Source organism: Oncorhynchus clarkii, chromosome 7 (genome assembly GCF_045791955.1).
Source record: "Oncorhynchus clarkii lewisi isolate Uvic-CL-2024 chromosome 7, UVic_Ocla_1.0, whole genome shotgun sequence".
Classification (NCBI taxonomy): Eukaryota; Metazoa; Chordata; class Actinopteri; order Salmoniformes; family Salmonidae; genus Oncorhynchus; species Oncorhynchus clarkii.
Window position 1 is genome coordinate 60,914,516 of NC_092153.1, and position 144,179 is coordinate 61,058,694.

Consider the following 144,179-nt stretch of genomic DNA (forward strand, 5'->3'; position numbering starts at 1 on the left):
TACTTTAAATAGAACCATAAGGAAACCTGTAGGAAACGTTATGCTGAAGTACTGAAATTCCCACCTTGTATACATTTTGTGCTAGCTGGGTATCCTGCACCATTCCCAGAAGGTTTTGGGAAGGTTGTATGCAAAATAACCATAGGACAACCACGCTCTCACCAAGCACAAAAAAAACATATGGTTCTCAGAACGTTATGTGCTAGCTGGGCTGCTAACAGCAGTATTAAAGAGTCTGATACAATTCGTTTCAGTCTTTATTTGATATGCTGGTCAGTCACCAGCCATATGTAACAGTCTGCCAGAGTTAGTTTCAGTTTTGATTTGATATGCTGGCCAGTTACCAGCTGTCTGTAACAGTCTGCTGAAAGTTAGTGTCATTCTTAATTTCCTATGCTGGGCCGTTTTCCCAAAAGCATCTAAGCTAAGTTAATTGTTAGAACCTTTGTAGGAGCATCATTAAATCTCCAATTTGTTTTCCAAAACCATTGTTATTAATGTTACACTTGAAAATGCTCTAATGCCTGCCTCAGACCACTTGTAGAACAGCTACAGTGCCTTGCAAAAGTATTCATACCCTTTGGATTCCTGCACATTTTATTGTGTTACAAAATGCGATAAAAATGTATTTAATTGTTATTCATGGTCAACAATCTACTCAAAATATATATTTTTATATGTGATAACTAAATTGGGATCTTGTTTTGCATAAGTTTTCAGCCCCTTTGTTCAGGCAAGCCTAAATTAGTTTAGGAGTAAAATGTGGCTTAACAAATTACAGAATAAGTTAGATGGACTCACTCTGTGTGTCTGTCCCCCATACATACAACATCTGTAAGGTCCCTCAGTCAAGTATTGAATTTCAAGCACAGATTCAACTACAAAGACCAGGTAACGTTTAGAAAGCCTCATAAAGAGGTTCTTTATATTTTCAGAGAATATAGAGAGAATGATTTATTTCAGCTTTTATTTCTTTCATCACATTCCCAGTGGGTCAAAAGTTGACATACACTCAATTAGTATTTGAAAGCATTGTCTTTAAATTGTTTAACTTGGATCAAACGTTTTGGGTAGCTTTCCACAAGCTTCCCACAATAAGTTGGGTGAATTTTGGTCTATTCCTCCTGACAGAGCTGGTGTCACTGAATCAGGTTTGTAGGCCTCCTTGCTCGCACACGCTTTCTCAGTTCTGCCCACAAATATTCTATAGGATTGAGGTCAGGGTTTTGTGATGGCCACTCCAATACCTTGACTATGTTGTCCTTAAGTCATTTTGCCACAACTTTGGAAGTTTGCTTGGGATCATTGTCCATTTGGAAGACCCATTTGCGACCAAGCTTTAACTTCCTGACTGATGTCTTGAGATGTTGCTTCAATATATCCACATCATTTACCTACCTCATGATGCCATCTATTTTGTGAAGTGCACCAGTCCCTCCTGCAGCAAAGCACCCCCACAACATCATGCTGCTACCCCAGTGCTTCACGGTTGGGATGGTGTTCTTCGGCTTGCAAGCCTCCCCCTTTTTCCTCCAAGCATAGTGATGGTCATTATGGCCAATCAGTTCTATTTTTGTGTCATCAGACCAGAGGACATTTCTCCAAAAAGTAAGATCTTTGTCCCCATGTGCAGTTGCAAACCGTAGTCTGGCTTTTTTATGTCGGTTTTGGAGCAGTGGCTTCTTCCTTGCTGAGCGGCCTTTCAGGTTATGTCGATATAGGACTCGTTTTACAGTGAATATAGATACTTTGTACCTGTTTCCTCCAGCATCGTCACAAGGTCCTTTGCTGTTGTTCTGGGATTGATCTGCACTTTCGCACCAAAGTACGTTCATCTCTAGGAGACAGAACGCGTCTCCTTCCTGAGCGGTGTGACGGCTGCGTGGTCCTTTGATGTTTATACTTGCGTATTATTGTTTGTACAGATGAATGTGGTACCTTCAGGCATTTGTAAATTGCTCCCAAGGATGAACCAGACTTGTGGAGGTCTACAATTTTGTTCTGAGGTCTTTGCTGATTTCTTTTGATTTTCACAATGTCAAGCAAAGAGGCACTGAGTTTAAAGGTAGGCCTTGAAATACATCTACAGGTACACCTCCAATTGACTGAAATTAAAAATGAGCCTGTCAGAAACTTCTAAAGCCATGACATAATCTTCTGGAATTTTCCGAGCTGTATAAAGGCACAGTTAACTTAGTGTATGTAAACTTCTGACCCACTGGAATTGTGATACAGTGAATTATAAGTGAAATAATCTGTCTGTTAACAATTGTTGGAAAAATGACTTCTCTGTGTCATGCACAGAGTAGATGTCTTAACCGACTTGCCAAAACTATAGTTTGTTTACAAGAAATTTGTGGAGTGGTTAAAAAACTAGTTTTAATGACTCCAACCTAAGTGTTTGTAAACTTCCGACTTCAACTGTAAGTTTTAAACGAACTAGGGCATTTTGTACGGCAATAAAGTCAGATTGCAGCTCTAACAATGCCTGGTCTACAGTTGAGGCAATGGCATACGTACCAGTATCATCTGCATATAGATGCATATTACAGGTTTGAACAGAAAGACCAATATTATTTATATAAATAGTAAAGAAAACAGGTCCCAATAACGGCCCTTGTGGTACACCTTTCGGAAGATCCAGATACCTAGACTGAACACAATCCGAAATAACACATTGTGTCCTGTCTGACAGATAATTCTCAAACCACTTGCAAGAAGCCTGATCCAGGCTTATTTCAGTCAACCTTTGAGTGAGAGTGTGAAGGTCAACAGTGTCAAAGGCCTTGGAAAAGTCTAGAAATAGGAAGCACAATGATTTTTATGATCTAAACAATATAACACAGATGAAACAGTGCTATGCCCAGGTCTAAAACCGGATTGGTGCACATTAAGTATAGAGTGAGAAGTTATAAAAGTTCTGAGCTGACAGTTGGCCAGGGATTCTAAAACTTTGGAAAGGCAAGATCATTTGGAGATTGGAGGGTAGTTATCTACTGTAAGTCAGAAGGATCTCCTCCTTTATGTAGTGGGAGAACATGTGCCTCTTTCCAGATCTTAGGGATAACACCGGAAACAATTGTCAAATTAAAGATATAGGTCAATGGTTCTGCAATAAGTGGGCCAGAGAGCTGCAGTAAGAATGAATTAAGTGACAGCCCACATGGATTTTTTTTTACATCAATCTTTAGCAAAGCACTTAGTACATCATAGACATCAAATGGTTGAAGTGAAAATAAAGCATGTGAGTTTATTAGTGCATAATTCTCTACAATCTGCTCTGAGGTGACTAGAGGACTCTCTCTAGTAGAATGAGATTACTTTTCAGTGTCTATCCTTTCAGACAGGTGGCCAGCTGAAGGAAAATGGTAATTAAGCACCACAAATGTTGTCTAGTATGGATGGGACCAGAGGCTGTAGGAACCTGCTGGGTCAATGAGGAGGTGGAGTTTTGTTTCAATGTTTTGACCACTTTCCAGAAGTTAGCTGGAAATATTTAGATTTTGCTTTTCTAACGAGAGATAGACATCTATTTCTCAAATGTCTGACGGACTGCCAATCAGCCTTAGATTTAGTTAGTCTAGCCTTAGCCCAAGTTAACTTTCTTTCCTAGATGGGTAGCAATAAAAAATGAGACATTCAATATCTCTTTAAGAATGGTCAAGTTAATAATTATGCTGTGGATTATGTATTAAACCACCCAGACACATCAAATATGCAGTCGTCCATCTGAACTGTGCTGCAGGACAGGAATGAAACTGCTCAGGGATGTTACAATGAGGCCAGTTACAGAGTTCAATGGTTGTGATGGAAGAAAACTGACTCAACAACATTGTAGTGGCTCCACAATAATGACTTACATGACAGAATGAAAAGAAGAATAAAATATACAGAATTCAAATATTCCAAAACATGCATCTTGTATGCAACAAGGCACTAAAGTAAAACTGCAACAACAACAAAAAACATGCAAAAGGAATGCACTTTTTGGCCTAAATGTAAAACCTTATGTTTGGAGCAAATCCAACACAACACATCACTAGGTAACTGCCTCCTTATGTCCAAGCATGGTGGTGGCTACATCATGGTATGGGTATTCTTGACATTGGCAAATACTGGGGAGTTTTTTCAGGGAAAAAGAAACAGGATGCTGCTAAGCACAGTGAAAATCCTAGAGGAAAACCTGTATCAGTCTGCTTTACACCAGGCACTGAGAGGAATTCACCTTTCAGCACGACAATAACCTAAAACACAAGGCCAAATCTACACTGGATTTGCTTACCAAGAAGACAGTGAATGTTCCTGAGTGGCCAAGTCACAGTTTTGACTTAGATCTGCTTAACCCCAGCCTCGGACGCATCCACCTCCACTATGAATGCTAAAGAGGGGTCCGGATGCGCCAACACGGGCGCATTGGTGAACAGCTCCTTCAAACGAGTGAATGCTCTGCCCGCCTCTGCTGACCAGCGCAAGCGCACCGGTCCTCCCTTCAGCAGCGAGGTGATGGGAGCAGCCACCTGACCAAAACCCCGGATAAACCTCCGGTAGTAATTGGCAAACCCTAAAAACCGCTGCACCTCTTTCACCGTGGTCGGAGTCGGCCAATTACGCACGGCTGTAACGCGGTCATCCTCCATCACCACCCCAGAGGTGGAAATACGATATCCCAGGAAGGAAACGGACTGTTTGAAAAACTCACATTTCTCCGCCTTGCAATACAGGTCATGCTCCAGCAGTCGCCCAAGTACCTTACGCACCAGAGACACATGCGCCGCGCGTGTAGCAGAATAGATCAAGATGTCATCGATGTACACTACCACTCCCTGCCCGAGCAGGTCTCGGAGAATTTCGTCTACGAAGGATTGGAAGACGGCTGGAGCATTCTTCAACCCGTATGGCATGACGCGGTACTCATAATGACCAGATGTAGTACTAAATGCAGTTTTCCACTCATCTCCTCCCCGCTTATACGCGCTGTTCACCAGAGGGCCGAATGTACCCCTGTCTCAAATCTATGTCAGAACTTAAAAATGGCTGTTTAGCCATGATCCCTAACATATTGGCAGAGCTTGAAGAATTATAAAAAGAATAATGGGCTAATATTGCACAATCCAGGTGTGTAAAGCTTTTAGAGACCCAAGAAGACTCACAGCTGTAATTGCTGCCAAAGGTGTTTCTAACATGCATTGACTCAGGGAGCTAAATACTTATGCAACGATTATATTTTAATTATTTCGATTAATCATTAAAAAAGTTAAAAAAGTTCTTCCACATTGAGTTTTTTGTGCAGGTTGTTGACAAAACATTATAAATACATCCATTATAATCCCACTTTGTAACATAATAAAATGTGATGAAATCCAAGGGGTATGAATAACTTTGCAAGGCACTGTATGTGCGTCGTAAGATGCTTTTTGCCCTCCTGCATCACTTTATACACATATGTACAAGATCTCCTCTAAACATAGAATCAAGTGGTTTATCCGTCTCTCTAAGACCATCGATAACTTCTGAACAAGGTTGACAAAAAATATAAAGTTGCCAATGTCTTTGCAATTGATACAAACAAGTGACCTATAAAAATATGCTTCAAATGAAAACCGAGATGACCAATAAAATATAAACAGTAGGCTATAGGCATATTTCAATCCTATTGAAATACATTTCATGTTCAATCAATTGAGTTCTATTTTGCTACTTGTAGGCTACTGTCTGTAAATTGTGAAATCATTTTAATGTTAAGGTAAGATATGAATGGAGAAAGCTGATCTGAGAGCAGCACTTCCTTTCTTTCGATCATGTCAGTATGGACACATGCTCCAACGTTAAAACACTCTTAATTGTAAGTTCCATTTCTATGGGAAAACCGGGTCCTGGTCAGTTCTGTAACGGTTGGCTACAGTTAGTTTAGGTTTTCATTTAATACGCTGGTCAGTTACCAGTCTGCTGGAGTTAGTTTGTCTGTTCAGACTATTTCAGACTGTTTTTCTGATTTCCAGGCAGACAGACAGACAGACAGACAGGCAGGCAGGCAGGCAGGCAGGCAGGCAGGCAGACAGACAGACAGATAGGCAGACAGACAGACAGACAGACAGACAGACAGACAGACAGACAGACAGACAGACAGACAGACAGACAGACAGACAGACAGACAGACAGACAGACAGAAAGAAAGAAAGAAAGAAAGAATTTGGTCCTCTGGGGCAGGGCTCGATGTAATGACTGATTTAATTGTACCTCCATCAAACGCTTCCTTACCAGAAAACCACATTGCTGATTTGCCTATGAAAATCCTGGAGGAGGAACAGAGCAGGCTTCTACAGAAATGGAGTTAAAAGTATGGAAACCAGTGTAGAATGAACCCATTGTCCTTTACAAATCAGTGTGTTACACACAGTACGTTTGTGTATGTTTTTGGTGTTACCAGATGAGTGTTCATGTGTAGTCTCTAGTGCGTGTGCGTGTGTGTGTGTGTGTGTATGTGTGCATGTGTGTGTGTGCATATGTGTGTGGGATTGAGGCTGAAAGGGGATAGCAGGGTAAGGGGCTGAGGTAAGGGTGAAGGGGGTTTGGGAGGTTAGGGGTTAGAGAATTGGAGGGTGTAATTAACCCATGGTTTCAGTTCCTCTGAGTCTGAAAACCTGTGACAGGAACAAGTTAGAGAACACAGTTAGTGGAGAAAACTATTTTCTGTACAAATAGCTTGGCCATTTACACTGCATGTTAGTGCAAAGGACACATTGCATAAGATTGTTTTTTCTTTTGAAAACCTTGAAATTTCTCCTAAAATGAATGAAAAAGACAGAAAAGGGGAAAAAGAAGAATCATTCACTCTAAGATGGCAAAGGGACAATGAATGTAATATGAAATGTTTTCTCCTGTTGGGTTGTCTATTTCATGTTCATTCCGTTGTGTTGTCTATTTCATGTTCATTCCATTGGGTTGGCTAGTTCACGTTCATTCCGTTGGGTTGTCTATTTCATGTTCATTGGGTTGGCTAGTTCACGTTCATTCCATTGGGTTGTCTATTTCATGTTCATTCCGTTGTGTTGTCTAGTTCACGTTCATTCCGTTGGGTTGTCTATTTCACGTTCATTCTGTTGGGTTGTCTATTTCATGTTCATTCCGTTGTGTTGTCTAGTTCACGTTCATTCCGTTGGGTTGTCTATTTCATGTTCATTCCGTTGGGTTGTCTAGTTCACGTTCATTCCGTTGGGTTGTCTATTTCATGTTCATTCCGTTAATTCCATTTTCCTCTAAGCCATTAATTGACAGTGCTCAACCAGTGGTTCATTCCAACAGACATATGATTACATTACTACCACAATCCTTCAAATCTCCAAACGCAGTAGTTTCACTGCTTGTATCAGCTTAGCTTTACAGTAATAGGGTTAAGTTATTAGCGACATAAGATTAGTGTTTATTATCAAATTTAGTTTAGTCACATTTCTTATTGGTTTACTGTGTGCGAGTTAAGAGTTTGTCCAACTGATGCTTTTTAAGAAAATAGTGGAGTTATTACAAATAAAAGCTGTTGGTTATTCCTTAGCAAATAGATTTTTAGGACATTTAGGACAAATACTTCACTATTTAATTTTTAGATTCAAGTAGCCAGACTTATATATACTACTGTTCAAAAGTTTGGGGTCACTTAGAAATGTCCTTGTTGTTGAAGGAAAGCTCATTTTTTGACAATTAAAATAACATCAAATTGATCAGAAATACAGTGTAGACATTGTTAATGTTGTAAATGACTATTGTAGCTGGAAACTGCTTATTTTGAATGTAATATCTACATAGGCGTGCAGAGGCCCATTATCAGCAACAATCACTCCTGTGTTCCAATGGCACGTTGTGTTAGCTAATCCTAGTTTATAATTTTAAAAGGCTAATTGATCATTAGAAAACCATTTTGCAATTATGTTAGCACAGCTGAAAACTGTTGTTCTGATTAAAGAAGCAATAAAACTGGCCTTTTTAGACTAGTTGAGGTTCTGGAGCATCAGCATTTGTGGGTTCGATTACAGGCTCAAATGGCTAGAAACCAATAACTTTCTTCTGAAACTCGTCAGTCTATTCTTGTTCTGAGAAATGAAGGCTATTCCATGTAAGAAATTGCCAAGAAACTGAAGATCTCGTACAAAGCTGTGTACTACTCCCTTCACAGAACAGCACAAACTGTCTCTAACAAGAATAGAAAGAGGAGTGGGAGGCCCTGGTGCACCACTGAGCCATTTTTTAAGGGTTTAATATTAGATTGGTGTTATTGGTGTCACTATGTAAATTACCTGGGCCATTGAGTCAGAGTGAGTATATTTCCCTGTGATTGGGAAGATTTAGTCACAATAGTGTGTTCAGTGTTCCATGGCTCAAGCCCCTCTTGGGCTCCCAGATCATTGGCCCCAGTCCCACAGTTCAGGCATGGTAAACATGAAGCAAACCAAGGATTGATATGGATATCCCCAAAGCTGCACAGCCTTCTGCTGAGTGTGTGTTTGTGTATGTCTGCTAGGTAATGACTGTTTCAGAGCATATGTGTGAGGTGTGTGTGTGAGTGCCAGCCAGCCACCATACACACTCTGTACTCAGACAATAGGGCCTCTGCTTTGCCCACAGGCTGCTCACTCATATTGTGAATTGTCACATTTGACGGATGGCTTCGTTAGTCATGCAATTTCCTGGAGCTGGTCTGGTGTGTGTGTGTGACTTTAAATTAAAATTGAACTTATGAACATAGAACACGACAGCATGATGGGACTTAGAAGAAAAATGAACGAATTGGCATTTCTGACACACACCTTCACATACATTCACCTGCACGCACACGGGTGCATACACTTGTACAACGTTGGGTGGACAATTGTTTGTTTTTTAAATGAAGATGCATAAAGGGAGGTATGGGAACAGTCAAGGAAAGGAATTATCCAAGAATAGTTAGGTAACTGACAATCCAAAAGTGTAGGATGGAGAGTGAAGGGAGAGAGTGAGAGACAAAGAAAGAGGGAGAGAGAGGGAGAATGAAAGAGAGGGGGGCTGAGAAGTTGAAACCTAAGCTTTCTGGACCCTATTTTCCATCCCTTCAGGCATTATGTGGCTTGTAAAAAATGTGCTGTATATTTGAAGTGTTGGATCACGTGACAGAGGCAGGGTTTGTGAATCAAAGTGCATAATGATTTCAGTGGGGGAGAGAGAGAGAGCAAGAAGAGAGAGAGAGTGTGTGAGTGACTGAGCAAGAAAGTGAGAGAGGGGGAGAGAGCGAGAAAAGAAAAAAGCGAGAGGAAGGCGGAATGCAACAGGCCGTGCTTATTCTTCGCTCTGAGAGGGACTTCTGACTGACCAACTGAACTCCACTACACTTCTCCTCTGTTCACCTCTCCTTTCACTCTCTTCCTTCATCCGTCTGTCTGTGCTCCAGACACAATCCAGATCCGGTGAGTTTGGGTTTCTGATTGAGCGTTACAGACGAAAACATCCCTCTTTTTCCAGTTTTTTCTTTCTTTCTGAGTCTTTCTGTGGATTTGCGAGAGAAGGAAAGACAAAGAGAACATGTCAGAGCAGGACTGAGACAAGAGAGTGTGTGCGTGTGTGTGTGTGTGTGTGTGTGTGTGTGTGTGTGTGTGTGGACGGGGAGACAATTGAAACAGAGTGTTTGTGTGTGTTTGGGGAGGATTGGGACGCTACGAGGGGAGAGTTTGAGTTTCCAGAGGACAGCTTAATTGAGAACAGAGATTTAAAGAGAGAGAGGAAGGAAAACGAGTGAGTGAGAAAGACATAAAAAAGGAGAGGAATGAAAGAAGTTCGCCTCTTTCTTGTGCTCTTGTGCTCGACCATTATTATGTGTGTGAGTGCATGTGCAGTATTGTATGCGTGAGTGCCAGTGCGTGTGATATGTTCAGGTTTCTGTATGTTCTTTGCGTTCTTGTGTGTGTTGCCGATTGTATGACATCTTCTATCTTTTCATTTTCAAACATGCTCAAATTCCCAATGTGACATACTGGCATGAACACTGTTTTCTATTCGTTGCATGACACAATATATTCTCACATCGACCTGCACTAACTTTTATATTATGGGGACATATACTGTTTGTCAGTGTAATGCACCTCCATGTCTTTATAGTATGTGTACTTATATGTCAGTATATTTCCTCCCTATGCCATTATACATGTGCACATATATGTCTGTGTAATTCCATCTCAATTACTTTGTAATATGTGTCTTTACATGTCATTATATTTCCACCCCCATGTTATGGTCACACACAGCACAGAAGCACATACCTATTATGTGGTAGCTACTGTAGGAGTAGACAAAGCCAGCCACCATACAAACTCTGTACTCAGACATTAGGGTCTCTGCTTTGCCCACTGCTTTGTGTGTGTGTGTGTGTGTGTGTGTGTGTGTGTGTGTGTGTGTGTGTGTGTGTGTGTGTGTGTGTGTGTGTGTGTGTGTGTGTGTGTGTGTGTGTGTGTGTGCGTGTGTGTGTGTGCGTGTGTGTGTGTGTGTGTGTGTGTGTGTGTGTGTGTGTGTGTGTGTGTGTGTGTGTGTGTGTGTGTGTGTGTGTGTGTGTTCAGAGGTGTTATGCACCCTTATTTTAGAGGGGGCATGAAGTACATGAGAAAGGAGGAGGTGGTGGTAGTTTCAAGAGTCATTGTTCCTAATTCTATATAAAAAAATATGTTTTTTCTACATAGGTTATGTAAGCATACCTCTTTAACTGTTCAATTGTCATTTACATGAGAGTGTCATTCTGACTGATGTAAATCACACATCTCAATATACTGCACTAACATGCCTGGGATATTACATCCACATTACAACACTGTACAAGGGATCATAACACACATCATCAGTACATGCACATATCATGACATCATAATTAATACATAAATATCATAGCATATCATAAGGTACCAGATTACATTTAAACCAAGCATGTTTCTGTATATCTATGCATACCTCTTGAGCTGTCTGTATCCTCCTGACTGGTGGTAAATACAAAATGTAAGAAACTAAATATGCTTCTCTGTATCTCTGCTCAAATCTGAGTAAAATATTCAAAGGAATGCAAGTCTTATTCAGTGCATTAGTAATTGCTTGCTTTTTAAAAGTCTAGTAACCTTGCCGGCAGGCATGCCAGCTAAGATAGTTAGACAAGCTAGCTACTCTAACTTGATAGCCTGAAATGGCTTGGTAGCTATGATGAGGTGGGGAGATTGGGAACCGATAGTATCTAGCTGGCTAGCTAAAGCCAACTTCATAAAGTTTCTATTACAGAGAAAGAACAAAACGTTTTTGTTTTTTTAATAAATAAAAAAGGAATCAATAGGCTACATAGCTTGATCAAATGAATTTACAAACATACTTCCTGCGAGTCCTGCCCAGCACCGGCAGCTAAAATCAAATCAAACGCTGTGTGTGTTACTGGACACTCTCTCTCCTCCTCCACTGACGATACTGTCTGCATGCACTAGAATATCTAATGTCCCACCTAGCATATCTTTGCTCCTCAGTGCACCTTGGAAGGAACCACTTACTAAGGAGGAGGGGGGGGGGGGGGGGGGGGGGGTCAGTGTGCTCCCTCCACAAAATACAGCTGACAGATCTTTTTATACATAATTAAACGTGGACTTATGAGTGAAGTTTAGTAATTCATTCAGCAATCTGACAAATCACAAACAAGAGTGGGGAAAAAAGGGGGAAAAGGGGAAAAGAAAGAGGACAAGTCTGCATGGGCTCGTGCCCCTGTGCCCCTTATGGGCATGGCACTTCTGTGTATGTGTGTGCACCAGCTTACATGTCTGAACGTGTGTGTAGGAGTTTGTGTGCACCTGCGTACACACATTTGTGAGTTAGTCATACAGTGTGCATGTGCACAATTCTTCACAAAAGCAACATGTACGCATCAATTGTATTTTACATGTACAGTATTAAGTTATGAACGGTATAAACATTGCAACCTTGTAAACTGTTTGTTGCCCTGTTTACTTCATTTGTTCAAATTAAAACTTTTGCTATCATTGTCTGTGGACCAAGCTATAGTTACGCTGTTGTCTTCCTTCTTGCTGTGATGTAATGCTGATCAATAATAGTGTGCTGACCTCGGTGTGCTGATCTATGGCATATTGCTCTATGCTATGCCTATCCTGCCCCTTGCCAATGTAGCGGACTCCCGACAAATCTATTCCAGATGTATTTTCCTAATGTCTGATGGAATATTAGTGAGCACATCCAGTAACTGTCTTGGCATGGAGTGATGAGGATGAGGAGGAGGATTGCTGAATGAATGACTAAACTTCACTCATAAGCCCACGTTTAATTATCTATAAAAAGATCTGTCAGCTGTATTTTGTGGAGGGAGCACACACACTTCCCTAAGAGATGAACACAACACAACACACCATTCTGTATGTCCCACCAGAGTGAGGGCCAGCTCTAGTAAAAGCAGTGTGTATATAGTGGCTTGGCAGACACCATGGTCAGAGTGTGTCTAAATTTACTACATGGAGAGCCCCCTTCTCTTATTCTCTATCTCCACAACTCTCTGTGTCACTTACTCAGACTGGATATCTTTCTCTTATTCTCTACCTCCACAACTCTCTGTGTCACTTACTCAGACTGGATATCTTTCTCTTATTCTCTACCTCCACAACTCTCTGTGTCACTTACTCAGACTGGATATCTTTCTCTTATTCTCTACCTCCACAACTCTCTGTGTCACTTACTCAGACTGGATATCTTTCTCTTATTCTCTACCTCCACAACTCTCTGTGTCACTTACTCAGACTGGATATCTTTCTCTTATTCTCTACCACCAGAACTCTATGTGTCACTTACTCAGACTGGATATCTTTCTCTTATTCTCTACCACCAGAACTCTATGTGTCACTTACTCAGACTGGATATCTTTCTCTGTGTGAATGAAGTCAGTGGAGTTTTACTAAAAGTTATTCATCACTGTATATGTGACGTGTCAGAGTACTCATGTCTTTGTGTGTTAGTGATCCTGGTATTTATGAGAAGTGCCAATCACGTGTATAATGTTTTGTGTGAGTCGCTGTGAATAGCAACATTGAGTGTAAGAATGTAGTTAACTGTGTGTGTGTGTGTGTGTGTGTGTGTGTGTGTGTGTGTGTGTGTGTGTGTGTGTGTGTGTGTGTTGTGTGTATGTGTGTTTGTGTGTGTGTGTGTGTGTGTGTGTGTGTGTGGTTGGTGCTTGTTAATGTGTGTGGTTGGTGCGTGTTGTGTGGGTGGAGGTATGAGTTTGAAGTCAAAGATCCAAACACTAATGTTCCCAGACCCAAGATTCCTGGAGAGTGTCAACTAATGGCCCTCAGCAACAATAGTCTCAGTCCCACCGAACTCCCAGGTCAGCCATTAGCACAGGTCTAGGATCAGCTTGTCCTCTCTAATCCCTAACCTTAACCATCAGGGTGGAAAATGATAAACTGACTCTAGATGAGTGTCTTAGAGATCTAAATTCCATACGCCAATGACTACCATCTGATCTTCATTTTGTTATCTACATTCCCTGATTCACATATGGGGATTAGTTTAGTTGGTTAGATATACTGTAGGTATTTCATTCTTATGTGTAACTGTTCTGGGGGTCTGGAAATGGAAACAGTCGTATAGCCAAATTTCTTTGTACAATTTTATGCTGTTGTAAAAACTTGTTTTGATAGCATTTGTTTATGTATAAATGTGTATACTTTTGTAGTTTAAACTCATTCCCCTCTCTTGTGTATGTGTGCATGTGTGTGTTTGTGTGCGAGTGTGTGAAAGCTTGTCTGTCAGCGCTGTGTTTTATAACCAAACTCACCTGACCTGACAGACTGACGTTTCTGGTCCACACGCTTTAGATATATTCCCAGCATACACCCACTTATGTACACGCATGAGTCTACGTAATATTTTCTCACACGTTTAACAAATGTTACATTTTTCACACACACACAAATGACGCATCTGCAGTGTTTGTGTGATGGTTATTATTGCCTAACTCCTTTAACTGCATTGCAATCTTTGCGTCTTTGTTCCATTCACTTTTCAAGAATGACAGGCCCTCAGGTGGAGAATGCTGTGGGTCTTCTCTCTTTATTTCTTTCTTTCTGTTTCACTGTCACCACTCAACTGTCAACACAAAGCATTTTTCAACACCTCTCTCTCTCTCTCTCTCTCTCTCTCTCTCCTACCTGTCTGTCCATACCTGTCTGTCCATACCATCCCCTTTCAAACTGCCCCCCCCCCAAAAAAAAAAACACACACGGCTGAACCTAAATAACATATTTATTTCTTTGTTGAGTGAACAATAGGTAACAGCAAGAGTTCAGCTTTACTTGCTCTAAAATTAAAATGTCTCTCCTTCTCTTTTCCTCGTGTCAACCTCTGTGTTTTTCCTATAAATATCAATGGACATTTCAATGGAAAAGTAAATGGCTCAGTAGAACAGAATAAACATGTTAGCATAAGTATAATACAGAAAGGCACAATTTATAGTCCAATATTTACACGTGTTTTGGGGAAGAGGGGATTGGGGGGCCAGTGTTACAATTTTGCAGCATTTGGCAATCCTAATAAGAGTCTGGTAGCAGCAGTTGTGATGTATGTGTAGCATGAATGTATGTGTGTGTGTGTGTGTGTGTGTCTGGATGTGTATATGTCTGTGTGGGTGTGTGCGTAAGTGAGTGCATGTGTACTAGAGTCAGAAGAGGTGGTCAGTCCAGTTTAAGTGTTGAGCAGTCTGATGGCTTGTAGATAGAAAAGTCTGTGAGCTTGTTGTTATCAGACCTCATTCTCCGATACCGTCTGCACGGCGGTAAGGGAGTGAACAGCTCTTGGCTGGGGTGTGTGGGGTCCTTGATGATGCTGCAGGCCTTTCTCATGCACCGTTTCAAGTAGATGTCCTGGATGGGTGGAAGCACGGTCCCAGGGATGTACTGGGGCATCTTCACCACCCGCTGGAGGGCCTTGCATCTTCACCATCGGCTGTAGATCCTGCATTGTTTGAGAACAACTCTCTTGAGGGCAACTACTACTATATTTAACTCTTTCCAAATGACAGTTCTACTCCAAGTATGTCTGTTCTTCTTCCTGTTAAAAAATGCTTTGTTTCTGCTTCACTTTGTGGAAACATTGCTATTTACTTCAAAATGTATGTCTCAGAATGTACCGTTTGGCTCTTTAACACTGTGTTTGAGTCTGTTGAATGGTGGTCATTGTCATCGGGTCAGGTTGTATCATCTGGTCACCTGGTGTGTCAGTGAAGCTGTCTTCTGTCTGTGTTACTTCAGGCCTGCCTTCAGATCAACATCAACTAGTCCTTTAAACACAGCAAGTCACCTCTAGTCCTCCCTCTGTTGTGGAACGCAACCCTCAACCCCGAGAGTGAGAAGAGAGAGAGCGTTAGAGAGAGGGTGAAGAGAGGTGGTAACGCCAAGCCCTAGTGTAGACAGACACAAACCCACTTGAGCAGAGCTAAAAGGTGCTTACCAAATGCCTCAATTAGGCATGACCCCTGACCCCTATCCCTAGCCTGGAGTGACATGGGGTGACCTAAGTCGCGACCTGGCAACCCCAGAGTCAGCCAGAGGGGGTGGACTCCACATAACTGCACCATTGTGCGTTTGATTTAAACATCTTTATTATTACCATCATTAGTGCTGCAGTCACTATTATGATTACCATTAGGAGGGTAAGAATATTGTTGATGTATCTGTAGTTACCATTAGGAGGGTAACAATATTGTTGGTGTATCTGTAGTTACCATTAGGAGGGTAACAATATTGTTGATGTATCTGTAGTTACCATTAGGAGAGTAACAATATGTTGGTGTATCTGTAGTTACCATTAGGAGAGTAACAATATGTTGGTGTATCTGTAGTTACCATTAGGAGGGTAACAATATGTTGGTGTATCTGTAGTTACCATTAGGAGAGTAACAATATGTTGGTGTATCTGTAGTTACCATTAGGAGAGTAACAATATGTTGGTGTATCTGTAATTACCATTAGGAGAGTAACAATATGTTGGTGTATCTGTAGTTACCATTAGGAGAGTAACAATATGTTGGTGTATCTGTAGTTACCATTAGGAGAGTAACAATATGTTGGTGTATCTGTAGTTACCATTAGGAGAGTAACAATATGTTGGTGTATCTGTAGTTACCATTAGGAGAGTAACAATATGTTGGTGTATCTGTAATTACCATTATTTATGAAATGGTTAGTAAGGGATTGTAAAGGTTGTGACAGTTATTGTAAGAGTAACAGTGGTATTACAAAATCTACAATCTACTATGTTATTTTGATATGACGTTGGCTAAATCAGTGTTTGCAGTGGAAGGTATAGAAGAGAGTATAGAAAATCTTTATAGGCCTAGTTTTTAAACCACATTCCAATTTCCATAGGCAAAGCAGTTACTGCTGCCTAAACAAAACCCCATGTTTCTCCTTTACCATCTGTCCGTTTGACAGTGAGAGATGCAGTAAGATGACTGTTGCTAGAGGAGAGAGGAGCTGTGCTGAGCATTCATACAGAATGGTTAAATAGATAGAAACTAAACGACCATGATGAATGATTATGAGGAAAAACTTTCCACAACAAAATGTTTAAAAAAAAACGTTCACATGAAGTAAAACATTTAATTTGTTAGTACAAAAGTCTAGTTTTCCTCAAAGAAGTTAAGTCGTTAAAAGGGAGTCATTTTTTACTTACCATCTTGGTCGTAAATGGTATTCAAATATCTCGGTAATAAAGGACATTTCTATGCATATTTATGCAAACATTTTTACAGCTAATCTCACGACACAATAGCTTTCATAAATTAAAGTTATTGTTCACAAACCTTGACCACAATGTTGGTGTTACGATACCGAGAGTAGCATGTGTTTTAGAGAACCAGCTATATTCTGATTCCTTATGATTACAAATATATGCATATCATAACTCCTATATTATGGCCTTTTATTTGCCTGGGAAAGAGAGAATCTTTAATTGAATTGTGTATTGTTCATGGGTGATTTACCCTGTGTGTGTGTGTGTGTGTGCGTGTGTGCGTGTGTGCGTGTGTGCGTGTGTGCGTGTGTGTGTGTGTGTGTGTGTGTGTGTGTGTGTGTGTGTGTGTGTGTGTGTGTGTGTGTGTGTGTGTGTGTGTGTGTGTGTGTGTGCGTGTCTGTGTGTGTGTGTGCGTGTCTGTGTGTGTGTGTGTGTGTGCGAGTTTATCTGGCTCTCTGTACGATTTGCCGTGTGTGTGAAACTTCCCAGAGTGTGTATTTTGGAGTGTGAGTTGTGACCGTACCACCTCCTGGTTGGTTTGTGTTAAATACTCGCAAGAACACCTTAATTTATGTTTCATATTTCACTAGCCAATTATCCCTGTTGAAGTCATGTTTTTCCACCCATTCTCACTCATAATACATAGTCATTTATATTTCTGGGGGAGTCCAGGTGTCACATACATTACAAAGAGTGGTAGTAGTTGTAAAAGCAGGTGTTTTGGTTCATCCAACTCCAGCCAGACTCTGCTGCTTCAGGCTGTCTGAGTCAAGTGGATCGTTTGACCCTGTGCTAACTCAGCTACAAAAGACAACACTTCTGTTCTGCATAGAGAGAAAACACACACACACACAGACACACACGCACACACACACACACACACACACACACACACACACACACACACACACACGCACACACACACACACAGACACAAACACACACACACACACACACAGAGACCTTCCACGGCAGTAGCCTGCCTAGCTCACAAACTAGAATCAGGACGCCCACTCCGACAAAGTTCATTGACCCACAGTCCCACACGGTAACATGATATCATTGACCCACAGTCCCACACAGTGACATGATATCATTGACCCACAGTCCCACACGGTGACATGATATCATTGACCCACAGTCCCACACGGTGACATGATATCATTGACCCACAGTCCCACACGGTGACATTATATCATTGACCCACAGTCCGACACGGTGACATGATATCATTGACCCACAGTCCCACACGGTGACATGATATCATTGACGTGACGTGTCAATGAGCGATAGAAAACCGATCGCGCAAATGTCACCATTACGAATTTCTTTGTGCGAGCGCCCCGTGCCGCCCTCGGCAAGATGCTGCCCATGTCACCTATACCTAAACCCACCGCTGGTAATCTGTATGACCTGGCAGTTTGGACAAATTAAATTCAAATCAGTTCTAATACCAGTAGGGGAAATGTATTAGATCGTAACCGTGTGGTTCTATAGAACATTTATGGACAAAATGTTGAATAGTTGAGCTGCATGAGTTTCTCTCTGAATGGAAGTGAATTCAACTTTGTTTAACTGTACACATGGAACAGAGGTGAAAACCTGAAGCCAGTAGGTGAAATGTCTGGCAGGCAGAGAAGTGATTTAATAAGTAATAAAGAGTGTACTTATCAAAGTGATACTAAAGTCGTCTAGCCATGGGGTTACACAGCTCAGTTTTTACTAGTTTGATTAAAGCTCTCCACATCCCACCTCAGTAATGGCCTGGTGTGTGTGTGTATGTGTGTGTGTGTGTGCGCGGGCGCGTGTGTGCATGTTTAAGTCAGTAATTAGAGGCATATTAAACCACCCCTCCATATTACTCAGCATGTTGCATTGACCACATGAAAGCTGGATACTTAAAAATCACCCAGTGAAGTGTACGCTTCGCCTCAGAAACAAGCTGTTGTGTGGGTTTAGCTCGGTTGGAAAACACTGTTTCCACAGTACAGTAGTACTTAGCCCCAGAGAGGCGGATGCAGTTGGAAACACTTCAGGATGCTTTTATTTCTGGGTCACTTTTTAAACGGGCTAATATTGACTGTTTTATTTGTAAAGAAAATTAGAAGTTGGATTTTAAACATATCCAATGGTCAATGGTTATATATACAGTGGCAGGTCGAGGCTATAACAAACCATTAAAGTCATTAAATCATTAAAGTAACATTATATTAATGCGTTTTACAGTTATAGACCCTTAGTCAAATAATGTTATAAAAAATAACAATTTTCACGGGAAAGCCAGTGAGAAGAGGCAAGACGTTTGTGTTTGTTTTGTGTGTGTTGAGGTGTGCCCCTCAGTTAAAGGCCTTGGTGGAAAAGAGATGAAGGAATGGAATGCCCCGCAACACACACACACACCATATCTGCTTTAAATTCCTCACCATTTGGAAAGAGGTGCCCCTCTGGCATGTGAGTGTGTGTGTGTGTGTGTGTGTGTGTGTGTGTGTGTGTGTGTGTGTGTGTGTGTGTGTGTGTGTGTGTGTGTGTGTGTGTGTGTGTGTGTGTGTGGTTGGTGCTTGTTAATGTGTGTGAGGGGTGGCTCAGGCAGTGGCAGGTTGAATCAGGTTGGGACTTGGGGAGATGGTGGGGGATGAGATCACTGAGACAGCCCACCTTAACTTAACCCCCTCCACACACACACAGCAGGGCCAGACAGCCCAGTCTGACCCAACCCAGCCCTGCCTCATAAAGGCAGCATTGAGACGCACAGGTACACTGTGTATCCCCTGGAGGCAGGGATAGAGATGGATGAAAAGAGAGAGAGAGAGAGAGAGAGAGAGAGAGAGAGAGAGAGAGAGAGAGAGAGAGAGAGATGAAGAAGGAGAGAAAGGATGCCCAGGATGGCGTGACTCATTAGAGCAAAAGAAACATTTCCTGGCTTGGAGTCGCATTATGCTGTGGGTTTATTGGAGGAAATAAAACTGATTCTTTATTTTGATGTCTGCTATTCCACTACCCCATCTGTCCTCCCTCCCTCTTTCTTCATCACAGTCCTCTCTTTTTCTTATTGATCCAGCTCTCAATGTGGGAGTAATTTATGAAACACTACTCACCTCCTACGAATGGAGGAAAGGCTCCAGATGCCTGAAACAAATGCTTTCTTTTTCTCTTTCCTTCTCTTTTCCATCTTCTTTCACTTTTCAGTTTTTTTGCTTCCCTGCTTTTCTTTCTTTCTTTCCTTCTTTTTCTCTTTCCTTCATTGTACTAGAGAGAAACGTGGTTCTTATTGTGTGAATTGTGTGACTAAGCCTATGGGAAGTGGTTCGACACGTCCCGTATGAACTTTATCTCTCCTCCATACTGAAGCCTCAGACTGACCCTGGTTCCCACCAAACACTTCCCCATAAGGATGCTTAGGATCCATGTATGTGTGTGTGTCTGAAGGGATGTGGTCACCACTTACCTTCATTTGGACATCAGTCTATTCACGTTCATACCATCCTATCATACTTCTGACATATAAGAGATTCTTGTCTATGGAGTCTAAATGCCTTTTTTCCCTCTCAGTAAAAACATTTGTAGGACAGAGACCACATTGGCTCTTACAGAGAATCGAAACCCCTGAAGACCCAACATTTCAATAAGAAGAATTATGGCTTGAAAAACAGAGTTCATGCTTTCGTTTGCGTGTGCATGCATGTGTGTGATTGCTGAATAATGAGTTACGGGGTTGGTTATTCAGAACAGAACACAACAAGACAAAAGCAAACAAAAGAAGAAAACCATAACATCCCGTAAACCGCCGGGTCAGAGCTAGGCCTAATGACAGACCTGATGGAACAAAGAGAACAATGAGAACCAGATTAAAACCCTGGCAGATGAGCGATGTAGAAAGGGAGGGGGTGTAGTGCGTGGACTGATTGGTAATGGCTGAGAGAGGGAGGTTTAGAGATGGAGGAAGAGGTGGTTGGAGAAGGGGGGCATAGAAACAGGAAGAAGAGATGGAAGAGAGAGAAGATATCTTTGACAGCTGTGGTAATGATAGATGGGTCCGGGTATGGATAGGGGGTGTAGAGTATCCACTGGTTAGATTTAGTGGATTGAATGTATTGGGTTGAAGGGTAAGAATACCTGCATGGTGTAGGTGGCTGTGAGCTGACTAAGTAAAACTCAGGGCTCTACGTATTATGTACTAGGCATTGGTATGATATGATATATGAACTAGTGTGTGTGTGTGTGTGTGTGTGTGAGTGTGTGTGTGTGTGTGTGTGTGTGTGTGTGTGTGTGTGTGTGTGTGTGTGTGTGTGTGTGTGTGTGTGTGTGTGTGTGTGTGTGTGTGTGTGTGTGTGTGTGTGCGCGTGTCTGTGTGCTTTTTTTTTCTTTTTTACCTTATCAGGAAAACAATAACTTTTTGGTAAAATCAGGACTTTTTTCATGTCCTGAATTTGTTCAAATGCAATTTTAAGCTTAAGGGTTAGGTTTAGGGTTTTGAGGTTAAGGTTAAGGTTACGGTTAAGGTTAAGGTTAAGGTTAAGGCTAAGGTTAAGGCTAAGGTTAAGGTTAAGGTTAAGGTTAAGGTTAGGGGTAGGTTTTAGGGAAAATAGTATTTCAAATGGTCAAACATATTTACTCTGCAAAAAGTCCAGAAATTTCACAAATATAAAGCTGTGTGTCTGTGTGTGACTGTGTGTGTGCATGTGTGTGTATCCTTCCTGTAACGTGGCTGGGTTGGCCAGCCAGCCTGGCCCCACATGTGGAACAGTTTACTGGAATGGAACTTTAAATTAGCGGTGGTCTGAGGCAGCCCGCTGCAGTAGGCTGTAATTAACTAGCTCTGTGAACGAGGGAGAGAGGCTGAGAGAAAGACAGACAGAGAGGGGGAGGGAAGAAGAGAAGGATTAGGAGTATGTGTTTGTGGTCATGTGTGCGTTTTCTGTGTTTGTTGTGTTATGGTCTTTTTGTGTATGAGTGTGTGCGCTTGCTTGCACGGTATGCCATGCTACTGCCCCTGCGGTGCCCCCCAGTGTGTGGAACAGGTCACTGCAGAGCGAGTGTACGTGAGTGTGTGTTTTCCACTGTACACGTTAATACATGGAATTTTTTTTCCCTGGTTTGAGAGGGTACTGTAAGTTCCTCACCCTTCCCTCTCTTTCTCTCTCATCCCTCTTTCTCCCTCTCCTTCTCACCCCCCCTCTCCCTCTCTCTCTCCCTCTCCAGCTCCTCCTCTATCGTTCTCTCCCTCTTTCTCTCTCCCTCCATCTCTCCTATCTCTGATTCATAAGTTGCATCAGGCCCCAAAAAACATTATTTGGCTCCTGTGTGTTTACCACAGCTCCACCAGAGAGAATGTGACCCCACTTATCACATCACTCTGTGGGGGGTGGGACAGAACAAGAGAGAGAGAGAGAGAGAGAGAGAGAGAGAGAGAGAGAGAGAGAGAGAGAGAGAGAGAGAGAGAGAGAGAGAGAGAGAGAGAGAGAGAGAGAGAGAGAGAGAGAGAGAGAGAGAGAGAGAGAGAGAGAGAGAGAGAGAGAGAGAGAGAGAGAGGGGGGGGGGGGGCAGAGAGAGAGATAGGGAGAGGGAGAGAGGTCGGGAGAGGGAATGATAGATTGATGAAATTATTTAGAAGAGGCAAGACAGCACATGTTTAAGGCCCTGCATCTTTGTCAATCAAAACCAACAGTTTTTTCCTGACCACATGACCTCAACATGGAAATATCCAGACTTTACAGAATCACGTGCCTTGGAGTCTCATGAAGATTGGCCTTAGAAGAGGGGGGAAAGCATGCATGTTGTAATGCGTTAAGTGTGCCCATGTGTTGAGCACAGTTCCCTGGGCAGAGGGGCCATAGTTTCAGGCTGGCAGAGAGAACACAGAGACTCTTCATGGTGAAGTGGGCTGATTTATGGCATTGCACTATTTTGCACTTTCAAAAAAATACAGAAATTAGACTTCTCTCTTCTCTGTCTCATCCTCTCAGACCTAGTTTGTACTTGTTTTCCCTGGAACTGCCTCTTTTTGTATTCATTCTATGGCCACCACTGTCTTCATCATAACCTTACCAATCTATATTCTTTCCCCTTTTTCCTTCATTCCTCCTCTTTTTCTTCTCCTTTAACTTTCAAAACATCTTTTGTGTCAGTTAGTTTCTCCATGAACGATGCCATCCCTCTATGTTTGTAACATACTTTTCATTTGATCATATTTGCATTGATGCATTTCGATTGTGACACTCCATGCAGTATACAAACGTGTACTACCGGTCAAAGTTTTAATACACCTACTCATTCAAGGGTTTTTCTTTATTTTTACTATTTTATACTTTGTAGAATAATAGTGAAGACATCAAAACTAGGAAATAACACATATGGAATCATGTAGTAACCAAAAATGTGTTAAAAAAATATATATATATTATGTCTGAGATTCTTTAAAGTAGCCACCCTTTGCCTTGATGACAGCTTTGCACACTCTTGGCATTCTCTCAACCAGCTTCACTTGGAATGCTTTTCCAACAGTCTTGAAGGAGTTCCCACATATGCTGAGCACTAGTTGGCTGCTTTTCCTTCACTCTGCGGTCTGACTCATCCCAAACCATCTCAATTGAGGTCAGGGGATTGTGGGATTGTGGAGGCTAGGTCATCTGATGCAGCACTCCATCACTCTTCGTCTTGGTCAAATAGCCATTACACAGCCTAGAGGTGTGTTTGGTCATTGTCCTGTTGAAAAACAAATTATAGTCCCACTAAGCCCAAACCAGATGGGATAGCGTATCGCTGCAGAATGCTGTGGAAGCCATGCTGGTTAAATGTGCCTTGAATTCTGAATAAATCACAGACAGTGTCACCAGCAAAGCACCCCCACACCATCACACCTCCTCCTCCATGATTTGCAGTGGGAAATACACATGCGGACATCATCCATTCACCCCGTCACGTGTCACAAAAACACAGCGGTTGGAACTAAAAATCTCAAATTTGGACTCCAGACCAAAGGACAGATTTCCACTGGTCTAATGTCCATTGCTCATGTTTCTTGGCCCAAGCAAGTCGCTTCTTATTATTGGTGTCATTTAGTAGTGGTTTATTTGCAGCAATTCGACCATGAAGGCCTTATTCACACAGTCTCCTCTGAACAGTTGATGTTGAGATGTGTCTGTTACTTGAACTCTGTGAAGCATTTATTTGTTGTGCAATTTCTGAGGTTGGTAACTCTAATTAACTTATCCTCTGCAGCAGAGGTAACTTTGGGTCTTCCATTCCTGTGGCGGTCCTCTTGAGAGCCAGTTTCATCATAGCGCTTGATGGTTTTTGCAAATGCACTTGAAGAAACTTTTACAGTTCTTGAAATTTTGACTGACCTTCATGTCTTAAAGTAATGATGGACTGTCGTTTCTCTTTGCTTATTTGAGCTGTTATTAAGATAATATGGACTTGGTCTTTTACTAAATAGGGCCATCTTCTGTATACCATCCCTACAACACAACTGATTGGCTCAAATACATTAAGAAGGAAAGCAATTCCACAAATTAACTTTTAACAATGCACACCTGTTAATTTAAATGCATTCCAGGTGACTACCTCATGAAGCTAGTTGAGAAAATGCCAAGAGTGTTTAAAGCTGTCATCAAGGCAAAGGGTGGCTATTTGAAGAATCTCTAATATCAAATATATTTTGTTTTGTTGAACACTTTTTTGGTTACTAAATTATTCCATATGTGTTATTTCATAGTTTTGATGTCTCCACTATTATTCTACAATGTAGAGAATACAAATAAAGAAAAACCCTTGAATGAGTAGGTGATCTAAAACTTTTGACCGGTATTTGTACGTTTAAAATGTTTGTAATTTAGCAGACACTCCTTTCCAGAGTGATTTACAGCAGCAATTAGGGTTAGGTGCCTTGCTCAAGGGCACATCGACAGATCTTTCACCTAGTCGACTTGGGGATTCAATTTAGGTTACTGGCCCTTTCGGTTACTGGCCCAACGCTCTTTACCGCTCGGCTACCTGTTGCCCCTTAAGATCTTCAATTGGGCCAGTTTGCTACAGCAGGAAAATAATCCTGCAGCAACAGGAAATGTAAATTATTATGTGGATTATAATTAATGGGAATTTTTTTGAAGGGGTTGATATTTTTTCTTTAGGGCAAATCAAGTCTGAAATTGCAAAGTGGCAATAAAAAACTTTAGAAGTCTTTTAATAGCTCAAATAAACTACAAGTTTGCATTTCCTGCAGTGCAGGAAAATTCCCAGCAACAAAATAGTGATCAAATTAAGATCCTACGTCTGTGGGTGGCTGTGTAGACTACTTAAAACTGTGTGCGATTAACAGACAGGCATTGGAACTAACCTCCTATTCTCATCTCTCCCTCCAGAGACCCTGGACCTGAGGTAGCGTTGCACAGGCTTGGTGTCTCGTCTGTGGGTCCCACCTCATCTCATCACCCCTCCTTATCCCTTTCCTCTCCAGGCCCCCAGGACCAGCTCCAGTAAGACTGCCTAAGAGTGACAAGGGACCGGAACTATCCTGGACCTAAATTATCCTCTCAAGGCCATGGCAACCAACAGGGAACGGCAGGTGAGTCACATGACTGGCTTTTCACCTGCTGTTTACCCCTTCGCCTTCAACTCCATGAGGAGCCACTCACCTTTCGACCTTCTGGCCAATAGCAGCCTCTTTGGACGTTTTGGGGCAGACCTTCCGAAAGAAATGGCTGCATTGTGTAAGTACTGTTACTCATGTTTCATTTTCAATTCTACTTTTCATCTCTCCATCTTCAAGACATAATGTATACACACACCACATTAACATACTCAAAAATACACCCTTTTGTGATATGTTACTCAGTTACAACTCTTAATCTTGGGTTGGGATGGTTTTAGGAGTGTACCATAGGCATTAAAAAGTGTAAAAAGCAAATTCCCCTCCCTTCACTTTTCTTTGTGAAAGAAATATAGAAGAGGGATGCCAAAAGAAAGATACAAAAACGGACATAGACAGAGAATTCTTTGTTGGGGTTCAGCATGTGGCATTACTCTGTGATCATTACCCTACCCTAAAGAAAGAGAAGAACAAGTAGAGAGAGAAAAACAGTAAAGCCAGAGAGAAAGAGTGGGAGTGTAACTATAAATGTAGAAAAGTGGCCCTTCCAGGAAAGCAGGGTTCCATGTGGTAAAGCAGGCGGGTGGCGGGGTGCGGGCGGGCGGTGGGTTGGCAGGGTACAGGCCAGGGGCCAGCCTGGCCTCTCTCTGGTCTGGAGTACCAGAAGGCAGAACAACGGCCCCTTTATAACATGGCACTGCACACAGAGGTGAATCAAATTAAAACATGAGAGAGAGTCTGACACACACACATCCAGCAGTCCCAATATACAGTCATTTCCTTGCCCCTGTTTTGTCCAGCAGACATTTAGAGACATAGAGCTGTGTGAGTATTAGCAGTAGAAATATGTCACTGCCTGCTCTGTTATAAGTGCCCTGGCTCTGACTCTAACCACATGAAACACATAGGCATCAATACTGCAGGATTGAGGCTTGGAGAGGAACTCAGATCAATGACAGATGGATGCTGAGGCACTGCTGGAGAGAACAAAGAAAAATGTAACACTACTACAATGTTTTACTGGACAAAGTTAAGGACTACGTTTTAGAGTAAGTTGCAATGGTCCCTTTAACTCAAATGGTTTGAGAAAACCAAATGCCTTGAACTGTTTAAAGCTGAGTTTAAAGCTGAGTTTAAATCTTAAAAGTTTGGGTATTCTGTCCTGATTAACATTTGAGTTAGTTCACCACGCATCACTGTTGACAGTACTTAAATACCAACTAGTAGAACTTGAAACTATTGAGTTAAGTTAATTACATTTCATAATTGTACCCAGTATTTCTTGGTGAGGTTGGAGGGTCAGGAAAACTACCTAACTATACAATATAACGATTGAATAGTACTACATTAATGCTTACAATGATCAGGCCATTGAGCATAAACATACATCCAAAAGGATATATCCATTTCATACCAAGATGTTTTCCCGCCAACTTTGTCATACCGCCAACTTTTTTCCATCTTTTCTTTATATCTGAAAGTTTCGGTATCAAAGCCAAAACCTTTATTTCCACCAAACAACCTAGTAATCATTTTATTGATTCATCAAAGCGTTTGATTTAGTTGATCCTTTTATCTTACTAGGAAATCTTAAAAACATTGGTTTCACTAACAGAAGGGCGGCAGGTAGCCTAGTGGTTAGAGCGTTGGACTAGTAACCAAAAGGTTGCAAGATCAAATCCGCGAGCTGACAAGGTAAAAATCTGTCGTTCTGCCCCCCGTTCTGCCCCTGAACAAGGCTGTCATTGAAAATAAGAATTTGTTCTTAACTGACTTGCCTAGTTAAAAATCACAACCTGGAACTCAGTAGAGGTGTACCTCAAGGCTCAGTATTGGCCCACCTTCTTTTCTGATATAAGCAACTATCCAAGATAATTTTAACACTTTACAAAAATTGTTTCTACCAAATAATTTGGTATTACATCCAACAAAGTCATATATCATACTGTTTGGTACACGGCAAAGAAAAAACTTCACAGCTGACTATTTCAAAATTCATGCAGGTGTTTGAAAGTGTTGATTGTTTGAAATATCTGGGTTTGAAGATACATTCTGAATTATCTTTTGGAAAGCATATTGATTATATTAGAAAAACAATTAACTATAAGCTTTGATTACTATGCAGATGATGTAAGATTTTTTTTACTGTATCCATTGTAAAGACCTTAATAACCCAACTGCTGTGATCCTATCCTAGACTACAGTGACATAATCTATCAAAACACAACAAAGACCTTCCTTATGAAGTATATGTAATTTATAACAATCTTTCACATTCATTCTTGGATGCCATTATAAGACACACAATTGCATAATGTCTGAAACAGTAAATTGGCTGTCACTCCCAAACAGAAGACAACTGCATTGGTACCAAATGATTTAATGTATCAACTTAAATTTCCCTGTAGCTTATATACTGGTATTAAGGAACACCTAACTTTACAAGACTCACACTACTCCTTTCGACAACAGCAGCCATTACAAATTCTAAGGGTAGCAACAAGCTCTCCCAGCCTCCTATCAGAATTAGAAGTTCATCCATGTTTCTCAAACGTCAAATTTCTAAGTTGTTCCATATGTGTTTGGTTACTTCTATGTATAGTTTCAAGGTTAAGTTTACGCATTTACGCTGAATTCTTAAGGTTAGGTATTAACTCTGAATGGTTAAGTTTACGCATTTACTCTGAATTCTTAAGGTTAGGTATTAATTCTGAATGGTTAAGTTTACGCATTTACTCTGAATTCTTAAGGTTAGGTATTAATTCTGAATGATTAAGGTTAGGCATTTACTCTGAATTCTTAAGGTTAGGTATTAACTCTGAATGGTTAAGTTTACGCATTTACTCTGAATTCTTAAGGTTAGGTATTAACTCTGAATGGTTAAGTTTACGCATTTACTCTGAATTCTTAAGGTTAGGTATTAAGTCTGAATGGTTAAGGTTAGGCGTTTACTCTGAATTCTTAAGGTTAGGTATTAACTCTGAATGGTTAAGGTTAGGCATTTACTCTGAATTCTTAAGGTTAGGTATTAACTCTGAATGGTTAAGGTTAGGCATTTACTCTGAATTCTTAAGGTTAGGTATTAACTCTGAATGGTTAAGGTTAGGCGTTTACTCTGAATTCTTAAGGTTAGGTATTAACTCTGAATGGTTAAGGTTAGGCTTTTACTCTGAATTCTTAAGGTTAGCTGCTATATTATTCTATTTACTAAGTGTTTGTTGTGATTTTTTTTCTTTATTTGGACACTTGAAAATGAGAATTTAATAGATTTGATTGAGACAGCACCGTTTTGATTGGGACAGCACCGTTTTGATTGAGACAGCACCGTTTTGATTGGGACAGCACCGTTTTGATTGGGACAGCACCGTTTTGATTGGGACAGCACCGTTTTGATTGGGACAGCACCATTTTGTTTGGGACAGCACCGTTTTGATTGGGACAGCACCATCGCGCTGCTTTGAGACAGGCGTGGGGACTCGTCTTGATGAATCAATAAATATCATTTCATTTGGATATTGGTTAGGCTACAATTAGGCTGGGAAAACATTAGCTAAATTGAGGTTATGAAAAAAGATTGCAGTCAGAGTGCAGTATAACTGTAATACACTAATATAACTGTAGTTAGAGTTCAGTATAACCACAGTATGCTGCACTCTAACCATGCTTCTACACATGCATTGCTTGCTGTTTGGGGTTTTAGGCTGGGTTTCTGTACAGCACTTTGTGACACCAGCTGATGTAAGAAGGGCTTTATAAATACATTTGATTGAAATACTGCATACAAATAACACAGTTTGTTTCAATGCAGTAATTTTTCAGTGTAACTGCAGTTACAGTGCAGTACACTGCAATTATTCTGCAATTACTGCATCCAAAATACCACAGTCAACTTTTTTTGTGATTTTGTTTCACAGAATCTCTGTCTGTATAGGCTATTTGGTTACTTGGTTTCTGGCTGGGCCAATAAGTGGAGGTGATATAGCTCATATACTGTATTAATTTGCTCATCAATCACTGATCAGAAACATTTAGCACACAATAATGTAGCCTAAAGGCAACTCCAAAAGCCAGCGGAGGTTGTGAAATATGAATGAGAATCACATACTTTTGAAAACAGGATTGCTATTATTTTCTATCTGTATCATGATGAAGGTAAGAGCCTACACCTGCTCCCTAAACATAGATTAAACGTTAATTTAAAAAAAGCATGGGCTTGGGCTCTAAGTATCAGATTTGACATGACAGCGGTTCCACACATTCCCGGTGACACAATATGTGTGTGTGAAAAATGATTTGTGATTTATTCTGTTAAATTCCATTATATTCTTACTATAAAATATACAGTTGAAGTCGGAAGTTTACATACACCTTAGCCAAATACATTTAAACTCAGTTTTTCACAATTCCTGACATTTAATCCTACTAACAATTCCCTGTCTTAGGTCAGTTAGGATCACAACTTTATTTTAAGAATGTGAAATATCAGAATAATTTAATAATTAAAATTAGATTTATTTCAGCTTTTACTTTCCCAGTGGGTCAGCAGTTTACATACACTCAATTAGTATTTGGTAGCATTGCCTTTAAATTGTTTAACTTGGGTTAAACATTTCGGGTAGCCTTCCACAAGCTTCCCACAATAAGTTGGGTGAATTTTGGCCCATTCCTCCTGACAGAGCTGGTGTAACAGAGTCAGGTTTGTAGGCCTCCTTGCTCGCATACGCTTTTTCAGTTCTGCCCACAAATCTTCTATGTGATTGAGGTCAGGGCTTTGTGATGGCCACTCCAATACATTGACTGTGTTGTCCTTAAGCCATTTTGCCACAATTCTGGAAGTATGCTTGGGGTCATTGTCCATTTGGAAGACCCATTTGCGACCAAGTTTTAACTTCCTGACTGATGTCTTGAGATGTTGCTTCAATATATCCACATAATTTCCCTGCCTCATGATGCCATCTATTTTGTAGATGGCATCATGAGATTGGGATGGTGTTCTTCGGCTTGCAAGTGTCCCCCTTTTCCCTCCAAACATAATGATGGTCATTATGGCCAAACAGTTATTTTTTTTGTTTCATCAGACCAGAGGACATTTCTCCAAAAAGTACGATCTTTCAAACCATAGTCTGGCTTTTTTTATGGCGGTTTTGGAGGAGTGGCTTCTTCCTTGCTGAGCGGCCTTTCAGGTTATGTCGATATAGGACTCGTTTAACTGTGAATATAGATACTTCTGTACCTGTTTCCTTCAGAATCTTCACAAGGTCCTTTGCTGTTGTTCTGGGATTGATTTGCACTTTTCGCACCAAAGTACATTCATCTCAGAACAGACAGAACGCAGCTCCTTCCTGAGCAGTATAACGGCTGCGTGATCCCATGGTGTTTATACTTGTGTACTATTGTTTGTACAGATGAACGTGGTACCTTCAGGCGTTTTTCTGAGGTCTTGGCTGATTTATTTTGATTGTCCCATGATGTCAAGCAAAGAGGCACTGAGTTTGAAGGTAGGCCTTGAAATACATCCACAGGTACTCCAATTGACTCAAATGATGTCAATTAGTCTATCAGAAACTTCTAAAGCAATGACATCATTTTCTGGAATTTTCCAAGCTGTTTAAAGGCACAGTCAACTTAGTGTATGTAAACTTCTGACCCACTGGGATTGTGATACAGTGAATTGTAAGTGAAATAATCTGTCAGTAAACAATTGTTGTAAAAATGTATTGTGTCATGCACACAGTAGATGTCTTATTCGATTTGCCAAAACTATAGTTTGTTAACAAGAAATTTGTGGAGTGGTTAAAATTGCGTTATATTGTTTCTTAGGACCTGCCTTCATTTTTGATGTAAATTCTCAATGGATTTATTAAAATTGACACCCACCCACATTTGCAAACCACAACTACAACTGTCCCCAGCATGCCGGCATGCTCATGGGAGGTATAAAATGTGTATGCAGGTAAGAATGTGGCAAAAATGGGCCTGTTTGTAAGGGGGTCATCTAAATATTGCCCTTTTTTTTACAGGCTAAATATCATCAATCCTTTGTGACAGCAGTAATACAGTAGCCAACCCTCCACTTCAGTGTAGTGGTGATAAAACTGTAAAACAAAAAATTCCCACTCTGCTCTCCCTGTCCTCCATGTCCAATCTTGTCTGTTCTCCTTGCCAGGCTTTTGCATGTCAATCACCCCTCCCTCCCTCCCTCCCTCCCTCCCTCCCTCCCTCCCTCCCTCCCTCCCTCCCTCCCTCCCTCCCTCCCTCCCTCCCTCCCTCCCTCCCTCCCTCCCTCCCTCCCTCCCTATACTCAGTTAATCCTCTAGGGATTTGAGGAAGAGGTAGAGCGCAGTAGAGAAGACTCCCCACTAATCCCTGTGGCTAAGCCAGGGCCGGGGTGGAATCTGACAACACATCCTGTCTGGAGAACGCACACTCACACACACAGACACTAATAGACGTGCACACACACACACATGCATGCAAGCACCCACTGACAGATGCACACACTGATAGACGAGCACAGTAACAGATGCACACACACACAGACACTGAATGACAGGGGTACGCACACACACACACACACACGTATAGACAGACAAGTTGGTGCAGTCTCCCATATCTGCTATGCTGGTATCATGTTAAGAAATACCTGTTGAGCACAGTGTCATTCAGAGAGATAGCTCTCAGCATATAGTGTATGTGTGCTTTTGTGTGTACGTTTGTGTGTGCTTTTGTGTGAGCTACCAGGGAGATGATCAACTAATCTGGTCACAGTGGCTGTTATCTGTTGATCTCTGCCATTATCTGGAGTCTTCAGTCCAAACGGTAGGGAGTCTATTAGCACAATTTAATACCTGATAACATCTCGGCCCTACCCCTCACAGAGAGAAAGAGAGAGCGGGGGGGGGGGGGGGGGGGGGGATAGGGAAAGGCAGAGAAGAGATAGGGAGACAGAGAGAGAGCGAGAGAGGTGCAGAGAAATGGAGAAAGAATGAAATAGAGGAGGAGGGAATGATAGAGAGCGATAAAAATACAGTCCACTCAGTCGCCATAAGAGACAATGAACCTAGCTGTGGTCACACTCCACTGCTCCAGAGCCCTGGGCTGGTGTCATGTGTACACAGCTCTAGAGTCAAGAGGAGGTCCTGGCTGCTTATTTTTTTCAGTAAGGGTTATATTGGTAAAATAATTTTTGAACTTATAGCCCTAGAAAAATACAAAGACTTTAGTCAGATATTTTAATGTGGTCTCAGGGCAATTTTTATTATTCTGTATGAAAATCTGTGACACTCCATTTAGTATGATATTAAGATCACTTCTTGTGACTCCCCATCCCGGATCCGGGAGCGTAATCATCGCCTGACACTAATTTGCATAACGCAACGGACATAAATATCCCTAGAAAATATTCCTATTCATGAAAATCACAAATGATTAATCACCCTGTCATCTCAGATTTTCTAAATATGCTTTACAGCCAAAGCTAGGCAAGCATTTGTGTAAATTCATCGATAGCCTAGCATAGCATTATGCCTTGCTAACAGCAGGCAACCTTGTCACAAATCAGAAAAACAATCAAATTAAATAATTTACATTTGATGAACTTCGGATGTTTTCACTCACGAGACTCCCAGGTAGATAGCCAAGTTCATTTTTTCCCAAAATATTATTTTTGTAGGTGAAATATTTCCGTTTGTTCCTCACGTTTGGCTGAGAAATCGACCGGAAATTGCAGTCACGAAAACGGCGAAAAATATTCAAAATTAGCTCCATAATATCGACAGAAACATGGCAAACGTTGTTTAGAATCAATCCTCATAGGTGTTTTTCTAATATCTATTCGATAATATATCCGTCGGGACAATTCGTTTTTCAGTAGGACCGATTGGAGTAATGGCTCTGTATTTTAAGCGAGAATCTCTCTCGGAGCCACCATGTAACCACTTACGCAATGTGACCACCTACGGCTATTCTTCAACAGAAATGCGTAAAACTACGTCACAATGTTGTAGACACCTTGGGGAATACGTAGAAAGCGTAAGCTAGCTGATGGCACATTCACAGCTGAATAGGGAGTCATTGGAACACAGCGCTTTCAAAACCTGGGGCACTTCCGGATTGGATTTTTCTCAGGCTTTCGCCTGCAACATCAGTTCTGTTATACTCACAGACAATATCTTTACAGTTTTGGAAACGTTAGAGTGTTTTCTATCCAAAGGTGTCAATTATATGCATATTCTAGCATCTTGTCCTGACAAAATATTCCGTTTAAAACGGGAACGTTTTTTTCCCAAAAATGAAAATACTACCCCTAGAGTCGCAACAGGATTTATTAAGATCAAGATTAAGATAACTTTACAAGGTCAGTAACAACGAAAAATGTAATAACACCTGTAGGCTAAATGTAATAACTTTTTTATTTGTAGTAACTTTTCATTGATATATGTAATAAACCTGGTAAATGTAATAACTTGCCGGTAAACGTATTAAATGTTGAACGGTAAAGGTAATACGTTTTTCCACTAAATGTAATTAACCAGTGGTTATTACAGTAACCTGTGAATAACAACGCTTTTTATGAATAATGTAATAGCTTCAACCAATTATGTAAAAACATACCAAAATCAATGTTTTTATGTACCCCTTCGCTCAATTAGATGCACATACCACCACCAATTAGGGCTACAACTCAAACAAACGCATGCACATCATACAGGAATACTTATGCATAGACACTCACAAGCTCACATTGAAATGTACACACACACACACAAATGCATACACACACACACACACACACACACACACACACACACACACACACACACACACACACACACACACACACACACACACACACACACACACACACACACACACACACTCAGAGTATTGTACAGCTAACCTTGTGTCCACACACACACACATATACACACACACACACACCAGGCAGGTCACCTGGAATACAAGTCAGTATTCGACATCCATCCATGTCTGAGGATGTCAGGAGATGACATGGATACCAGCCACTAGGAGCAACAGTGAATGCTGTTACCTTCAAGTGGGTTTCAGTTTTGTTATGGTGTTGTGGACAGGGATGGTGGATGGGGGTAAGCATCTGCCTCTGATTGCAAGGTCGAATCCAGCGATAGAAAGTTGTTTTTGAGATTTTTGTTTTAAGCCTATCCCAAAACTTAACCCTTACCTTAACCATTTGGAGTTAATGCCTAACCTTAAGATTTCGGAGTTAACTTCTCTAGGGTAGCATTTGGAATTTTGGATGAAAAGCATGCCCAAATGAAACTGCCTTCTACTCAAGCCCAGAAGATAGGATATGCATATAATTAGTAGATTTGGATGAAAAACACTCTAAAGTTTCCAAAACTGTTACAATAATGTCTGTGAGTATAACAGAACTGATTTGGCAGGCGAAAACCTGAGAAAAATCCATTCACGAAGTAGAATTTATTTTTTGTAGTTTTCTATTCAATGCCATTACAGTATCCATTGACTTAGGACTCAAATTGCAGTTCCTATGCCTTCCACTAGATGTCAACAGTCTTTAGAAATGGTTTCAGGCTTGAATTCTGAAAAATGAGGGAGTAAGAGCAGTCTGAATGAGTGGACCCTGCCGTTTCACAGAGCTTTTTCATGTGCGGGACCGAGAAAGTGCCTCACTTGTTTACCTTTTATATTGACAACGTTATTGTCCGGTTGAAATATTATTGATTATTTAGGCTAAAAACAACCCCAGGATTGAATATAAACATTGTTTGACATGTTTCAATGAACTTTACGGATACAATTTAGATTTTTTTGTCTGCCTGTTGTGACTGCGTTTGAAGAAAACGCGGGAACAAAACAGAGGTTTTCGGATATAAAGAGAGACTTTATCGAACAAAAGGAACATTTATTGAATAAATGAATGTCTTCTTTGTGCAAACATATGAAGATCATCAAAGGTAAGTGATTCATTTTATCTCTATTTCTGACTTTGTCTGCTGGGCTATGTTCTCAAATAATTGTAAGGTATGCTTTCGCCGTAAAGCATTTTTGAAATCTGACACCGTGGTTGGATTCACAAGAAGTTCATCTTTAAACTTATGTAAAATTGTAGTATAAGTTCTGAATTTTTATAGTGAGTATTTCTGTATTTGAATTTGGCGCTCTCCAATCTCACTGGATGTTGGCTAGGTGGGACGCTAGCGTCCCACATACCCTAGAGCGGTTAATGCTTAACCCCAACCTTAAACTTAACCCTGACCTTAACTTTCAGAGTTAATGCTGAAACTTAACCTTAAACACTTCGAAATTTGACTAAAAAATCTGACATTTGAGAAACATAGACGAACATCTAATTCTGACGTGAGACTGTGAGAGCTAGTTGCATACACACACACACATTGATAGACCAGTGTGAAAGCGACAACATAGATGAATGAATATAGCACACATGGGAAATTAGAGCTTCTGATGTGATCAAAGGAAAAGGTAAAAGAGAGAGTGAATATTATTGTTTCTAGTTGAGGTTAGTAACAAGTAAAGTGTCCTTGCTTCACATCAGTTCAAAGATTGACAAGTGACTGAAGTGACCGGCTGGGAGCTGTGGGGGAGAGCTGACAGATCAGCTCAATCTGACCACACAACTGGAAGATGTCAATTCTGGAAACAGGAGACAAAGGGCTGTGAGACATTGGTTTGACTCTGGACACATGAAAGGCTGGATGTATACAAAGGGTACGGGGAAACAGAAGATGAACAGCAAAGGGGTTAATCAGCTTGGAGATGGGAAATGGGCCGATAAACCGGGGGGAGGGGCAGATCCCGGGTGGATAGCCATACCTTCTGCCTGAGACTATACCGGGGGAGCCGGGGTCCGATGGTGATCAGCTTGTCGTCGATACCTGGAAGTGGTCTTGAGGAGGGCCGACCGGGCTCTCCTCCAGGTACAACAACAGCAGCGGACAAGCATCTGGGAAGAAGGACGTGGACCTCTTCCTCCTGCTCGGGGAAGAGCAGGGGCTGACACATCAGGGAACACTCAAACAGAGATAGACCCGTGGCAGAGCAGGGAAGGGTGTTGCGGGCGTACTCGACCAGCACCAGCTGCTGGTTCTAGGTGGTGGGGTTGGTGGAGACCAGGCAGCACAGAGTAGTCTCAAGATCCTGGTTGGCTCGCTTTGACTGGCCATTGGACTGGGGGTGGAACCCAGACGACAGGCTGGCCGACGACCCAATGAGGGCGCAGAATGGCTTCCAGAACCGGGACGAGAACTGAGGCCCCCGGTCGGAGACCATGTCCACGGGCAGTCCATGGACCCAGAAGATGTGCTGCAACATGAGCTGGGCCGTCTCCTTGGCCGAGGGTAGTTTGGGGAAAGGAATGAAGTGAGCGGCCTTGGAAAACCGGTCAACCACAATCAGGATGGCAGTGTTGCCCTCAGTGGTTACAGAAGACCAGCCGGAGCTTGCCGAGGAGTCTTTTTCTGAGTACAGACTGTGGAGGAGACAAACGCGCCAACATCCAGAACCATCGTAGGCCACCAAAAGCGTTGTTGCACAAAGGCCAGGGTTCGACGGGAGCCTGGGTGGCAGGCAAGCCTGGAGGAATGGGCCCACTCCAGGACCGCAGAGCGGACAGCATCGGGCACAAACATCCGATTATCGGGGCCCCCCTCAGGGTTCGACTGGGACCGCTGCGCCTCCCGGACCTGTTTACCCTAGTTGAGTGCCGTCACCAGGTGGGAACAGTGCATCCGGCTTGACATTCTCGGATCCCGGCCGGTATGAGAGGGAGAAGTTAAACCGTGTGAACAGCAGGGCCCATCTGGCTTGCCTTGAGTTGAGGCGCTTGGCGGTGCGGAGATACTCTAGGTTCTTGCAGTCAGTCCACATGATGAATGGGTGTTCCACCCCCTCCAGCCATTGCCTCCATTCCTCTAACGCCAACTTAACCTCGAGAAGCTCACGATTCCCCACATCGTAGTTATTTTCTGTGGCGTTGAGGTGGTGGGAGAAGAAGGCACAGGGATGTAGCTTGAGGTCCAGGGCAGAGCGCTGGGACAGGACCGCCCCCACTCCAACATCAGAAGCATCAGCCTAACCCACGAACTGATGAGAAGGGACCAGATGAACCAAGATGGGAGCTGTGGTGAAGCAATGTTTGAGGTCCCAGAATGCCCAGTCAGCAGCTGGAGATCACATGAACCTTAGGCGAGGTGGGTGCAAACAGGGGGGATGTCAGGGTGCTGTATCCCCGGATAAAGCGGCGATAGAAGTTGGTGAACCACAGGAAGTGTTGCAGCTGCATCCTGGAAGCAGGCTGGGTCCAATCCATCATCGCTCTCACCTTCCCGGGATGCATTTGCACATTCCCTGCAGCAATGATGAAACCCAGAAAAGGGATGGTGGAATGATGGACCTCGCACTTCTCTGCTTTTACGAACAGCTGGTTCTCCAGGAGGCATTGGAGAACCTGTCGGGCATGGAGCACATGTTCTTGGGTGGAATGGGAGAAGATGAGGATGTCATCTAGGTAGACAAACCAACATGTCGCAGAAAACATCATTGACCAGAGCCTAGAACACAGCAGGGGCGTTGGTAAGGCCAAACGGTATAACCAGATACTCGTAGTGAACACTGGCTGTGTTGAAGGCGGTCTTCCACTCGTCCTCTTCCCATATCCGCACCAGGCGATAGGCGTTCGGTAGATCCAGCTTTAGTCAGCCACCAATTGTGCAAGTTCTCCCACTTAAAAAGATGAGAGAGGCCTGTCATTTTCATCATAGGTACACTTCAAATATGACAGACAAAATGAGAAGAAAAAAATCCACTTATTTTCCACCATAATTTACAAATAAATTCATAAAAAATCCTACAATGTGACTTTCTGGATTTTTTTTCTTCTCATTTTGTCTGTCATAGTTGAAGTGTACCTATGATGAAAATTACAGGCCTCTCTCATCTTTTTAAGTGAGAGAACTTGCACAATTGGTGACTGACTAAATACTTTTTTGACCCGCTGTACATACATGAAGGGCACATTTTGGCATTTGCTATATGATTGATGAGAAACTCCATATTGCAAATGTATGGTCCCTTACTAGACGTCCGAGAATTTTACACATTTGCACGGCGGGCCGTGATCCGGGGCCAAATCTTCCGGGAAGTCATCGAACGGAGTCTCTCTGACATTTGGTTTCCATTGTATAACATTTTCAATTTTTTCTGCTGTCCCGGTAAATTCCACCAGATGGGGAACGGAATCTTATTGCAAATGTACAAAACATCACCAATCACGACATGGCCATTTCTCCTAAACGGAAAAGACTTCAAAGACGAAACTTGGTGAGCATAGGTTTGGCATAATGGGCAGTTGGCCCCGAAAAAGATGGCATCGAGGCCTCAACACTTTTTGAGTTAATCTTAGATCTACCCCTCCCGGATCCGGGAGAATTGTCATCAACTGACACTAATTAGCATAACGCTAAAAATACAAAAAATATTACTAGAAAATATTCATATTCATGAAATCACAAGTGAAATATAGTGAATCACAGCTTAGCATTTTGTTAATCACCCTGTCATCTCAGATTTAGAAATGATGCTTTACAGCCAAAGCAAGACAAGCATTTGTGTAAGTTTATCGATAGCCTAGAATAGCGTTATGTCCAGCTAGCAGTAGGCAACTTGGTCACGAAAATCAGAAAAGCAATCAAATTAAATAGTTTACCTTTGATGAGCTATGGATGTTTTCACTCACGAGACTCCCAGTTAGACAGCAAATGTTCATTTTGTCCCATAAAGATTATTTTTATAGCTGAAATACCTCCTTTTGTTCTTCACGTTTGGTTGAGAAATCCACCGGAAACTGCGGTCACGACAATGCCGAAAAATATTCTAAATTAGATCCATAATATCGACAGAAACATGGCAAACGTTTTTTATAATCAATCCACAATTGGCTTTTCAGTAGGAGCGAGAGGAAAAATGACTACCTCTGTCTTTTACGCAAGAATCACTCTGAGAGCCCTCAGCTGGCCACTTACGCAATGTAGTCGTTTACGCTCATTCTTCAACATAAAGGTGTGAAACTATGTCAAAATGCTGTAGACCCCTCAGGGAATACGTAGAAAAAGGAATCTGGTTGATATCCCTTTCAATGGCCAATAGGGGTGCATAGGAACACAACGGTTTCAAAATAAGAGGCACTTCCTGATTGGATTTTTCTCAGGCTTTTGCCTGCAATATCAGTTCTGTTATACTCACAGGCAATATTTTTACAGTTTTGGAAACTTTAGAGTGTTTTCTATCCTAAGCTGTCAATTATATGCATATTCTAGCATCTTGTCCTGACAAAATAGCCTGTTTACTTTGGGAACGTTATTTTTCAAAAAATGAAAATAGTGCCCCTTAGTTTCAAGAGGTTAAGGCCATTTTTCTGGGATTAAAGGTCAAAAACAAAAATAGAGCGCTAATTTGACCTGCTTCACGTCAAAGTACATGTACCTGCGGTGTCAGGAAAAGAAGAACGAAACATTTATCTATCGTAATTTAAGAGAAAACGTCAAATGTACAATTGATGTTCAAAGAAATGTTGTTTTTTTCCAAAAAGGTTACATATCCAGTTGCGGCATGTTCAGATGAATCTGTTAAAGTGGGTTTTGGAGCTCTGTGAGATTTCTGGGATTTTTGGGGATTTTCTGAAATCACAAACACTCCTTCAACCCTCTGTAAATCAGTCAGTTCTTAACGTAAAGACTTTAACCTAAAAATACTTTGTTAGATCCTACCCCAAGGAGGATATGTGTTCACTTTCAGCTTCCTGTGTCAACCAGAAGTGACTTAAATTGGGGTCAAAGAGGCTGTTTTGAAGGGTTAAAAAGGTCAGATCTTTTCAAAACTTGTGTGTGATTAGGCAACCCTCATGAACTGTAATTTGTTAATTTCCCCCAACAAATGTCAAAGAAAAGCTCTCACACACACACACACACACACACACACACACACACACACACACACACACACACACACACACACACACACACACACACACACACACACACAGCAAGGATGGAGTGACAGTGGGGGGCTTACAGAAACACAGAGCCTGCAATAGTTATCTTTGTTCAAACTATCAAAGAACCGTCAGACCTAGAGCTCTGAAACTTTAGAAACCTGTTCTAGAGCTTAAGTCGATAGTGCACGGTGAGTTATGTGGCTCTAGAATGTTCTCAGACTGAGAAACAGCCTCGTACATTTGCAATAACTTCAATTCATTTTGACATCATGAAAATGACGACATTTAGAAATGTCCCAGAGTCTCAAGACTAGGTGCATTGAAACCGCCTTGGCCCATAGAGATGGACCCTAACGTTTCTGTCCGATAGCTCATTCAAGGATCCCGTAGCAACGCCCGGAAAATGTGGATTTTCAGCACCAATTAAGGTCGCTGTTCGTGCCTCAAATGACCTATTGAGACAAAACTCGGAATTCGGGGTCGCCTCAGATAGGCCTACACCTAACATCAGAAATGGACCTGCAGCTAGAACGTAACTAGGTGTTTTATGTTTTTATTATGGTTTATTAAACAGAAGGCACTGTGAATTTTGGGCCTGCTCTGAAATATGTGATAGTTGGCTTCTAAACGAGTTGGAAAAAGTGGGTGTGGTGTCAGTTTGTATCAGTTGGGTGTCAGAATGATATTTAATTGACTGATGGACGGTGACTTGCTGGCTGACTTTTGTTCATTTGCAATATGTTTAAACAGTGATAGACCATCACTAAATTGACATTCTGAAATCAACACCAACGAGCAATGGAGAGGAACCAGAATCACTGCCCAGCCATCCCGAGTTCATCGGGCCAGTCAATTTTGCATTTCTGCAGTATTTTTGAGCAAGTCAAATTCGTGATGGTAAATGCCCATTGAAACATATTGCAAATGGACAACCGTGTGCCTGGTGATTGGAATGGGTTACCAGGAGCACATTTAAAAAATGGTTTTTAATGCCTTTAGGGGGGTGCAAGGGTTCTACGGTTGGGTATGGAGCACCACGCACCCGTTGCCCATCCAATAGGGGGCAACCCAGGTCATTTTGGACATTTTTCAATTAAAAAAAAAAACAACAGAGTCCCACTTCTCCCTCATCATACATGACAAATAGACCATCCAAGTTGATTCATGGCTTAACATAGTGCTATATATCATTTGGGCAGTATAAATGCCATTTGGACATGGTTCACTGACTTTTGGGTTTGGAAACCGACTTCCTATGATCATATATGGCAAATGAACATAACATCCTGATTTGGCACTTTCGATACTTTCATATTGCATTTGGACATTTGTTATGGCATTTGGCAATGGTTTACTGAATTTTGACTTGGACTTTTGACTTCCTATGAAATCATATTGCAAAACATATGTCTTATGGACAATTAAAAAATTATGAGAATAAAATATGACAAAAGTATGTTCATACAGTTTGTTGTCAAATACATGTGTAATTGACAACAAAAAAAATCTAAAGAATTTCGAAAAAACGGCCAAGAAAGTACTTTTTTAAGGGGGTGATAAGTTTTTAAAATAATTTTTACATTTTCAAAATTTGACCCTTGGGTCTTGACTTGTATTACATTTGCAATATGAAAATTTACGATGGAGCGCGCTCGCCATCTATTGATTTTTTGCTGTGTGACACTTGGCATTTGCCATATGGCATTTGCAATCAGTTTTGAATGAAACGACGTCCATTTGACTGATATTGTATATTGTGTATATGTTTCGTACGGTGCCAATAAGATCCCATTCATTTTTGTTCATTTCAGGGGGGTATTCCCTTACAATGAATGGGACTACTTCTTAATTTCTCAAAAGAAAAACATTGAACAATTTCTAAAGACTGTTGACATCTAGTGGAAGCCATAGGAACTACAACCAGGTTCCTAATAATAAGGGTATCCCATAGAAAACCATTGGAAAATCCTATGACCTCAATTGTTTTTCCCCTGGATGGTTTGTCCTCAGGGTTTCGCCTGCCAAATCAGTTCTGTTATACTCACAGACATTTTAACAGTTTTAGAAACTTTAGAGTGTTTTCTATCCAAATCTACCAATTATATGCATATCCTAGCTTCTGGGCCTGAGTAACAAGCAGTTTATTTTGGGCATGCTTTTCTTCCAGATGTCAAAATACTGCCCCCTACCCAAGAGACGTTAATATTCCAACGGGGCAGGCAATAGACAGGTTAAGGCAGGCAGGGGTCAGTAAACCAGAGGAAGGGCAACGGTACCCCATGGCAGGCATGCTCAGGGTCAGGGTAGGCAGAGGTCAACATTGAATTTGTAAAATAAATTCTCTCATCTCGATATTGTCATAGTTTTAGTCAGGAAAAATAGGTTGTTGACAAATATTTTTCGTCATAGTTATTGTTGACAAAATTAACACTGCATCTTACCACTAACCTTAAAACCCCCATACCATTGAATTACTTAACCAATCATGGTTGTTGCGCTGTAAAAACAAAGGAGAATTACAGGGAGAATTTACGTTTGCGGTTGGGGGAATTAATGACAAATGTTAGGGGAACTAAAATGACGAAGGTTAGGTGAATTTACATAGCAGGTGAGGTGAATTAGGTTGAATTTGGAATAAGGGTTTAGGGGAAAAGTTAGCTAAAATGCTACAATTGTCCCTGATAGGACACAAACATGCTTGGCTGGATATTTTGGTTTGATAGTGGTTTCAAGTTAGCCCTGGCTGCCTAAACCAGTGGTTCTCAAACCTCTCCTCGGGGAACCCCAGAAGTTCCATGTATTTGATCTATTCTAGAGGTACCTCACCTGATTCAACATGTCAACTAATCAACAAGTCATTGACTACATGAATCAGGTGAACTAGTTTAGGTCTCCAACAAAATTGTTAATCTTCTGGGGGTTCCCGAGGAGAGGTTTGAGAACCACTGGCCTAAACAGCCAAATATTGGGGTGTTGGTTTAGCGTTCAGTCAGAATACGGCATTAAGACATATGCATATTTTAGTTTAGTGTCCACTTGGAAGCTATGAATAGACTTATTTTTGCTGAGCCAGATTTTCTTCTAAATTGTCATTACCTTGAACATTTTGGACTATTCTAACTTATACAGTGCCTTGCGAAAGTATTCGGCCCCCTTGAACTTTGCGACCTTTTGCCACATTTCAGGCTTCAAACATAAAGATATAAAACTGTATTTTTTTGTGAAGAATCAACAACAAGTGGGACACAATCATGAAGTGGAACGACATTTATTGGATATTTCAAACTTTTTTAACAAATCAAAAACTGAAAAATTGGGCGTGCAAAATTATTCAGCCCCTTTACTTTCAGTGCAGCAAACTCTCTCCAGAAGTTCAGTGAGGATCTCTGAATGATCCAATGTTGACCTAAATGACTAATGATGATAAATACAATCCACCTGTGTGTAATCAAGTCTCTGTATAAATGCACCTGCACTGTGATAGTCTCAGAGGTCCGTTAAAAGAGCAGAGAGCATCATGAAGAACAAGGAACACACCAGGCAGGTCCGAGATACTGTTGTGAAGAAGTTTAAAGCCGGATTTGGATACAAAAAGATTTCCCAAGCTTTAAACATCCCAAGGAGCACTGTGCAAGCGATAATATTGAAATGGAAGGAGTATCAGACCACTGCAAATCTACCAAGACCTGGCCGTCCCTCTAAACTTTCAGCTCATACAAGGAGAAGACTGATCAGAGCAGCCAAGAGGCCCATGATCACTCTGGATGAACTGCAGAGATCTACAGCTGAGGTGGGAGACTCTGTGCATAGGACAACAATCAGTCGTATATTGCACAAATCTGGCCTTTATGGAAGAGTGGCAAGAAGAAAGCCATTTCTTAAAGATATCCATAAAAAGTGTTGTTTAAAGTTTGCCACAAGCCACCTGGGAGACACACCAAACATGTGGAAGAAGGTGCTCTGGTCAGATGAAACCAAAATTGAACTTTTTGGCAACAATGCAAAACGTTATGTTTGGCGTAAAAGCAACACAGCTCATCACCCTGAACACACCATACCCACTGTCAAACATGGTGGTGGCAGCATCATGGTTTGGGCCTGCTTTTCTTCAGCAGGGACAGGGAAGATGGTTAAAATTGATGGGAAGATGGATGGAGCCAAATACAGGACCATTCTGGAATAAAACCTGATGGAGTCTGCAAAAGACCTGAGACTGGGACGGAGATTTGTCTTCCAACAAGACAATTATACAAAACATAAAGCAAAATCTACAATGGAATGGTTCAAAAATAAACATATCCAGGTGTTAGAATGGCCAAGTCAAAGTCCAGACCTGAATCCAATCGAGAATCTGTGGAAAGAACTGAAAACTGCTGTTCACAAATGCTCTCCATCCAACCTCACTGAGCTCGAGCTGTTTTGCAAGGAGGAATGTGAAAAAATGTCAGTCTCTCGATGTGCAAAACTGATAGAGACATACCCCAAGCGACTTACAGCTGTAATCGCAGCAAAAGGTGGCGCTACAAAGTATTAACTTAAGGGGGCTGAATAATTTTGCACGCCCAATTTTTCAGTTTTTGATTTGTTAAAAAAGTTTGAAATATCCAATAAATGTCGTTCCACTTCATGATTGTGTCCCACTTGTTGTTGATTCTTCACAAAAAAATACAGTTTTATATCTTTATGTTTGAAGCCTGAAATGTGGCAAAAGGTCGCAAAGTTCAAGGGGGCCGAATACTTTCGCAAGGCACTGTATATGTTGTCGTTCCTTTGATACTTTTTTCAACTACAGAATGTTTTCCCATCTTGTCTCGCTTTTTGTCTAAGAAATCCCACTGGGCACAGACGTCAGTTCAACGTCTAGTTTTGATTATCATTTGGTTGTTGTCAACTAATGTGAATTCAACGTGAAATCAACACCATGTCAATGGATTTAGGTTAAACGTTGGGTGAAAAAAAATCTGAAATGACCTTACATTGATGACTTTTTGCAGATCCAATCCGTTTTCCAAGTCATTATAGAGTTTTGGTGTTTAAATGACATGGAAACAACATTGATTCAACCAGTTTTTGCACAATATCTCTTTGTCTTGAATATGGATCAATGGTATGTGACTTAAACATAAACAGACTTGAATCCGAACCCACAACTTTATCTGGTCTGACAATCTGATAGAATCATTTAGTTCACAACTGAAAAGCCTGTTAAGTTTTACAACCAGCATAGTCCTTTCCAAACAGCTCATATGCAGTGCACCTGTAGGTCTACTATACTGTACTTCAAATGTCAAAATCAAATCAAATTTTATTTGTCACATACACATGGTTAGCAGATGTTAATGCGAGTGTAGCGAAATGATGTGCTTCTAGTTCCGACAATGCAGTAATATTCAACGAGTAATCTAACCTAACAATTTCACAACAACTACCTTATACACACAAGTGTAAAGGGATGAAGAATATGTACATGAAAATATATGAATGAGTGATGGAACAGAACGGCATAGACAAGATGCGGTAGATGATATCGAGTACAGTATGTACATATGAGATGAGTAATGTAGGGTATGTAAACATATAAAAGTGGCATTGTTTAAAGTGGCTAGGGATACATGTATTACATAAAGATGGCAAGATGCAATAGATGGTATAGAGTACAGTATATACATATGAGATGAGTAATGTAGGGTATGTGAACATTATATTAAGTGCCATTTTTTAAAGTGGCTAGTGATACATTTTTTACATAATTTTTCCATTGTTAAAGTGGCTGGAGTTGAGTCAGTATGTTGGCAGCAGCCACTCAATGTTAGTAGTGGCTGTTTAACAGTATGATGGCCTTGAGATAGAAGCTGTTTTTCAGTCTCTCGGTCCCTGCTTTGATGCACCTGTACTGACCTCGCCTTCAAGTCAAGGATGATAGCGGGGTGAACAGGCAGTGGCTCGGGTGGTTGTTGTCCTTGGGGATCTTTATGGCCTTCCTGTGACATCGGGTGGTGTAGGTGTCCTGTAGGGCAGGTAGTTTGCCCCCGGTGATGCATTGTGCAGACCTCACTACCCTCTGGAGAGCCTTACGGTTGTGGGTGGAGCAGTTGCCGTACCAGGCGGTGATACAGCCCGACAGGATGCTCTCGATTGTGTATCTGTAAAAGTTTAAGACTGCTTTTGGTGACAAGTCGAATTTCTTCAGCCTCCTGAGGTTGAAGAGGCGCTGCTGAGCCTTCCTCTCCACGCTGTCTGTATGGGTGGACCAATTCAGTTTGTCCGTGATGTGTACGCAGAGGAACTTAAAACTTACTACCCTCTCCACTACTGTCCCGTCGACAGTGTGGAGAAATTGAGCTAAATGCAGATTTGATACATCCTCAAGAGAAGTCAATAAAACTATATTGCATTACTAAGTCCTTCAATAATATGGCATTCAAGAGTGAAAACATATGTTATCTGAAATATGTTGTTTGTGTAAAGGTTAAGAATTTATCACTTTTATGAGCCTAAAATCGTAAAACGCTATGTTTCTCACAGAGAAGAGCAATTATTATCAATAACATGGTTGTTTGACCAAATATCACATAGACCTACAGCACTCTCTGCTCCCACTTGTGGATGTGGAAGGGTACAATTACATAAATACCAACACACACACACAAATACACATACACACACATACACAGACACCGACACACACACATATACAGACACACACACACAGACACACACACAAGTTCTGCTGTCATATAAGCTTGCTGATCTTTGATGTAAATATATCACTAGCCACTTTAAACAATGCTACCTTATATAATGTTACTTACCCTACATTATTAATCTCATATGCATACGTATATACTGTACTCTATATCATCGACTGTATCCTTATGTAATACATGTATCACTAGCCACTTTAAACTATGCCACTTTGTTTACATACTCATCTCATTTGTACATACTGTACTCGATACCATCTACTGTATCTTGCCTATGCTGCTCTGTACCATCACTCATTCATATATCCTTATGTACATATTCTTTATCCCCTTACACTGTGTACAAGACAGTAGTTTTGGAATTGTTAGTTAGATTACTTGTTATTACTGCATTGTCGGAACTAGAAGCACAAGCATTTCGCTACACTCGCATTAACATCTGCTAACCATGTGTATGTGACAAATAAAATTTGATTTGATTTGATTTGATTTGATCTTGGAGGAATTTTGCCTCTTATAGGCGGTCTGGTCGGAAGCGGTCAGATGAGATGAGATGGAAGACGAAACGTTTCAAATGAATGCCACATTTTGATGGAAAGAAACCACTAGGATGGCCCAAAAGTAAAGGTTACTTTAGTACTGAAAGGGACCCAGGACAAACAACACATTGTGTCTAATTTGTTTTTTAAATATAAAATCGGATTTGGAATGTTGGGTCTGGTCCAAGCCTTCAACCAGCAGAGGCCTGTTTGTGTGTGTGCGTGTGTGTGTGTGTGTGTGTGTGTGTGTGTGTGTGTGTGTGTGTGTGTGTGTGTGTGTGTGTGTGTGTGTGTGTGTGTGTGTGTGTGTGTGTGTGTGTGTGTGTGTGTGTGTGTGTGTGTGTGTGTGTGTGTGTGTGAGAGTGCTCAAGAGAAGGATGGACTGTGTCTATGGAGAAAGATAATTGCATAATCTAAGTCAGTTGATTAAATTCTGGTTGAAAAATGTTGCGTTTGAGACCACCTAAAGTGAGACCGTTTTGAGGACAAAGACCAGAGCAAATTGAGTCCAAGTCAAGACCAAGACTGGGAGAGAGGCGAGGGGTCCAAGACCAAGTCGAGACCGAGACCAGAAAAATGTGAGTCCAATTCAAGACCATGGTAGTAATTGTGTCAAATCGTCAATATGTGGTCTTGAGGCTGAGTGGTAGGCTACAACACTGGAGGAGGGTAGATGATGGTGATGGAGTCTACTGATGATCTTGTAGAGGGAAAGTCTGGGATCCAGCCGGAGTCTTACAGCCTATGGACTTCTCCTCTTCCACCCTGTGTAGCAGAGTTCAGAATAGTAGCCAGTCGTCCTCACTACAAGCCCTCTGACTCAGTACTGCTGTATTCCGCTTTCCTCTATCATTTCTCTCATGCTTCAGACGACTCCTCCAATGATCAGGAACTGGTAGCCAAGTGAAACATGGTTCCATGGTTGCCATGACGCCATGAGTTCGCATAGGCAGAGAGCTCTGTAAACATTGTACAAATTTGTTTTTAATTACATTTTTCAAGAAACTTTTTGGGGGGGTTTTGGTAACTTAATAAGGGTTGATCTGAAATATCTGGTGGCAAACCACGGAGTTGCAGGCATAATGATGGCTTGGCTAGCTAACAAGCTAGCTAGTTAGATTTGCTCCAGGAACCAGCTAATGGTATTTGAATGATGCGTTCACATCACCAGCTTTTCGTTCCACCTATCCCGGTTCCTGGAAGGGTGTGGACTGCAGTGTGAGGGAATGGTAGAGACTCGCCTTGTAGGGGACTGTTCCAGACTGTCGAGGTGTGGTGATCTTTTCTGGAGCTTTTAAGCCCCGCTTCCACTAGCACTTAAAATTAGGGCCAAATCAGGGTTGGCTAGAATGGAATTCTCAAATTGAAGCTTGGACAAGGGAATCCCAGGCCAACACAGTCCAGTTTCACAACTGGTGCCAGCTCGATTAGAATTCGGCTGGTGACGCTGTTACTATGAAACCACCAGCTGGTCACTAAACCCTTAATAAAAGTGTTTAATCAACAACAACAAAACATTGGTGCCAAAAAAAAAGTTCAAACAAAAGTACAATATTTACAGATCTTTCTGCCTAAGCTTACTCTTGGTGCCATGGCAAGAGGCAACTACAGAACACAGGCTACTTCAAAATAACAGGAGGAAATACACCAAAATCAGAGAATGAGTCCATTCTCTCTGAAGAAAACACTGATTGTTATTTGTATTCATTTTTAAATGTAGTTGTTTAGAAGAGAAACTTGAGTCAGGCACAAAATCAAAACAAATGTACAGAGGGGCCGCACAGGGAGCGTGGGCAAATCTGCATGATGACAGATGCAGATAAAGGATCCCTTGACAAGAGATTGACACAAACCTCAACCAATGAAAATTGGTCTGGTCTTGAGAGCGAGGTGGTCCAATGGAGTTCAGTGAGTGGTTGCAGTCTGAAGAAGAGGGTGGGGCATAAGCTCTCTAATTTGCACTAATGCACGCTTTTGCTGATCTCTTCCTGATCCAAAGCTCTTCCTGGCTTTGTCCATCATCCTCTGACTGTTATTTCTTGCTCCAATGTCAAGATTACTATACGTTTTCGAACTTTAGAACGATCCACAGTCTGATACACAGGCTTGAACTGATGAGCAAATGCTTTAGGCCAGTTCTATTCTCACAACACAATATACACCCATTTTGAGCTAGTCACACATTGTCCTCAGCAATGTTTCAGTGTTGGGCCTCGACTTGGGTGTGTGTGCGTGTATGTGTGTGTGTGTAGAGCAGGGCTTGTGTGGTGTTATGTGTCTTTGTCATCACATGCGCTCAGTTTCAGCATGTCCAAACACACACACACACCACTGCCAGCCTGCTCTCAAAGGAACTGAAGACTATGCATTCCAACACAAGCAAATGCCACACAAAATGCAGACAAAAGTTCTATAGTCCTGTAATTGCGACCATAATTGTGACTGCAGCCTTATTGATGAACACATTGTGACTTGTGCCCAGGCTGTTAGTGCTGGTGTTATGAGAGACTGAGAAAGACCATTGTTCTGGCCTGTGTGTGTTTGTGTCAGAAATGACAACAGGATGAATAGCTGAGAAACCAGATACTGTGAAGAGCTGGAATGTGAATGTGTGCAGTGTGTGTGTGTGTGTGTGTGTGTGTGTGTGTGTGTGTGTGTGTGTGTGTGTGTGTGTGTGTGTGTGTGTGTGTGTGTGTGTGTGTGTGTGTGTGTGTGTGTGTGTGTGTGTGTGTGTGTGTGTGTTCAAAAAAATGTTGGAGAGAGAGAAAAAGAGCGAAAGAAACAGAACGAAAGAAACCGAGCGGGAATGGGCCAACCTTTTCCTGTCTGCATTCTCTCTTTAGTTTTTGTCTCTTTTTCCTCAGTCCTGGGCTTGGGGGCTGTAGGGGAGGGATTATTGAGTGGGTAGGGGGGGCTGTAAGTGTCTCAAGGTGTGGAGAGAACAGACCAGGCTGAGAATCTGCAGCTACGCTCCCTTCTGTGTGTGTGTGTGTGTGTGTGTGTGTGTGTGTGTGTGTGTGTGTGTGTGTGTGTGTGTGTGTGTGTGTGCGCGCACGCGTATACGTGCGTGCCTGCGTGTGTGTGTGTGTCCTGCGTGTTGAAAGACAGGTAAAAATGTTGCAACTGGAAGAGGGAAAGGTTTTGAGGGGGACATAGAGGGGAAAGCTTACATGAACCAAGCAAAGCTGAAAAGGCAAAAATAGGCCGTAGCATCACGTAAATAAGGACTTTTTCCTTGGAAGTTTTACTATTGTTCCCTAGGGAGATAAATGAGGGACAGTAGAGAAAAAGAGAGGAGTAAGAATAATAGAGAGAAAAATGCAACAGTACATAAACCGAGTGGTGAGGATATTGACAGTAAACCTGTGATAATACACTAAGGCTAAATCTAATCGGATAAAAACAAAGAGATCGGACGAAAAGTGAGCCAGGGAAACAACAGAAACCAGGGAGGGAGGGAGGAGAACGGCAGAAGAAGTCTGGAGGGGGGAGTTAGTTCCCCACTGGGGGTTTCTTCAAGAGTTCATCTCTCTTGAACGAGGGAAGGGAAGGGAGAAGGGATGGGGGTGGAGTTGACCATATAGAGAGCGTATGAAGTATCCAAAGTCACAGCACCAGATTTAAGTTGGCTTGCGGGGGAAAGTGTGGTTTTAATGGGGCTGAAGTAGCCAACAACCCCAGGACTGGGCAAACCAACTGAATTGATTTGAATAAATGCAATTATAAAACAACACAAGCCAGATGAAGTGGAAAGAGAGAGTCCGAGAGGTGAAAACACAAACCCACAGGAGAGAGAGAGAAAGACAGAGAGAGAAGGGGAGGGGAGAGAGAGGGGAAGAGGGGGAGGTAGAGCAGGAGAGAGACAGGGAGGGAGAATTATAGGTGACAGGTGAACATACTGTACACACAGCTGACAATGCTTGTGTTGATTTATGGAACATGCTCCTCTCTTAACATGTTATGAAATAACTTCTGTATCAGTTAAAATGACTTCCCCTCTCTTTAACACATCACGGGTCAGCCACTACTTGGGTCAGTGGCTGAAACTTTGTCAGTAGCGGTTTAGTCTATGTTGCTGCTGTGCTTTTTGATGTGTTTGGTCAAACCCTTTGTTGTGTTTGAAGTTGGTAATCAGAGAGGAAAAGTGAACGACACAGTGTGTACTAGTATGGGCAGCAGTAACGAGACCTGAGACTCATTCCAATAAAAGCAGGACATAATTAAGGAGGGTAGAATGAGAGAGTGAGGCGAAAACAAAGAGAGAGGTAAGGGAGAATGAGACTGTGTGTGTGCAGCCTAGCGGTTAAGAGTGTTGGTCTAGTAACTGAACGATCACTGGTTCAAATCCAAGAGCTGACGATTAAAAATCTGTTAATGTGCCCTTGAGCAAGGCCTCAAGGGCCTAATTGCTCCTGTAAGTCACTCTGGATAAGTGTATCTGCTAATGACTACTGTGTGTGCGAAATAGAGGGATGAGATGAGATGAGATGAGAACGGTGGAACATTTATGATAGTCAACCAGAGAACAAAGGAAAAGCATGATTTGACCTTTATTTAACTAGGCAAGTCAGTTAAGAACAAATTCTTATTTTCAATGACGGCCTAGGAACAGTGGGTTATAACTGCCTGTTCAGGGGCAGAACGACAGACTTGGACCTTGTCAGCTCGGGGATATGAACTTGAAACCTTTCGGTTACTAGTCCAACACTCTAACCACTAGGCTACCCTGCCACCCCTATGATATAGAAATTAGGAGTAAATATCAGAAAGCTATGGTCATCATGGGCAGTTGTTGCATAATCCACTTACTTGGGAAAGTTGCACAATACTGTGTAATTCATTAAACCCCCTCTCTGGGTCATCAGGTTGAACTGTGTGTGTGTGGTTTCCTCCCCACGGCACTGTCATCTGAAGTCTCTGTGGTGCCTTCACCCTACATGCAGTGACCATCAGAAATGATCCATCTGTCACTTAATGCAAGCTAAGTGTGGTACACTCAGGCTCAGCATTAATTTACAATAAGATGGCACTCTTCTCTTAACATTGTGTTTTGACTCAGTACATGTGCCCTCCCTTTGGAACACTATGAAGTGGTGTTTGGGACACATTCATTTGTATTGTTGGAACCCTAGAGTGGAACATGGAGCCTCAAGTCTGTGTGGGTCTCAACTTCCGGACTAGTCTCTGTGCTGTTGTGCTGTTTGTTACTACTTGGCTATCTGCCAAACTTTTCAGTTTTTACCTTTAATACATTTACGAACATCTTAGTTTTTATCCTCGCTCAACTTTTTTCATTCAACTTTTTCACCCCGGACGCTTTATCTAGACATTGTTCTACAGGACCTTCACCAGCCGAAATAAGAAAAGTAGTAACATTAAAACTATGCCATCTACTGTAATTGCAGTCGCTATACTCATAATATACAGCAGAACTATCGCCTTATGGGGAGGATAGCCGTGTTGCAAGCCCAGCTTCAGATGCAATCGTTAGTCAAGGGCAATTTAAGTGTAGGAAAGGATGAACCAGAGTCTGTGCCACCAGTAAGTACAGATGGTAATATAAATTCCCCCATACAGTCCCCGCAATCGGACTATTTTCTCTAGGCTTCTGGAAAGAAAAGCTGTTGGTATGCTCTACCTGTGTCGCTCATTCAGCCGACAGAAACCGGTTCTCCCTATTAAGCAACGAGTCGGAGTCAGAGGTCGAGCCTTCTCAGGTCTGAGCCCCCGAAGCCTCCCACAGTTAGCTCGGACAAATTGAAAACTCTAGTCATTGGCAACTCCATTACCCGCAATATTAGACTTAAAAAGAATCATCCAGCGATCATACACTGTTTACCAGCGGGCAGGGCTACCGACGTAAAGGCTAATCTGAAGATGGTGCTGGCTAAGGCTAAAACTTGCGAGTGTAGATAGTTTAGTTATATTGTTATCCACGTCGGCACTAGTGATGTTAGGATGAAAAGGTCAGAGGTCACCAAGTGCAACATAGCTTCCATGTGTAAATCAGCTAGAATGTGTCGGCATCGAGTAATTGTCTCTGGCCCCCTCCCAGTTAGGGGGAGTGATGAGCTCTACAGCAGAATCTCACAGTCAATCGCTGGTTGGAAACTGTTTTCTGCTCCTCCCAAAAGATAGAATTGTAGATAATTGGCCCTCTTTCTGGGACTCACCCACAAACAGGACCAAGCCTGGCCTGTTGAGGAGTGACGGACTCCATCCTAGCTGGAGGGGTGCTCTCATCGTACCTATGAACATAGACAGGGCTCTAACTCCTCTAGCTCCACAATGAGATAGGGTGCAGGCCAGGCAGCTTAGTGGAGTCTGCCACCGTGTCTGTGCCTCGATCTAGGTTGGGCAAAACAAAACATGGTGGTGTTCGCCTTAGCAATCTCACTGGAATAAAGACCTCCTCCATTCCTGTCATTATTAAAAGAGATTGTGATATCTCACATCTCAAAACAGGGTTACTTAAAATGTTAGATCCCTCACTTCCAAGGCAGTCATAGTCAATGAACTAATCACTGATCATAATCTTGATGTGATCGGCCTGACTGAAACATGGCTCAAGCATGATGAATTACGGTGTTAAATGAGGCCTCTCCTCCTGGTTACACTAGTGACCATATCCCCCGCGCATCCCGCAAAGGCGGAGGTGTTGCTAACATTTATGACAGCAAATTTCAATTTACAAAAAAGAAGTCATGAAATCTATGTAGCCAACTCAATCATTTTTTATAGCTCCTGCTTACAGGCCTCCTGGGCCTTATGCAGCATTCCTCACTTAGTTCCCTGAGTTCCTATCAGAACTTGTAGTCATGGCAGATAATAAAAATCAAAAAATATATATTTGGTATTTTTTTAAATTCACATGGAAAAGTCCACAGACCAACTCCAAAAGGCTTTCGGAGTCATCATCGACTCAATGGGTTTTGTCCAACATGTCTCCGGACCTGCTCATTGCCACAGTCATACTCTGGATCTAGTTTTGTCCCATGGAATAAATATTGTGGATTAAAATGTTTTTCCTCATAATCCTGGACTATCGGACCACCATTTTATTACGTTTGCAATCGCAACAAATGTAATTTAACCTTGCATAATACCCTAGATGCAGTCGCACCCCTAAAAACAAACAAAAAAATTGTCACAAGAAATTTGCTCCCTGGTATACAGAAATACCCGACCCCTGAAGGAAGCTTCCAGAAAATTTGAACGTAAATGGTGCTCCTCCAAACAGGAAGTCTTCCCTACTAGCTTGGAAAGACAGTACTGTGCAATATCGAAGAGCCCTCACCGCTGCTCGATCATCCTATTTTTCCAACCTAATTGAGGAGAATAAGAACAATCCAACATAAAAAAAATGGTAATGTCGCAAAGCTAACTAAAAAGCAGCATTCAACAAGAGAGAATAACCTTCACTTCAGCTGTGATAAATTCATGAACTTATTCGATGAAAAGATCATGATCATTAGAAAGCAAATTACGGACTCCTCTTTAAATCTGCTTATTTCTCCAAAGCTCAGTTGTCCTGAGTCTGCACAGAACTGCCAGGACCTGGGATCAATGGAGACACTCACATTTTTTTAAATCTCTTGACACATTCATGAAAATAGTCATGGCCTCTAAACCGTCAAGCTGCATACTGGACCCTATTCCAACTAAACTACTGAAAGAGCTACTTCCTGTGCTTGGCCCTCCTTTGTTGAACATAATAAACGGCTCCCTATCCACCGGACGTGTACCAAACTCACTAAAAGTGGCAGTAATAAAGCCTCTCTTGAAAAAGCCAAACCTTGACCTGGAAAATGTTTTAAAAAATAATGGCTTATATCGAATCTCACATTCCTCTCAACATTTTTGGAAAAAGCTGTTGACATTTACTCCTGAGGTACTGACGTGTTGCACCCTCTACAACCACTGTGATTATTATTTGACCCTGCTGGTCATCTATGAACGTTTGAACATCTTGAAGAACAATCTGGCCTTAAATGGCCACGTATTCTTATAATCTCCACCCGGCACAGCCAGAAGAGGACTGGCCACCCCTCAGTGCCTGGTTCCTCTCTAGGTTTCTTCCTAGGTTCCTGCCTTTCTAGGGAGTTTTCCTAGCCACCGTGCTTCTACATCTGCATTTCTTGCTGTTTGGGTTATTAGGTTGGGTTTCTGTAAAGCACTTTGTGACATCTGCTGATGTAAAAAGGGCTTTATAAATACATTTGATTGATGGATTGATTGAGGAGGGGGGGATGATTTTCATTTGAGAAAGGAGGGGGGCTGAGAGAAAGAGAAAGAAAGAATTAAAGGGAGGCATAGTGTTTGTTTTCATTTGTCAAATATGAAGAGAAGAGAAAAGAGGGCAGGAAAGCTGACAGAGAAAATAGGAGCAAGAGAAAGTTTGTGACCAACCTGACTCTGAGTGGCCGCCCCTGGCTCTCTAGGTCCCTCCCCCCTCCTCCCTTCTCTTTCTCCCCTGTCTCTGCAGAGAGAACAGGCAGTTGGTTCGCTCCACATTGTCACTGGCTGTGTGTGAGAGGCCCAGAGAGCTGAGGAGAAGGGGGTGTTTGGATCAGTTACAGCCGCAAAGGAGAGACACTCAGAGGGGAGAGAGGGCTCGAGAGACTGACGACTGAGTGTGAGAGAGAGGGAAGCAGTCTGGAGCTTGAGAGAAAAGCTCAAGAGAAGACCAGAACCAAAGAAAGAAAGCTGTTCAACTCTAAGACCAACATACACACACACACAGAGTGAGAGAGAGAGAGAGAGAGAGAGAGAGAGAGAGAGAGAGAGAGGTTGGGGGGTGGAAGGCAGTCGAGGACTTTATCAGAGTGGAACCGACAACAACCACAAGCCTGGAGAGCCAGTCCTTCTCTGAGCTGCTCTTGTTTTGTTCTGTGTGGAAATTCCTTTGAGACGTCACTGCTAGCTGAGCTCAGCTGAACAACCACAGCCAAGAAAGACTGTTGTGGTTGCTTGTCAAACTATAGTGTGTGTGGAGATAGAGCGAGGAGCATGTTTGACTGTATGGAGGCTCTTGCCCCCCGGCCGCTCTTTGACGTGTCCACTCAAGGGGCTTGCATGTTGGGCAAGGCCACCCCCTTCTTCCCTGGTCTGGACCCCTTTGCCTGGGCTGGGATGGCCAGTGTTCAGTGTAAGTGACGTGTTTGCTCTGTCTCCTCTCTTGACTCATCAGACTGTAAAAGCTTGACTGTGTATATGTTGTGTTTGTGTGTGTTTGTGCAGAGCCAGGAGTTTTACACTCCTCATTAGACTGGTGGTGTTATTGTAATCATCCGGGAGAGCGACTATCTCAGTATGTGTGTGTGTGTGTGTGTGTGTGTGTGTGTGTGTGTGTGTGTGTGTGTGTGTGTGTGTGTGTGTGTGTGTGTGTGTGTGTGTGTGCGTGTGTGTGTGTGTGTGTGTGTGTGTGAGAGAGAGAGAGAGAGAGTGTGTGTTTGTATGTGTGTGTGTGTGTGTGTGTGTGTGTGTGTGTGTGTGTGTGTGTGTGTGTGTGTGTGTGTGTGTTCACTTGTTTGAGGTTGAGGGTGATACTTGGTGGTGTCCCATCTTTTCCACAAGTTCAGAGAGAGAGTGGAGAGAGAGTGCCGGGGAGGAAACGGGCGAACTGTGTGTTTGTATGTGTGTCCTTATCAGAGTGCTGGTGTTGTTATCATAGAGCTCTCTCCACAGGAAGAGCCTGATTCCATTGGATTCTCTGTGCCCATTCTCACCCTCCAGTTTGTTTGTTTATGTACTTAGCGTGTGTGTGTGTGACTGTGTATTTATTCATCATCATGTTTGTTTTCTTTCTGAATGACTTCAGATGAAGGATTTAGCTCTCTCTTACAATATGGGCCCCTTGACCTTGTGAGGTGTTAGGAAACTAACAACCAAAGTCAAAATGAAAATTGATCCTTTAATTTAAAGGGATCACAAGAGTCCTAATGATGAAAGCCTATAACACATTTCAGTGGAGATCTGGGTAACTGATGCAATGCGAATAACAACATAAAAACATAATTATCTAACTTAAAGGTTCATTTTAGGGCAAAACTGTTAATGAAAAATGAATAGATGCATGAATAAGTAGGACAGTACGGCTTGACCCAGTAACAACTGAGGCCTTGGGCCCACTCTCTTTCTGGAGGCTTTACCCAGGCCTTGGAGTACAACAGGGCCCACTCTCTTTCTGGAGGCTTTGCCCAGGCCTTGGAGTACAACAGGGCCCTCTCTCTTTCTGGAGGCTTTGCCCAGGCCTTGGAGTACAACAGGGCCCTCTCTCTTTCTGGAGGCTTTGCCCAGGCCTTGGAGTACAACAGGGCCCTCTCTCTTTCTGGAGGCTTTGCCCTTAGCTAACACACAACATTGTTTAAATGTTTTCATTTAACTAAGCAAGTCAGTTAAGAACAAATTCTTATTTACAATGACAGTCTACACCAGCCAAACCCAGAGCAATAGTGCGCCGCCCTATGGAACTCCCAATCACAGCCGGTTGTGATACAGCCTGAATTCGAACCAGGCTGTAGTGACGCCTCTAGCACTGAGATGCAGTGCATTAGACTGCTGCGCCACTCGGGAGCCTGTTTAATGCCTGTTTGAGTGAGATGGAGTGAAAGAGAATGGGTGTGAGAAATGAACTGGAGTTGTTATTGTTATGTAGCCTATTTACCCTCACCACTGTATTTCATATGATAATACTCTGTCTCTGGACACATGGAGTTTCTGGCAAGCTCATTTGAATATGAAAGATGAGGGGGCCTTGCCATTGGGCTAAAATAATCCGTTCCAACCTAGACGTAATATACTGTAGCAAATGTAAATCCGGGACACTCCAATTAGTATGATATGTTACATTTCATATGGTATGTATTAATTTGTGGATATCAATCATCCATTCCATATAATATGTTGCAATTTGTACAATATGTTACAGATTTTTCAGAGGGGGCTGCATCACCCTCTGACCCCTACTTCCCACGGCTATGCCTCTGATATGCAGTAATGATAAAAAAAAAGTGGTGTAATAGCCTACACTTTTCTTGATGTTTTAATTATTATGATAGGCTCATGTTTTACCTGTATGGCGTACCCCACTATTTACTCATTTGAGTGCCCCGGATTTACATTTACTATGTTACTCTACCTCTTAGCACCATTTGTTTTGGTTTAATAAAGGCGAGTTCAAATTCATGGCAGTAGGCTACACTGTGTGCTGGTTAGTTTCAGTTCTTCCAGGTGAAAGACCTATATATCTTCTTTAATCGTGAAGACACTGGGGTTTCAGGCGCTGTCAGCCCCCACAGTGTTTCCCTTAAATGAAAACGGATTATCTGTCAAGGTGAGCAAGGCCACAGCCGGTCTCAACTTGTTTAATACAATTGCCAACTTCTGAAGGGACAGAACAACAACATACTACTTACTATACAATTAGCCTATATTTCAACATCGAAACTATGGGCATTCCTTTGGTAACACGTTAGGTCCTATAGTGTCCTTATTGCAGAGTAATTACATTTATGTTTGTGCAAATGTGCATATTGGCCATCACAACACTTTTCAGTTGAAGAGAACAAGATCTATTTTTCCACGAACACCTTGAACAAATTAAGTTCTGTTTACAAACTAATTGTCTCTTATTGTAGTCTACAGCAGTTGGTTCTCTTCACAAAATACTATCAGTTGTTAGGGAGTTTGAGAAAGAGTGAGAATGAGAACACAGGATATAGACTACAAAAATGTCCTTTGATAGGTGTGGAGTTGTGTGTGGATGGCCCTGGCGGTGGAGAGAGAAGAGAGAGAGAGCTAGAGCATTGAGTCTTCTTCTTTAGACCGGTGTTCTGTTTCAATCCTCTGTTCCCAATAACTGGCGACGAGGTGTAATTCCCCCACTATATTCACACCGGTTAGCCCTCATTGTTTCTCTTTCAGATGGATGAGCTAGCTATGACTCATCCTCACCTTGCCAAACACGAATTTGATAATGTAAATATTCGGAAGGCTGTAGGTCTTTCTCATATGACACCAGCAGAATAGAATGTTTGGCCTACAGGAGAGCACAAAGTATCAGCACTAGTATCAACACAGCCAACCTGTGTGTGGAGGATCCATCCAGGGGGTAGATTGGAATAGAGTCTCTGTCACAGTGTGGAACTTGATCATGTTACTTCTCTAAATTCTCATAATCTGGGATAGGCATTCAGGGGGCCCTGGGGTGTGTGTGGGGGGGTTTGTGTGCATCTGTGTGTATGTGTGTCTGTGTCTGTGTGTGGCTATCTTTCCTGTTTTTTGTTGTTTTGGTGTGAGAGTTCAAGACCCCTCTGCCTCCCTTTGTTTAAATGTCAGAGGTTATGGAGAGAGCACAGACAGGCCAAAGTCAGGACCTATGTGTGTGTGTGTGTGTGTGTGTGTGTGTGTGTGTGTGTGTGTGTGTGTGTGTGTGTGTGTGTGTGCGTGTACGCGTGCGTCTCGTGCGTGCGTGTGTGTGTGCGCGCGTGCGTGTGTGTCCCTCGTTGCACAATAGTGGGCTTCCTAAAAAATAAAGAGAAAGGGATCATTTTAAACACTACTGAGTATAAAGTAGGCACTGTACTGTACAATGATGAAAGCAACACCAAACAAGTGGAACTGGTGTGAAATGGATTGCTAGCGGTGCGTCTCTCTGAGTCCTTGAAATAGTTGTTTCCCTTGCTCTGCAAGGGCCGTGACTTTTGTGGAGTGATAGGTAACGATGATTCGAGGGTGACTGTTGTCGATGTGTTCAGAGGGTCCCTTGTTCAAGCCCAGGTTGGGGTGAGGAGAGGGACGGAAGTAATGTTGTTACATTGATGCTGTTGACCAGTATCACTGGGTGCTGTGGAGAAAGAGGCGGTGGCTTGCTAGGTAGTGGTGCACGCTAGTAGCGTTTAAATAGGTGACATCGATCGCTCTGAGACCTTGAAGCATTTGTTTCCCTTGCTCTGCAAGGGCCACAGTTTTTGTGCAGCGATGGGTTACGGTGCTTTGTGGGAGGCAGTTGTTGATGTGTTCAGAGGGTCCCTGATTCGGCCCAGGTTGGGGCGAGGAGAGGGGCGGATACAACACTTACACTGAAGCAACACTGTTACGTGGCATTATTTTGAGTGCTTATGAGTTTGCTGCTGTGTGTGTGTTCATCTCACTGAATCATGCATACAGTCGGGTCTTTGTCTTGTCAGAATCGATAAACATAATGTGTTCGCCTTTAATGAAGGCCTTTAATTATTCAATTATAATTACAAAAGGCTCAATTAAGAGATGAAACTACCTGCGGTGACGGGCCAGTAAGAAGAGAGGGATGAAAGAGAAGTGAAGGGGGTTTGATCAGGGATTAACATTTACCACCTATAATTCCATCACTTCTTCTGTACTCGGGGGGTTTCATCCTTTCAGCAGAGAATACACCAGCATGTCTTCTCTAGGAGTATACCACCATCCCCTGACTCTCTCTGATTCTCCGCTCTCTCCCCTTGATGTCTTATACAAAACCGCCTTGATGGTCATGTAGCCACATCATAGCTACTGTATGTTAGGAAGCTCAGGTGAAATAGGGTTACAACATGCAACATGCAACAATTTCAAAGATGTTATTGAGTTACAGTTTATTTTAGAAAATCAGTCAATTTAAATAAATTCAGACCCTAATCTATGAATTTCACATGACTAGGAATACAAATATGCGTCTGTTGGTCTCAGATACCTTCAAAAAATGCCACCATTTATCTCATGCAGCGTGACAATGGGCCTCAGGATCTTGTCACGGTATCTCTGTGCATTCAAATTGCCATCGATAAAATGCGTTGTCGTCTGCAGCTTATGCTTGTCTATACCATAACCCCACTGCCACCATGGGGCACTCTGTTCACAACGTTGACAAAAGCAAACCGCTCACCCACACAACGATATACACGTGGTCTGTGGTTGTGAGGCTGGCTGGACGTACTGCCAAATTCTCTAAAACGACGTTGGAGGCGGTTTATGGTAGAGAAATGAACATTGAATTCTCTGATAATAGCTCTGGTGGAAATTCCTGCAGTCAGCATGCCAACTGCATGCTCCCTAAAAACTTTAGGCATCTGTGGCATTGTGTTGTGTGACAAAACAGCACATTTTTATGGCCTTTTATTGTCCCCCAGCACAAGGTGCACCTGTGTAATGATCATGCTGTTTAATCAGCTTCTTGATATGTCACACCTGTCAGGTGGATGGATTATTTTGATAAAGGAAAAATTCTCACTAAGAGAGATGTAAACAAATTTTTGCACAACATTTGAAAGAAATAAGCTTTTTGTGTTTACGAACAATTTTGGGGATCTTTTATTTCAGCTTATGAAACATGGGACCAACACTTTACAAGTTGCATTGATGTTTTTGTTCAACGTAGTTTGACTAAAGTGCTATGGCTTCAGGATGAAACAATATGGTTGAAGATGAACTGCAAGGTGAGCATATTTCAATGGACAGGGAGAATCAAACCTACATTGCAGTATTTAGTAAAGCATAAACACACTTTTTTCATGGTCAAATAAAAAATGGCAAATACTTTTACACTCCTCACAGGTGTATGTTTTAGTTTTCATAATACATTTCCTGTATGCACAAAGGCAGCAGTTTGTAAAGTAAAAAAATACACAAACATACTAGGGCCAGTTTGATTGAATCTGTCTATGACAAGGATAGGGAGACAGAGGGAAATACTATTTGTGAGGTAGATGGTAGCTGAGTGGGTTGAGATGGAGAATGAGAGAGAATACACCCAGTGTGTGTGTGTGTGTGTGTGTGTGTGTGTGTGTGTGTGTGTGTGTGTGTGTGTGTGTGTGTGTGTGTGTGTGTGTATGTGTGTGTGCGTGTGTGCTTCGTGTGTCTGTCCCAGCGCTTAGACGGCCATCCCTCTGTGTGCCTGCACAGATTTCACAGGCCGGTGATGGAATTCGTTAATGGCATTTTATAGCCTGACTTTAGTGGGACACAGTAAATAACACAGTAAATAATATGGGCTGTCCGTCCCATGGTGCGTCCACTCCTATGGGTCCTACAGGGCCAGGGCCAGTGGAGAAGGACTCCATGTTACATCCCGTCACTCGAACTTGATTATGTCTATGTGTAGTAGTAGTAGTGAAGCCTAGTAGTAGGGTAGTAGTGAAGCCTAGTAGTAGGGTAGTAGTAAAGCCTAGTAGTAGGGTAGTAGTGAAGCCTAGTAGTAGGGTAGTAGTGAAGCCTAGTAGTAGGGTAGTAGTGAAGCCTAGTAGTAGTGAAGCCTAGTAGTAGTGAAGCCTAGTAGTAGTGAAGCCTAGTAGTAGGGTAGTAGTGAAGCCTAGTAGTAGGGTAGTAGTGAAGCCTAGTAGTAGGGTAGTAGTGTATGTTTGAATTGCACTCGAGTTACTAGCTGGATTTTATTCTGATGTGCTATACCAGCCGACCACACAAAATGTATTGATTTTGAGAGACCGATACGTTGATATACTGATTGAGCATTTCACTCTTAAAATGCAAACACAAAGTAGGTTGTCATGGATGCATGTGAGCTGAAATGCCTTGTGGGTTTCGTAGCTAGGTTATTTGGATACTTGAACCTCGCTCAGTCAGATGAGTGATTTAGTAATTGCGATGACTGAACCACTTTGAAAGTAATGACAAATTGTTTGCCAATTTCATATAGCTCAAACAATCTTCAAAGTAATGGCATTATCTTGGGAAAGTTATTGAGAACCAGTTAGCATGAGGCAGAAGCCAGGCAGCACTGTGTCACCCATTGAAGTGAATAGTCTGTTCCACCTAGTCTTGTTCCATCTTGTTCCATCTTGTCTCAAACTCTTTAATTCCACTCCTTGTTGTGTCACAAGTCTTTCCCATCCATGGCCACAACACATTGCCTTCAATGGTTGGATGTTAGGAAACAATGGGAACATTTGGGAATTCGGTAGTGTATGTGTGTGTGTGTGTGTGTGTCTTAGTGTTGTTGGTTGTCAAGGTGGGTTTAGGAAGGCGTGGCTGTTTGAAGAATGGTGTTGGTCATCTGACAGGAAAGTGCTGATAGTAGGGCTAGTTCGAGAGTAGTGGAGATGAGGGGAAATGTTGACTCTGTTTCATCAAAAAAATGTGCAAAATAAAAAGGTAGCTTGATGAGGTGTTGTAAAGAAGAAAGGCTGCCTTGTTTGCAGGCCGCTGAATGAGAGGGGCAATCCCTCACACATCAATCTTCCTATCAGGACATTGCATGTGCTGGACAAGAGGTAGCCTATCGAAAACCACCATCATGTAACTATGAAGCCAAGAGGATATTAATCCACAGGTAATTACTATTACCCCCCCACCACCCACACAGAGAAGCCCTGCCTTCCTGTCTCTGTTAGGAGAAAAACATATGGAAGTAAATATTACATTAAAAACACTGCATCAGATTCTGCACAGTTGTATTTATAGAGTTAACATATACTGTACAATAGTAAGACATTAATTAGGGCTTTCTGAGTGGGATGATTGCACAAACTCATCCTTGGTAGGTGAACTTGCTGCATTAAACTCCACGTTATATGTCAGTGTGTGTGTGTGCTCTATTTTATTTATTTAACTAGGAAAGTCAGTTAAGAACAAATTCTTATTTACAATGACTGCTGACACCGGCCAAATCCAGACGATGCTGGGCCAATTGTGCAACGCCATATGGGACTCCCAATCAGGGCCAGATGTAATACACCCTGAATTCAATCCAGGGACTGTAGTGACGCCTCTTGCACTGAGATGCAGTGCCCACATCGCTGTGTCATTCTAGTAAGGGTGTGATAATTCCTCCCGGATTGTGTGTGTGCATGCATTGGTGTACACTTGTGTGTTTGTGTGTGACCCCCTCTTTCCTCTGTGTTTGGTGTTTCTGTTTTTATGGAGCCATCTCCTTGACAGTAGCCTGGTTTTATCACAGCCTTTCCTTTCAAAGAGGCTCCCAATGACAGGAAGCACTCTTCCTCCCAGGAAGGCAGGAGGAGGGAGAGAGGTAGGGAGTGGGGGATATGGGACAGGCCAGGCAGGGGAAAGGAGGTGAGGAAGGAGGGGAGAGGGGGGGGGGGTTGCAGGTATTAAACTTAATAACGGCTGATGAAAGGAAGTGCCACTGTTCCACATTTGACAGAAATTTCATCTCCCCGCACACACATATACACAATCAGCATATCCTCTCTTGGGGTTCAGGCCTATCTTTTTCCTATAGGTTATCTGTACAAATAGACCTACAACCACCCATTAAATAATTTCAGACATTCATACTGCCCACAGCATGCTCAGTTCAAAGAGTGAGTGGTAATGGTAGAGGATATGGGTTTGAAGACACACATGGGATTTTTTTTCCTGTTTGTTGGTATGTACTGAATGGGATGACTGTTAATGTAGTCTCCATTTTCTCCTTCAGATCAGGCTTAGGTGGTGTGTGTGTGTGTGTTGTTGTTCCTCTGTTTCACACTGAAAGTAACACTGAAAACCATTACACACATTTCAACATGTTCCTATGTTGAAGCCAACCCACACTCACACATTCCACAGCACATTCCTGAACATTTTGTGAGGCGAGAAGTTATGTAAAATGTGAATTTGCAAACCAAATGAGTCTTTAGAGACCTGATAGCACCATAGATTGGAGCATGGCCAATTTAAAACTGAGCGCCTACAGTCATGTACTGAGATTCCATAATGTTGCCACAACAGAAATCTCTAGAAAATGCCATTGTGTATTTAAGCAATAATGCCTGAGGGAGTGTGGTATATGGCCAATATACCACGGCTAAGGGCTGTTCTTATGCAAGACGCAATGCGGAGTGCCTGGATGCAGGCCTTAGCCATGGTATATTAACCATATGCCACACTCCCTCAGGCATTATTGCTTAAATACACAATGGCATTATCTAGAGATTTCTGTATACCACAAATCCCCGAGGTGCCTTATTGCTATTATAAACTGGTTACCAACGTAATTAGAGCAGTATAAATACATGTTTTGTCATCCCCAAGGTATACGGTCTGATTTACACCAGCTGTCAGCCAATCAGCATTCAGGGCTCGAACCAACCAGTTTGTAATGATAATTGCCTAAGAACAGCCCTTAGCCATGGTATATTGGCCATATACCACACCCCCTTAGGCCTTATTGTTTAATTAGAGAACTACATAACGTCATCAGACCTGACCAGGGAAAACTACTATTGCGTATTGCCAAGGTATAACTAGGACATTCGTTTTTTCCTGGTCAGATCACTGGGTTAGGAAAATTTACTGCCCCTAAAACTATTTTGTTGATGATCCAAAATGTGCCTCTTTTAAGGACTATTAGAGAAAAATACAAGGGAAGGCAAACGTAAACAAAATCACAAGGCCACTTTAAGAAATATAGACTTGTGTAGATACTCCATAGTAACATCCCTTTGAGAGGGTCTGTAAGCGCCCTATTCTGGCTGAAGCCCAACCCTGAGACGTCTGAGCTGCCCCTACACTGTCGCCCACACAACCACGCTGAAGACAGAAAATGAAAGGATCCCTTTATCATGGCATACATTCAACACACTGTGTGTGTGTGTGTGTGTGTGTGTGTGTGTGTGTGTGTGTGTGTGTGTGTGTGTGTGTGTGTGTGTGTGTGTGTGTGTGTGTGTGTGTGTGTGTGTGTGTGTGTGTGTGTGTGTGTGTGTGTGTGTGTGTGTGTGTGTGTGTGAACATGTTTAACTATACTTTTGGGGACCAGAAGGCTATTTCTAGGGGGGTTAGGGTTAGTGTTAGAATTATATTAGGGTTAGAATTAGGGTTAGGGTTTAAAGGTTTAGCGTTAAGGGTTAAGGTTAGGAGTTAGGGTTGGGGTTAAGGTTAGGGCAAAGGTAAGGGTTAGGGGTTAAGGAAAATAGGACTTTGAATAGGAATCAATGTGTCCCCTCACCGCAAGTTTAGTGAAACAAGACTGTGTGTGCGCACATGCGTATGCTGGATATTTCTCACCTGTAAGATCTATATGACATACAGTAACCACCATAATTATTGGGACAGTGATTTATTTTTTCTTCTTTTGGCTCTATAATCCAAAAGTTTGTATTTAGTGCAAACTGTCAGCTTTAATTTGAAGGTATTTTCATCCATATCAGGTAAACCGTTACAGACTTACAAATATCATACCCCCTCCCCAGAAATGCTAACCTCCCCTTTAACTGTTTAGCATGTCTTGGGGGTATGATGTTTGTCTGTGTTAGCTGTCTCACTCATCATTATTAAAGATTCATTTCGGATTATCCGTAATCATGGTCCACATTAATGTAGAATCCACATTAATGTAAAAATGTCTAGAAACATATTCTATTCTTATTTACAATAAAAGTGACTCAAAAATGACACAATACATTATTTACCATTCGTTTCTATTGTGCACAAAATAATCTGAAACACATCCAAAACAACAGGAAATGTATCCAACAAATTTGGATGCATTTGCGTGCTATGAATATGGGAAAAATAATGAACTTTTTACTACTTTAATGCACATAAGCGAATTTATCCTAATACTTTTGATGTCCTAAAATGGGTGGACTATGTACAAAAGGTGCTGTAATTTGTTAACGGTTCACCCGATATGGGTGAGAAAGTTAAAGTTGATAGTCTGCACAGGATCGGACCCTTTTTAAATGTTCGCCTAAAATGACATACCCAAATCTAACTGCCTGTAGCTCAGGGTCTGAAGCAAGGATATGCATATTCTTGATACCATTTGAAAGGAAACACTTTGAAGTTTGTGGAAATGTGAAACTAATGTAGGAAAATATAACACTTTATCATCTTTGAAATGCAAGAGAAAGGCCAATATATGACTTAGGAATCTAGACACCATTTTGATTTTGGCCACTAGATAGCAGCAGTGTATGTGCAACGTTTTAGACTGATTCAATGAACCATTGTATTTCTGTTCTAAGTGTTGTATCAAGACTGCCCAAATGTGCCTAACTGGTTTATTAATACATTTTCAAATTCATAACTGTGCACTCTCCTCCAACAATAGCATGGTATTCTTTCACTGTAATAGCTACTGTAAATTGGACAGTGCAGTTAGATTAACAAGAATTTAAGCTTTCTGCCCATATCAGATATGTCTATGTCCTGGGAAATGTTCTTGTTACTTACAACCTCATGCTAATCAAAATTAGCCTACGTTATCTCAAGGGACACCGCTCTACCGCTGTAGAGGTTTTAACCTTATAGTCATTGTTTGAGTTCAAATAAAACAATTTGAGTATAGAGCCAAAATAAGAAGAAAAAAATCACAGTCCCAATAGGGCACTGTATATGACATATGGATGAAAAGTTAACATACGGTCTTAACTAAAGCTCCTTCACAATTTGGCTGTTGTAGCAACCAAGCCGTTCGGAAACTACAGACGATTTTGTGAGAAGACCGAGTTTCGGGATGTCTTGTAGTCTGACAAACACCGCTCTAGTTCTATCACCACCTTTTACCGCAGATGCAGAAGTGCGACATCGGTGGATGCGGTGGATTAAGATGCACCCAATGTAAAAAAGCAGATATGTCTAACTTTAACACACGTAATTGTATTAGGATTTTAAAAAGTACCCTAATTCGATTTCCGCAGGGTCACGGACATCGGGGGGGAATGGAAAAGGAGAGAGAGGCATTTTTTCAGGCTGAGGCTCTCTCTTCCAGTCAGGTGGATCTAGGATCTTCTCTCTTTCTCTGCATTTCAATGTACATAATATGTACATACAGTGCCTTCAAAAAGTATTCAGACCCCTTGACTTATACATTGATTTGTGTTACAGCCTGAATAAAAATGTTTTTAATTGATATTTTGTGTCACTGGCCTACACACAATAACTTCAAAGTGGAATTATGTTGTTTTTACATTTTGAGTCAATAAGTATTCAACCCCTTTGTTATGGCAAGCCTAAATAAGTTCAGGAGTAAAAATGTGCTTAACAAGTCACATAATAAGTTGCATGGACTCACTCTGGGTGCAATAGTAGTGTTTAACATGATTTTTGAATGACTACCTCTGTAAGGTCCCTCAATCGTGCAGTGAATTTCAAACACAGATTCAACCACAAAGATCGGGGAGGTTGTCCAATGCCTCTCAAAAAAGGGCACCTATTGGCAGATGGGTAAAAAAAGCAGACATCCCTTTCAGCATGGTGAAGTTATTAATTACACGTTGGATAGTGTATCAATACAACCAGTCACTAAAAAGATACATGCGTCCTTCCGCTCAGGGACTTTAAAACAGTTACATACAGTGAAGGAAAAAAGTATTTGATCCCCTGCGGATTTTGTACGTTGTCCACTGACAAAGAAATGATCCGTCTATAATTTTAATGGTATTTGAACAGTCAGAGACAGAATAACAACAACAAAAATCCAGAAAAACGCATGTCAAAAATGTTATAAATTGATTTGCATTTTAATGAGGGAAATAAGTATTTGACCCCCTCTCAATCAGAAAGATTTCTGGCTCCCAGGTGTCTTTTATACAGGTAATGAGCTGAGATTAGGAGCACACTCTTAAAGGGAGTGCTCCTAATCTCAGCTTGTTACCTGTATAAAAGACACCTGTCCACAGAAGCAATCAATCAATCAGATTCCAAACTCTCCACCAAAGAGCTCTCCAAGGATGTCAGGGACAAGATTGTAAACCTACACAAGGCTGGAATGGGCTACAAGAACATCGCCAAGCAGCTTGATGAGAAGGTGACAACAGTTGGTGCGATTATTCGCTAGTGGAAGAAACACAAAAGAACTGTCAATCTCCCTCGGCCTGGGTCTCCATGCAAGATCTCACCTTGTGGAGTTGCAATGATCATGAGAACGGTGAGGAATCAGCCCAGAACTACATGGGAGGATCTTGTCAATGATCTCAAGGCAGCTGGGACCATAGTCACCAAGAAAACAATTGGCAACACACTACACCGTGAAGGACTGAAATCCTGCAGCGGCCGCAAGGTCCCCCTGCTCAAGAAAGCACATACAGTGGGGAGAACAAGTATTTGATACACTGCCGATTTTACAGGTTTTCCTATTTACAAAGCATGTAGAGGTCTGTAATTTTTTTTATTATAGGTACACTTCAACTGTGAGAGACGGAATCTAAAACAAAAATCCAGAAAATCACATTGTATGATTTGTAATTAATTTGCATTTTATTGCATGACATAACTATTTGATCACCTACCAACCAGTAAGAATTCCGGCTCTCACAGACCTGTTAATTTTTCTTTAAGAAGCCCTCCTGTTCTCCACTTATTACCTGTATTAACTGCACCTGTTTGAACTTGTTACCTGTATAAAAGACACCTGTCCACATGCTCAATCAAACTCCAACCTCTCTACAATGGCCAAGACCAGAGAGCTGTGTAAGGACATCAGGGATAAAATTGTAGACCTGCACAAGGCTGGGATGGGCTACAGGACAATAGGCAAGCAGCTTGGTGAGAAGGCAACAACTCTTGGTGCAATTATTAGTGTATAATGGAAGAAGTTCAAAATGACGGTCAATCACCCTCGGTCTGGGGCTCCATGCAAGATCTCACCTCGTGGGGCATCAATGATCATGAGGAAGGTGAGGGATCAGCCCAGAACTACACAGCAGGACCTGGTCAATGACCTGAAGAGAGCTGGGACCACATCTCAAAGAAAACCATTAGTAACACACTACGCCGTCATGGATTAAAATCCTGCAGCGCAAGCAAGGTCCCCCTGCTCAAGCTAGCGCATGTCCAGGCCTGTCTGAAGTTTGCCAATGACCATCTAGATGATCCAGAGGAGGAATGGGAGAAGGTCATGTGGTCTGATGAGACAAAATAGAGCTTTTTGGTCTAAACTTCACTCGCCGTGTTTGGAGGAAGAAGAAGTATGGGTACAACCCCAAGAACACCATCCCAACCGTGAAGCATGGTTGTGGAAACATCAATCTTTGGGGATGCTTTTCTGCAAAGTGATGTCTTCCATTTACACACAGGTGTTTGGGGAAGCATATGGCTAATTAGAACAGGTAACCCTAACCCTATAAAGGTGTTTAAATTGAACCTTTTTTAAATTATTATTATTTCTTGCCGATATGAAAGATAAGATCCTTATGCTTCCAAAACCGTACCTCAAGCAATGCGTGTTAATGTTCAGACCGAGTGTCGTGGTTCTTACAAAACTCCCCTCAAAGAAGACAGTTCCAACCAATGACTCTTATGTGTAATGGAATGGAACTGTGAGTCTTTATAAAGGATATTGGTAGCTAGTACTAATGGTATTGGTTGTGGTGGTAGTAGACTGTTAGGCTACTGGTAGCTGGTGCTAATGGTAGTGGTGGTAGTATACTGTTAGGCTACTGGTAGCTGGTGCTAATGGTAGTGGTGGTAGTATACTGTTAGGCTACTGGTAGCTGGTGCTAATGGTAGTGGTGGTAGTATACTGTTAGGCTACTGGTAGGTGGTGCTAATGGTAGTGGTGGTAGTATACTGTTAGGCTGTTGGTAGTTAGAACTAATGGTAGTGGTGGTAGTATACTGTTAGGCTGTTGGTAGTTAGAACTAATGGTAGTGGTGGTAGTATACTGTTAGGCTGTTGGTAGTTAGAACTAATGGTAGTGGTGGTAGTATACTGTTAGGCTACTGGTAGCTGGTGCTAATGGTAGTGGTGGTAGTATACTGTTAGGCTGTTGGTAGTTAGAACTAATGGTAGTGGTGGTAGTATACTGTTAGGCTACTGGTAGCTGGTGCTAATGGTAGTGGTGGTAGTATACTGTTAGGCTACTGGTAGCTGGTGCTAATGGTAGTGGTGGTAGTATACTGTTAGGCTGTTGGTAGCTAGTATTAATGGTATTGGTCGTGGTGGTAGTAGACTGTTAGGCTACTGGAAGCTGGTGCTAATGGTAGTGGTAATAGTATACTGTTAGACTGTTGGTAGTTAGAACTAATGGTAGTGGTGGTAGTATACTGTTAGGCTGTTGGTAGTTAGAACTAATGGTATTGCTAGTGGTGGTCTTACAAGCAAGGTCAAAGCTAAAGGGACAGAGTTGTATTCCACCTCTCTACCTACTGGGAGCCCTCTGTCCTCTTAACTCCCATATATTTCACCCTCTCTTTTTCTCTCTTAATTTGTCTCCTCTTCTTTTATTAGATTATTCCATTTTCTCCTCTTTTTGAAGTCTTGCCACTTGTTAAACGCAGGCCCCAGTGTGAGAGAGGGGGCTGCAAGGGGGTCGAGGAGGAGGGGTAGGGGTGTGTAGAGGTCCCCATTGGGGGCAGCGTTGTTCTATCCATTCAAGGTGGCAGCTCCATTTTTGTATAAAAAAAAATATAATAATAAGGGGCAGGGATGCAAGAGTTCAGCTGTTGGTGTGAATGGCTATCCAAGGTGACTGGATCCCAATAAAGAGGTGGTCGGCCTGGTCGGGGGCCTCCTTCCCAGCCCAGACACAGCCTTTATAGGTCAGCTTATGAGCCTGGGCCTCTATTAAACCCTGGCCAGCCTGCGCTGAGGAATTTAGGGCCAAGAAACAAGAGAAAACAGGGGGTTTCGGGGATGGGCATGGGGAGGTGAATTTGGGGTGACTGAAGGTGAAAGTTGAAAGGCATGTTAGAGAGGATTGGTTTGGGGGCTTGGTCAGTGAATGTGGATAAATGTATGGGTATATGAGCTTTTTGACCATTTATAAATGTATGTGTGTGTGTATATCTATGCAAATGTATGCTGATGTGTTTTGTCTGTGAAGTCAGGAAAAAACCCAGTGCATTTGAAGTTATATTTAGTAGCTAGATTGTGCAAAGACCTGAAATAGTCTGATGAAAAAGGTGAAAAAACAATTTTTTTCCAGACATGGACAAAGGTTTCGCTCATCTGGGGTCCATCGGTGTCATGTTGTCTCTGTGTATAAAAATGTTTGTCTGTGGCAAAGCAAATTATATTATATTGTGGTGCATTTCCCCCCTGCAACACAGAAGGGAGGGACAGAGGGAGACAGCAGAGTCTCATAAACAATTCAAATTAAATCAAATTCTATTGGTCACATACACATGGTTAGCAGATGTTAATGCAAGTGTAGCGAAATGCTTGTGCTTCTAGTTCCGACCGTACAGTAATATCTAACAAGCAATCTAACAATTCCACAACAACTACCTTATACACACAAGTGTAAAGGAATTAATAAGAATATGGACATATAAATATATGGATGAGCGATGGCCGAACGGCATAGGCAGGATGCAGTAGATGGTATAAAGTACAGTATATACACATATGAGATGAGTAATGTAGGGTATGTAAACATTATATAAAGTGGCATTGTTTAAAGTGACTAGTGATACATTTATTACATCCATTTTTTTATTATTAAAGTGGCTAGAGATTTGAGTCAGTGTGTTGGCAGCAGCCACTCAATGTTAGTGATGGCTGTTTAACAGTCTGATGGCCTTGAGTTAGAAGCTCAGTCCCAGCTTTGATGCACCTGTACTGACCTCGCCTTCTGGATGATAGCGGGGTGAACAGGCAGTAGCTCGGGTGGTTGTTGTCCTTGATGATCTTTTTGTCCTTCCTGTGACATCAGGTGGTGTAGGTGTCGTGGAGGGCAGGTAGTTTGCCCCCGGTGATGCGTTGTGCAGACCTCACTACACTCTGGAGAGCTTTATGGTTGTGGGCGGAGCAGTTGCCGTACCAGGCGGAGATGCTCTCGATTGTGCATCTGTAAAAGTTTGAGTGTTTTTGGTGACAAGCCAAATTTCTTTAGCCTCCTGAGGTTGAAGAGGCGCTGTTGCCCCTTCTCCACCATGCTCTCTGTGTGGGTGGACCATTTCAGTTTGTCCGTGATGTGTACGCCGAGGAACATAAATCTTTCCACCTTCTCCACTACTGTCCCGTTGATGTGGATAGGGGGGTGCGCCCTCTGCTGTTTCCTGAAATCCACGATCATCTCCTTTGTTTTTTTGATGTTGAGTGTGAGGTTATTTTCCTGACACCACACTCCGAGGGCCCTCACCTCCTCCCTGTAGGCCGTCTCGTCATTGTTGGTAATCAAGCCTACCACTGTAGTGTTGTCTGCAAACTTGATGATTGAGTTGGAGGCGTGCATGGCCACGCAGTCATGAGTGAACAGGGAGTACAGGAGAGGGCTGAAAACGCACCCTTGTGGGGCCCCAGTGTTGAGGATCAGCGGGGTGGAGATGTTGTTTGCCACCCTCACCACCTGGGGGCGGCCCGTCAGAATGTCCAGGACCCAGTTGCACAGGGCGGGGTCGAGACCCAGGGTCTCGAGCTTAATGACGAGTTTGGAGGGTACTATGATGTTAAATGCTGAGCTGTAACTGATGAACAGCATTTTTACATAGGTATTCCTCTTGTCAAGATGGGTTAGGGCAGTGTGATTGCGATTGCGTCGTCTGTGGACCTATTGGGGCGGTAAGCAAATTGGAGTGGGTCTAGGGTGTCAGGTAGGGTGGAGGTGATATGATCCTTGACTAGTCTCTCAAAGCACTTCATGATGACGGAAGTGAGTGCTATGGGGCGATAGTCATTTAGCTCAGTTACCTTAGCTTTCTTGGGTACAGGAACAATGGTGGCCCGCTTGAAGCATGTGGGAACAGCAGACTGGGATAGGGATTCATGGTCTGCGCATGTTCTGAGGCTAGGGATGCCGTCTGGGCCTGCAGCCTTGCGAGGGTTAACACATTTAAATGTTTTACTCACGTTGGCTGCGGTGAAGGAGAGCCCGCATGTTTTGGTGGTCGGCCGTGTCAGTGGCACTGTATTGTCCTCAAAGAGAGCAAATAAGTTGTTTAGTTTGTCTGGGAGCAAGACGTCGGTGTCCGCGACGGGGCTGGTTTTCTGTTTGTACTCCGTGATTGACTGTAGACCCTGCCATTTCTTGGGGTAACAGTGTAAGAATGAATGCATAAAAAAACAAAATACTGCATAGTTTCCTAAGAACGCGGTGCCATCACAAGATTACCTTCAGTCTGTTTGTTCAAATGTGGCTATAGGTATATAAGCATGTCGGGTTGAGCTGGCATTCAAATAAAAAAGACACACACACCATTTAGCTGACAGTCAGTCAGATAGTCAGGGGTATGCTCCACCCCCACTACCCAGTAGTGGAGACACCAATCAAATCTCATCTGCCGATAATGATTTTTATCAGTGTAGCCATCTGTCCATCAGCTAATTGTGTCTCTTTCCCTCTCCCCCATCAGGAAGAAAGAAATATGTTCATGTTCATCCTCTGACATGCAGTGTACCTATTAGCTTCAGTACTGAAATGTGCAGTAAGATAATGTCTATGACTTCTTTGCCCCCATTTTCTCTCTCTCTCTCTCTCTCTCACTCTCTCTCTCTCGCTCTCTCTCTCTCTCGCTCTCTCTCTCTCTCTCTCTCTCGCTCTCTCTCTTCTCGCTCTCTCTCTTCTCGCTCTCTCTCTCTCTCTCTCTCTCTCTCTCTCTCTCTCTCTCTCACTCTCTCTCTCTCTCGCTCTCTCGCTCTCTCTTCTCGCTCTCTCTCTGAGCAGCAGTGGAGACCCAGAGCACCAGCTCTGAGGAGATGGTGCCCAGTTCACCCTCTCCACCCCCTCCTCCCCGCATTTACAAGCCCTGTTTCGTGTGCCAGGACAAGTCCTCTGGCTACCACTATGGGGTCAGCTCCTGTGAGGGTTGCAAGGTGAGACACATCAAAACAGAGAGACAGAATATACCCAGTCATAAATGCCTTCACAAAGTATTCATAGTATTCATACCCCGCCATATTTTGTTGTGTTACAGTCTGAATTCATTTTTTTCTCTCTCTGACCCATCTACACAACTACCCTATGGTTAAAACTATTTTTTGACATTTTTGCAAATGTATTGAAAATGAAATATAGAAATGTCTCATTTAGAGTAAGTATTCACATCCCTTTCCTATGACACTCCAAATTGAGCTCAGGTGCATCCAATTTCCTTTGGTCACCCTTGAAACGTCGCTACAACTTGATTGGAGTCCACCTGTGGCCAATTCAAACGTTTGGACATGATTTAGAAAGAAACACACCTGGCTATATAAGGTCCCACAGTTGACAGTGCATGTCAGGAACGCAGATGAACAGGAGTGGCATTGGCGAGATGAGGAAGCGCTAGCTGAGGTTGCAGGGGCATGGGTTCAAGAAGATGGGGGACAAGGGCAAAAGGAAAAACCTGGGACAGATTATGAATAAATATGGAGTGGGGGATTGTACAAACCTTCTGGAAGACTTGCTGAAGGAGAAGATGGCAGACAAGGGAAACAGAAGAAAAGTGAAATATGTCCTGAGTGAATATGAATTGGAGGATTGCACAGAACTTCTGAAAGAGCTAGAAAAGGAAATTGAAAGTGACAAGAGTGAGGGTGAATCAATTGCAGTGGCAGGTGTAGTGACGACAGCCAAGAATGAGTTGAGTTGAGGAAGATTGGTGACGTGTAAAATGAGGGATACATGCGATAGTAGCTCGGAGATGGAACCTGACGGGACTGTGGACGAAGTACCCACGGTGAGGACTGCCGAGTTCGGGCCTCGTTCCAAGGATGTGAAGAATGATTCTGGCTCAGTGGGAGTGACATTGGTGGAGAGAGTGAATCCTTGCAGTTTGCCTGAAGAGTGGAAGACAGTGATAAAGGAAAATTGAATAAAAAGGGTGAAAGTTGTTAATGAGTATAGGTTTTTGGTTGGAGTAAGGTTCACTAACAATTGATTTTTGGGAGATCCGTTTGAAGTATCAAGGTGGAATCGGTCAGAGGGACCAGAAGTGTTTTTGTTTTGATTTCTTGTGTGTCACAAGAGCAGAAGGAAAAGGCATTAAGGATCAACAAACTACCAAATTATGAAGTGGAGAGTTTAGATTTTTGTAGCAGAGCACCGTTAAAAGGTGTCGACTCTGGCATCACGTTGGATGTGGAGGCCTCGTGCTTTACGAGTGGCATACAGGAGTAGTTGGAGCACGCCGGCTGAACGGTGTAGTGTGTAGTGAATGGGGAAAAGAAGAAAGCCTGTCGGTATTATTGATGTTTGACGAAGAGTATCTCCCTTCACGTGAAGTTGGGATATGTGCAGGGAGAGCTTCTGTGTCCAAGCCGTTGTTTTGTATCAAGTGTGTGCCAAAGAAATGTTGTTGAAGAATCTGAGGCTCTACGATGTTGTAATTGTGATGCAACCATGTTCCCAATTCCCCGGAGAGCCCGGTTAGGGTAAAGGAGTATGAAGTGGTAAGGGTCAGGTCTATACAGCAGGTCTCCTACACGAAGGCACATGAAATAGTTGAATGAGCGAGGGGAGCTGAAGATATGGTGGTGGATGCTCCGCAGACTGTGGAGATTCAGAGTGTTGTTCAACAGTTGAGGGAAACCGATATGCTGATTGTGAAGAAGGTAGGGTTCATGGTGTTTATCAGAGATGTGGTTTATTGTACTGCACAAACAAACAAACAACAGAAGAAACTGAACATGATAGTATCTGTGGCTGAAAGGTTTTTGGGGTTTCCAGGACTTCACTGCCAAAACATTGCATAGAATACTGTCTGAAGATGCTCTTCCTTCTCAGACCCCAGAGCCTGTAGGGATGGGCGTTGGCAGTTGAATCTGGAGTACATTGAGTTTTGTATTGTTTATTTGGTTAATTATTTGGGCTGATATACAGCCAAAACTGTAGGTGGCGGCATGCAGCTACAGTATTTGTTTGCGGGCGGCAATAATATCAAAGAAGAAGACCCCTCACAGTAGGTGGTAGCAATACACAAATAGTTGCAGTCTGCCATAAAACTTTAAGGAAGAAGATGTGCATGTCAGAGTAGAAACTATACCATGAAGTCCAAGGAACTGTCTGTAGATCGCAGCGATAATTATGATGAGGCATATATCTGGGGAAGGGTATACAACTATTTCTAAAGTGTTGAAAGTTTGAAAGAGAACAGTGGTCTCCATCATTGGAAAATGTTAAAAATATGGAACTACCCAGACTATGCCTAGAGTTGGCCGTTTGACCAAACTGAATAACCGGGTAAGAAGAGCCTTGGTCAGGGAGGTGACCAAGAACCCAATGAGCACTCTGACAGAACTACAGAGTTCCTTGGCTGAGATGGGAGAACCTGCCAGAAGGACATTTCTCTAAAGCACTTCACCAATCTAGGCTTATGGGAGAGTGGCCAGACGGAAGCCATTCCTGAGAAAAAAGCACACGACAGCACGCCTGGCGTTAGCAAATAGGCAAGTGAAAGACTCTGAGAGCATAAAGCAAAAGATTCTGTGGTCTGAGACCAAAATGGAACTCTTTGGCCTGAATGCAAAATGTTATGTCTGGAGAAAACATCACCCGTCTAACACCATCTCTACCATCAAGCATGGTGGCGGCAGCACCATGCTACGGGGATGCTTTTCAGCATCAAGGATTGGGTGACTGGTAAGGATGGAGGGAACAATGAATGAAGTCAAATACAGGCAAATTCTTGATGAGAACCTGCTTCAGAGTGCAAACAACCTTAGACTGGGGCGAAGATTTACATTCCAACAGGACAATAGACCCCAAGTGTTCAGCCAAAGCCATTCTGTAATGGCTTCAGGACAAGAATTGGAAAGTCCTTGAGTGGCCCAGCCAAAGCCCAGACTTGAATCCCATTTAAAATTGGTGGATCGACTTGAAGATGTCAGGTTACTGTCGTTCTCTATCTATCTTAACAGAGCTTGAGGAAACCCAACACGAGTCAAAGCTGATACAGACATACCCAACACGAGTCAAAGCTGATACAGACATACCCAACACGAGTCAAAGCTGATACAGACATACCCAACACGAGTCAAAGCTGATACAGACATACCCAACACGAGTCAAAGCTGATACAGACATACCCAACACGAGTCAAAGCTGTAATCACTGCTAAAGGGGCTTCTACAAAGTATTGACTCAGTGGTGTAAATAGTTTGAAATATTTCTGTATTTCATTTTCAATAAATTTGATGCAATTTCTATTGTGTATTGTGTGTAGAGATAGGTGTGGGGGGGAAAAACAATGAAATGCACTTTGAATTCCGGGTGTAACACAACAACATGTGGAATAAGTCAAGGGGTATGACTACTTTCTGAAGGTTCGGTACACAGACAGGATGTGTAACACAAGCAGATACATGACATATACAGAAAATGCATACACAAACAAACAAGCCAGAAAGTCAGACTGGGGCAAACAGACAGTCTACCAACATTTCTTCCATGCAATGTATCCCTATTCTGAGACATTACACGATGTAAAGACACCTGTGCTGTCCTCTGGTCTAATCTTTATCTAAGGGCATGGGCTGAAATAACCTCCTGTGGCCATGTAGTGAGACCTATTCCATCTATGCTCCAGAGATATGGTCTTGTGACCATTAAGGATGTTTTAATGCCTTATTTCTCTCTCTTTTACTCTCTCTTGGTCTGTTGGTATTTCTCTGTCTCTCTCCCCCTCGGTCTCTCTCTCTCTTCACTCTCTCAGGGATTCTTCCGGCGCAGTATTCAGAAGAACATGGTGTATACCTGCCACCGAGACAAGAACTGTCAGATCAACAAGGTGACCCGTAATCGCTGTCAGTACTGCCGGCTGCAAAAGTGCTTTGAGGTTGGCATGTCCAAAGAAGGTGAGTAACAGTGCATCAGAGGGATGCCGTTACAACCCGTTTTGTCCAGTTTGCCTGCTGGGTAAGTTGTGCTCAAATGTAAAGGTGTGAGGAGATCAGAGACTGCTTGAATACAGAGAGGTTGTGAGAGTGATTGGGTGGCAAAGAATTTGTAAAGGGATCTCACTACAGTTTATGTCTGTAAGTGTGTGTATTGGGATAGCTAGGGTTTACAGTGAAATCACAATATGGCCCCTATAAATGGATATTATAAGCACCACCAATCCACCACTTTCCCTTACTCTCTCACTTATCGTCACTCCTTCCTCTTCTCTGTCATGCAGCGGTGCGTAATGACAGGAACAAGAAGAAGAAGGATGTGAAGGAGGAGGTGGTGTTGCTGGAGAGCTATGAGCTCAGTGGAGAACTGGAAGAGCTAGTCAACAAAGTCAGCAAGGCCCACAAAGATACCTTTCCCTCACTTGTCCAGCTGGGCAAATACACTACAGTGAGTGTCTCTCTCTCTCTCACTCTCACTCTCACACTCACACACACACACACACACACACACACACACACACACACACACCTTAGCCCTCTCTCTCCTATTCCAGAACTCCAGTGCAGACCACCGTGTACAGTTGGATCTGGGGCTGTGGGATAAGTTCAGTGAACTCTCCACCAAGTGCATCATCAAGATAGTGGAGTTTGCCAAGCGCCTGCCAGGCTTCACCACCCTCACCATCGCTGACCAGATCACTCTCCTCAAATCAGCCTGTCTGGATATACTGGTACCTGAACACCTCTCTCCTTCCACCTCCACTCTGTCTGTACTCCTCTCTCCCTCACTGCTCTCTCCCTCCACCTCCACTCTGTCTGTACTCCTCTCTCCCTCACTGCTCTCTCCCTACATTTTCACTCTTCTCTCCCACACTACAACCTATCTACTTCTCTCTTTCCCTCACAATGCTCTATCCATACTCCTCTTTCCCTTAACACACTATCAACATGTCACTATCCTCAATCCTTTGTCACTCCCTACAATTTACACACCCCCTCTTCCTCACCCTCCCTTTTCATCATCTTTGTTGTCATTTATTCCCCTAACCTCTCCATCCTCTCCTCTCAGATGCTGAGGATCTGCACTCGCTACACTCCGGAGCAGGACACAATGACCTTCTCCGACGGGCTGACCCTGAACCGGACCCAGATGCACAACGCAGGCTTTGGCCCTCTCACAGAGCTGGTGTTTGCCTTTGCTGGCCAGCTGCTGCCTCTGGAGATGGACGACACAGAAACCGGCCTCCTCAGCGCCATCTGCTTGATCTGTGGAGGTACTACTGTTTGTGTGTGCACACACGTCTCAATAATAATATGTGACCATTTTGGTGGCATATGCTCCTAAACATGGCTTGAGACCTTGAATTTTTATTTGAGAGAACCAATGCGCCTAGATAATTGTTGTAATGATTTCGCTCTACCATTGTTTCCGAGTGCCCTAGAGAAAAAAGCAAACACATATTCATTAGCATCATGGTTGTACCATTACTACAGCGAAAACGTCTTGTTTCTTCGAATTTTACATTCATTTGCTTACACTTTGTTCAGCCCTGTTACCTAGCTGGCTAGCTAATAACCTGGTAACTAGTAGGCCATATCTGAACAGTTGGGGACACAGAAAGAAAGTTACAGGGATAGCTTCTTCAGGAGATCAATGATGATAGCAATGAATGAGTGACTAATCTCTTTCATCTACAATTTTCGATGTAATCTCAGTAGTACAATTACTCTTTTACACAATTTAGAAACCTAACATTCGACAAACGACTTTGTAATTTCAATGACAGGTAATTGTATCATCATTTTAGTATTTTATAATACACATTTATTTACAGGGTTACGTATTAGTTTATAGGGAACATTATCAGAAGCAGCTAGAATACAGTACATATAGGCCCAGTATAGGCTATATCTCAATTGGTGCTCGTACATTTTATGTTGTGCTCCTAACTTTTGCTACCAATTAATATTCTGAATTTAGAGCCCTGGCTCAATATCCTAGATACAATACACTTAGCAGACTCTTGCCTCTTCTATTTGCGTTCCTTTTTTTTCTTCTCCCTGACCCTATGTCATTGGCTGCTGACTCTTTTTATACCCATCATTGGCTCTCCCCCTTCCTGACCCAGTGTGATTGGCTCTCTCCCTCAGACCGTATGGACCTGGAGGAGCCCCAGAAGGTGGACAAGCTACAGGAACCCCTCCTGGAGGCCCTGAAAATCTACGCCCGCCGCAGACGCCCCAACAAGCCCCACATGTTCCCCCGCATGCTGATGAAGGTCACCGACCTCAGGGGCATCAGCACCAAGGGTCAGTACAGATAAGGATGTAGTACACAGTACAGATATATAGCACAGCTTAGATCTTTATTCATAACACAGGCTATACTAACACATAGATCAATATGCATATATAGTAGAGTTATGTTTATGCGTGGGTCTCTCTGTTTACTGTAGGTGCTGAGAGAGCCATCACTCTGAAGATGGAGATCCCAGGCCCCATGCCTCCTCTGATCAGGGAGATGCTGGAGAACCCCGAGGCCTTTGAGGACAGCAGCGACTCTGGGGACAGCGCCTCCGCCCCCCCTGCCATCCAAGCCATCAAGAAAGAGAGGGAGGAGAAGAGCCTCGAGGAGGAAGATGAGGATGAGGAGGACGAGTGGGGGGACGAGGAGAGGGAGAGGGGTGCGGACAGCGATGGGGAGCCCTGGGGGGAGGCTGCAGCGGCAGAAGCGGTGTCCCAGAAAGGGGCAACTGGGAGATCCCAGTGAGAGTGACATAGTGATGCACTCTGACCCATTCTCGTCACCTCCTATTCCACCACCCTCAGACAGACCAACACTCCCTGTCCTATCCTTACAAGCCCACCAAGTCATCTCCCCACATGAGCAGCCCATCCTATAACAAGGGTCTACTCCAAGACCTAGCTGTTACACCTGTTTACTCCAAGACCTCTGCTGTTACACATGTTAAACTACCCCCCACACCCCTACACCCCTACACACACACACACACACACACACACACACACACACACACACACACACACACACACACACATATATACATGCTGTATACCCATAAGAATTTCCCCTTTGCTCTAGATAGACAGTAAAGTAAAGGCTCTATGTAGTAAACCTACTCTGTCACTCCAGGGTGAAACTGGCCCTGTCTACAGGATCAGTTTCAGGAACTGTCTACAGGAAAAGTTTCAGGAACTGTCTACAGGAACAGTTTCTTGGGGCGGCAGGTAGCCTAGTGGTTAGAGCGTTCGGCCAGTAACCAAAAGGTTGCTAGATCGAATCCCTGAGCTCACAAGGTAAAAATCTGTCGTTCTACCCCTGAACAAGGCAGTTAACCCACTGTTCCTAGGCCGCCATTGTAAATAAGAATTTGTTCTTAACTGACTTGCCAAGTTAAATAAAGGTTAAATAAATGAAATAAAAACAGGTGGAACATGTAGTCTGGAAGAGGAGAGAGAGAAAAACAAGCACTAAATCTCAGAGTTGGGACAAGTGCCACGAGAGATCACTGTGCCAACCATAAGACTGACCATATGCTACTTTACAATGCTGTCTCCACACAAAGAGAAACACAGGAGATCCTATTCTGAATGGCAGCAGCTTGGATTGGTGGACCATATGAAATGCACTCCCCCACTTTCCTTAAGGGCTACTCAGAGTGCAAGAGCATTGACGAAACGACAACTGCAACAACCAAACTCTTATTGTGAAAACCATTCGCCACAAATGCCTTTTGAGAATAGTTTTTTGACATTCATGTTTTTCTATTGTATGATTTTCCCCCAAATAACATTCATATTTGAACATATATTCAAGTGTGTTACTATGTATTTTACTCTGTTAATGTTGTCTCGCTTATGCTTCAGTCATGCTCATGTTTGACGAGCAATATCAAACTAGCGATAGATTCTCAGTTTGTAAGTTGAAAACTCAACTTACAAACGGGCAACTCTCTTCTGATCTTTACATCGTCTGTGCTTGTGACTTCACTCATTGGGACAGAGCTTATTGTAGATCTCTGCTCGATGAGAAACAAAAACAAGGATTTGACCAATGGACTATGGCACGTTGCAAGCTATAGTTGTGAGCTACACATATACTAAACACACAAACACACTATAAAGGTGTGCAGGGTCAATTTTATACAATTTAATGCCAATGCTTTGACTCAGGGTGATTCTAGAGATGGACAAAAACTCACCAGCGTGAATGTTCAAGACAATCACAACAAGGAACTGTAGGGTAGCACCGACGGTTCGCCACTCTCCCCGTTTTCTTCATCAACAAGCCATTCTACAGGGATCTGAATGTGAAACAGAACTAATGTAGTTTCCCTTTGTTCTCAGTGGAATGCCATGCAGTCTACCAGGGGGATCAGATATCTGGGTGGGCAGAATCCAGTACATACAGTTGAGGTCGGAAGTTTACATACACGTTAGCCAAATACATTTAAACTCAGTTTTTCACAATTCCTGACATTTAGTCCTAGTAAAAATTCCCTTTCTTAGGTCAGTTAGGATCACAACTTTATTTTAAGAATGTGAAATGTCAGAATAATAGTAGAGAGAATGATTTATATAAACTTTTATTCATTTCATCACATTCCAAGTACATACACTCAATTAGTATTAAATTGTTTCAGGTAGCCTTCCATAAGCTTCCCACAATAAGTTGGGTGAATTTGGCCCATTCCTCAAATCAAATCAAATCAAATCAAATCACAGAGCTGGTGTAACTGAGTTAGGTTTGTAGGCCTCCTTACTCACACACGCTTTTTCAGTTCTGCCCATAAATGTTCTATAGTATTGACGTCAGGGCTTTGTGATGGCCACTCCAATACCTTGACTTTGTTGTCCTTAAGCCATTTTGCCACAACTTTGGAAGTATGCTTGGGGTCATTGTCCATTTGGAAGACCCATTTGCGACCAAGCTTTAACTTACTGACTGATGTCTTGCGATGTTGCTTCAATATATCCACATAATTTTCCTTTCTCATGATGCCATCTATTTTGTGAAGTGCACCCGTCCCTCCTGCAGCAAAGCACCCCCACAACATGATTCTGCCACCTCCGTGGTTGGGATGGTGTTCTTTGGCTTGCAAGACTCCCCTTTTTCCTCCAAACATGACGATGGTCATTATGGCCAAACAGTTCTATTTTTGTTTCATCAGACCAGAGGACATTTCTCCAAAAAGTAGAATCTTTGTCCCCATGTGCAGTTGCAAACCGTAGTCTGGATTTTTTTATTGCGGTTTTGGAGCAGTGGCTTCTTCCTTGCTGAGCGGCCTTTCAGGTTATGTCGATATAGGACTCGTTTTACTGTGGATATAGATACTTTTGTACCTGTTTCCTCCAGCATCTTCATAAGGTCCTTTGCTGTTGTTCTGGGATTCATTTGCACTTTTCGCACCAAAGTACGTTCATCTCTAGGAGAGAGAACGCGTCTCCTTCCTGAGCAGTATAACGGCTGCGTGGTCCCATGGTGTTTATACTTGTGTACTATTGTTTGTACAGATGAATGTGGTACCTTCAGGCGTTTGGAAATTGTTCCCAAGGATAAACCAGACTTATAGAGGTCTACAATTTTTTTCTGAGGTCTGCAGATTTCTTTTGATTTTCCGATGATGTCAAGCAAAGAGGCACTGAGTTTGAAGGTGGGCCTTGAAATACATCCACAGGTACACCTCCAATTGACTCAAATGATGTCAATTAGCCCATCAGAAGCTTCTAAAGCCATGACATCATTTTCAATAATTTTTCATGCTGTTGAAAGGCACAGTCAACTTAGTGTATGTAAACTTCTGACCCACTGGAATTGTGACACAGTGAATTATAAGTGAAATGATCTGTCTGGAAACAATTGTTGGAAAAATGATTTGTGTCATGCACAAAATAGATGTCCTAACCGACTTGCCAGAACTATAGTTTGTTAACAAGACATTTGTGGAGTGGTTGAAAAACGAGTTTTAATGACTCCAACCTAACTTCTGACTTCAACTGTAGCTGACATCTGTGATTCTGAAACTAGCCGTCTGCTCCCAGCCATAGCCGCGGGAAGTAGGTATGCTGAGGGTGCTGCAGCACCCCCTGAAACATCATCACCACTCCTCCACCTCCAAACATCTTCCCACAGCTATGCTCCCAGCCCCAAGTCATGGCTTAGGTAGTGTGTTGATAACAGTACAGCACATTGAAAGTAAGCCATAATTACTAGTGTTATGAGTCAGAATACATGGACTAGATCACTAACACAGGACCAGTTCAGTCTTAGGTCCATTCATTCAATTCAAAAACTCATGTATAGGCCATAGTTACACATATCATTGATGTCAATGAAGTCTCACCCTCATACAGTGATGATCTCGTAGATGAATAAGCAATATTGGAATTATATGCAAAGCCATGAATCAGGAAATGAATGTGTCTGCGGTATGTAGATGTATTTGTGTGTCGGTGTGTGTGTGCACCCACATGTGTCTCTCTGTGTGTGTTTCTTGCTACTTGTGTAACATAATTTAGTGTTTTATGCTTGTTCTACCATAGAATAGATGAGATACTATTTTGGAAACTGTCTACATACATGAACTGGTTTCTAGGACTTTTAGTCCCTAGTTCTGTCCAATAACATTCACAGAACCGTATGGTTGATTTCATTACTCCAGTCATTTTTCTTAATTATGTTTTTTTACTTTTATGCTTTACAGATTCATTTGATATTTAGATAAGTTAGTCCTTTTAGAATGACTGCATTTAATTATCAAAAAGTCCACAAGTGAGATATTCCTCCCAGTTCCTCTATATAAACATATCTTCTTGCCCCAATGATGACTGTGCACAATCTGACTTTAATAAAGGAGCAGGGTATTTATGCTCATAATGTCTCAAACTCCACATCTACAGTGTATTCAGTTTCCACACTGTCGGCACCGTGCCGTTGTCTCTTAGCTATGGCCAACAGGCACAGCAGTGTGTGGACTTGTAAAAGTCTGTGGTTGTAAAGCATTAACATGGACCTCAGGCTGAGTAAGACTTCCAGGGTAAGGAATGGATTTGGAGTTAATCCCCAGTGTACATTGAGACCATTAGTTATTCTGAAAGAGTGATTTACACCTTCATGTCAGCAGCCACTGCACAGACCTACTCAGTACTCAGCCAGGACTTCTTGGAGTAGGGGGAGAATTTGCCTATATAGTCACACCTTGATGCATAAACCTCAACCCTCACTGCAGCACAGTTCACATAGCCACTCTAGTGAGAAATCTGATAGCTTTAAAACAAAAGACATATTTAGTGTATGTAGGCTATTTATGTAGGTGTGTGTGTGCGTGTGTGGCCTCAGAATGCTACAGAGGACCCTGCCACTAGCTAGGTTTCCATCCAATTGGCAACAGATTTCCATGTGAATATTCTAAAATCCGCATAAAAACTATATGCACATTTTCCAACCAGAGATGTGTTTCCATCAAATTGACTTGCAAATAACAGTCTGTGCGCACAAAAAAATAACTTGCGCAGATACATTTCCATGTACCGAATCAGAAATACAAGGTAAATGGGTTTCCATCGCATTTTCAACTCTACTGATGGCTTTGTAACAATACATCACGTGCGCCCTATCAAATCAAATTTGATTTGTCACATTTGTCACATATACGTGTTTAGCAGATGTTATTGCAGGAGTAGCGAAATGCCAACAGCTCGCAGATAAAGTGCGGGTATAGGCTACCTACATGATAAAAGCGATATTCTTTGTATTTGTCAAATCATCATAACGATCATCATGTCACCAGAATAAGACCCTCAATATTTATTGGAAAGGAGCATCAAACTCATCAGCGTGCACTTTCACCACCCTGTGAAGTTCAACATAATTTATTTACTGCATGCTTTACCGAGTCGTAGTGGGATGAACACACAATATCATCGCATGACTCAAAGTTTACTTCGATATGAAAGTTAATATATCAATAGTTGGTCATGAAGGCGTTTCCACCGCGCTTCCACCTTGTCTAGCATATTTTGTTTTGTCAACATTTGGAAAGTTTACCGACAAATGTGCTGTTTCTATCAGGCCTGTTTGACCATTTTTATCCGACATGTACTGATTTAAGTATTTGTTCATTGTTTTCTTGTTATATAGTCAAATGTTTTGTTTGAAGCTAAACGGATGTAGCAAAGAACCATGGTGTTTGTGCATTTAGCAAGCACGATCAATATATATGAAGAATATAGGGCATATATTTTGGACAAAATGTTTTCAAGACAGCTGAAATACAGCAGTGATTGTTTGCTGGCAATGATAACCGAAAATAGATTGACAAAGAAAAACAATTACACCAGTGTTATCATTCAGGAAGAATTTCAATTAGGCCAATTATTTGAAATGTGTGTGCTATTGTATTTTTGTTCCTTTTTACAGCTTGTAGTATTATCGATAAGCTCTATCTTTTTAATGCTTGAGGATTGTTGGGTATTTTATGAGTAAAATAATTGCTTTTGAGAATGTACTATACTTGTCTTCATTTTCTTATTTTTCTTATTTGTTGGTGTTCATAACTATAATATAACTTTAATTTTTCAATTTCATTTGTAAAAACATTATGACTTTTTTGTACTCTAGATTCAGGGATTTCAAAATCTGTCTGTGATTTATATTTCTGTTTGTGTAAAAACATGAAATCCCCAGTTTGTGTTTGTATGCTCTTGTGAGATAAAATATAATGGTAGTTTGTTTTTCTGTTGTTCCATATCGGCTGTCCCTTATCAAAGTTTCTCAAAACAACGCTTTGTTTCACCTATCTTTGTTGTCCCTTAAAAAACATTTTTTTGTCATTAAGGCAGTTGTCATTTCTTGTACGTTTGGATGCTGTTGTTAATATTTTGATTTTATAAAGAAACTTATCTTTTATATGTGTGTGTTCATTTGTATTACATGTGTACTGTATCATCATGTCATTAGCATCAATACAGATGCATACCTGGTCAAAACACACTGGGGGGCGATGTAGTTCTACCATAGTAAATTGAATCCACTCCTACTCTATTGGGAATGAATGGGGCAACATTAGCATGTTCCTTCTGGCTACATCGCCACCCATTTCACACTGTCAAGCTGTACTGCGCTGGCCTGGCTACATATCCACCACAGTTGCTGGAACCTTGCTGGAAAGGAAAATGTTGAAAGAAAATATCTGAGCCAGCACCGTACTGTACAGGCCAGAGAGATACTGTAGTATGAAAAGGTTATTAGGATATGATCAAACTAAGTAATTGAGTTGAATTGGCCATGCAATTGTGGACATACTGACATTACCCATTTTTTTGTATTTATCAGTGGCTAAATAAGCTGAATTTATCGGTGGCTATTTAAACAAATCTGAACCATGGATTGCGGTTTCAAATTCTTATTTACAATGACTTGCCTAGTTAAATAAATACAAATGTGTCTTAATCAGACTACAAAAACACTATTGATTTAGAACCACAGAGCATTACCGCAAGTCACAAAGAAAACAGGAGCTACCTCCACTATTCTAGAACCATTTCAACTACAACATTTAAACATAATCAAATCACCTATGCTTAGTCTAATACACTGACAACAAAAAGATACCAAAAACAATTTAGTCCAATCAAAGTAAGGTAAATATGATGTGGCTGTCCATGGTTCTGATTTCTGTGTGTGTCACGTCTGCTCCCGCTTACGCTCCCCCACCCTCCCTGGAGCTCGAAGGCTCCAGGCTCCCCAGCATTACGCACTCCTGCCACCATCAGTACGCACACCTGATTTTCCTCGTCACGCCCATCAGTGTATTATTGAACTCACATGGACTCAATTACCTGTTTATTACTTCCCCAATATTGGTCAGTTCCCCATCTCTGTTCCCCGCTGCTGCATTGAATGTCGTCTGTCTTTGTTACCCGTGTGCTGATGCTGTTCCTGTCTTGTTCCATGTCTGTTCCTAATTAAATGTTGACTCCCAGTACCTGCTTCTCTTCTCCAGTGTCATTCCTTACAGTGTGTGTGTGTGTGTGTGTGTGTGTGTGTGTGTGTGTGTGTGTGTGTGTGTGTGTGTGTGTGTGTGTGTGTGTGTGTGTGTGTGTGTGTGTGTGTGTGTGTGTGTGTGTGTGTGTGTGTGGTGAGTGCGTGTGTGTGTGGTGAGTGCAAGTAGAAAAAAACATATTTGTAGAGGAACACCAATGCAATCCTCCTCTCTTTCATGTTGCCGAAACTGTCAATTATCACTATTAAATATTTGTTTTCTTTCCTGGACCAGTTGATGATGGTCAACAATAATACTAGACAACTAGCCTACTGTCACGGATCTAAACAGTAATGCTGCTAATTCTGTTCACCAGTACCGGAGGTGGACATCACTGGCCTTCTAGGCTTCACTGAACTCGATTCATTATCATCAACCCCGGACAGTCTTGTCTGATTACACACACCTGGTTCCCATTTTGTCTTGATTATGATGTTATATATGTGCCCTCTGTTCCCATGTCCGTTGGAGTGTTTTGTGCATTGTCTATTACGGATCTCATCCCGTGTCATTCTACAATGCTCTTATGTTTGGGTACATCCCAGTGTTTTGTATGCTGTTTTTTGGGGGTGTATTAAAAACCCTGTTATGAATTCCTGCGCCTGTCTCCAAATTCTTCATAGCAGCGTGACACCTACATCTAGACACCAATGCGCATCCAATCCATCAAACAAGTATATGTCAATGACAGTATGCCTATAATTGACTCTTTCGGTTCGATTTTGCAATGGCATAGGCCTACATTATTTTAGATTTGTGTGCCCATTGGAACTGTTTTCACACCAAAACATTGAAATGTTCAATGTTCTAATTCAATTGTTAAATGCTTAATAATTACAAATAACCCTGTCATAAATGTAATTAACGTAAGGAAAGGTAGTGTTTTATGTCACACGATCTGTCAAGATAAAACATGAACTAATTCATTATGGACATTATGAACTAGGTTGTAAAACATGTTTTGATTCAACTTGTGTATTATATTGAATATAGGACACCTATTCTGCATGTGTGCATGTGTTTAAAATAGCTTTGGATGAGAGGGTAGGCGACCAGCAGTTGTGTAGGCCTTAAGGCCTAGTGGATGCTAAACAAATTTTTGCTATGCACTGAAAGTATAGGGAGTGTTAGTTTTTTCACTGCAATCAGGAATCACTTTACCCATCTATTTTTGTTAATACTACATCACTGGCTAATGGTAGTCCTATTTTAAGTTGATGGTAATACACCTTGTAGCCTACCTTAGTAAGTTGACTGTGTGTGTCAGGGTGACCATCCCGTTTTTCCCAGGACAGTTTCAGCCTTATTCAAATCAAATCAAATCCAACTTTATATATATGAACCCTTTGTAATTACCTGGACTTCTGCATAAAATGGTCATAACATTTGATCTGATCTTCATCTAAGTCACAACAATAGACAAGCACATCTATTAATGTAGGCCTAATCAATGGCAATCCCTGGATGTCTTAACCTCTCTTGGGTAGGGAGCAGTATTTTGAAGTTTGGATGACAAACGTGCCCAAAGTAAACTGCCTGTTACTCAGGCCCAGAAGCTAGGATATGCATATGCATGGTAGTATTGGATAGAAAACACTCTGAAGTGTCTAAAACTGTTACAGTAATGTCTGTGAGTATAACAGAATGGATATGGCAGGCGAAAACCTGAGGAAATTCCATCCAGGAAGTGGGATTTTTTTGATGCAATTTGTTTTCCATTGAATGCCTATTGACTATTTTATGGGTTAGTGCCCAGATTTCAGTTCCTATGGCTTCCACTAGATGTCAACAGTTTTAGACATGCTTTCAGGCTTGTATTTTGAAAAACGATGAGTAAAAATACCTTTTGGTCAGTGGACAGGGGATGTATGCAGAGCTGGATTGGGCGCCTGACCGTGAGCGCGCCGTTCGTTGTTTTTCCTTTCTTTTGAAAAGGCTATTGTCCGGTTTAAATATTATTTATTATTTAGACAATAGACAACCTGAGGATTAATTATAAACACAGATTGACATGTTTCGATGAACTTTACAGGTACTATTAGGATGTATTCGTCTGCATGTTTTGACTGCCCTGGAGCCAGTGGATTACTGAACAAAACGCGCTAACAAAACTGAGTTTTGGGACATAAAGAGGGACTTTATCGAACAAAACAAACAATTATTGTGTAACAGGGAGTCTTGTTAGTGCAACCATATGAAGATCATCAAAGGTAAGTCATTAATTTTATCGCTATTTCTGACTTTTGTGACTCCTTTACTTGGCTGTAAAATGTTTGTATGCTTCTGTAAGCGGGGCGCTGTCCTCAGATAATCGCATGGTATGTTTTCGCCGTAAAGCCTTTTTGAAATCTGACACAGCGGCTGGATTAACAAGAAGTTCATCTTTAAGCCGATGTATAACACTTGTATATTTTATGAATGTTTATTATGAGTATTTTTGTATTTTGAATTTGGCGATCTGCAATTTCACTGGATGTTTGCCAGGTGGGACACTACCATCCCACCTGCCCATAAGAAGTTTTCAACAGCTTGGAAAATTCCAGAAAATTATGTCATGGCTTTAGAAGCTTCTGATAGGCTAATTGAAATAATTTGAGACAATTGGAGGTGTACCTGTGGATGCATTTCAAGACATACCTTCAAACTCAAACTCAGTGCCTCTTTGCTTGACATCATGGGAAAATCTAAAGAAATCAGCCAAAACCTCTGAAGGTACCACGTTCATCTGTACAAACAATAGTACGCAAGTATAAACACCATGGGACCACGCAGCCGTCATACTGCTCAGGAAGGAGACGTGTTCTTTCTCCTAGAGATTAACGTACTTTGGTGTGAAAAGTGCAAATGAATCCCAGAACAACAGCAAAGGACCTTGTGAAGATGCTGGAGCAAACAGGTACAAAAGTATCTATATCCACAGTGAAACGAGTACTATATCGACATAACCTGAAAGGCCGCTCAACAAGGAAGAAGCCACTGCTCCAAAACCGCCATAAAAATGCCAGACTATGGTTTGCAACTGCACATGGGGACAAAGATCATAGTCTTTGGAGAAATGTCCTCTGGTCTGATGAAACAAAAATAGACCTGTTTGTCCATAATGACCATCGTCATGTTTGGAGGAAAAAGGGGGAGGCTTGCATGCCGAAGAACACCATACCAACCGTGAAGCACGAGGATGGCAGCATCGTGTTGTGGGGGTGCTTTGCTGCAGGAGGGACTGGTGCACTTCACAAAATAGATGGCATCATGAGGTAGGAAAATTATGGGGATATATTGAAGCAACATCTCAAGACATCAGTCAGGAAGTTAAAGCTTGGTTGCAAATGGGTCTTCCAAATGGACAATGACCCCAAGCATACTTCCAAAGTTGTGGCAATATGGCTTAAGGACAACAAAGTCAAGGTATTGGAGTGGCCATCACAAAGCCCTGACCTCAATCCTATAGAAAATGTATGGGCAGAACTGAAAAGGCGTGTGTGAGCAAGGAGACCCACAAACCTGACTCAGTTACACCAGCTCTGTCAGGAGGAATGGGCCAAAATTCACGCAACTTATTGTGGGAAGCTTGTGGAAGGCTACCCGAAACGTTTGCCTCAAGTTAAACAATTTAGTTAATTGAGTGTATGTCAACTTCTGACCCACTGGGAATGTGAAAGAAATAAAAGCTGAAAAAATCATTCTCTCTACTATTATTCTGACATTTCACATTCTTAAAATAAAGTGGTGATTCTAACTGACCTAAGACAGGGAATTTTTAGTATGATTAAATGTCAGGAATAGTGAAAAACTGAGTTTAAATGTATTTGGCTAAGATCTATGTAAACTTCCAACTTCAACTGTAAGTCAAACACTTGTCATTGTTCTTTATTGTAGTAATGTAACGTTAACTTAAGATGTAGAAGATACCCTCACAAAAAAAGTAACTGACGTAACTGCAGTTGACTGTGGTATTTTGAACTCAGTAATTGCAGATTAACTGCAGTTACACTGCAAAATTACTGCAGTAAAAAAACGGTTATTTTGAATGCATTATTTGTAATATTCTGCAGTTTTACTGCACTCTAACTGCAGTTTTACTGCACTCTAACTGCAGTTTTACTGCACTCTAACTGCAGTTTTACTGCACTCTAACTGCAGTTATACTGCACTCTCACTGCAATCTTTTTTTGTAAGGGTATTTGCCAACGCAAGTAACATAGTAGTAGCTGACTATTTTCTTGCTTATTGTGTAGTGGAGGATAAAGAATACCTGTATGCTATTGATGTGTAATTGTGTAGCCAATCTGTGTATGGACCCTAAAATGTTTGATTTAAATATTAGCTCAGAAAAGTGGCTTTATTTGATCTAGCTACAAAGCTTCCACTGGTAATGGTATCCTAGTGGTTAGAGAGCTGGGCCAGTACCCAAACAGTTGCTGGATCGAATCCCTGAGCTGACGAGGTTCAAATCTGTCATTTCAGTTGAATTCATTCAGTTGTACAATAGTGCAGAAAAGAGCCACATTTTTTTTCTTCTCCTCCTGAAGACCAGAATGTGTCTTTACGCACACTTGTGTCTTCTTCTTCTTCTTCTATGGTATGTAAGCATTTGCACAATTTAGTCAGCATGCCACCACCTACTGTGCAGAATGGAAACAGGATTCCAAAAAGATGGAACCAATGTGATCCCTACACAGGCTCAAGACACAGGAGGTTGATGGCACCTTAATTGGGGAGGATGGGCTCGTAGTAATGGCTGGAGTGGAATAGGTGGAATGGTATCAAATACACCAAACACAGTTTCCATGTGTTTGATGCCATTCCATTCGCTCCGTTCCAGCCATTATTTTGAGCCGCTGGCTCAAGGCGAGCTTGGGAGGGCTGGCTGTTTTCTGGCGCCAGTACCCCTTGCAAGTCTTCCGATGTAAACTCTTGAAGTCACAAAAACTTTTCAGTCGCAGCTACAATAATGTCCACTACCATATCTTCCAGACAGAACCAACATAACAGAACTTACAGAACCAACATAACCAACAGACTTTCCTCCTTTTCACCGGGCACCAACCACTCCTGGAATTCTCTTCAGGTATTCAATGTTAACATCCATCTGTGATGACTCCTTTAACGGGCGCTCTACTCTGAAGTTCAAAGCATGATACTTCTGTTGTATGGATTCTTTTGAGGCCCACTGCAGTCTTCCTCTGTTCTTCAGAAGCACAATTAATCAGAATAAGACCACTTCTGGTCACTTTGATAGATTCCACCAGCGCATGCTTCACCATCTTCGACACCGCAAACGGGTCTCCCAGATATGCATCCTAAATCAACAAAAGCATCCCAACAACAAACAAATCCTTATCCGACATACACAAAGACCTATCTTTCACTCCAATTTTAGATAATTTCCTCTTTAACACTACTGTTCATCCTCAGCAGCTTCGCTCAACATCCTGCTCGATTCAACCCTGGCATCCACTTCCGCCATCTTGACCGCCTTTCACAACTACCACGCACTCGCATCAATCCAATCTCAACCTTAACGGTTTGTGCACTTTCTGTCTCATGAGGAGGCTTGAAGCAGGCTTCAAGTTGTGTTCTCGTAACAATTTGATCTGTTTGCCCTATTTCTTGATATGTTTGACTGTTACAGTTATTAATTCGATTAATTTCAATGTTTGAACAGTTTATTTCAGTTCATTTCAGTTTACCAGTAGGTAGGTCTATTACTTTAGTCCTTGGTTGGAAATGCCCCAAGGCTGTCAAAATGCTCTGTCTAAACGCTAATACTGTACACCTCACACTCTCTACAGTTTTGGAAACATTTGGAACTTAACTTTCATATAAGCAAAACTAAGAAGTTAAATACAAAAGATACACTTACTGTACGCAGTTTAAGAAAGTTGCACCTGGCTGTATTTTCAGAAACACATGCGATCCAGTCAGAAATGTGGAATGGAATGGTCCAATGTGCAAGGTGAGAGGATGTGTCATAGCCCAGGCAGTGTGTGAAAACAACTAGGTGCAACTTTGCCAAACTGCTTACAGTATGTGTATATTTTGTAGTTGAAAGATTATTTATCGCTTTTATGAAAGTTAAGTTCCAAACGTTTCCAACCCATATCGTTTTAATATTGTTCATTGATCCAGCTGTAGTCCATACCTTCAGTTGAGAACTCAAGGGGTGGGTATACCCCTTTGGGTTCTCGAGAGCTAGTAAGTAGCCTAGCTAGCATCTAAGTTACATTGTGAAAAAGCCAACCTATAGCCTACCTGTGTTTTACTGCAAAAATAACTCTATGATATTGAGAAAAAAAAAAAAGAATTGACCTACTAGAAAACCTTCGATAGCTCATAGCTAATCTTGCTCAGACACTTCCACCCATGTGCAATTAGTCAAACAGGGACAATAAGGGATTACATGACTTTCAAATAAATATTCTTCAAGTAACTATGGATTCAGACAGACTCAGACTCATAGAAAGTAATGTGCATTTGCAGATGGCTGCTGCAATGGAGTCAACTAAATTATGTTGACAGGAAGCGCAGTTGTTGCTCTCTTTTTGCTCTCTCTCTTGACCTCTAGATTAAGACCTTAACCTATTTTAGTTTGTAATGTCACCTAATGTCTCCATAACCATATCTGCAGTGACAGTCCTAGGCCTATATAACATAACCAACCCTGTGTCGTGCCTGCTCCTGCTCTCCCTCTCTGGCGCTCGGCGGGCCATCATTACACACACCTGTCACCATCGTTACACGCATTAGCACATCATTGGACTCACCTGGAATCCATCACTTATTTATTGCCTCCCCTATATCTGTCTATTCCTCAGTTTCATCCCTGTGTCAGCATTAATGTAGTTTTGTTTCCCCTGTCCAGACGCTGTCCTTGTTATGTTTCATGTTGGTTATTTATTAAATATTCACTCCCTGTACTTGCTTCTCGTCTCCCAGCGTCTGTCCTTACACCCTGGGCCTACCACAGTATGACCTTATCTCACCTAATAGCTATTGGCAGTGCATCCATGCTTCATTTTGCTTTCTAGTGTAGAGGAACTGAATACCTGCTGATTTGGTTAGATTGGGGGATAGGCACTACTGTGTTTTTGCGAAGATGCTCACTCTACTCTTGAAAGTTGGCACAATCTTTGCATGCATTACACGAGCGCAGGCACACACTTCTCCCTTCAATGATGGATGTGTTTTGTCAGCATGTAAAAAAATTGTAATAGGGAGAGAGAAGAATGCAGTAAATTGGGATAGTACTGCTAATTAAATGATTTCCATAATTAACTGTCATTAAACAGAGATCAATAAAGCGGTGCAAGGATGGAAACAGGGTCCATACCTTATCCACTGTTTTACAAGGAAGCTTTAAACGACCTCGTATACTCCACTGCGCTGAGGCACGTTTCCATGGGAACGCAGGATGGCGTGGAGGATTTAAGGCAGCTGAGCAGTATATTTTATTCCCCCTTTTTATGCGTTTCTGTCTTTATTTAGATTTGATCTGTCTTTGGCTGCCTGGAGTATGACTGATCTGAGATAAAACTGTGCAGAGAAAGGGGTGTGGAGGGGGGGAATTTCCCCATCTTACCCTTGGGTGCAAATTAATATGACAACAGTATTGTCAGATACATCAGGGAGTGAAGGCATTTTGGAACATACATCATCAAGAGACACTCAGGAAAGCCTTGTAGACTCGTTATAGTAGATAGCAGCCAGGGATCTTCATGAGCCCCAGATGGACCTTAAGATAGGCAAACATAATATAAACCGAGAGTGAGAGTGAATGAAAAGGAACAGATTAGGAAAGGAGGGATGGACTTGTTGTAGAGTGCTGGTGTGATATGCCATGCTATAGTTGAGAGGTGGTGTGATATGCCATGCTATAGTTGAGAGGTGGTGTGATATGCCATGCTATAGTTGAGAGGTGGTGTGATATGCCATGCTATAGTTGAGAGGTGGTGTGATATGCCATGCTATAGTTGAGAGGTGGTGTGATTCTCAAAGAGGTGGTAGCTCTACTGTTTGGGATTTGGCACAGAGCGACTTCATTTCTCCAGAATGTGTTTCCAGACCGTGTTTCAGACTCAGAGCAGGCTGTATTAGACCATTGATTTTATAATTAGCTATTTTCCTCCAGAGCTCTTTTCCTCCAGAGCTCTTTTCCACCAGAGCTCTTTTCCTCCAGAGTTTTGGAGAATAGTAATGGACGAAGAGTAGAAATTGGCAAAGAGGATCAGAGGCAGAGGAGCAGACAGTCAGATGGATCCTCCGCTCCATCCAGCCATTCTGTGATAAAGTGCATGAATGGTTTGTCTTAACAGTACCTCATAAAAATCACAGGAGTCAAGCATCAATCAATAAACAGGTAGTGTTTTATAACAGAAACGACTCTGCACCGTGTCAAGCACTCAGAAAGTAAACTTCACAGTCAAATGGATAAATCATTAAGTAAAAGAAAACCACAGAACCAATAGACACAACATGTTCATTCTATGACTCCTGTGAACACTTTTACAGATCTGCAAACATTTTTAAAGCCTACTCACAAATCGGGCTAGTTATAGCACCTAGAGAAAATGCATACCTAGATAAAAACAGTAACCTTTTCAAATAGACACATTGCTTTCAATAAGAAACCTCTCATTTCAAATGTAGGTCTACAGCTAGCATCTGCTAAGTTGTATGGCCTAATAAACCATTGTTCCATTTCTATGCAAACATCAGTTGAGACTGTGCTCATATGAACACGGCACAATAGTCACCTTTCATGCAAAACATGTTTTAATTTCCAACATTGAATCTTTACCAAACCACTAATATAATGTAAACAAACAAAAAAATCTAAGAGAAAAAGTGCCAAATAGTTTTTTTAGTTAGAATATTTTTTGTAGAGTAACTCACCACACAACCGATACAGTCTTTAAAAAAACACACTCATCACACACAACATCCCAAGCCAGATTCATAATCGTATACATATTGTATCTCTACAGCACAGTTTGTCTGCATGGCTGACTGTAGCCAACAATAATATAGGGCCTACATTGTAAACTATCAAGCAACTTGTCCTCTGTCCTCATTGCTGTTACCACAAGGGGGAGCCGTCAGCAAACTCACTATGAAAGAGGAAGATGAAGAGAAGAGAGAAATAGTTAGATGATGCGGAGTGGATGGATGCTTGCATGAAAGAGAGAGGGAAAGGGCATAATGGTTATAATGGTTAGAGAGAGAGAGAGAGAGAGAGAGAGAGAGAGAGAGAGAGAGAGAGAGAGAGAATAGTGATGATGTGGTGAATACTGAACACTGTGTGACTAGTGATAGATCATCCCCACACTGCTTCCAGGCAGCACTGGTCTTTATTTCCCCCTCCCGCCCTTCCTGTGTGGCTCTACTCCCACTGGTCTACTCCAGCTGATGCATTACCTCTATAACACTCACATTAGTTTTGGGGAGGAAAATCATTATCATTTTACAGATGCTCTTATTCCCGCTGTTCTTTAATTCATTGGCACTGCTGCAGTGCTTTAAATATTATAACACAAGAAAAGGAAAGGAACAGGGTCGTTTTAACAGCAGTCAGCACTGTGTATGGACAGTCAGCACTGTGTATGTACAGTCAGCATAGAAATTGGTTAGGTTGGAAACGGAGGAGTGTTTGGGCCGAAGGCCAGAAGAGTCACCTTAGCATGGGGTTGGTGAGGTCTGGCAGAATCAGTGGTGTGTCTTCACCCTTACTGGTCTTGTTCTGCTCTTCCTCATCCTTAGTCCAGATTGATAGAACACACACACATACACAAACACACACACAATAAAACAACTCCAGTGAGGATTTCAGGGATATTGATATGGTGATTTTAACTGATTTGATGTCAGTATGTTTTGTTGATATTAAAATGCTTGGTCTGTGTTTCGGATGTGCTATAGTCTTATATTTAGCTGTTTCCATTATGTATTCTCTGTGTTTTGGTGGTATTTAGTTTGACATTGGCTGTGATATGGTGGCCTACCGTCTCAGTCTGGAGACACTTCACACTACGGTGAGAGGAGCATTCCAGGGCGTCGCTCCAGTAGTGTAGTCTGGGTGTCCGGTAGGGTAGGGGAGATGCAGGCATCTCATCCTCAGAAGAGGGTTTCTCATCCTGAGATGGAGTGTCAGCGCCACGAGCTGCAAAGGAAGACATGGTGTCTTTTGAATATGATGTCATGAGCATCCAAGAATGGGACAACGTCTGTACTATACTGTATATGACTAGAATGGGTACTGTGATTGCCTGGCATTGGGTCTGTACATTAGCCTCCATGGTATTAGTATCACTCACTGGTTGAGTAGTAGAGAGCCACTTCATTCCACGTATTGTCTGTAGCCACCTCCAGTCTCTGCTCCAACTGATGCATGTAGTCCAGCAGGTCCTGTGTGTATTTGAATGCGTACACAGCAACCATTACAGGGCATGACAAGCACAGATATGGAAACATCCACAACATGGTTTACTCAACCAAACCCATCACTAAAAAGTATTTTTAAACCTTATTTTGATCAGTGATGCCACACATAACAGCAGTTAAATATATAGACAAAAGAAGAGACACCCGATATAAACAGCAAACAGCCTGATCCTTGCCTGTCTCTCCATCTTCTGCTGCTCTCTCTCCTTCTGGTTCATTCTCATTCTGGCCTTCAGTTCCTGCACCTCCCTGCGGGCATCGCTCAGCAGCACCTGCAGGGGGCACTGGTGTGTTAAGCGATGGCCGGTGGGGTAAGTGTGATTTACAGCCTTGTGTGACTCACTGTGGCGAGCAGTGTGTGATGAATGGGTGTTGATGCCAGGCTGCTGGCATATCTATTTGTGTCTGTCTGTTTGTGTTTGTGTGTACTGTGAAAGAAGCCACGGATGTTTTTTTATTGGGGTTCAGCAAACAGTTTCCCGAAATCCGATCTGATCTGAATGTCCGATGAGGGCACAGATTAGTGACACGATGGTGATGGCAGTTATATTTAGACATGTATGTTTTCGTGTACCAATAGTTGTATATGGTCTATGTGTTTGTGTATGATGAAATATAGCCTACCTATTGCAGTACAATTGACTATATTTACCCTGTTGCAATCCTTCTCTTTTCCAAGCTCCACTTCTAGTTTCTGCCTCTCCATCCTCTCCTCTTGGAGCCACTGTTCCTTCCGCTGCACCTCACGGCTTAACTTCTGCACCCTCTCTTTATCAAGCTACAGCAAGGAAAGACAGATTAATAGATAAAAAATAGGATACACATACACAAGATTCATAAATACAGAAATGATTGGCTGTATGCTAACTGAAATAGGTGGTTGTCTGATCCACATAGGCTCTGTTGCCTCATATGCTCAGGATCTGTGAAACAGAGACGAGTTGGAGCCTTATTACGTCATAATCCTCAATGAAGTAGAAAACTTAGCTGGATCCAGAAGTAGGGCTCAGAAAGGGGCTGTTTGAATTAATCTTAGTGCTATGCATTAACCTTGAGTAAAAAAAACAGGTGCCAGTCAATCTGGACTGGGCTAATAGGAATCAGCAAATTACTCAGCTTTTGATCTTGCATTATCCCTCTGTTCTGCTGCACCAATTCTGTATTATGGGGTTACCCCCACCTCTGCTTTGTGCTGTATATGTTTGTATTGGAGGTTGTGCTGTGAATTGTAGTGCTACCCTATCCAGTAACCACTGCATTAACCTCTGCTGCTTGTTGGAAGGCCTCTCTCTCCTGGGCCCAGTGAGCGCGTCCCTCTCTCAGGGCCAGGTCAGCCTCAGACTGCTGCAGGGTGAGCTGGGCGGCCTGCAGCCTGGCTTGGTGCAGCTCAGCGTGGCTGTGGCCCTGCTGAGCCCCCATCTCACGCAGCTCCTGCCTCAGACCTTCTGCCCCGCGTTCGCTGGCCTCCAAACGCTTTTGCATCGCCCTCAGCTCAGCCAGCACAGCCCCGTTCTCCACCTGGGGGATAAGGGGAGATGTTGGTATGTTTTTTATGTGGATTTCTATAAACTTGTGTTAAGTTAAATGGCTAATCATCTTCTTCCCATTGCTGAGGTCACTGGGTACTAGGAGCTGACACCCAATGTTCAGGTCACTGGGTACTAGGAGCTGACACCCAATGTTCAGGTAACTGGGTACTAGGAGCTGACACCCAATGTTCAGGTCACTGGGTACTAGGAGCTGACACCTGTCGTTAGATCTGGCCTTCCTCCAGAGATCTGCTGTCCTGGCACAATTCCACAAGTACCAACGTCAGGGCTGAGTAGGCTATGTAGGGATTTGAACTAGCTGTATTACTGCACGATAGGGAAACTACACACTATTGTTACCTGCAGATTATTTCTCTCCTGTTCTTCATCCCTCAATTGAGTGGACATCTTTTTCACTCTCTCCTTCATCCTGTGGGTCAAAACAAAACAAAGCGGTTGACCCGCAAAGCGAGAGAAAGTAAGAAAGACAGAGTCAAAGTCTTCTCTTTCTCTTTAGTTACCTTTCAAGTTCAGCTTCTGTCTCCTTCCCTCTCTGAATTAGAACCATTATGTCATCTTCCAGCCCTCTGATTCGCTGCAGGCACTCAGCTTTCTCATCCAATAGAGTAGACAAGGTTTGTTGAGAGGACTGCATATCCTTCCAGTGTTGGGGGGAGAGAAGAATAGTGATGAAAGAGTTTATGGCTATATAAACAAGATATATTTAAGCTTTTAAGCAGTTGTAAACAATCCAGATCCATTTATTTACAACATGTAGAATAGGCACACCTTCTGGAGTATAGGGAAATATTTTACTCTAAGCTCTGTGTCTACTGTACCAGTTACTGTCTGCTGATCTATCATCCATTTACCCAGTGTACATATACTGTTATACCTTCTGTTTCCCCTCCACCTTCTCCATCCTGTCGCAGCTCCGTCTCAGGTTGTCCCTCAATTCAGAGATCTCCTCATTCATCCCCTCCCTCTCTCGCTCCCACTCATCCTTCGCCCTTTTGCTCCTTTCTTCCTCTCTCTCCTTCTCCCTCTCTGCCTCCTCCCGGGCCTGTTTTGAATCGGCCTGTTCTCTAAGGCATTCATCCAGCCGAGTCTGATCGTAACAGAGAAAGAGAGAGTAAGAGGGAGAGAGAGAGAGAGAGAGAGAGAGAGAGAGAGAGAGAGAGAGAGAGAGAGAGAGAGAGAGAGAGAGAGAGAGAGAGAGAGAGAGAGAGAGAGAGAGAGAGAGAGAGAGAGAGAGAGAGAGAGAAAAAGAAAGGGAGAAGACCAAGGGGTCCATGAAAGAAGGCTTGAAAGCAGTGCAACAATTTTCATTTTTTCTCAAAAAGAGACCGTGAGCTCCAATCTCCTCACATGTTGGATTATTTTTAGACAGGTAGAAATTTAGGAGTGGGACACAGAATTTATAGGTGAGAACAGGTGGAACATGGTAGTTGAAGTGGAATTCGAACCCATGCCGACATCGGCTTTGTGCTTGACAGATTTCAGCACTACTGCTGCGCCACGCTCCCCGCATGCAACTACTATTTTCAAAGGGAAATGATCAAAACAGGAATTGTTAAACCCTCAACTTGTATGGAGTATCCTCAAGGAACCAAACTATTAACATAGACTGCGCTCGTCTGCATTAATTATACCCACAAACTGTTCTCATGTTGGACAAATTATAACATGACTATGACACATTTATAAAGAAGTTAAGTGAAACTGAGCTATTGTTCATCCATACATCCCCACCTGCAGAAGTTGAGCTCTGGGCACCACCAGGAGCAGGTCGTCCCCGTCCCCCTCTCCGCCCTCCTCATCCTCGTCCCGCTCCTCTGTCAATGTCTCCAGCTCATCCAGAGGCCTGGAAATGCAGAAGGTGAACTGGCGACTGCGGGCACACACCTCGCCTCTCTGATCCACATAGACAAACTGGTACTCCACCGCACTGGGGCGGGGCAGGTAAGAGGCTGTGGAGAGGGAGGAGATATGGAGTGGGGGTTTCTTTTTTCACTTCTCCTGTTTGGTGTATCATATTTTCTTCCCCAAAAACTGATCAAATCTGTTGAGTATAATATTTACCAATTTTAAGTCAATTGTATGCTACATCAAGGGGTTTGATTAGTGACAACAAATGTTATGCTAATTTGCTGGTAAACCCAGCCTTAAAAGGTACTTCTCATTCCTGTGCTAATCTGACATGATGGATGCATTCTTACCTTGGAAATGTACACAGCAGTTGGCATTATTTCCTTCAGTGTACCCCTCAGGAGTGAGTGCCCATGCAAAGGTGGTGTACTCTTTCACTGATGACCAGCCAGCCTGAGTGAGACATTAGTAGTTCTCTATATTGTTCATATCAATAATAGGCTGCCCTTGTGATTTTTTGGAAGTGTTCGTTTGTTTGAAACATCAAAACAGTACAATGCACAAACGCTTATCCTACTAATGCTGTTAAAATACCTTTATAGTGATCACTCTGGCTATTTAAAAAAAAATGTAAAACAGGAAAATCTCGTGATCCCTATAAGAGGAGTGAAATGTACTATTTGCAGGAAGAGAGGTAGGTTGTGAATGTTACTACACCTTGAAGAGGCCTATCCAGTCCTTGTTGGTCCAGTGATGATGAGAGGTAAGGCTGTAGTGGCACTCCACTCTACTTTGGGGGAAATACATCTGTCCCACATTCCGAAATTCCACCTTGGACTGCTTTTCCATGGCAATTAGGAGCTCTGTAGAGACGAAAACATGACGTGGAAATGTGAAATGTGTTCCAGTCCAGTGGAGAACAGCTGATGAAAAATGATAGCTGTACAAGTTTAGGAATGTGATGTGTTCACTGTAACAGACACGCATATGTCCCAATGTTCATAACAAACAACACCACGAGTATGCTTGAGATTAAGGCCATAAAACGAGCTATGGATGAAGTAAAAACAGCAATGTTGCCATTTTACTTCTACTGTGGGATCTGCTTTAAAGGGTATTTGGTTTACACTATTCCATAGTTTTATATTATTTAAAAGTAACATGCTTGTAGTAAGCCTAAATTACAATATTAGTTGAAAGCTACTATTCAGATTGGAAATCTTTGGATGTAGGCATACCATAGCCTTTAGCCTACTTACCTACATATTGACCCTTTCATAGCACTGGTTAAAAGCCATCAATCCAGTTTATAGTTTTAAAGCTGATCTTAAATACAATAAAAAAGTAGAGATGGTAGATGTACATCAGCTGGTGTGTTTTATCTCCATTTGGAAGCCTACAGGCAGTGGCATAATATTTTGCAATGTCATGGATTGAGGTCAAGGGCCTAAAGCTATTCTTGGTAACATTCTGATGAATGGCAAAACCTCTTTGAGTGTAGTTGATGGACAGGAGCAAATATTAGATTTCCAAGTGTTGTGAAATGAGCGTTCACTGTCCATGCCAGAATCGTTTCTGAAAATACTAAAACAAGCAGGACAGAGAGTGTGAGAGATCTGAGCCAGCAGCCAAGCAACGATGATAGTGAAGTATGGAATATAGGCCTACAGGATTTTTGTTGTTGTCATGATGTTGCTGTGATCACCCAAAGATGATGCAACATTGTTATGGTACATTATTGTTTTGTCTACGCATCTTAACCTGTCACTGTAATTACTGGGTAATTGACATGTTTGCTTCATTTAAAAGTAGATTACACCTCAGACAGCCTACGGGATTAATAAACAAACTTTTACAAAAATATTTAATTTAAAAGATAAAGTTATAACGTATGATGACATGGCATAGGCTATAACAACCTAGATTCATTGATAAATGCTCCAACTTGGGCTGAACTGTCCCCTTAAAATGAACATAACCTCATACATTTGAAAGGATGATCATTTAGTTAATATTATGCTTGTGTTATCAATAGGCCTATCTAAATGTTGCCATGGTAGCTTGAAATTAAAGCTTTGGAGCCTAAATGATTAAGCATTTGTCAAGTCAGCAAGTCATACTTTTGTTATCATGTAAGAAATGAACAACATTGATAAATTAATGCACATACATTGTCATAGATTTTTTTTTTAAGCTTACCTAAAGTGGCTACGCAATTTTCTCCCAATCTCTTCAATGCTGCCTATTTGTCAGAGAGATGTGATTGAAATAAAGTGATGTATGCTCGCCTGTCAACTAATAGCAGGCTGCCTGCTACTACAACACAAACACACACCCGGGGACAGCTTGAAAACAGTTGGCTCCATTATGGTAAATGCAGTTCTTGAGAGGACATCACATCCTGAAAGGAATATACAACGTTTGGTCTTGGACTACAACTGCCATGTGGGGCGCATGGTAGTATAAAGATAGCGCTGTCACGTTGAGATATAAAAGAACTGTCACTCACTGCGGCTTTTGAGATCGATTGGTTTACTGACTTGTTGTAAATTAATGCGCAGTTGGAAGAATGCGTTTCCGAGTAGAGTTTTAAATCTGTTCTATTTTTCTCTTTAGGCTACTGTGAAAACAGGCTGTATTTCATATGAAACCTACCGAACTCACAGACGGCTATTTGGAACATTTGCGTAATTTTGATTTGATTTTCCCTGTCGTCAGTAGCTTCCATAGCCAGGTCACTCCTACGATGCAGTGCCTTTTGGATATCACAACTTTTGCTATCTGTTTTTAAAAAGTATTAAATCGGAAAAGGGACATGTTTGACTCTCTGAAAAACATCAGGCACAAGCTCAGGCACAGAACATTTCTGGGCGCATTTTCCAAGACTGAGCATAATCCTAACAGGGTGGAAATTTGGAGCCTACATTAGCCATAGCTCTGTGAGTGTGAGTGGCAAAGAATGAGCTAGGGACATAAAATAACATAACATAAAATAATAAATACAATAATCACAAAAAACGTTGATGAGAGAATTTTACTCGGACTAAAAAATAATGAAGAGATTGTAAATATTTGATTATTTTATGACTTTTGTTTCTTGTGGAAGTTGATGAATAACACCCAGTGACATGGCAAAAACGCCTACATCCACTAAAAAAAAGTTTAAAATGCATAACATTCCCTTTCAAGATCCATATTATGTGGCAAATCACAATGTTTGTCAGAATGTTTGTAAAATAAACTGTCCTGGTAGTAACGGCTTGCGAGCGTCGGAAAGCTAGACTTGAGAACGGATAGTAATACAGTGCATTCGGAAAGAATTCAGGCCCCTTGACCTTTTCCACATTTTGTTACGTTACAGCGTATTCTAGAATGGATTACATACATTTTTATTCCTTATGAATCTACACACAATACCCCATAATGACAAAGCGAAAACAGGTTTTTAGACATTTTTGCTAATTTATTAAAAATAAAAACAGATACCTTAATTACATAAGTATTCAGACCCTTTGCTATGAGACTCGAAATTGAGCTCTGGTGCATCCTGTTTCCATTGATCATCCTTGAGATGTTTCTACAACATGATTGAAGTCCACCTGTGGTAAATTAAATTGATTGAACATTATTTGGAAAGGCACACACATGTCTATATAAGGTCCCACAGTTGACAGTCTATGTCAAAGCAAAAACCAAGCCATGAGGTCGAAGGAATTGTCTGTAGAGCTCCCCCCGAGACAGGATTGTGTTGAGGCACAGATTTGGCAGAGGGTACAAAAAAAATTATGCAGCATTAAAGGTCCCCAAGAACACAGTGGCTTCCATCATTCTTATTGGAAGAAGTTTGGAACCACCTAGACTCTTCCTAGAGCTGGCTGCCAGGCCAAAATGAGCAATTGGGGGAGAAGGGCCTTGGTCTGCAAGGTGACCAATAACCCAATGGTAACTCTGAATGAGCTCCAGAGTTCCTCTGTGGAGATGGGATAACCTTACAGAAGGACAGCCATCTCTGCAGCATTCCACCAATCAAGCCTTTATGGTAGATTGGACAGACGGAAGCCACTCCTCAGTAAAAGGCACATGACAGCCCACTTGGAGTATGTCAAAAGGCACCTAAAGGACTCTCAGACCATGAGAAACAAGATTCTCTGGTCTGATGAAACCAAGATTGAACTATTTGGCCTGAATGCCAAGCGTCACGTCTGGAGGAAACATGGCACTATCTCTACGGTGAAGCATGGTGGTGGCAGCATCATGCGGTGGAAATATTTTTCAGTGGCAGGGACTAGGAGTCAGGAGCAATAGAAAGATGAACGGAGCAAAGTACAGAGAGATCCTTGATGAAAACCTGCTCCAGAGCGCTCAGGACCTCAGACTGGGGCGAAGGTTGACCTTCAAACAGGACTAATATCCTAAGAACACATCCAAGACAACGCAGGAGTGGCTTCAGGATAAGTTTCTGAATGTCCTTGAGTGGCCCAGCCAGAGCCCGGACTTGAACCCAATCAAACATCTCTGGAGAGACCTGAAAATAGCTGTGCAGCGACGCTCCTCATCCAACCTGACAGAGCTTGAGAGGATCTGCAGAGAAGAATGGGAGAAACTCCCCAAATACAGGTGTGCCAAGCTTGTAGCATCATACCCAAGAAGACTCGAGGTAGTACTGAGTAAAGGGTCTGAATACTTATGTAAATGTGATATTTCCGTTTTTTATTATTTATACATTTATACCTTTAAACATTTCTAAAAATCTGTTTTTGCTTTGTCATGAAGGGGTATTGTGTGTAGATTGATGTGGAATTAAAATTAAGGTAATCCATTTTAGAATAAGGCTGTAACACAACAATATGTGGATAAAGTCAAGGGGTCTGAATACTTTCCGAATTAACTGTATGAACATATCTACCTCAATTCCCTCATACCCCTGCATATCGACTCGGTACTTACCCTTAGCCAAGTTACCATCACTCATTTTGTATTTATTCTTTGTGGTTTTATTGTCACACCCTGATCTGTTTCACCTGTCCTTGTGCTTGTCTCCACACCCTTATAGGTGTCGCCCATCTTCCCTATTATCCCCTGTGTATTTATACCTGTGTTTTCTGTCTGTCTGTTGCCAGTTCATCTTGTTTGTTCAAGCCTACCAGCGTTTTGTCTCACCCCCTGTTTTTCCCTAGTCTCTCTTTTTCTCGTCCTCCTGGTTTTTGACCTTTGCCTGTCCTGACCATGTCCCCGCCCGCCTGACCACTGCCTGTACCTGACCCTAAGTCTGTCTGTCATCCTGTACCTTGGCTTCACCTCTGGATTACTGACCTCTGCCCCTGTGGTTACAATAAACATTGCTACTTCACACAGTCTGCAATTGGGGCTTACCTTGATTCCTGATAATTATTTTTCTATTATTTCTCAAATTTTCTCTCTGCACAGTTGGGAAGGGCCCATAAGTAAGCATTTCACTGTTAGTCTACACCTGTTGTTTACAAAGCATGTGACAAATACAATTTGATTTGATTTGACTTATACCTAACCTCAAATTAAGACCAAAAAGCACATTTTTGTAGCCAATTTTAACTTTGTGGCTGTGGAATATGATTTGTTGCTATGGAAGAGCCGGTGTCCATGAGGGCGCTCTTTGACCTATCATAGGCTAGTATAGCTGACTTATCTGGTCATTTTTTGTGGGAATTCTGCTACTTGTGTATACCCCAAAACAACCACAGTCATGTGATAAAATGTGCTGTTGTAAATCTGTTGTACCAGATGGGTATACTCCTAAACCAGAATCAGAACATATAGATCAGAACATATAGACTAGTTAGCTGGTTCCCTCCTTCATCCTGCTTTGTAGTATACCCCTCAAGCCTCTGACTCCAAGGCCCTAGCCAGGATCTGTTTTAGTGAGGGGGGGTGAAAGACATTTTAAGATCATTTACTGCATTTCTATACGATTTAAAAACTCTAAAAAGCTATTTGGAGAACAGCAAAAACAAACAAAAATTACCCCAGCTATTATCACATTGGTTGCTGTAGCTTCATTCACCTCATTCGACCTACAAACACATAGTCTATTAGTTATACAATTAGCCAGTAATCATTAACACAGCAACGGGATTCAAAATGCTCATTTCATACCTACAGAGGGATCTGTTAGCAGAAAATCTATTTTATTAACAAAAGGTAACCAAATACATTTGCTTTACAGATTTTTATACAGTATCAAATCAAAATCAAATCAAATCAAATGTATTTATATAGCCCTTCGTACATCAGCTGATATCTCAAAGTGCTGTACAGAAACCCAGCCTAAAACCCCAAACAGCAAGCAATGCAGGTGTAGAAGCACGGTGGCTAGGAAAAACTCCCTAGAAAGGACCAGTACCAGTCAAAAGTTTGGACACACCTACTCATTTAAGGGTTTTTCTTTATTTTTACTATTTTTTACATTGTAGAATAATAGTGTAGACATCAAAACTATGAAATAGCACATAGAATCATGTAGTAACCACAAAAGTGTTAAAGAAATCAAAATATATTTTAGATTTTAGATTCTTCAAATTAGCCTTGATGACAGCTTTGCACAGTCTTGGCATTCTCTCAACCAGCCTCACCTGGAATGCTTTTCCAACAGTCTTGAAGGAGGTCCCACATATGCTGTGCACTTGTTGGCTGCTTTTCGTTCACTTTGCGGTCCAATTCATCCCAAACCTTCTCAATTGGGTTGAGGTCAGGTGATTGTGGAGGCCAGGTCATCTGATGCAGCACTCCATCACTCTCCTTCTTGGTCAAATAGCCATTACACAGCCTGGAGGTGTGTTTTGGGTCATTGTCCTGTTGAAAAGCAAATGATAGTCCCACTAAGCGCAAAAGCAAATGGGATGGCATGTCGCTGCAGAATGCTGTGGTAGCCATGCTGGTTAAGTGTGCCTTGAACTCTAAATAAATCACTGACTGTGTCACCAGCAAAGCATCCCCACACATCACAATTCCTCCACCATGCTTCACGGTGGGAACCACACATGCGGAGATCATCCGTTCACCTACTCTGCGTCACTTCGGTGTAGAATATATGTTTTCAAAAACATTCACCTTTTTCACATTTTATTTTGAAATCGAGTCTCAATACGTTTGATTTGTTTGAAGATTTGTTGGAGAATGTGAGTTGAGTTTATTGAAGTATTTACTTTAAAGAACGTCCTTACCGCTAAAGCTAGCAGCATGGTCAATCTGGTGTCTGCACTGGCAGTACAGCATTTACTGCATAAGTCAGGGCATTCATACTTCTTGCACTTTGTCTGTTGTTAACGAATGTAGTTAGTGTTTATACAGAACATAGCTCCCCCACCTACCGTCAACCAATCAAGTCAATGGAGAGTTATACGGGGCCTGCAACCGGATTCAGGTTGTCAGTCAATCTACCAGGGTATTTACAAACAGCACAGGAATAAAATCATCAACAAGTACTGATCACATCTTTACTAATGTTGTAGAAATTTGCTTTAAATCAGTATTCAATCCATAGGATGTAGTGATCACAATATAATCAAATCAAAGTTTATTTGTCATGTGCGCCGAATACAACAGGTTTAGTAGACCTTACAGTGAAATGCTTACTTACAGGCCCTAACCAATAGTGCAGAAAAGTATTAGGTGAACAATAGGTAAGTAAAGAAATAAAACAACAGTAAAAAGACAGGCTATATACAGTAGGGAGGCTATAAAAGTAGCGAGGCTACATACAGACACCGGTTAGTCAGGCTGATTGAGGTAGTATGTACATGTAGTTATGGTTAAAGTGACTATGCATATATGATGAACAGAGAGTAGCAGCAGCGTAAAAGAGGGGTTGGCGGGTGGTGGGGGGGCGGGGGGGCGGGACACAATGCAGATAGCCCAGTTAGCCAATGTGCGGGAGCAGTGGTTGGTCGGCCCATTTGAGGTAGTATGTACATGAATGTATAGTTAAAGTGACTATGCATATATGATAAACAGAGAGTAGCAGCAGCGTAAAAAGAGGGGTTGGGGGGGGCACACAATGCAAATAGTCCGGGTAGGCATTTGATTACCAGTTCAGGAATCTTATGGCTTGGGGATAAAAAACTGTTGAGAAGTATTTTTGTCCTAGACTTGACACTCCGGTACCGCTTGCCATGTGGTAGTAGAGAGAACAGTCTATGATTGGGGTGGCAGGGGTCTTTGACAATTTTTAGGGCCTTCCTCTGACACCGCCTGGTGTAAAGGTCCTGGATGGCAGGCAGCTTGGCCCCAGTGATGTACTGGGCCACACTACCCTCTATAGTGCCTTGCGGTCAGAGGCCGAGCAATTGCTCTGCCAGGCATTGATGCAACCGGTCAGGATGCTCTCGATGTTGCAGCTGTAGAACCTTTTGAGGATCTCAGGACCCATGCCAAATCTTTTTAGTTTCCTGAGGGGGAATAGGCTATATCGTGTCCTCTTCACGACTGTCTTGGTGTGTTTGGACCATTCTAGTTTGTTGTTGATGTGAAGAGAATTGGGGTGTGCTCTGTCCTCCTTTTCCTGTAGTCCACAATCATCTCCTTAGTCTTGGTTACGTTGAGTTGCTATTCTGGCACCATCCGGCCAGGTCTCCGACCTCCTCCCTATAGGCTGTCTCGTCATTGTCGGTGATCAGGCCTACCACTGTTGTGTCATCTACAAACTTAATGATGGTGTTGGAGTCATGCCTGGCCATGCAGTTGTGGGTGAACAGGCAGTACAGGAGGGGACTGAGCACGCACCCTTGTGGAGCTCCAGTGTTGAGGATCAGCGTGGCAGATGTGTTGCTACCTACCCTCACCACCTGGGGGCGGCCCGTCAGGAAGTCCAGGATCCAGTTGCAGAGGGAGGTGTTTAGTCCCAGGATCCTTAGCTTAGTGATGAGCTTTGAGGGTACTATGGTGTTGAACGCTGAGCTGTAGTCAATTAATGGCATTCTCACATAAGTGTGAAAAAGGGCAGGAGCCATATCTAGGAAAACTAAAGTTCCAAAGGCTGGGCTTAATATAGTGTACAAGAGGTCATACAATATGTTTTGTAGTGATTCATATTTTGATGATGTAATTAATCTTTGCTGGTCTGTGAAGTGTAATTAGGAGCAACCAAATGCTGCACTTGACACATTTATGAAATTGCTTATTCCAATTACTAATAAGTATGCACCCATTAAGAAAATGACTGTAAAAATGGTTAAATCCCCTTGGATTGATGAGGAATTTAAGAATTGTATGGTTGAGAGGGATGAGGCTAAAGGAATGGCAAATAAGTCTGGCAGCCAAACTGATTGGCAAACGAACTGCAAATTAAGAAATAATGTTACTAAACCTAAGAAAAATAACTATGCTATGACACAACAATAAATCACATAAAGAATGATAATAAAAAGCTTTGGAGCACCTTAATTAACATTTTGGGGAAAAAGGCTAACTCGGCTCCATCATTTATTGAATCAGATGGCTCATTCATCACAAAACCCACGGATATTGCCAACTACTTTAATGACTTTTTCATTGGCAAGATAAGCAAACTTAGTTATGACATGCCAGCAACAAACGCTGACACTACACATCCAAGTATATCTGACCAAATTATGCTAGTCAAGAATTGTACTTTTGAATTCAGTAAAGTCAGTGTGGAAGAGGTCAAAAATGTTTTGTTGTCTATCAACAATGACAATCTGGATGTCAAATTACTGAGGATAATAGTGGACGATATTGCCACTCCTATTTGCCACATCTTCAATTTAAGCCTACTAGAAAGTGTGTACCCTCGGGCCTGGGGGGAAGCTGAAGTCATTCCGCTACCCAAGAATAGTAAAGCCCCCTTTACTGGCTCAAATAGCTGACCAATCAGCCTGTTACCAACCCTTAGTAAACTTCTGGAAAAATGGTGTTTGACCAGATACAATGCTATTTCACAGTAAACAAATTGACAACAGACTTTCAGCAAGCTTATATGGAAGGACACTCTACAAGCACAGCACTTACACAAACGACTGATGATTAGCTGAGAGAAATTGATGATAAAATGACTGTGGGGGCTGTCTTGTTAGACTTCAGTGCAGCTTTTGACGTTATCGATCATAGTTTTCTGCTGGAAAAACATATGTGTTATGGCTTTACACCCTCTGCTATAATGTGGATAAAGATTTACTTTAATGGAAGCCTCTCAAACAAAATCCAGGTAGAATCAGAAATTCCCCAGGGTAGTTGTTTAGGCAGCTTACTTTTTAAAGCCAGTGTGTATATGTATACAGATGACTGAGCACTATACACGTCAGCTACTGAAATGCTACTGAAATGACTGCAACACTTAACAAAGAGCGGAATGGGTAGCAAGGAATAAGTTAGTCCTAAATATTGTCAAAACAAAAAGCATTGTATTTGGGACAAATCATTCACTAAACCCTAAACCTCAACTACATCTCATAATGAATTATGTGGAAATTGAGTAAGTTGAGATGACTAAACTGCTTGGAGTAACCCTGGATTGTAAACTGTCATGGTCAAAACATATTGATACAACAGTAGCTAAGATGGGGAGAAGTCCTACAAGCCCTAGTTTTGTCACACCTGGACTACTGTTCAGCAGTGTGGCCAGGTGTCACAAAGAGGGACTTAGGAAAATTGCAGTTGGCTCAGAACAGGCCCTTAAAAGTACACAGAGCTAACAATGACATGCATGTCTATCTCTAATAGCTCAAAGTGGAAGAGAGACTGACTTCATCACTACTTGTGTTTGTGATAAGAATTGACATGTTGAATGCACCGAGCTGTCTGTTTAAACTACTAGCACAAAGCTCAGACACCCATGCATACCCAGCAAGACATGTCCCCAGAGGTCTCTTCACAGTCCCCAAGTCCAGAACAGACTATGGGATGTGCGCAGTACTACATAGAGCCATGACTACATGGAACTCTATTCCACATCAGGTGACTAATGCCAGCAGTAGAATCAGATTTTAAAAACAGGTCAAAAATACACCTTATGGAACAACGGGGACTGTGAAGAGACACACACAAAAGTACAGACACACCTACACAACCATTGTGATATTGTTGTATGGTGGTATCAAACATTTTATATTGTAGATGTGTAGTGGTGTAATACTGTTACATGATGTACTGTTTTATCTTTTGTTTTATATGTAATGTAAATGCTTTAATATGTTTGGACCTAAGGAAGAGTTACTGAGTTGGAGTCCACTGAAGCCCTTGTTCCACCTAAAAACACTAGATGGCAGTGTATCTCAACACAACCTCACTTTATCACTAAGCCATCATGGCCCTAGTGGGTGCAGTGAGACAACACCCCAAAGACTATCCTTGTCATAGAACAGAATAAAGGCGTGGTCCCTAAATCCCAAATGTACCTTTGGAGAGATTGTTGGTGTTCAAGTGCAGTTACTATCCATCCCAGCATATTCTCCACATTGCAATTTTAGATATAACCATTAGCTTCTCAGATTGATCTAACATGTATACATCCTTTGAAATAAAACACATTACTTCACAGATGTAATGTCATTATCTTTTCTGTAAATCCATGTTTTTTGGGGGTATGGATGTCTTTCAAGGCGATGCCCTACTCTCAGAGCTGGGTAGAGTATGTAGGGGTTTATGAGCCGACCACTGACTAGTAATTTTATGCAGGCAGTGAATGAGACTGCTCTAATAAAGGGCTGTGAGGTGGCTATAACCGAGTAAGCATGGGGTTGGGGGGAGGGAGAGGGGGATGGTGAAGGTATGCTGGTAGTCTTGGTTTTCTGTTACAAGAGAGAAAGGGAGAGAGTGTGTTGTTATACATCTAAGTAAGACACCAGTATCTCCACAGGCCTTGGCGGCCTCCTGGGACTGCTTTTCCTGACTAATCCAGACTTCTTACATGAATGTTCATGGGGATTATGTGTTGTGTAGTATGCACATTACACTCTAGAAGGTTCAGTAGATTTTCACACTTCCCTTTTTATGAGTTGTGTTTTTTGAGGCTGTAATAAATTGTTTGGATAGATACTTCTATTAGTTTCATGTGCACAGGGACCTGTGTGTGTGACATTATCACAGCTTGCAGTGGGAACACTGGGTTGAGCCTCACATGGTTCACAGGTTAACTTTGCAACTCATGAAGCACAATGGATTTTTCATGCAATGCACTTTTAGCTCACTTAAGGGGGATTTCCGACCCGAGTTAAGAGCATCATGAATGGAATGGAATTCCCTTTTTATGCACTTCTCTCTTTGCATATTCTGACCTTGAATATATATATTTATGTATTTGTTTGTTTTTCACCTTTATTTAACCAGGTAGGCCAGTTGAGAACAAGTTCTCATTTATTTGTATTTCATTTTGTTATCTTACCTTTATTTAACTAGACAAGTCAGTTAAGAACAAATTCTTATTTTCAATTACGGTTAACTGCCTTGTTCAGGGGCAGAACGACAAATTGCTGCCTTGTCAGCTCATGGATTTGATTTACAACTGCGACCTGGCCAAGATAAAGCAAAGCAGTGCGACACAAACAACACAGAGTTACACATGGAAGAAACAAACGTACAGTCAATAACACAATTGAAAAATTATATATAGATGTGCAGAAGATGAATGTGCAAGTAGAGGTACTGGGGTGCAAAGGAGTAAACAATTTAAAATAACAATACGGGGATGAGGTAGTTGGGTGGGCTGTTTACAGATAGGGCTATGTACAGGTGCAATGATCTGTAAGCTGCTCTGACAGCTGATGCTTGAAGTTAGTGAGGGAGATATGAGTCTCCATATAAGCATGACAATAGCATGCTATGCACTTGCTATTAGTTTGGGGTGGAGATCAAAGAAATTAAGGTGTGGCGACCGATACGCTGTATTCTGACTAACTTAATGTCCTCATAATTCCAGGACATTTATGTGTTATGAAACAATTAATAAACTTGAGCAACCTGTCAGTTTCAAGTGGAACAACATCTACTTTATTTTCAGATAGAAATAACACAATTTTCCATAGTGAAGTTGATGAAATGCTGGCCTTATAACATGCAAGGATGACATTTGGAGACCCAAGCTATATGCTTCTGTAGCCATGCGCAAATTTTATTTTACCTTTATTTAACCAGGCAAGTCAGTTAAGAACAAATTCTTATTTTCAATGACGGCCTAGGAACAGTGGGTTAACTGCCTGTTCAGGGGCAGAACGACAGATTTGTACCTTGTCAGCTCGGGGGTTTGAACTTGCAACCTTCCGGTTACTAGTCCAACGCTCTAACCACTAGGCAGTATAGCCAACACAATCTCACACTCAATCATGTAAATATGTATTTCAGCAGATTTCATGCTTTCTTGTGTGTGTTTTTGTGTGGCTTAATTTGTGTGAATTATTTAACTTAATTCTTAGGAAATTCTTAGGAAAAGACACATTTTTATGATGTAATTTACAGGAAAATATTTTTTTTGGGGGGGAAACTTTGGAACAATCTTTTGAAAGTTATTGGAGCAATGCATTTTGGGCAATGGTGATCTACACCGCCTTTTTCTGTGTCCCACATTTACACTACCGGTCAAAAGTTTAAGAACACCTACTCATTGAAGAGTTATTTATTTATTTTTACTATTTTTTACATTGTAGAATAATAGTGAAGACATCAAAACTATGAAATAACACATATGGAATCATGTAGTAACCAAACAAACAAATCAAAATACACTGCTCAAAAAAATACAGGGAACACTAAAATAACACATCCTAGATCTGAATGAATGAAATATTCTTATTAATTACTTTTTTCTTTACATAGTTGAATGTGCTGACAAAAACATCACACAAATTATCAATGGAAATCAAATTTATCAACCCATGGATGTCTGGATTTGGAGTCACACTCAAAATTAAAGTGGAAAACCACACTACAGGCTGATCCAACTTTGATGTAATGTCCTTAAAACAAGTCAAAATGAGGCTCAGTAGTGTGTGTGGCCTCCACGTGCCTGTATGACCTCCCTACAACGCCTGGCATGCTCCTGATGAGGTGGCGGATGGTCTCCTGAGGGATCTCCTCCCAGACCTGGACTAAAGCATCCACCAACTCCTGGACAGTCTGTGGTGCAACGTGGCGTTGGTGGATGGAGCGAGACATGATGTCCCAGATGTGCTCAATTGGATTCAGGTCTGGGGAACGGGCGGGCCAGTCCATAGCATCAATGCCTTCCTCTTGCAGGAACTGCTGACACACTCCAGCCACATGAGGTCTAGCATTGTCTTGCATTAGGAGGAACCCAGGGCCAACCGCACCAGCATATGGTCTCACAAGGGGTCTGAGGATCTCATCTCGGTACCTAATGGCAGTCAGGCTACCTCTGGCGAGCACATGGAGGGCTGTGCGGCCCCCCAAAGAAATGCCACCCCACACCATGACTGACCCACCGCCAAACCGGTCATGCTGGAGGATGTTGCAGGCAGCAGAATGTTCTCCAAGGTGTCTCCAGACTCTGTCACGTCTGTCACATGTGCTCAGTGTGAACCTGCTTTCATCTGTGAAGAGCACAGGGTGCCAGTGGCAAATTTGCCAATCTTGGTGTTCTCTGGCAAATGCCAAACGTCCTGCACGGTGTTGGGCTGTACGCACAACCCCCACCTGTGGACGTCGGGCCCTCATTCCACCCTCATGGAGTCTGTTTCTGACCGTTTGAGCAGACACATGCACATTTGTGGCCTGCTGGAGGTCATTTTGCAGGGCTCTGGCAGTGCTCTTCCTGCTCCTCCTTGCACAAAGGCGGAGGTAGCGGTCCTGCTGCTGGGTTGTTGCCCTCCTACGGCCTCCTCCACATCTCCTGATGTACTGGCCGGTCTCCTGGTAGCGCCTCCATGCTCTGGACACTATGCTGACAGACACAGCAAACCTTCTTGCCACAGCTCGCATTGATGTGCCATCCTGGATGAGCTGCACTACCTGAGCCACTTGTGTGGGTTGTAGACTCCGTCTCATGCTACCACTAGAGTGAAAGCACCACCAGCATTCAAAAGTGACCAAAACATCAGCCAGGAAGCATAGGAACTGAGAAGTGGTCTGTGGTCACCACCTGCAGAACCACTCCTTTATTGGGGGTGTCTTGCTAATTGCCTATAATTTCCACCTGTTGTCTATTCCATTTGCACAACATCATGTGAAATGTATTGTCAATCAGTGTTGCTTCCTAAGTGGACAGTTTGATTTCACAGAAGTGTGATTGACTTGGAGTTACATTGTGTTGTTTAAGTGTTCCCTTTATTTTTTGAGCAGTGTATATTTATTATTCAATTTCCTTGACGACAGCTTTGCACACTGTTGGCATTCTCTCAACCAGCTTCACCTGGAACCCTTTACCAACTGTCTTGAAGGAGTTCCCACATATGCTGAGCACTTGTTGGCTGCTTTTCCTTCACTCTGCAGTCCGACTCATCCCAAACCATCTCAATTTGGTTGAGGTCGGGGGATTGTGGAGGCCAGGTCATCTGATGCAGCACTCCATCACTCTCCTTCTTGGTCAAATAGCCCTTACACAGCCTGGAGGTGTGTTGGGTCATTGTCATGTTGAAAAACAAATGATAGTCCCACTAAGCCCAAACCAGATGTGATGGCGTATCACTGGAGAATGCTGTGGTAGTAGAGTTGCAAGGGGTCGGAAACTTTTCGGGAAATTTCCGGATATTTTCCATGGGAAGTTAAGCCCGGGAATTTGGGGAATTTTGCTTAAATTCATCAAAAAAGTTAGCTTATAACAGTGAACCATTTTTGTGGGATACACATAAGGCAATTCTAGGTCTTGTGGCATATTTTGGTTAAACTATCCCCAATTCAATGGAATTGCAACCCTCTGCATGCACAGTGCATTCTTCCATCACATGTGCAGGGCGCTCTTCCATCACATGAACAGCTGATTCTCAAGATCTTGCACACTAATGAGATGCTATTGAGCCCACACTACTACACTGTCTGAGCCATGATCTAATTACAATACTGGGTGGGGTGAATATATTTTATATGACAAACATGAATTTTTGTTAACTAGTAAGTAGTAGCCTATAGCAAAGTATGTTTAAATTATTTCTAACTTGTTAAAAATGTCTGCTAGTTCGTTTTTGCTAACTGAGGAGTTGTTAATTCACCTGTTTCCATACACTTTTCATTTTAAAACATGTATCTTACAAAGGAGTTGTTTAATCTAACTGCTTAACTATTTATCTGTACATTGAATTGTATTTGGGTTTTTTTACCATTCATTTTTTCTAATCTTTACAGGATAATGCCACGGGTTCTATCTGATGTGTGGAGACATTTCACTGCAGCTAATGTAGAAGAGAAAGCGGTGTAAATGTGCAAATGCTGTGCCAAATCATACAGTTGAAGTCGGGAAGTTTACATACAACTTAGCCAAATATATTTAAACTCAGTTTATCACAATTCCTGACATTTGATCCTTGTAAATATTGCCTGTTAAGGTCAGTTAGGATCACAAATGCAGTATTAATAGTATTTGGTAACATTTCCTTTAAATTGTTTAACTTGGGTCAAACATATCAGGTAGCCTTCCACAAGCCTCCCACAATAAGTAGGGTGAATTTTGGACCATTCCTCCTGACAGAGCTGGTGTAACTGAGTCAGGTTTGTAGGCCTCCTTGCTCGCACATGCTTTTTCAGTTCTGCCCACAAATTGTTTTTAGGATTAAGGTCAGGGCTTTGTGATGGCCACTCCAATACATTTACCTTGTTGTCCTTAAGCCATTTTGCCACAACTTTGGAAGTATGCTTGGGGTCATTGTCCATTTCGAAGACCCATTTGCGACCAAGCTTTAACTTCCTGACTGTCTTGAGATGTTGCTTCAATATATCCACATAATTTTTCTTTGTCATGATGCCATCTATTTTGTGAAGTGCACCAGTCCCTCCTGCAGCAAAGCAGCCCCACAACATGATGCTGCCACCCCGTGCTTCACGGTTGGGATGGTGCTCTCTGGCTTGCAAGCCTCCCCCTTTTTCCTCCAAACATAATGATTGTCATTATGGACAAACAGTTATTTTTGTTTAATCAGACCAGAGGACATTTCTCCAAAAAGTACAATCTTTGTCCTCATGTGCAGTTGCAAACCATAGTCTGGCATTTTATGGCGGTCTTGGAGCAGTGGCTTCTTCCTTGCTGAGCGGCCTTTCAGGTTATGTCGATAGAGAACTATTTTTACTGTGGATATAGATACTTTTGTACCTGTTTCCTCCAGCATCTTCACAAGGTCCTTTGCTGTTGTTCTGGGATTGATTTGCACTTTTGGCACAAAAGTATGTTGATCTCTAGGAGACAGAACGCGTCTCCTTCCTGAGCGGTATGACAGCTGCGTGGTCCCATGGTGTTTATACTTGTGTACTATTGTTTGTACAGATGAACGTGGTACCTTCAGGTGTTTGGAAATTGCTCCCAAGGATGAACCAGACTTGTGGAGGTCTACAATTTTTTTTCTGAGGTCTTGGCTGATTTCTTTTGATTTTCCCAGGATGTCAAGCAAAGAGGCACTGAGTTTGAAGGTAGGCCTTGAAATACATCCACAGGTACACCTCCAATCGAACTCAAATTATGTCATTTAGCCCATCAGAAGCTTGTAAAGCCATGACATCCTTTTCTGGAATTTTGAAACATGTTTAAATTCACAGTCAACTTAGTGTATGTAAACTTCCGACCCACTGGAATTGTGATACAGAGAATTATAATTGAATTTATCTGTCTGTAAACAAATGTTGGAAAAATTACTTGTGTAATGCACAAGGTAGATAGATGTCCTAACTGACTTGCCAAAACTATAGTTTGTAAAACAAGACATTTGTGGAGTGGTTGAAAAATGAGTTTTAATGACTCCAACCTAAGTGTGTGTAAACTTCCGACTTCAGCTGTATGTGGGAACTTATTCATTACTGTTGGAATACCATTCGTCATGAAGCTGGTTGAGAGAATGCCAAGATTGTGCAAAGCTGTCATCAAGGCAAAGGGTGGCTACTTTGAATAATCTTTTTTTGTTACTACATGATTCCATATGTGTTATTTCATAGTTTTGATGTCTTCACTATTATTACACAATGTAGAAAATAGTAAAAATAAAGAAAAACCCTTGAATGAGTAAGTGTGTGCTAACTTTTGACTGGTGCTGTAAATAAATGTGGGACACAAAGAAAAGGCAGTGTTGAACACCATTGCCGATCATGCTCTTATAACTTTCAAAAGATTGTTTTCGAAGTTTGTCCCCCAAAAATATGTTTTCCTATGAAGGAATTTGCACAAAAATGTTGTCCTTTCCTACAAATATTTGTGTCTTTTCACACGAATTAAGCCACACAAAAACGCACAAAATGCACAAAATGTACAAAATTTGCACAAATTGAATGTGAGATTGCTGAGTTATTTATGATTTCTTGAATGTTTTAACTATATGCCCGGACTTTACACTGTATTCTTAAACATTTGTATCATGTTAAATATTAGCCAATGTTGGTAACCACCTTATTTATACCCACATACATTTATATCTGTCACTTTAGTGTTAGTTTCCTTACATTTGGCATAATTCCATTACATAGTTACTTTACCTTTCTTTTCTCTGTCATGTCCATGTGGTTGTTCATGAGGATCACTAGCATTAGCGGATCATATTAGGCTACCGTATTACAAGTTGTGCAAAAATTTGGGACATGTAGTCTATTTGAGTCATTATAGAACTCAGACCACACTTCGCAGGTTAAACCTGGAGCCTGGCGCACTGTTCACAGTGACTGGTCAGTTGTCATCACAGTTGCATGATTAGTGAGGATTATTAGGGTAGATTTATAGGACTACTGTTCAAACCCTATTGTACAATTTTCTCACCTTCCAATATTTCATGCATTGAACAATGTAACATGTGAATCAAACTACTGTATTTTTTATTCACCAATATATTTTGGGTGTAAAGACTTTTCAAACTTGTTTTTTGTATTATTCATAAATACTTTCCTAACCCTAATCCGAGTATATTTTTTATCAACCAATTGGTCTTAAAAAGGAGACAAATATGTGTATTTAGGCCTACATGACTTTCTGTCATTGATCCATAATATTCTGAATTGTTTCCACCATATATTCTAATGAATCTGTCGAGAAAATTCAAATGAAAGGTTCACCACATTTCCAGGGATGGCTTTAGATACTGAAAACTGCTGTTCAACCCTATTGAATGAAAACTCCACCTGAAAATGTATTGGGCAGCAAGTGGGAGGGTTTTAGCAGTTGAATTACATTTATTCAGCGTGCACAAGGGAACCACTCCTGCAAAGCCCAAATACTGAGAAGTGTGTAGGAAAGGCGTGCGTAGCAAGTTGTACATATCCTAAGTCTGAGTCAGGCCCCACACACACTAGCCAGGTCACCCACCATACATGTCAGTATTCGACATCCATCCATGTCTGAGGACATTGGGAGATGACATGGAAACCGGCCACTAGGGGGCAACAATGAGCGCTGTTACCTTCAAGTAGGTTTCGGTTTTGATAGGGCGTTGTGGGACTGGGATGGCATCTGCCTCTGATTCCAAATGTTGCAAGTTCGAATCCAGCAATGGAAAGTCGTTTTTGAGATTTTAATTTTAAACCTATCCCAAACCTTAACCCTTACCTTAATTAACCATTCAGATGTAATTCCTAACCTTAAGATTTCAGAATTAATGCCCTAACCTTAACCTTAAAAATGCTGCTATTAATGCCTAGACTTAACCTTTAACACTTCAAAATTTGACGTTTGTAACAACTTCGAAACTTGAAGTTTGAGAAATATGGATGAACGTCTAATTCTGATTTAAGACTATGAGAGCTAGTTGCACACACATTTGGTAGAGGCATTGCTGGAGGTCCACCCTTTGTCTCCAGAGGAGGAGATGACATTCAGATCTGGTCTACCAATCAGCATAGTCCAAGCCCCTGTCTCTTCCTCACGCCCACCACTCGTCCTGCTATGGGGGGAAAATGTGCACAACCAGTGGTCATTTTAACATTCCTTTTGGGAGTCATCGATTAGCTGCCTGTGACAGAGAACCTACCCTTACCCGATAACCTGAGTGGAAACCATTGGCATGTGTCATTAATTGCAGTGTTAATCTTGAGGCTCAAATCACTGTGTAGGTTGTAAGCTGTGTGTGTTAATTGATTGGGGAAGAATGATGTAGTAAATCATTCCAAGAAGGAGCATTGATGAAAATGGTATTTGAGTTGAATTTCAAGTTATTGGTTGAGTTACTATACGTCTCTGGATTGATATATCCATTGATAATTAGAAGATTGGAATGTCAGAGTGTTGGTGGAGGTCATGATTAGAATCCATAGGGTCAAGGTTATTAAGAAAGTATCAAATGAAGGTGGGGTGGGGAGAGAGGACGACCAGGGTATATTATAGAGGGAAGGTGGTGGGGATATAGGAGAGAGGATGAGGGGGAAATTTGATGGGGTTGTTCATAAAAGACGGAATAAATCACCCTGGATGTCAAGGAGAGATGGAGAGGAAAGGAGAGTGAGAACAAGATGGGGTGTAGGCAAAATGGTGATTGACAGCAAGCTGCTAGCCCAGGCCGAGGTGGGGGACAGGGGCAGTAGATCCGTATGTAGTGTATTAATGCTAAGGAGATAATAACTGTCTGTGTGAGAGAGGGGAGGAGAGCAAGGGCAGAGGACTGAATGACGACAGAGAATGGGGAGTAGAAGGCAAGGAAAACAAAGGAAAGAGAAAGCTACTGAGAGATTTAAATGTGGTAGAGAGATGGAGGGAGAGGTATGGGCAGCATCGGTACTGAGAAAGATAGAGGGAGGGAGAGAGTGGAGGGAGGGAGTGGAATGGAATGGAGAAATAGAGATGAGGGTAGTTAGCATGCAGGGCTGAGCTGCCCCATCTGCTTAGCCCAGCGGTCCTTGTCGTATAACTGTCACTGGGCCGCGGGCTGCATAAAGAATGTCCTGGATTTGATGTAATTCCACAAAATTAATGATAGCTTTATGCTCGATGGGCCGAGAGGGAATGATTAGTATTATATCGTCCATCTGATCCACTTCTGATCCTGGGATGAGCAGTGGATGGCGGGTAGGAGGGAGGTGGAGAACCCCCCCCTTTTGGGCCGGGCAGTCACAAGGGCACCCTACGCCCCCTCACACATACACTTCCCTCAAATCCATTCCATATTTCTCTCAAAAACACCCAGGAGAGGACTGAGACATATGCAGTTGTCCTTACTCAACAGGCTCGGCGTGGCTATGTCTGCAGCATCATTTTTTACAATTAGATATGGAACAGAATACTGTTCAAGTTCTAAATGAAGTTTGATGAAGGTTGTCACTGTAGGTTTTGAGATAGTACGTCGGTGGTGCACACATACATACACAGTGAGCACAAGGCAACAGGAGCAAACAACTACCACAGGGATGCTATATTTTATTTCCAAAATCATCACCATGCGGATCAATGTTTTAAGTGTCTGTGCTTTTAGTATGCACAGTGTGAATTGATCCCAACTTTGGCGGTAGAAGGTGTTTATCCCTTGAAGGACTCAAATTCCTCTCTGGCCCTTAAAAAGCAGCAGCAGCCGCAAGCCCCAACCCCCACCCCTTCCCACCAAGACAGCAGAGTTTACAAGCAGGCAGGCAGGGGCATTCCTCTTTACAGCTCAACCCCAGGCTCTCAGTGATCCGTCTGCATTAAAATCGAACCCCTGTCTAATCTGTGTGAAGACAGCAGATGTAAATGATGCCCGGGCTCAGGGCTGCCCCCGGTCCTGATGGGTGTGATACTACTCTATTAGACATTAACAGGCTACAAAGTTGCCCAAATATAGCCAAGTAACTGAGACACTGCAGTAATTGATGGGCTCAGAGAGACACGCTAGTGTCAAAGCTCTTTCGACAGGAAATCAATTGTTTCTCATCTTCACTTGCGAAGTGCAAGATTAAGAGAACAGCTGAGAGGATGGTACAAGGATACTACATTCTATCCTTTGCTACCTGCATGACCGAAGGCAACGCCAGCGACGAAAAGAGGAAGGAAGGGGGGACTCCTAGGCTAAAAACGATGGGCTACACATCCTCCCCTTCCTAGTATCCTGATTGCTATTGTCCAATCACTGGAAAATAAACTTTGTGAACTCAGAGCAAGGCTTCAATCGCAGAGGAACATCAGGGAATGCTGTGTCTTTAGTTTTACAGAGACATGGCTTACGGACAATTCATTCGACTCTGCTATTTAACCAAGCGGCTTTTACATTTTCAGGATGGATCGTACGGCGGCTTCTGGTAAGATTATGGGGGAGGTGTATCTTTCCTTATCAACAATACCTGGTGTACCGAACTTGAAAACATGTTGAGCTTCTGTTCACATGACCTGAAGTTTCTGATGCTAAAATACGAACCCCATTATATGCCGAGGGAATTCGTGTGTGTTATTATCACAGCTGTGTACATTCCGCCACAAGCAAACATCAAGGCGACACTCAGCAAACTGTGCAAGAACATTAGCCAGCAATAATCTTCTCACCCTAAAGCGGTCTTTAATGTCGCGGGAGATTTTAACCAAGTAAATTTAAAACAAATTATTCCAAAGTATCACCAACATATATCTTGCCCCACTAGATGAAACAACATGTTTGACCATGTGTACACAAACATCACTTTGGGCCAATAAGATCACATCTCTCTGTTCCTACTCCCCGCCAACAATCAGCAACTCAAGAGGGAGTCCCCAACACAGAGAATAGTGAGGCACTGGACTCAATACTGCAGGACTGTTTTGAGAATATTCACTGGAGTATGTTCAAAGATTCATCCACCCAGAACTCATCTATCAATCTTGAGGAATATATAGTACATTGTCAGTCACAGGCTTCATTAGCAAATATGTTGATGTTGTACCCACAGTAACAATCCGGACAGACCCCAATGAAAAACCCTGAATGAAAAGATAAATCTGTACCATGCTAAAAGCCCATACTGCAGCATTCAATGTAAGAAGAACGAACGACGACGACTTGGTGGCGCATAACTCAGATACAAGATCCGCAAATCCATTAGGGACGCAAAAAGGCAATACAAACTCAATCTTGAATCGATGTTCGAAAACTCAGACTCGCTAAGCATGTGGCAAGGACTAAGCCTCCCTCCCAGATGAGCTTAACACATTCTATGCTCGCTTTGAGACAGACAATGCCTAACCATGCAGAAAGCCTCTCGCTGCTCTGGACGACCAGGTGTTTTTGATCTCCAAGGCTTACGTCAGGAAAACTCTCAAAAGAGTGAATATTCACGAAGACACTGGCCCAGATGGCATCCTCAGAGTGTGCGATGACCAGCTGACGGGCGTCTTCTCGGACATCTTCAACCTGTCCCTGTCCCAGGCTGTAGTCCCCACTCATTTCAAGGAGACCACCATCGTCCCAGTGACTATCTCCCCATCGCACTTACCCCTGTCATCATGAAGTGCTTGAGAGGCTGGTCATGGCCCACATCAAGGCCAGCATGCCAGGCACACTGGACCTATTCCAATTTGACTATCGATCCAACAGATCCATGGAAGATATCATTTCCTTTGCTATTCAAACGGCCCAAACACGTCTGGACAAGAGGAACACCTATGTGAGAATGCTGTTCATTGACAACAGTTCAGCATTCAACACTATTGTTCCCTCCAAGCTCGTCACCAAGCTCAGAGCCCTGGGTCTGGACTATACCCTCTGAAACTGGATCATGGGCTTCCTGATGGGCTGACCACAGGCTGTGAGGATTGGCAACAACATCTCCTCCAATCTCACTTTTAACACAGGGGGCCAGCAGGGGTGTGTCCTCCCTGTTCACCCACGACTTTGTGGCTTTGCACGACACCAACTCCATCATCAAGTTTGCTGATGACACCACGGTTGTAGGCCAGATAACCAACAATGACGAGTCAGTCTATAGGGAGGATGTAAGTGAACTGTCACTTACATCCTCTCCCTTAACATCAGTAAAACAAAGGAGTTGTTTGTTGACTTCAGGAAGCAGAGAATGGAACATACCCCGATCCACATCAACACGCCTGCTGTAGAGAGAGTCAGCAGTTTTAAGTTCCTCGGCGTCCACATCACCGATGACTTACCACTGCACCATCGAGAGCGTCCTGACCGGTTGCATCACGGCCTGATACAGGACTTTCTCCATCCACGATAGCAAGGCCCTCCAGCGGGTGGTGAAGACATCCCAGTACCTCACTGGGGCCGAGTTCCCACCCATCTAGGGTGACTTGAAATGGTGCCTGAGGAAGTCCCACAGCACCATCACGGACCTCACACAGCTCAGCCACGAGCTGCTCACTCTCATACCGTCAAGCCGAGGGTGTTCAAGCATGAGGACTGATACCAACAGGCTCAGAGACGTTCTATCTACAAGCCACCTGCACTGAGTCTCTGGACCTTAGCACACATGCACACACACAGACATATACACATACACACTCATGCTACACACGCATCACAACTGCTGCTACCAAACTCTTATTTACTATTGCTAATACTGCACAATTCAAACACTGCCCCCCCAATCCCTTGATACACATGAAAATCTTGGACTATAAATTGTGCCTTCCTGTATGATACTTGTGCTATTTACTCCATATTCGTATTCTTATCTTTTCCTATTGTTGTAAGATTGTCGAGAAGGAACCTGCAAGTAAGTATTTCGTTGGAAACTGTATACAATGTGTATCCTGTAAATGTAAGCTTTATTTAACTAGGCAAGTCAGTTAAGAACAAATTCTTATTTATAATGATGGCCTACCGGGGAACATTGGGTTAACTGCCTTGTTCACTGGCAGAACGACCTTGTCAGCTCGGGGATTCAATTCAGCAACCTTTCGGTTACTGGCCCAATGCTCTAACCACTAGGCTACCTGCCGTCCCTAAATAAGACAAATAAAACTTGAAACCGTTGAAAGTTGAAAGGGTGTATTGGTGCCTGTAGCTACCAGTGTTCAGTATTTATGTTGTTTCTCTGTTGAATCTGCTCCCTCCGAACCTCCAATTGTAACGTAATCATGTTTGTATTGATGTTGTTTAGCTGTGAGGTGGGGAAGGGCCTCAGATGGAGCCATTGTTAGATGGCTTGTTAGATATTGCTGCACTGTCGGAACTAGAAGCATAAGCTTTTCGCTACGCCCGCAATAACATCTGCTAAACACGTGTATGTGACCAATAACATGTGCTAAACACATGTATGTGACCAATAACATGTGCTAAACACGTGTATGTGACCAATAACATGTGCTAAACACGTGTATGTGACCAATAACATGTGCTAAACACGTGTATGTGACCAATAACATGTGCTAAACACGTGTATGTGACCAATAACATCTGCTAAACACGTGTATGTGACCAATAACATGTGCTAAACACGTGTATGTGACCAATAACATCTGCTAAACACGTGTATGTGACCAATAACATCTGCTAAACATGTGTATGTGACCAATAACATCTGCTAAACACGTGTATGTGACCAATAACATCTGCTAAACATGTGTATGTGACCAATAACATCTGCTAAACACGTGTATGTGACCAATAACATCTGCTAAACATGTGTATGTGACCAATAACATCTGCTAAACACGTGTATGTGACCAATAACATCTGCTAAACATGTGTATGTGACCAATAACATCTGCTAAACACGTGTATGTGACCAGTAACATCTGCTAAACATGTGTATGTGACCAATAACATCTGCTAAACACGTGTATGTGACCAGTACATTTTGATTTGTGTGTGTGTGCTTCTGTATGTACACATGTGCATAGGTGAGCTGTCTGTTGTTTTCTATTCTATTCTCTATCCTCCTCCCTTAAATATCTTACTGTTGTTGGGCAGTTTTTTGTATCTAAGCCAATGACCTCTCCCATTGAGAGTAGGGGAGAAATAAAGAAAAACCCTGGAATGAGTAAGGGTGTCGAAACTTTTGACTGGTACTGTATATAAAAAACAAACGTCTTAACCACACAATATTATTAATCAACCAGCTTGTCAAAAAAATAATTATAACTTCCGTTTTTTATTTTTTATTAATGCCAATGCAGTTTTAGGGATACTGGTGCACTTGTAGTCAGAAAAGCCCATTTTTATGGAGGCTTATGAGGAGTTTATTTTATCTCTATATAACTAGGCAAGTCAGTTAAGAACAAACTCTTATTTTCAATTACAGCTTAGTGGGTTTACTGCCTTGTTCAGGGGCAGAACAACAGAGTTTTAGTTGTCAGCTCAGAGATTCGACCTTGCAACCTTGCGGTTACTAGTCCAACGCTCTAACCACTAGGCTACCTGCCGCCCGAAGCTGTCATCAAAGGAAAGGGTGGCTACCTTGAAGAAACGCTGTTTTGTGTTATTTCATGGTTTTGATGTCTTCACTACTACTCTACAATGCAGAAAATAGAACAAATTTAGAAAAACCCTTGAATGAGTAGGTGTGTCCAAACTTTTGATTGGTATATATTATATATATTTTAAATGTTTTTTTAAATACTTTAACTGATACCACAAAAACAAAATATAACACTCATGACTCCCGAGTGGCGCAGCGGTCTAAGGCACTGCTTGAAGCAGTGCTACGATCCCAGGATGTGTCACTGCTGGCCTTGACCGGGAGACCCATGAGGCGGTGCACAATTGGCCCAGCACTGTCCAAGTTAGAGGTGATTTCCTTGTCCCATTGTGCTTTAACAGTCCGGGCGCATGCACGCCGACACGGTCGCCAGGTGTACAGTGTTTCCTCCGACACATTGGTGCTGCTGACTTCCAGGTTAGGTGAGCAGTGTATCAAGAAGCAGTGCGGCTCTCGACCTTTGCCTCTCCCGTGTCCGTACTGGAGTTGCAGCGATGGGACAAGACTAACTACCAATTGGGGAGAAAAAGGAGTAAAGATAATAATTAGAATTAAATATATATAAGAAGGATTTTAAGCCTTGAGACAATTGAGACATGGATTGTATATGTGTGCCATTCAGAGGGTGAATGGGCAAGACAAAATATTTAAGTGCCTTTGAACTGGGTATGGTAGTAGGTGCCAGGCACACCAGTTTGAGTGTGTCAATAACTCAAATCAAATGTTATTTGTCACATTATTTCACTGGGCAAGTCAGTTAAGAACAAATTCTCATGTACAATGACAGCCTAGGAACAGTGGGTTAACTGCCTTGTTCAGGGGCATAATGACAGAGTTGTACCTTGTCAGCTCGGGGATTCAAACTTGCAACCTTTCGACTACTAGCCCAACGCTCTAACTACAAGGTTACCCTGCCGACGAATACAACAGGTGTAGACCTAACCGTGATATGCTTACTTACAAGCCCTTAACCAACAATGCAGTTCAAGAAATAGAGTTAAGAAAATATTTACTGACTAAACTAAAGTGAAAATAAAAAAAGTATAATAAAGTAACACAAGAAAATTACACAATAACGAGGTTATATGCAGGGGGGTACTGGTACCGAGTCAATGTGCGGGGGTACAGCTTAGTCCAGGTAATGTGTAAAGTGACTATGCATAGATAATTAACTGCGAGTAGCAGCAGTGTAAAACAAAGGGGGAGGGTCAAAGTAAATAGTCCTGGTAGCCATTTGATTAATCCTTCAGCAGTCTTATGGCTTGGGGGTAGAAGCTGTTAAGGAGCCTTTTTGTCCTAGACTTGGCGTTCCGGTACCGTTTGCCGTGCGGTAGCAGTGAGAACAGTCTATGACTTGGGTGACTGGAGTCTTTGACTGCTGGGTTTTTCACGCTAAACAGTTTTCCACATGTATCAAGAATGGTCCGATCTGAGGATAAAAGGGGGTGCAACTCAATATTAGGAAAGCGTTCCTAATATTTTGTACACTCAGTGTATGTTGAGAATGGATGAACGTGCGCGGGTAACCTAGTAATGGAGCCCTTTTGAGTGATTGTTGGACAATAAAATGAAAAAAATTAGGAAGGTAATACATTTTAGTTAAATGCTAAATGACAAATCTTTAAGACTAGGCCCACAGAGATCCTATTTAATTAATATGGATTATATATGTGATTCTACGCGTGCACGTATTGGAGATCCTGTACCGGGAAGTAATGAATTCTACTTTCACCCCTGGATTTGACCTTATGTGAAATTTACCCACTGTGGCCGGTCTCTTTTCAGTAACCAAGTTAAGAGTCATCATCCAAGGAAATGTGTAAAAAAAGAAAGGCTCTAGTGAAATGGTCTCTAAAAAAACCTGTTAGATACATCTAACATTGGCTGCCGATTGGTTTGGATGTCATACATTGGGGCAAAAAAGTTTTTATTCAGCCACCAATTGTGCAAGTTCTCACACTTAAAAAGAGGAGAGAGGCCTGTAATTTTAATCATAGGTACACTTCAACTATGAAAGACAAAATGAGGGGAAAAAAATCCAAAAAATCACATTGTAGGATTTTTAATGAATTTATTTGCAAATGATGGTGGAAAATAAGTATTTGGTCAATAACAAAAGTTTATCTCAATACTTTGTTATATACCCTTTGTTGGCAATGACAGAGGTCAAACGTTTTCTGTAAGTCTTCACAAGGTTTTCACACACTGTTGCTGGTATTTTGGCCCATTCCTCCATGCAGATCTCCTCTAGAGCAGTGATGTTTTGGGGCTGTTGCTGGGCAACATGGACTTTCAACTCCCTCCAAAGATTTTCTATGGGGTTGAGATCTGGAGACTGGCTAGGCCACTCCAGGACCTTGAAATGTTTCTTACGAAGCCACTCCTTCGTTGCCCAGGCGGTGTGTTTGGGATCATTGTCATGCTGAAAGACCCAGCCACGTTTCATCTTCAATGCCCTTGCTGATGGAAGGAGGTTTTCACTCAAAATCTCACGATACATGGCCCCATTCATTCTTTCCTTTACACGGATCAGTCGTCCTGGTCCTTTTGCAGAAAAACAGCCCCAAAGCATGATGTTTCCACCCCCATGCTTCACAGTAGGTATGGTGTTCTTTGGATGCAACTCAGCATTCTTTGTCCTCCAATCACGACGAGTTGAGTTTTTACCAAAAAGTTCTATTTTGGTTTCATCTGACCATATGACATTCTCCCAATCTTCTTCTGGATCATCCAAATGCTCTCTAGCAAACTTCAGACGGGCCTGGACATGTACTGGCTTAAGCACGGGGACACGTCTGGCACTGCAGGATTTGAGTCCCTGGCGGCGTAGTGTGTTACTGATGGTAGGCTTTGTTACTTTGGTCCCAGCTCTCTGCAGGTCATTCACTAGGTCCCCCCATGTGGTTCTGGTATTTTTGCTCACTGTTCTTGTGATCATTTTGACCCCACGGGGTGAGATCTTGCGTGGAGCCCCAGATCGAGGGAGATTATCAGTGGTCTTGTATGTCTTCCATTTCCTAATAATTGCTCCCACAGTTGATTTCTTCAAACCAAGCTGCTTACCTATTGCAGATTCAGTCTTCCCAGCCTGGTGCAGGTCTACAATTTTGTTTCTGGTGTCCTTTGACAGCTCTTTGGTCTTGGCCATAGTGGAGTTTGGAGTGTGACTGTTTGAGGTTGTGGACAGGTGTCTTTTATACTGTTAACAAGTTCAAACAGGTGCCATTATACAGGTAACGAGTGGAGGACAGAGGAGCCTCTTAAAGAAGAAGTTACAGGTCTGTGAGAGCCAGAAATCTTGCTTGTTTGTAGGTGACCAAATACTTATTTTACACCATAATTTGGAAATTCATTCATTAAAAATCCTACAATGTGATTTTCTGGATTTTTTTTTCTCATTTTGTCTGTCATAGTTGAAGTGTACCTATGATGAAAATTACAGGCCTCTCTCATCTTTTTTAAGTGGGAGAACTTGCACAATTGGTGGCTGACTAAATACTGTTTTGCCCCACTGTATGTGAAGCTCAAAGTAGACTGGAGAGAAGCTGAGGAGAAGGCTGAAGGGAAACCACAGAGAGAGACATTTGACTTGGATGTGTTAAGTCTTCTGCTGTATTATGGGTACAGGAAATCATTTAAGGGGAGTTTGTAACACAAAATAGCTTTTTGAGTGCTAATTTTTCCCAGATAGTGACTCTCTGATTGAAAATGCAGGGCCTCTCTCTATTTATTTTTTAAATGCAACTTTTATTTAACTAGGCAAGTCAGGTAAGAACAAATTATTATTTACAATGACGGCCTACCCCGGCCAAACCAGGATCGTGCTGGGCCAATTGTGCGCCGCCCTATGGGACTCCCAATCACAGCCGGATGTGATGCAGCTTCTATGCTTGCCTGTCTTTCGCTATTTCCTCCCAGCCTCTTTGTATAATCACAGTTCAAATGGGTTCATGAACTGGATGAAAAGGGAAAACACAAAACACATGTGCACACACATGTACACTCAGGAATTAATATCCCCCTATCATCCAAGGTGTCATGGCACTTGGCTTTGTGTGTACTTGTTACATGCAACAAGATCTCACGGTTTGACATGGTCTGATTTCAGTATTCAACTCTTTTCCAGGTGAGGATAAACATAGAGTTTTGACAGTTAAGTTTAGGAATTACACCCATCCACAACGCACTAGCAAGCCGCGAACCTACTTGATAATAATGACACTCATCGTTGCCCCTAGTGGCCAGTATTGAAGTCATCTCCCAACTTCCTGGGGACCTGGACGAAGGTCAGATACTGCATTGGATCTGGTGTGACCTTGCTGGAATTCCAGAGTCAGGAAGGTTCATTAGAGACAGAGAGCAGAGGTTGCAAGACCAAAGGCTTTATCTATCTGTCAATAGTAATGTCATCCTCTTCTCTATTCTGGAAGACATTATCACCCAGAGTTACTGCAGGGGAAGATTGTAGGGTTTAAAATTTAACACGGACCACACATTCTTCTCTGTTTCCCCTTTAAAGGATTCTCCCTCATAAAATCTCTGTCCTCATGCCACGCATTGGTAAGAAATCACTGGAAAGAAAGAAAACTCTTGACTCTTGAAGTGGACATTGAAAAGTAGAAGAGTGAAGGGAGAGAGTATGTTATGAAGACAAGCCTCTGTGTTTTTTTTGTTCTGTGGGGGTTAATGTGGCTCAGTTTGTATCTGTGTGTATCATAGCACAACGCACACGCACACACACACAGCTATACTCCGTCCCCCCATCCTCCCTTTAGCCCTTATCTGAGAAATAAGCATTTTTACAGAGTATGAGCCGTAAAGAGCAGAGCGGAGCGGCAGATAGGTCGTAAATCTGGCCGTAAAAATGCTGGGCTGTCAGAGGAGTCGTCAGCCATCAATCACAGGCGCTCCGCAACCTGATCAAGGGGAAATAGGTGATAAAAAAACAGCATTTTAGGGAAATTATGTCCAGCCTTCCATTTGCAAAGTGCTGCAGTTGCATGGCACCAGAATCTTAATGACGGAATGGTGCAGGGAGAGAGAGTGTGATAAGTGGGAGAGAGAGGAATAGAGTGTGAGGGAGGGAGGCAAAGGGAGAGAGATATACAGGAAGAGTGTATGTAAGAGAGCGGATATTATGTGTACTTGCAGAAGAGGAAGTACATGTGTATAAGCAAGTTAGAGAAAGGAGACTGAAAAGGGATGGGATGGAAAAGAGCAGAGAGAAATGAATGCAGTGAAATAAATGAGAGAAAATGCAGCTGGGAGAGTCTGGGGTAGAGTTGAGCTAGCATAAATCAAACTGTATAGTCTCATATGTTTCCTCTTTGGCTTTGTAAGCTCCTCGGCTCATCTATTTCCCTATTACTAATCTTTTTTAATTTCTCTTCTCCTTTTGTTAAACATTGTTTTGTTTGTGTCAATGTAAGTCAAGCCTATAGATTATAGCAGTGATATGATTGTGTAGGTATGAAAAATGCAGGTATGGAGGATGATCAACTAGCATATTGAGAAACATTTTTTACTACTAACCTCTAGCACTCTGGACTTAATGTATGAAATAACTTTTTTATGAATGACCCTGTTAATGTCTTTTGATTCTGTAATTATTCTTAAATAGAGGGCAACACAAAATACTCCACTGAGAAACATAGCGAGGGGGAAAGAGGGAGTGAGAGGGCGTGTAGAAGATGTAGTATGTTCATAAAAGAATAAGAGAATGGGGCTACATCTCTCCGACTGAGCATTGAGGTGACGAATGCAGCCACTGTCTGACCTGTGACTCCCAGCTTAATTGGGCGTTGTTCCTTAATTAATTTTAATCGCCTCTATGCCACTGTCCTGGCACCAGAGATGGTCTTCTGAGTGATGTAATGCTCCTATCAGAGCTGTTGTTTAACACCTCAAATGTGATTCAGACAAAGGGAGATGGAGAGGCAATGGGCAGAGTGGCAATAAAACATATATTTATATGTAACATATATATATATATATATATATATATATTATTTATTTATTTGTTAGATGGGAGGGCCAATATAGCACTGTGCTTTCCAAGAGTATGATATATTTATATATAACTTAAATGTAAACATACACATGTGATCATAGGCTGAAATGAAATGGAGTATATACCCAGGAGTGTTGTTACTTTCTCCCCAATGGTGTAGCCTACATAAGCAAATGTACACAAAATGTATATGTGAGCTTATAGTCCAATGAAGGAGATGTGTTTAAGGTGCTGAATCCACTATCAGAGTAGGATTGTATCCACTATCAGAGTAGGATTGTATCCACTATCAGAGTAGGATTCAGACTATTTTGTTATTTTCATCTCAGTCTCCTCAACAACCTCATGATATCATTTGCATCACAGGCAGTACTTGGTCCCGGGTGCTATGCTGCCACCTACAGCCTGAACAGGGAGCTGAAGCCAGCCCCTGAGCCCTGCTACATCTGTCTGCCTTTTCTATGTCCCAAATAGCACCCTATTCCTTACATACTGCGCTACTTTTGACCACAGCCCAATGGGTCCTCAAAAGTAGTGCACTATATGGGGAATATGGTGCCATTTGGGATGTATCCTGTTGTGTTCCCAGCGATGTGTGTCTGCAGCAGGCAGCACTGACTCTGCTGGGTTTTAGTTCAGGAGGGGACCTGCTGCTGAGTGTTAGCATGGGCACACTGCCAGTCTGGCATTTCCTGTGCGTAAGTGGAACTGACAGACATACTGCTGTGTAGACGTGCAGAGACACACCAGGAGTTGGTGCACTTTGTCAACGCGGGTCCACATTCCTCTAACGGTAATAGGAAGCTCCTCCTAGCTTTAGGGTGGTGAGGTTAATGATGCCCTGTCTATAGTGTACCTCCTGTGGTGGGATAATGTAACATTACAGTTGATGTGGTAAAGAGTAGATGGGCTGATGTCTTGATATACGGTTGTGTGAGAAACATGTGCGTGTTTTGCCCTGGCAATATTGAATATCAGTTGATAATGTTAGATAATTACGAGGAATAGATATGGATACACACATTGCACAGACAGTGATATCGCAGGAGTTTATGTTTATGAAGTGTAGTCGTGAAAGCCCACAGGCACACAGATGGACAGCTACATCATTAAATGGGCGCTTTGTGAGACTAGTGGTTGCTCAGGCATTTTACATGGGCAGCTGAGGAGCATAATGGGGGCCTGCTGTTCTGCTGACTAAAAGCAGAGAGGAAGAGGAAGAGAGAGGCCCAACTCTGCGGAAAATCTGTCTCCCTCCAGCAGGTTGCATTTTTCTATTGTTTCGCCCACCAAGCAAGAAGTTTTTGTGTGGAAGTCAATGAAAGAGTGCTGAGCTTGGTCAACAAAAAAATCTATGGCTTATTTGCTACGTGAGGTTCATTTGCTCGAATAGAAGTTTCATAGTGCTTAAGTTGTTAAGAGTGTACTGATAAAGGTAGGAAACGTGACATCCCGGCAACTTTGAGAAGAAAAAAAAACTTTATTTTTGAGTTGTGTCGAGGTAGTAGCAAAGTATCTCTCTCCATTGAATTCAGGCGGTTGAAGACAACAACCTTCATCGAAAATTCAAAAAAGGATTACAGGATCGCCCGCTTTGTGGACAAGACTCCCAATGTTAGGGCATGGTCACATGTATCTTGTCAGTATATCCATCATCTTTGCTATGGGCCCTACGCAAAAATAGCGACGGGAGCGTTGTCTACCGTCTGTTCCAAAACGTTTGCCACACATTAGTACATAGAACTACAGTACCAGTCAAAAGTTTAGACACACCTACTCACTCAAGGGTTTTTCTTTATTTTTTACTGTTTTCTACATTGTAGAATAATAGTGAAGACATTAAAACTATGAAATAACAAATATGAAATAATGTAGTAACCAACAAAGTGTAAAACAAATCAAAATATACTTTATATTTTAGTTCCTTCAAAGTAGCCAACCTTTGCCTTGATGACAGCTTTGCACACTCTTGGCATTCTCTCAACCAGCTTCACCTGGAATGCATTTCCAACAGTCTTGAAGGAGTTCCCACATATGCTGAGCAATTGTTGGCTGCTTTTCCTTCACTCTGCGGTCCAACTCTTCTCAAACCATCTCAATTGGGTTGAGGTTGGGTGATTGTTAAGGTCAGGTCATCTGATGCAGCACTCCATCACTCACCTTCTTGGTCAAATAGCCCTTACACAGCCTGGAGGTGTGTTGGGTCATTGTCCTGAAAAAACAAATTATAGTCCCATTACACGCAAAGAAGATGGGATGGCGTATAGCTGCAGAATGCTGTGGTAGCCATGCTGGTGAGTGTGCCTTGAATTCTAAATAAATCCTAGACAGTGTCAACAGCAAAGCCACCCACACCTCCACCTTCATGCTTCACAGTGGCTACCACACATGCAGAGATCATCCATTCACCTACTCAGCGTCTCACAAAGACATGGCGGTTAGAAACAAAACTCTCCAATTTGGACTCATCAGACCAAAGGACAGATTTCCACCAGTCTAATGTCCATTGCTCGTGTTTCTTGGCCCAAGCAAGTCACTTCTTATTATTGGTGTCCTTTATCAGTGGTTTCTTTGCAGCAATTCGACCATGAAGGTTTTATTCACAGTCTCCTCTAAACAGAACTCTCTGAAGCATTTATTTGGGTTGCAATCTGAGGTGCAGTTAACTCTAATGAACTTATCCTCTGCAGCAGAGGTAACTCTGGGTCTTTATTTCCTGTGGCGGTCCTCGTGAGAGCCAGTTTCATCATAGCGCTTGATGGTTTTTGTGACTGCACTTGAAGAAACTTTCAACGGTCTTGAAATTTTTCGTATTGACTGACCTTCATGTCTTAAAGTAATGATGGACTGTCGTTTCTCTTTTCTTATTTGAGCTGTTCTTGCCATAATATGGACTTGGTCTTTTAACAAATAGGGCTATCTTCTGTATACCACCCGAAACCTTGTCACAACACAACTGATTGGCTCAAACACATTAAGAAGGAAAGAAATTACACAAATTAACTTTTAACAAGGCGCATCTGTTAATTGACCTCATGAAGCTGGTTGAGAGAATGCCAAGAGTATGCAAAGCTTCAAGGCTACTTTGAAGAATCTCAAATATATTTAGATTTGTTTAACACTTTTTTGGTTACTACATGATTCCATATGTGTTACTTTTTTGGTTACTACATGATTCCATATGCGTTTTGATATCTTCACTATTATTCTACAATGTAGAAAATAGTAAAAATAAAGAAAAACCTTTGAATGAGTAGACGTGTCCTGACATTTGACTGGTACTGTATGTCGCAAACAGCGCTCCTTCACTGTGTTTGAGTAGTGTGTAGCGGACATAAATTAGAGGTGTGCATGTTGCCATACGAAAGGATGTAAAGGAAAATATTGATGGCAAATTTCGCAAGGCAACATGTAACTTAAAGTTGTTATATTAATTAGGCTGCCGCTGAGTTCAAGACACGTTTGTGTTTAGAAGAATAGTTCTCGTTCACTTTCCCTTTCTCACAAAAACACAACTGTGCTCTTTCGTGGCTTGCATCAAATAGAGCAAACTACCATAATTTCGAATCTAATTAAATGTTTTCATCTACCATTCAATCTTTGATTTTCACAAATGTAATCACAGACTAATTTTGCTGTGGAGTTTTTTTTGCCATGTCAGATGCCAATTGCACTCTCTCAAATGCACAGAATGTTTTTCCACTTACTGCCAGCACGGAGCGGCAAGGGAGGTGAGAGCACATTTTGTGAATGAACATTCAAAAGAAGTGGGGGAGGGGATTCTGAGTTTTAGGAAAAGTGAGGAAGAACAAAGTAGTACCTGCCTTTACTGCCTGGGGGCAGTAGTGCTGATCACCACAAGATGGAGAGGCTGTTTCGACTAGACAGGCACTAGAATGATACTGAGGCATTGAGATCTAGTCAGATCAGGGTTGAAGTTTACTCTCTCATTGCCTTTATTCTTGTTTTTCTCACTTTCTCTTTTTCTCTGTGAATAATGGTGGCTTAATAGGAAGATAACCAATCTTAAAAGCTTTGCTGCTGCCAATTGCTCTCAGAAACGTCATTACACTAACACATTCATGTCATGTCATAGTGTAGAGTTGTGGAGTGGGAGAGAAATATCTTTCTGTCCACTAAATCCTTCCATTCTCCCCAGGAAGTCGTTAGTTGTGTAAGAAATAGCAGCCTATTTCCTATATAGTGCACTTATTTTGGCCAGGGCTCTGGTCAAATGTAGTTCACTATATAGGGAATAGGGTGCAATTTCAGAAGCAGCCAGTTCTGCTGACAGCACACCCCAAACATACCCTTCCTCTTCTAAGAAAATATATCAACTCCAACTATAGGGTTCGAGTCAATTCCCTTTTAACTCCAGTTAATTCAGGAAGTGCACTATGGACATTTTTCCAGGGCCATTATATTAATTTTCATTTATTTCCTTAATTGAACTGATTCAAACCCTGACACACAGGAAAACATGGTGAGTCATTACATCAGAGTTATTATTTTACTCGAAAATAGTTGAATTAACTCTGCAAAGAGTGAAATTAACACCCTGTGGTGTAAAATAACCATAGTGTTGGTGTTAATTACCAGAGTTGAGTGTGATTGTTTCACTCAAAACCATGGCTATTATTATCATTATACTTCCCAGCATGCTCTATTGCATTGCGGTTTTTAGAATGTTGCTTCAATATCTGTGTTTTTGCATGTATATTGATTGATTAGTCTTATGCAACACAAAGATAAATAGCATACATTTTTCTAAACAAATCTTATATGGATTATTGCAGCTGTTACCAAAATGGTTGTTCCTGTTTAGATGGTTTAGGTAGTCTAATTTATTAATCTTTCTAACCCTGGCAGTCATTCTGAATGCAGGTTAAAACCTCTAGCGACTCCCAAACCCGCATGCGGGAGCGTAATCATCGCCTGAAATGAATTAGCATAACGCAGCGGACATAAATATCTCTAGAAAATGTCCTATTCATGAAAATCACAAATGAAATATATTGAGACACAGCTTAGCCTTTTGTTAATCACCCTGTCATCTCAGATTTTCAAAATATGCTTTACAGCCAACGCTAGACAAGCATTTGTGTAAGTTTATAATAGCCTAGCATAGCATTATGCCTTGCTAGCAGCAGGCAACCTTGTCACGGAAATCAGAAAAGCAATCAAATTAAATCGTTTACCTTTGATGAACTTCGGATGTTTTCACTCACAAGACTCCCAGGTAGATAGCCAAAGTTCATTTTTTCCCAAAATATTATTTTTGTAGGCGAAACAGCTCCGTTTGTTCATTACGTTTGGCTGAGAAATCGCCCGGAAATTGCGGTCACCACAACGCCGAGGACCGACTAAACACCTCCCTCTGCAACTGGGTCCTGGACTTCCTGACGGGCCGCCCCCAGGTGGTAAGGTTAGGTAACAACACATCCACCACGCTGATCCTCAACACGGAGTACCCTCAGGGGTGCGTGCTCAGTCCCCTCCTGTACTCCCTGTTCACTCATGATTGCATGGCCATGCACGACTCCAACACCATCATCAAGTTTGCAGAGGACAGTTGAAGGCCTGATCACCAACAATGATGAGACAGCCTATGGGAGGAGGTCAGAGACCTGGCTGTGTGGTGCCAGGACAACAACCTCTCCTTCAACGTGATCAAGACAAAGGAGATGATTGTGGACTACAGGAAAAGGAGGATCAAGCACACCCCCATTCTCATTGATGGGGCTGCAGTGGAGCAGGTTGAGAGCTTCAAGTTCCTTGGTGTCCATATCACCAACAAACTAACATGGTCCAACCACACTTAAACAGTCATGAACATGGCACGACAAAGCCTTTTCCCACTCAGGAGGCTGAAAAGATTTGGCATGGGTCCTCAGATTCTCAAAAGGTTCTACAGCTGCACCATTGAGAGCATCTTGACTGGTTGCATCACTGCCTGGTATGGCAACAGCTCGGCCTCCGACCGCAAGACACTACAGAGGGTAGTGCGTACGACCCAGTACATCACTGGGGCCAAGCTTCCTGCCATCCAGGACCTCTATACCAGGCGGTGTCAGAGGAAGGCCCTAAAAATTGTCAAATTCTCCAGCCACCTTAATCATAGATTGTTATCTCTGCTACCACATGGCAAGCGGTACTGGAGTGCCAAGTCTAGGTCCAAAAGGCTTCATAACAGCTTCTACCCCCAAGCCATAAGACTCCTGAACAGCTAATCAAAGGCCTACCAGACCCCTCTTTTACGCTGCTGCTACCCTCTGTTTATTATCTATGCACAGTCACTTTAACTCTACCTATATGTACATATTACCTCAATTACCTCGACTAACCGGTGCCCCCGCACATTGACTCTGTACCGGTACCCCCTGTATATAGCCTGGCTTTTGTTATTTTACTGCTGCTGTTTAATTATTTGTTACTTTTATTTTCACTTATCTATTTTTTACTTGACACTTTCTTTTCTTAAAGCATTGTTGGTTAAAGGGCTTGTAAGTAAGCATTTCTCTGTAAGCCCTATAGCTGTTACCTGTTTTATTTGGCGCATTTGACAAATAAAATGTGATTTGATTTGAATCCGGGACACTCAAATTAGTATAATATGTTAAGTTTGTTATGGTTACATAAGACAGAAGTCGGGGTGGATCGGTAGGCATAAAACGCAAACATCTAGAAACCAAAAGGTTGTGAGTTCAAACAATTTGAGCTAATTAGCAACTTTAACTTCTTACTACTTTTTAGCTACTTTGCAACTACTTAGCATGTTAGCTAACCCTAAACTTTAACCCTTTTGGCTAACCTTTCCCCAAACCCTAATCTTAACCCTTTAACCCAACTCCTAAACTTACCCCTAACCTTAACCCTAACCCGTAGCCTAGCTAACATTAGCCACCTAGCTAGAATTTGTAACATATACTACGTTTTACAAATTCGTAACATATAATACGAGTTGTAATGTTGTATCATACGAAATGAGTGATGGACATCACAAATTAATACATACCATATGAAAAGTACCGTATCATACTAAATGAAGTGTCTCAGATTTACAGTGCCTTGCGAAAGTATTCGGCCCCCTTGAACTTTGAGACCTTTTGCCACATTTCAGGCTTCAAACATAGAGATATAAAACTGTATTTTTTTGTGAAGAATCAACAACAAGTGGGACACAATCATAAAGTGGAACGACATTTATTGGATATTTCAAACTTTTTTAACAAATCAAAAACTGAAAAATTGGGCGTGCAAAATTATTCAGCGCCCTTAAGTTAATACTTTGTAGCGCCACCTTTTGCTGCGATTACAGCTGTAAGTCGCTTGGGGTATGTCTCTATCAGTTTTGCACATCGAGAGACTGACATTTTTTCCCATTCCTCCTTGCAAAACAGCTCGAGCTCAGTGAGGTTGGATGGAGAGCATTTGTGAACAGCAGTTTTCAGTTCTTCTAACACCTAGATATGTTTATTTTTGAACCATTCCATTGTAGATTTTGCTTTATGTTTTGGATCATTGTCTTGTTGGAAGACAAATCTCCGTCCCAGTCTCAGGTCTTTTGCAGACTCCATCAGGTTTTCTTCCAGAATGGTCCTGTATTTGGCTCCATCCATCTTCCCATCAATTTTAACCATCTTCCCTGTCCCTGCTGAAGAAAAGCAGGCCCAAACCATGATGCTGCCACCACCATGTTTGACAGTGGGGATGGTGTGTTCAGCTGTGTTGCTTTTACGCCAAACATAACGTTTTGCATTGTTGCCAAAAAGTTCAATTTTGGTTTCATCTGACCAGAGCACCTTCTTCCACATGTTTGGTGTGTCTCCCAGGTGGCTTGTGGCAAACTTTAAACAACACTTTTTATGAATATCTTTAAGAAATGGCTTTCTTCTTGCCACTCTTCCATAAATGCCAGATTTGTGCAATATACGACTGATTGTTGTCCTATGGACAGAGTCTCCCACCTCAGCTGTAGATCTCTGCAGTTCATCCAGAGTGATCATGGGCCTCTTGGCTGCATCTATGATCAGTCTTCTCCTTGTATGAGCTGAAAGTTTAGAGGGACGGCCAGGTCTTGGTAGATTTGCAGTGGTCTGATACTCCTTCCATTTCAATATTATCGCTTGCACAGTGCTCCTTGGGATGTTTAAAGCTTGGGAAATCTTTTTGTATCCAAATCCGGCTTTAAACTTCTTCACAACAGTATCTCGGACCTGCCTGGTGTGTTCCTTGTTCTTCATGATGCTCTCTGCGCTTTTAACGGACCTCTGAGACTATCACAGTGCAAGTGCATTTATACGGAGACTTGATTACACACAAGTGGATTGTATTTATCATCATTAGTCATTTAGGTCAACATTGGATCATTCAGAGATCCTTACTGAACTTCTGGAGAGAGTTTGCTGCACTGAAAGTAAAGGGGCTGAATAATTTTGCACGCCCAATTTTTCAGTTTTTGATTTGTTAAAAAAGTTTGAAATATCCAATAAATGTCATTCCACTTCATGATTGTGTCCCACTTGTTGTTGATTCTTCACAAAAAAA

General features: G+C 42.1%; 2 protein-coding genes across 3 annotated transcripts; one reads left to right on the forward strand and one right to left on the reverse strand.

Moving 5' to 3' along the window:
- Positions 1-9,265: 9,265 nt before the first annotated feature.
- On the forward strand, positions 9,266-88,219 carry LOC139413586 (retinoic acid receptor gamma-A-like). Of its 2 annotated transcripts, XM_071161112.1 has the most exons (9): positions 9,266-9,431; positions 25,232-25,484; positions 75,143-75,291; positions 79,110-79,251; positions 79,575-79,738; positions 79,845-80,021; positions 80,360-80,564; positions 81,442-81,600; positions 81,747-88,219. In XM_071161112.1, the coding sequence occupies exons 2-9, from the start codon at positions 25,316-25,318 to the stop codon at positions 82,058-82,060; spliced, it is 1,479 nt and encodes a 492-aa protein (XP_071017213.1). In that variant the 5' UTR covers positions 9,266-9,431; positions 25,232-25,315; the 3' UTR covers positions 82,061-88,219. The 2 variants fall into 2 exon arrangements, with proteins under 2 accessions (XP_071017213.1, XP_071017214.1); XM_071161113.1 differs by lacking the exons at positions 9,266-9,431; positions 25,232-25,484 and adding an exon at positions 56,114-56,767.
- Positions 88,220-97,694: 9,475 nt separating this feature from the next.
- Positions 97,695-105,634, reverse strand: LOC139413587 (calcium-binding and coiled-coil domain-containing protein 1-like). Its single transcript, XM_071161114.1, has 14 exons — positions 105,389-105,634; positions 103,907-104,052; positions 103,540-103,642; positions 103,073-103,290; positions 102,216-102,428; positions 101,842-101,978; positions 101,681-101,750; positions 101,055-101,309; positions 100,444-100,569; positions 99,968-100,063; positions 99,665-99,755; positions 99,353-99,510; positions 99,026-99,105; positions 97,695-98,461 (listed from the first exon to the last, which is right to left on the reverse strand). Exons 2-14 carry the CDS (start codon positions 104,036-104,038, stop codon positions 98,431-98,433), a joined length of 1,710 nt encoding a protein of 569 aa, XP_071017215.1. The 5' UTR covers positions 104,039-104,052; positions 105,389-105,634; the 3' UTR covers positions 97,695-98,430.
- Positions 105,635-144,179: the final 38,545 nt, after the last annotated feature.

What these genes read in the sequence shown, in the direction of transcription:
- LOC139413587 (XM_071161114.1), bottom strand. Translation starts at nt 104,038, where the DNA reads ATGGAAAAGCAGTCCAAGGTGGAATTTCGGAATGTGGGACAGATGTAT. An exon ending in CCAGAGCTCAACTTCTGCAG is followed by an intron (nt 102,429 to 103,072) that starts GTGGGGATGTAT and finishes TGTTACGATCAG; the next exon opens with ACTCGGCTGGATGAATGCCT. An exon ending in AGCAGAAGATGGAGAGACAG is followed by an intron (nt 99,756 to 99,967) that starts GCAAGGATCAGG and finishes AAATACACACAG; the next exon opens with GACCTGCTGGACTACATGCA.
- LOC139413586 (XM_071161112.1), top strand. Translation starts at nt 25,316, where the DNA reads ATGGCAACCAACAGGGAACGGCAGGTGAGTCACATGACTGGCTTTTCA. An exon ending in GAAAGAAATGGCTGCATTGT is followed by an intron (nt 25,485 to 75,142) that starts GTAAGTACTGTT and finishes CTCTCTGAGCAG; the next exon opens with CAGTGGAGACCCAGAGCACC. An exon ending in CAGGGGCATCAGCACCAAGG is followed by an intron (nt 81,601 to 81,746) that starts GTCAGTACAGAT and finishes TGTTTACTGTAG; the next exon opens with GTGCTGAGAGAGCCATCACT.